This window comes from Polyodon spathula, chromosome 6, assembly GCF_017654505.1.
Source record: "Polyodon spathula isolate WHYD16114869_AA chromosome 6, ASM1765450v1, whole genome shotgun sequence".
Classification (NCBI taxonomy): Eukaryota; Metazoa; Chordata; class Actinopteri; order Acipenseriformes; family Polyodontidae; genus Polyodon; species Polyodon spathula.
Window position 1 is genome coordinate 14,087,898 of NC_054539.1, and position 144,179 is coordinate 14,232,076.

General features: G+C 37.5%; 8 protein-coding genes across 12 annotated transcripts in view; 3 read left to right on the forward strand and 5 right to left on the reverse strand.

Annotated features, from left to right (window-relative positions):
- Positions 1 to 11,691: 11,691 nt before the first annotated feature.
- On the forward strand, positions 11,692 to 16,261 carry LOC121316871 (cystatin-F-like). Its single transcript, XM_041252150.1, has 4 exons — positions 11,692 to 11,794; positions 13,435 to 13,610; positions 14,679 to 14,795; positions 15,687 to 16,261. The coding sequence occupies exons 1-4, from the start codon at positions 11,734 to 11,736 to the stop codon at positions 15,762 to 15,764; spliced, it is 432 nt and encodes a 143-aa protein (XP_041108084.1). The 5' UTR covers positions 11,692 to 11,733; the 3' UTR covers positions 15,765 to 16,261.
- A 74-nt stretch (positions 16,262 to 16,335) lies between these two features.
- LOC121316870 (adipocyte plasma membrane-associated protein-like) lies at positions 16,336 to 32,492 on the reverse strand. 2 transcript variants are annotated; one of them, XM_041252148.1, is made up of 9 exons: positions 32,287 to 32,492; positions 30,344 to 30,460; positions 27,717 to 27,832; positions 27,263 to 27,355; positions 26,504 to 26,620; positions 22,763 to 22,937; positions 19,723 to 19,857; positions 19,367 to 19,559; positions 16,337 to 16,795 (listed from the first exon to the last, which is right to left on the reverse strand). In XM_041252148.1, the coding sequence occupies exons 1-9, from the start codon at positions 32,373 to 32,375 to the stop codon at positions 16,586 to 16,588; spliced, it is 1,245 nt and encodes a 414-aa protein (XP_041108082.1). In that variant the 5' UTR covers positions 32,376 to 32,492; the 3' UTR covers positions 16,337 to 16,585. The 2 variants fall into 2 exon arrangements, with proteins under 2 accessions (XP_041108083.1, XP_041108082.1); XM_041252149.1 differs by lacking the exons at positions 30,344 to 30,460; positions 32,287 to 32,492 and adding an exon at positions 29,196 to 29,284 and having other exon boundaries at positions 16,336 to 16,795.
- A 3,322-nt stretch (positions 32,493 to 35,814) lies between these two features.
- Positions 35,815 to 59,751, reverse strand: LOC121316872 (acetyl-coenzyme A synthetase 2-like, mitochondrial). The gene is made up of 14 exons (XM_041252151.1): positions 59,349 to 59,751; positions 57,505 to 57,601; positions 54,244 to 54,443; positions 52,959 to 53,134; positions 52,171 to 52,323; positions 50,061 to 50,208; positions 49,009 to 49,146; positions 48,722 to 48,814; positions 45,859 to 45,971; positions 39,923 to 40,049; positions 39,097 to 39,224; positions 38,469 to 38,532; positions 37,511 to 37,632; positions 35,815 to 36,669 (listed from the first exon to the last, which is right to left on the reverse strand). The coding sequence occupies exons 1-14, from the start codon at positions 59,704 to 59,706 to the stop codon at positions 36,487 to 36,489; spliced, it is 2,100 nt and encodes a 699-aa protein (XP_041108085.1). The 5' UTR covers positions 59,707 to 59,751; the 3' UTR covers positions 35,815 to 36,486.
- Positions 59,752 to 68,195: 8,444 nt separating this feature from the next.
- Positions 68,196 to 71,172, reverse strand: LOC121316507 (visual system homeobox 1-like). Its single transcript, XM_041251540.1, has 5 exons — positions 70,785 to 71,172; positions 69,898 to 69,979; positions 69,285 to 69,408; positions 68,757 to 68,937; positions 68,196 to 68,496 (listed from the first exon to the last, which is right to left on the reverse strand). Exons 1-5 carry the CDS (start codon positions 71,170 to 71,172, stop codon positions 68,249 to 68,251), a joined length of 1,023 nt encoding a protein of 340 aa, XP_041107474.1. The 3' UTR covers positions 68,196 to 68,248.
- Positions 71,173 to 97,020: 25,848 nt separating this feature from the next.
- Positions 97,021 to 107,530, forward strand: LOC121316873 (ectonucleoside triphosphate diphosphohydrolase 6-like). 3 transcript variants are annotated; one of them, XM_041252155.1, is made up of 15 exons: positions 97,021 to 97,070; positions 97,201 to 97,265; positions 98,660 to 98,798; positions 99,417 to 99,493; positions 99,971 to 100,114; positions 100,276 to 100,351; positions 101,612 to 101,647; positions 101,922 to 102,010; positions 102,746 to 102,825; positions 103,964 to 104,028; positions 105,050 to 105,151; positions 105,626 to 105,766; positions 106,108 to 106,164; positions 106,292 to 106,404; positions 106,478 to 107,530. In XM_041252155.1, the coding sequence occupies exons 2-15, from the start codon at positions 97,224 to 97,226 to the stop codon at positions 106,601 to 106,603; spliced, it is 1,287 nt and encodes a 428-aa protein (XP_041108089.1). In that variant the 5' UTR covers positions 97,021 to 97,070; positions 97,201 to 97,223; the 3' UTR covers positions 106,604 to 107,530. The 3 variants fall into 3 exon arrangements, with proteins under 3 accessions (XP_041108089.1, XP_041108087.1, XP_041108088.1); XM_041252154.1 differs by having other exon boundaries at positions 97,052 to 97,070; positions 98,461 to 98,798; XM_041252153.1 differs by having other exon boundaries at positions 97,042 to 97,070; positions 97,201 to 98,798.
- Positions 107,531 to 107,575: 45 nt separating this feature from the next.
- On the reverse strand, positions 107,576 to 111,370 carry LOC121316874 (barrier-to-autointegration factor-like). The gene is made up of 3 exons (XM_041252156.1): positions 111,331 to 111,370; positions 110,630 to 110,771; positions 107,576 to 110,206 (listed from the first exon to the last, which is right to left on the reverse strand). Exons 2-3 carry the CDS (start codon positions 110,753 to 110,755, stop codon positions 110,063 to 110,065), a joined length of 270 nt encoding a protein of 89 aa, XP_041108090.1. The 5' UTR covers positions 110,756 to 110,771; positions 111,331 to 111,370; the 3' UTR covers positions 107,576 to 110,062.
- Positions 111,371 to 112,707: 1,337 nt separating this feature from the next.
- Positions 112,708 to 140,810, forward strand: LOC121316875 (glycogen phosphorylase, brain form). Its single transcript, XM_041252157.1, has 20 exons — positions 112,708 to 113,118; positions 116,284 to 116,385; positions 119,417 to 119,495; positions 121,797 to 121,900; positions 122,525 to 122,656; positions 123,381 to 123,492; positions 125,073 to 125,155; positions 129,502 to 129,645; positions 130,903 to 130,995; positions 131,669 to 131,815; positions 132,344 to 132,507; positions 132,607 to 132,721; positions 134,152 to 134,253; positions 135,034 to 135,181; positions 135,536 to 135,594; positions 136,330 to 136,471; positions 137,655 to 137,862; positions 138,113 to 138,247; positions 138,578 to 138,644; positions 139,548 to 140,810. The coding sequence occupies exons 1-20, from the start codon at positions 112,876 to 112,878 to the stop codon at positions 139,698 to 139,700; spliced, it is 2,532 nt and encodes an 843-aa protein (XP_041108091.1). The 5' UTR covers positions 112,708 to 112,875; the 3' UTR covers positions 139,701 to 140,810.
- Positions 140,811 to 143,160: 2,350 nt separating this feature from the next.
- Positions 143,161 to 144,179, reverse strand: part of LOC121316876 (lysophosphatidylserine lipase ABHD12-like) — a 37,978-nt gene continuing 36,959 nt past the window's right edge. For both annotated transcript variants that reach the window (XM_041252158.1, XM_041252159.1), the window contains exon 13: positions 143,161 to 143,951. In XM_041252158.1, the coding sequence (XP_041108092.1) occupies positions 143,918 to 143,951 (34 nt within the window). In that variant the 3' untranslated portion in view covers positions 143,161 to 143,917. The remainder of the gene's footprint in view (positions 143,952 to 144,179) is intronic.

A 144,179-nucleotide genomic window follows, 5' to 3' on the forward strand; every position in this document is an offset into this window, starting at 1 on the left:
AAAAGAGGCCTAAGAGTTCACCTCTTTGATTACATCTACGAATTTACAGTGGATTGCTGCCAGAATAGGTAATGTGTTACTGCTTTAATTTACTGTGTATAACTGTAAGCATCATGCTGACATGTGGAAATTATATAGTGATCTTACTGAATCCATTGACTTTAATGAATAAGCAAAACAGCTGTGTTCCTGAGATGAATCTTCTTTTAAAAAAAAAATAAAAATTAAAAACCTGAGAAGAATAAACCATCTATTAAAATCAGTGCTACATTTGAATGTCAAGAAAGAAACAACCTGGCATAATGTTTAAAAACAAATAATCTTAAATATCAATAACACAAAGTATAAATGATGGCTATTGTATTTTATAACAGTCTCAGTTGTTCATTTTAAGCAATTTTGGTGGCAATATAAACAGAACTGTAATCAGAATACTGCCATTGTCTTTGAGATTTGTATAAACAAAGCTCCAGTGTATTTCACGTTACAATCAGGCACCAGTATGAAAGGCAGCTGAACACTTGGCACAAAAAAGAGGCATCTTATGAAAAAATAAAACACTTTTGAACGAACAGGTCCCCCGAATAATCAGGTATTGCATGTTCAAGGATCATTCGGTTTATGAATATTAGAAGGGTGTGATTCAAGTTCAGTGCAGTCAACGCAGGCTTGTTTTATACACAATTTAATAAAAAGATCATTTTATAGAAAAAAATAATTCAACAATATGTACTCTCCATCCAGACAGTTGTGGCAATTCTACATTTTTTGGGATATTTGTTATCTTTAAATGTATGCATGTGTAGGCACATGTTTGTTTATTTTTTTGATCCATAGCACATTTCTTAAATTAGATAAAAGGTCTAAGTTGTTGGTATTTACTTTGTTGTACTGTACTTGCAGTGAATGATCTCTCTTTGTTTACAAATGGAGCTAGTAGACAGCTATGGCCAAAAGTTTTGCACCACCTATAATTTTAAGATTGCGACATAATTAAAATTATATATATACAGCTCTGGAAAAAATTAAGATACCACTGCAAAATTATCAGTTTCTCTGGTTTTACTATTTATAGGTATGTGTTTTGGTAAAATGAACACTTTTGTTTTATTCTATAAACTACTGACTACATTTCTCCCAAACTCCAAATAAAAATATTGTCATTTAGAGCATTTATTTGCAGAAAATGACAACTGGTCAAAATAACAAAAAAGATGCAGTGTTGTCAGACCTCAAATAATGCAAAGAAAATAAGTTCATATTCATTTTTAAACAACACAATACTAATGTTTTAACTTAGGAAGAGTTCAGAAATCAATATTTGGTGGGATAACCCTGATTTTCAAGGACAGCTTTCATGCGTCTTGGCATGCTCTCCACCAGTCTTTCACATTGATGTTGGGTGACTTTATGCCACTCCTGGCGCAAATATTCAAGCAGCTCGGCTTTGTTTGATGGCTAGTGACCATCCATCTTCCTCTTGATCACATTCCAGAGGTTTTCAATGGGGTTCAGGTCTGGAGATTGGGCTGACCATGACAGGGTCTTGATCTGGTGGTCCTCCATCCACACCTTGATTGACCTGGCTGTGTGGCATGGAGCATTGTCCTGCTGGAAAAACCAATCCTCAGAGTTGGGGAACATTGTCAGAGCAGAAGGAAGCAAGTTTTCTTCCAGGACAACCTTGTACTTGGCTTGATTCATGCGTCCTTCACAAAGACAAACCTGCCCAATTCCAGCCTTGCTGAAGCACCCCCAGATGAGTCCAATTTTCAGCTTTGCCCAACACCTGGTCATCTAATGGTTAGACGGAGACCTGGAGAGGCCTACAAGTCACAGTGTCTCGCACCCACTGTGAAATGTGGTGGAGGATCGGTGATGATCTGGGGATGCTTCAGCAAGGCTGGAATCGGCCAGCTTTGACATGAATCAAGCCATTTATTTAAATTAAAAATACATATATGGAATAGTAATAATTTTTTTATATGCTTTGGCATAACATATCCTGCTCCAATGCACGGCAGCAGTGCCATATGGAGATGCTAATACAACAGCTTTTGTTTAAGTAATATGCATTATACAAATCAAAAGATCGAATTTTGCATGTGAGTGACATTTCTTGTGTGATTTTTAGTATTCACACATTGCTAAACAGTTTCTGTGAACAGAAAAAGAAAGAAAAAACATAGTGTGTGAATGCTTCGAATTCCTGGCTAGCGAACGAACCTTCCTACCTTTGAACACAGCCCTACATTTCAATCATCACTTGTGTTTTAAATATATAAATATTTCAAAAGCTTGATTATTACCGTTGAAATGAGACATATATAAAGAGAGATTGACAATTTGCCTAATTTCTAAATAGCCTTTTGAAATAACTTCCACTGTGCCTGTCAATAAGACAACTGTCCTCTTGCTAGAAAGCCAGGAATAAAGATTTGAATTGATATTATACTGGGATACTGTGACCTGCTTTATGATGATTAAAGGTATAGATTAAACTGACATTACTGTGGGGCTGTTCTGATATTATAGTAGAAGCTGTAGATAGGATTGAATAAAAAAAATGGTTCATTTTAAATGGTTCATCTGTTGCTGAAAACTCACTTGAAAAATTCTTATCAAACTGCAAACCAACGTTGCTTCATAGCTAACATAACATACTTAGTCTTAATACTAATGATAACCCACTTATATTATTATATAGCGTTTAAGCATCCATCAAGCACTGAGTGCGCTGTAACATCAGCTGTGCCTTGTCATTCATTGGTGTATATCTAGTACATTTACTTTTTGTCTGTATTTCCCTGAACAAAACTCATAGCTCCCTCTGTCTAAATCAACCTGAAGAGTCATGAAAATTATATATACAGTGCCTATAGTAAATATTCACATGCATGTTTTCACAGTTTGTTGTGTTACAACCTGAAATATTGATGCACTTAAATGGGATTTTTTTTCCTTTGATTTACACAAACTACTCAGAATTTTTATTGTGAAACAAAAGTTAATGAAAAATAAAAAAAACTGAAATGTCTTGGTTAGATAAGTATTCACCCCCCTGAGTCAATACTTGGTAGAACCACCTTTGGCAGCAATTACAGCTGTGAGTCTTTTGGGGTAAGTCTCTACCAGGTTTGCACATCTGGATCATGCAACATTCTCCCATTCTTCTTGGCAAAATTGTTCAAGCTCTGTCAAGTTGGATGGGGATTGTTGGTGGACAGCAATCTTCAAGTCTTGCCACAGATTCTCAGTCGAATTCAAGTCCAAGCTTTGACTGGGCCACTCTAGGACATTCACTTTTGTTTTTAAGCCACTCCAGTGTCGCTTTGGCTGTGTGCTTGGGGTCATTGTCCTGCTGAAAGCTGAATCTCCATCCCAGTCTTAGGTCTTTTCCAGACTGAAGCAGGTTTTCCTCAAGGATTTGCCTGTATTTAGCGGCATCTGCTTTGCCATCTACCCTGACAATCTTCCTAGCCTCTGCCGATGAAAGCATCCCCATAGCGTGATGCTGCCACCACCATGCTTCACAGTAAAGATGGTGATACCTGGGTGCTGTGTTGCTTTTACGCCAGACAGAACGCTTTGCATTTAAGCCAAATAGTTCCATTTTGTTTCATCGGACCACAGGATCTTTTGCCACAGAGTCTCCCACAAGCCTTTTTGCAAATTCCAAGCAGGTCTTTACATGGGCTTTTTTCAGAAATGGTTTCCTTCTTGCCACTCTTCCATACAGGCCAGATTTGTGGAGTACCTCAGCTATTGTTGACACATGGACAGTTTCTCTCATCTCAGCCATGGAACGCTGTAGGTCTTTTAGAGTTGTCATTGGCCTCTTGGTGGCTTCTCTGACCGATGCCCTTCTTACCCGGTTGCTTAGTTTGGGAGGATGGCCTGCTCTAAGCACCACTTCTTAATGATCGCCTTGACTGTGCTCCAAGGGATATTCAACGCCTTTGAAATCTTTCTATAACCCTCCCCTGATCTGTGCCTTTCCATAACTTTATCCTGGAGTTGTTTTAAAAGCTCCTTGGTCTTCATGGTAGTATCTTTGCTTTGAATGCACTACCCAACTGTGGGACCTTACAGAGACAGGTGTATTTAATCTGAAATCATGTGAACCACTTTTATTGCACACAGATGGACTCCATTCAATTTATTGTGTGAATTCTGAAGACAATTGGTTGTACCTGAGCTTATTTAGGAGTGTCATAGCAAAGGCGGTGATTACTTATGTAATGAAGACATTTCAGGTTTTTATTTTTAATTGATTTGTTTTGAAATTGTTGAGTAGGTTGTGTAAAACAAAGGAAAAAAAATCCCATTTAAATGCGTCAAGATTTCAGATTGTAACACAACAATCTGTAAAAACTTCCAAGGTGGGGTGAATACTTCCTATACGCAATGTAATTGCAGAAGATTATTATGCAGCTGAAACAGACAGCTTGAATACTAATGAGAATTACTGTATGGGGCGTAGTTGGTACTGCGTTTCTCTGTCTAAAGAAAATATTGAAATAATATAATAAGTATATTGTGGCAGAGCAAAGCTCCGCCCTTTTTAAATTGGCAGGGATGGGGTTAATTTCTCCTACCTGCCTGGGTTTATTATGTTCAGGTGGCTGGGGTTGATTAGTTGATTAGGTTAATTAACGATCAATCAGCGCCCAGCCACCTGACATAAAAGAAGACCTCTGCTTCTCATTTAGGAGGAAGGAGCTGAGGAAGCAGGTTGGTGTTTGTTGGTTTTGGTTTGGTAAATTTGAATCCAGTGAAGGCATTGCCCAGCCTGGAAACCTTGTTTTTGTAAGTTTGTTTTTGTATTGGTTTTTCTTTGTGTTTAAATCCATTTATTTTGCCATTGTGCACTTTTATTTTGTGTTATTTATAATAAAATTAGTATTTTTTTTGAACTGCAGACTGTTTCTGGGCCTCTATCCACTCGCCAGCCTGCCACATATATATTATAATATTTCAAAATATTGAAAACCAAAGTAATTTGACTAAAAAATATATTATATAATTATATATATATGTAAGGTATAATATAAAATAGAAAGAATATGAATTTTAAAAAAAAATCACAATAATTCTATACTGCTGAAGAAGGCTTCACTGTGCCAGACCATTGGTTTATTAAATTCCTCATGTTTTCAGTTCTGCACACGTGCTTGAAGTAGATCACGTGCTTGAAGTAGTAAAGCAAGTTGTTACCCACCTTAATAGTATTTGTTTAAAATAAATTAAAATAAATTAATCTGCATCCCTCACTCTTACCTATTATGCATTCCAAGACAAGCTGTAGAGAAAGGGCAGTAGAAGAAGAAAGCGATCAGGGGTAGTTTTGGCTCCTTGACTGGATTCCAAGACTTGCAAGGCTATATATAACACTGAATTGGTCTGTCATCCCATAGCATCTATTTGCAGAAGCTGTTGACCAGAAAGAGTGAAAAACATCTTTGGATGTTGGAATCAAACATCTGTGTCCACAAGATTGAAACATGACTGTGTCACGAAAACATGATGGAACTTAACCCTGGCGGGCTACAGTGAACCATGATATGTGTCACCGGCACATTCCATAGAAAAAAAACATATCCTTGCACCACCTAACGTGCTGGGGGGTTCAATTAGCTGACAACGATATGTAACATTCCATTCCCGACCATCCCAAATACTGGGGATAAGAGGACTATTCTAACAACATAATGCTATTAATCTGGCACTTTTACCATGAACCAATTTAATTATATTGTCTCAGTTTTTTATATTTTTATCTTAACTTGATATAGTTTTACTGTACTGTACCAACAGTATATCATGTTACATCTCTTTTGGGCCATCAGTACTATACATGTGTACTGTATATATAGCCCCTTTCACACTGGCATGCTGTACCCGGGTTGGAACCTACCCGGATCAGGACCCGGTGTCATGTGGGTCGGCTATGCGATTTCACACTGCTTTTGACAAGCAGGGTTGACCTGGGTGACGGACGCAATTAAACAATGCGCATATCAATGCCCCGGAAGCAGCTTGTTACTGACACTTCCATCCAAGCAAATGTTTCTTCATCCCTGCTGCAATCTGGCTCATGCTGTGTCTCAAGCAACAAAAATATGGCTAAACAGAATAAACAAAAACGTTCCCTGTGGAAGTGAAACCTTCATGCAGGCGTGGCTGTTTGTTCTTTTTCACTATGAAAGGTGCTATATAAAGATTATTATTAATAGCTGTGTGTCGATCCATTTTAGTGAATGGTGTTCTTCTAAACCTAAAAACTAGAATTGGAACAAACCCCCCTAAATTGATTACAGTGGCCCAGTAATGCTTGTCTCTTGCAAGGACCACCAGGCTTCTCTCTAGATAAGTGTCTTCACACTTCTCTGAACAGAGATGAACTAAAATAAATCAAGATAGCGAACTACATACATGAAAAAAGTAACAGATATTTTGAGACGTTTAAATGAATGTCAATGTTAAAATCTTTGTCCCACTTTATGTCAAACCAACTTCTTTTTGTTATGTAAATGGCAGCTAGATCTTTGAAATAAAAACATAATACAGTTTATTATTTATACTGGGCTGCAAAGTAATATTTGTATTAAAGTTGATATTTTTAGGCTTCAGCGGATGTGCAAAGCAAATACCAGTGCGTTTTCTAATCCGACTTTAATTAATTTTGCATATAAAGCTGGGTCCCGTAAATTTCTCCATGGGAAAATATTTGATGTGGAAATGAAATATTATTATTCAGAATTTGTGTTTAATCCCACAGGTTTATTAAAACAACTTTAAAAAAGGAAATAAAATGTCAACAGCCCTAAAGGAAAAGCCATGAAATTAAATCTTAAGTAATAAAGGTATTTAATAAATTTATAGTATGATGACTGTATTGCACAATATTTTATAATCCCTATTAGAAGACGATACAGTATCATCAGCCAATCAGCTTCCAGCTCTAGCGGCCTTCTAATAGACAATAGATGCCCGCTGGGACTTTGTTTAATCAAATTTAAAACCAATTTGACTTTGACTCGGGCCCCATCACCTAAGCGGTTCATAATGCCTGGTGTCAGGTCTTATTGTTTACTTATGTTTACATTCTATAGCATTTATCTGAAACAGCCTGAGGCTATACCTGAGTAGCTGTTTACATTCTTCAATTAAAAAGACCCATCCTTTGCATAGTATATATACCTATCTCATGAATAAAGGATGCCAGCAATTTGCGTGGAAGTTTATTATGAAAAATATATATTTTAGCCCTTAACATCTGAATAATAGCATGACAATCGTGGAAAGGTGCAGCATGTTTTTCAATTCTGTGTTAATAAATGCAATGAATCGTTATACTTATAGAAAGTTCTAGACTGGTTTTAAAGAAGCCAATAACAGGTCCTGTTCAAATACTGGAGCTTGTAACAACAGTGCATCCTTTTCTGCTTTGTGCACAGTCACTACTGTATAAGAACTACCAGTAAAAAAAGAAGCTCATCCAATATTATCATTTTTTAAATTTTCATTAGAAAAGCCAAACTAAGCCCACATTAAAATGTATATTTACTTGTTACCTTCAATTTAATTAACAACACTGTAATTACATATCATCTACCAATGAATTAGGATTTGTATAACGTTAACATGAATTAATTAAAATAGATTCACAGTGAACAGCTTTATTATGCATTGACACAGGGCTGCTAATAAGTCAGATACCTCATGAATTAAAGCCCACTTCAAATACATTTGAGTGAAATAGTGTAGTAAGAAAGGATATGTTTCCTTGTGTACAATGACTTTTTTATTAACGAAATTTAAAATATAGCATTCACTTTAAAAAAAATCAAGTCAACATAAAATGGAGCACTGGCCATTCATACAGAGAGGAGTGAGTGTTGTTCATGCAGCAGCACAGAGTCATGCTTTGAATCTTCCTTGAGGAGTTTGCATATCGACTGACTAACTTGACAATTTATCCTTCCTGACTGTGCTAAGGATTTTGAGCAATCAATACAGGACAACAGAACTCAGCATAACAGGTAAGCCATGAAAGAGGGATCTCTTAATTATGAAGCCTGCTTGTAAGCACCTTCCAAGCATATCCATGTTGCGACACAAAAATAAACACGTTTCATCACCTGTTACAGTAGGTGTGCACTGGAAGCTCAGTGTGGAAATGGAATACATTATTGCTACTTTCTTCTGGCTGCCCTAACCCTACCCAGATCATACTTTCTTGACATCAGTAAGTCAGGTTTCAGTGTACTGTGCCTATGTGACCAAACAACAAACAACAATGAGAGACCAATTCACATAAAGTAGTGCATACAGTTCCTTTCAATGGGACTGGATTAAATCATAGTCACAACACCAACCAATTAGTAGACGTTATGTTGACATGTTAAATATAATCTGTTTTTTTATGCACAGCAAGCTGTTAGTGGAGCGCAATATCAGCAGCAGGGTTGTATTGCTCAATATACGGTAAGAAAAAGCCTTCATAGTTGAACTCAGCCCTTCAAATATAGAAAGACAAAAAATAGTTGAATAACCCCTAGTATAAACGTGACATTGAGTGTTTATATACTGTAAGTAGTGTTCTTTTCTGATGTAGATTCGGCAGCAAAATCCAAATTGCCTAGCAGACAGGGAATTATTTAGCACTGCAGCCTATGTAAGCTTAAGAGCAATGCAAATTACTCAACACCTACAAACAATGAGCTGCAATCATGATAATGAGGGTCGCAGTGAGCCCCGCCTGTGCATCGGGGTATTTAGTGGCCGCACTTACAGACCAGAGGTGAGGTGAGTTAGGAGTACAGAGAGCATTAGGCGCTGTATGAGATTTGTGGAGCATGAAAATCAAACCAAACAAAAATATGTCAGAGGAAACGTTTTCTGAGGAGGAGCTGAGAGTGCTTATGGCTGAGGTCACTCAGTATGAAATTAAGTTATTTGGAAAAACCTCAGCCAACATAAGTTACAGTATCTACCAAACCTCTATAGTAGAGAAAGTCAATGCTGTCAGTGCTAGTAGGAGGACAGTCAACTAGGTGATGAAAAGGTGAAATTCAGCTATTAGGTCTAGGATGACCTGCGGAGTGAGACAATAACACCTTACCATCGCATCTTCCTGCATCTCAAACAAATGACCCTGGGTTTGAATATGCAGGGTCTTCTCCATCTTGCCCTTCTCCTCCAAATGTTTTCCTGCCTGTCCTCAACAAGAGCCAGGCGTGGCCGCATCAGGAATTATACCACAGCAGCCATCCTGAGGCCAATGACAGGTCTCTGAAGGTGTATGGTTTTATACAGCTCTTAATTACTCGCTTCTACAGTGGTTTGTACCTTGCAAGATGAGAGTTTTTGGAAGGTCAACTAGAATTATAATGTTTACGTCCACTTAGTATTTCAGATTCCCGCTCAATTCCATGCTCTTTTCTTCATTTGAATACATTTCAATATGATTTCAATTGATTAGTAATGGCAAAGAGCTAATTTGATAGTGGGTGCAGAACAGCAGGTGAAAACCATTCTTTACATACGCCACATTTTTTATGGCCGCTGAAGTCCCACTTTACAGCCGATACACACGGTTTGCACGTGCAAAACGACCATATTGGCCACAAAACGTGAGTGTTTTGCAGCCAGAAATCACTTTGCACATATCCTTATCTCAGCCCCTATCTTGAAACATGTGCCACCTGCTGGAAACAAACAGAATTACAGTAATTTTACACAATTGTTTGTCAATGTTGTCAAATACCGTACTCCTTCGAATTTAAGATGCAGCACAAATTTACCACCCTCAATTTGAGGAAAAAAAAAACATCAATAAATATGCATTTACAAAGATACAACCTCAATTACTCTGTTGTATCGTACAAAACTGACACGAAACAGTGTTGTTGTAGATTAACCACGGAGCTGGTTTACTGTTCTGTATAATAATCAAGATGGCATCCGTGTCGTAGACATAACACCATTCACTTTCGGCAGCACACATCCTGGCAACAAAAAGCACGATACAACACTTCACAGCATCAGGCAACCTGTAACCCAACAACCACAACAGCATTGACCACTGCTTGGCATGTCCAAAAATACAGGGTCTGATCAGCATTACCGATCTGTCCAAGCTGGTATTGTTTGTTAGAAATGTTGAAATTTTAAATGTTTCTCTAGAAGCTTGGTTTGTTTTTTCTCAGCAGTCAGTCAAGTTGCTGTGTGTGTACTTGTTTTATCCACAGAATGTGTAGCCACATAAAACCTCACATTCACATTAAGTCAGAAATTTTTGTTAAATTATAAGAAACTCAATTTGACTTAAATGCCTTGTTAAAGACATTAAAAAAATGCTTTAGCACTGTTTTATGACTACACCCAATCATTTCTGAGAGATTAACAAAAAGTCCCAATTATTGCTTATTGTGACAGAGGTATTGTAATGGGAATGACTGTCCACTGGTGCTTGGGACACACATGTCATCTCCTAAGCCTTATGAACATGACTTTAATTAAAGTGTATTGGGAAAGCTCCATGTGTAGTAAGTGTGGTGTACCCGAACAGGAAGAGAACCACTTTAATAGGGAACCAAGCAGGAAACCAATGGTTTATAATGGATTTGAGTAATTTATGTAAAGTAAGCATGTGTCAAAATGTAAATGTACATTTTAAAACCATACAGACTGATTTGTAACATCAAACTAATCTAAAGAAACCCAAAGTACAACAATTCCATTTCGTGCAGCTTTTTAAGATATTGCTATTGCTAATGCAGAAAAGAAAGAAAAATGATTAAAGGCATGTGTGGGAGCTGGGAACAAAGTACAACAAATAGTGTGGTAAACATGCATTGTAGATGATATCAAAACTGAAAAACTGCGGTTTGACTAGATGAAATACAGGACGTTGTTTTAACCAACCATGAATCAGCATTTCTTTTCAGCTATTTATTGGCATGTAAGAAGCAAGAGGCCATTTCTTTGTGCAGTACCTAGAATCTTTCCGCTGGATCGTTATTCAAAACTGGTCAACTGAAGACCTATATTGTTTAAACTGGAATAATACTTTTTTGGGTTCATTAATGCATTTAGTTTGCTTCAATAACATTTTTTTTTTAAACGAATACTCTTCAATGCAAAACTAAAATAACTAAATAGAACTCTCTCAGTGTTACTTAAACTAGGCCAATGTATCAATTAAAGTGTGATTTCAATCATTGGACAACGATCTTACCAAATTACTCTTCAGCTGCTGAACCACAGAATAAGAAAAAACCCTAATTATACCTGTTAAATTGTTTAAAATACAATGGTAAACTTTGAACTCTGATCCACCAAATTACATTGGGCTGCTGCTTAACAGTATAATTGAAAAATGACCAATTAAACAAGGGCAGTCAGTTTCAGGGAACCAATAGCTCGTGAAAGCCAATTTGATTAATTAACAATCTCTAACACACCCCACATGCAGGGGAGTTTACACATTCTTATGAAATTAAGACTGTATTACTAAGAGGTGGTGAAATATAGTTCACAAAGCTACACTATATTAACAGTGTAACCTTGCTGTTACGTATTTCATGTGGGCTTTGGTAGCCAATCAGATATTAAGATCTGCATCTGCATTTAGCAAGTGTGTATGTGTTAGTGTGTGTGGTAAAAACAGTTCCATTGCAGGAAACTGAGTGTTCGACCAGAGTTCAACAGTGCTCACCAACAAGAATGGAGACTGGTACAAGGGTTCTTCTTTTAATTGCATTTGGTTGTGTTGCTTCTTCCAATGGTAAGATAACACCATTTTGAATTGAATACTGTACAATAAAGTTTTAGTTGATTAGTAAACTCATTGCAGATTTGCAATGGCAAATCACATGGCACTTGTTGGAAGTCATTTTGAAACTGCATTTTACCTTAAAGGGTGTTCAGTGTTTTTTTATTATTTTTTTTTAAACTCATGAACAGCACAGAAGCCATGGAAATAGTCTGCTCTGATGTAAAAATTCATCAAAGGGCAGGCTGTAAAAGAAGAAAACTATCTTAGCTGGCAGGACGCATACGTTTATATTTTAGTTTTGCAGTGGTGCACAAACTGTGGTTTTCCTGCTTTGGTTTTTTATTTGTTAGAAGCTTCCGACTAGTTCTTGCTATCAATTACTGCGAGAAACAAAAAATAAATGTAATGCCTTACACTTGCATAACATTACTGGCCAATGCTACTGTAATACTGGACTATTTTAACAGAATCATAACTACCACTGTATTTGAATATGAGTTATTCATGAAACCTTTCTTGGTCGTTTAAATAATGGTTTTGGAGTTTGTTCTTGTGTTTCAGATGTCTTGACTTTTTCAATACATCTGAAACAAGTATATTATTAATAAAGACATTATGAACATACCAATGGCAACACTATATTTGAAAGGATTGTATTTGCACTGTGTCACTGCAGACCAGAATAAGAAATTTAACAACAGTACATCACAGTAACACAGTATGCAGGGTATATACATAAATGGATTGGCCTGAGTGTTACCAGTTCAAGTGAATCAAATTGTGATGTTTGTGGTTGTTGATAAATAAGGGGGGGGGGGGATTCTGGAGGTTGGTGTTGTGTGTATTTAAAGTATTTCATGGATGTAAAGGGTCTGAACAACCTGCCATGATGTGATTTAAATCTATGGATATGGTTTGTAATGGAATGTACACATTGTAGCAGCAAAGTCTGGCCTAATTCAGGATCCCAACATATATAGACTTCATAACCAATTGTACATTAGTGCAATAGTCACCATTAGCTCCTCATAGACCAAAGAGACTGAGATTGGGAATATGTGGGAAGGGGGTAACCGAGTGGCTCATCTATTTAAAGCACTGCCACGGGGAGAGCATGGTGAGTGCAGCTTGGACTGCATTAGTTCACACCCAGGCTGTGCAAAGAGGTTTAACACTACTGGCCAGACACTGACCATATTCAGTGTGGATAAGAAGCAGGGCTGATCTCTGTCTTCTGGGATAAATACAAAAATTGGTTTTAAAAAAATGAAAAATTTTGTATCAAGTTTCTTAACAATTCAATAAGCTATTTGGATATACTGTAGAAAACAGTACATTTTGGACAATGTTTACAGTATCTTGAATAAAATTGTACTTGTAAAGTTTAATTTAACTGAGTTGACCCATTGCTTTAATTAACCCATCCAAACTGTAAACCCATAAATAAGCAGGGAACCCTGACTCAAGAATTGATGCTAATGAATGCCCAAAACATCTTGTATTGTTCTGTGAACATGTCTAAGGATAAAAGTGTGACGCACATCTGTATGTACGAACAGACATATACAGCCACTCTATAGGTGTGCATCCCTTGTGTGTTATTAAGGAAAAGTACTTCCTTGACAATTTCATTTCCTGCTCTTTTGTAGTACTTCTCCAAATGCACAAGCTTGATATTGTTGATAACTCTGGAGCTGCTAAGCCTGTCAGTAAAAATGATTCAGGAGTTCAGGCAGCAGTGAAGACGGCCACCTATGAATTTAACAACAGATCAAATGACATATTCCTTTTTAAAGCATCTGCTATTGATGATGCAAAGGTTCAGGTAAGAATCGATTCACACAAGCAAGTATTAATATTATTAACAAGTTAATCTTTTGGTTATTATGACTGTTTCTCTTCTGATTGCTCTACTTTTTTAAAGATCTGGTCAGACATATTAATAGTTTAATGAACATTCATATATTCGGTTCAGATTTGGAAAAGATCTTTATGGTACACCATGCATAATCTTCCTCCTTGTGCCTGTGGTAACACTTTAAAGAGCAACTCGGTATGGCTATAAAATATCAGAGTTATCTTCATCAATGTATTGTTGTTATAGTATCACATCCTATTATTGATGTATTTCTTACACCCACTGTAGGCAGTGTGGTAGGGGGAAAGGTTAATGGTTACACTCTGTTGTACTTCATGTGACATTATTCAGAGAGGTGCTTCATGTGGTGTCTGAAATAGAAATATACAAAGTGAATCTAAATAACAAGAAAAATATTAGAGTTATCTTAACTAATATTTAACACCCATTCCAAGTTACTCTTCAATCATTAAACAGACTGAGTGATTCAGAGTAACTCAATGGCACATTGAATCACAAGCAGTATTGGCGGTGCTCTGCACACTAACAGGTCAATTATATTTAATAGGCAATCTTTTTAGTCACTGGTCTTTTGTATTTCAAGGAGCTTTAGTCACAAACCGCACAAGTTACTTAAATCACTCTCTTGAAAGTAAAACTAAAACCTGTCCTGCTTTCCACTGCAATTAGATCTTGTTTCCATTCTGAGGGGCTTGCACATAAAAAGTATCAACTGTACAAGTTTTGTATTTTATTATCTGTATCTCTCTGCAAATATCGCAAAGATTTTTTGAAACTCATTATAGAATTTTAAGTTGATAAAGACAACAATTGGTCTTTCCCTGGGGCAATTGCAAATAAATATATCAATAAAAAGTTTCTAAACATGTAGCAAGCTGCTAAAACCCACCAGTTCTCTGAATGTTAGAATTGTAGTAGCATCAACAAACTATTCCATTTTGGAAGGATGTTAACATAATTACCTTGGTGATTTATTAAACTGTATAAAATCTAAAATGTCTGTATTTTTTGTAGGTTGTTAAAGGAATAAAGTACATCCTCGAAGTGAAGATCGCACGTACTGTGTGTCGCAAAAAAGGGCACCCTGACCTGGAAAACTGTAACTTTCAACCAGATGGGAAACTAAAGCAGGTAGTTCAGTGATCTCGGCAGCAAAGAGGATGAATGGAGTTACTGATTGTGCCAAGGAACCCGGGCTTCAGTTCTGACCTCTAGGCCACACTGTTTTGCCATTTGTTATTAACTGTGCTAATACTGTAAGCTTAAAATACAGAGAGGGTATCTTTGCTGAACAGGAATGGTGAAGCTGGGTCATTCAAGCTCAAGTGAGGGTTGTTGCTGGCCCCCTTGTGGCAATGGCTTATATTAATTGATTGTTGTGTTTTTTTTTTTTTTGTTTTTTTTTTTTTTGTTTGTTTTTTTTTTTTTTGATGAAAGCCCTTAGACAATTTTTTTAATTGTACTAACATTGTTTGTAATGGACATTCTCCCTTAGTCTAATGACATAAACATAGACAATTTTCCAAATCTTTAACAAATTCAAGGGGGGGGGGGGGGGGGGGGTAGTTACCAGTCCACAACCCTGGTGGTCCTTTTATACTAGCCTCATTACATAAGTCTTGGTACGCTAGCTCAGAGACTGTCCCAAAGGTAAAGTGCTGTATGCTGTGGGCTTTATAAAACATATTTAAAAAAAAAAACATCAATGTAGAAACAGTAATAACTGCTGGTTTAAGGAAATTAAACATGTATTTTGCAAATTGAGACTGATTAAAGTACTTGCACATGTTCCACCTTAGTTATAAAATGGTGCTAAACCCTATTTTCTTATTCGCTATCTTAGATTAACTCACATGTTCATAAAATCAAGCAGGATTTGTAGATGGGAAGGTTGTTTCCAATATGAATGGGAGAAACTGGTCAACTTCTGTATAAACTTTCAAGTATTTGTGATTTGTACAAGAGATTAACTATGCAAAACAACTGCAATGCAATAACCTGGCTTTGTAATTGTGTATTTAGATATTCAAATGCCATTTTGAGGTCTGGGCCATTCCTTGGTTGTACTGGATGAAAACCACTGTTCTCCTCTGTCAGTAGATGGATGCTCTGTGGATATGCCAGCCTTCTTGAAGATCATTTGGGAACTGTTTTTCGTACAAGCAGTACTGTAACACAGTAAACCATACTTTCAGTAGTTTGTAATTTTCATTATTGCACATTTCGGGTGCAATCATCATAATCCCTGAATTGTGTAAAGAAGCCCCAAAGTATAGTTATGTGTTATCTTTTTTTTTAATTTGAGGATGACGTCTGACAGGGACTGTCGTGAATTTAAAATGACCATAGCTGAAACTAAACAACAATTGCACTGAATAAGAGAGATGCATGCAAGTATAGATGTACATTTTTTTTTTTTTTAAATCTATAGACATGCACCCACAAAAGACAGATCCAGAAATCCATATATCTGAAAATGGAAAAATTCAAAGCAGCCATGGTTTATTGTTGTGGAAAGCATATAACCCCAGTAAGTGTTCCTTATCAAACCCAGGAGAAAATCACAAACTCAGAACCCAAAACCTTTTTCTGTTTGTATTTTATTGGATCATACATACAAACATATGTATTACTTTCTGATGTCAATGACTTTTGTATTGTAGTTGCTAAAGTACAGTGCATACATATTGCCATTTTCTGTGACTATGACTTTTCATTAAAAAAAAAAAAACTTCCACTCTTCTAAAGATACATTTAATTCAATTAGAATTTGTCTTGGCATGGGGTTTAACTAATTTTAACCAAGTATAGCTTGAGCTCATTAAAATGACTCTTTAAAAGTTTTTAATAATTTCAAAAAAATCTAATAAACAACTGCACAGCAACACTGTATAAAAAACAGTCCTGTCCCCAGGCTGGAATTACACTTCGCTCAGATTGAGTCTGCAGAGAAAAGGCGATCTGAAGGACCCCAGGTAGAGGTACCCATCCAGTTCATGGGCTTCACTGACATATGTCGCCACAGTGCCGTGTGGGTCATGGAAGCTTCTCTTACATACACCATTGTCATATAGCTCCATCACAAGACTGTACTTTGGTAAAAACTGCATCAGTGCTTCTTGACTAAGAAGCTAGAAATAATTATAAACAGAAACATAAGATATGCAATAGATTTATAAACATCCCATGTGTTAGCATAAATGTCACAGTTAAATTATCACATTGTGGAATTACTTAAATTATCACATTGTGGAAACTACAATTTCAAATAAATACAGTAAGCATGTGGGAGTTTAAGATTTAAATTTCAACTGACATTAACTGATAAACTTAAATCAATTTTACTGTAATGAAAAACTAAGAAGAATATGGGATATAGACATGACCATAAAAATTGTCTCTATCATGAACATACATAATGCTTATGCAAACATATAAATGACCAAACCCCTATAGAAAATGTCCTAGTTGTTAATTTCTGGTTTAGAAGCTTCACTGGGTGCAGTTTTCTTACTTTAAAAATATGAACTGCGAGAATCAAGCCCATTGTGTATTAATCAGAAAACACAGGCAATCTGTTTTGTTTCAGTTAAGTGTGTGTGTGTATATATAATTTATTGTAAAAGGGGAAAACTGTTTCTATGAAATGAACCTATTTCCAATGTTGATTTACTGCATGTACTGTAGCTTGCTAGTCAGATTTAGATGTTTTACTGCTATTTGGCACCATCTAGTGGGCAACTGAAATATTTCTTTTTTAAGTTAACACAAGTCGCAATTCATATTCAGTCTTGGCCCTGTCCACACTAGAGGTCTGCTTGGGCCTGAATTTTAAGCCCGATCCGAAACCAACCCGATCCCGAGCAAGCATATCTTTTTTTGGACCCGCTCAAACCTGACTTAATTCAGAGATCACAAATTTTTAAAACTGCGATGCGTGAGATTATCTAAACACATCATAGTTAATATAAACTGCCCACACTCTAAACAATGACTGCCAGCAAACGGGACTGTCGGTAAATGAAACACATACAACCAATAAATAAATAAACAAACTACTAAGGTTTTAACATTGTGTAATACACAACCACTGCACTGTTCATCCTTTCACCGCCTTTCCGTTTACCAAACCAAGAAAGCGACATATCTCACTCACACACTAGTCTATCTGTCGCATTGGACAAATGAAGAGAAACTTAATAAGTACACACCAATGTGGTTAATTAAAAAGTCCATGTACGACTATAACTTGTCTAGAGGCAATAGGTATTGTATTATTTTAATTTAAAAATTACATTGTCCTTTTCTCATCACTCTCTCCTGAGGAGATCAGTAGGCGGCACTGCATGCCTTAAAACGCATTTGATTGGCTATTGCTAGGTAGCACATTGCCCCTCTTAACCAATAGGATTTTAGTGCCATACAAATTGATATTTAGAGCCGGTGATTGACACCTCAGCAGCAGTGTACTTTCTCGGTGTGCTGAAGCTAGATGAGTGCTGTGCGCTTGCAGCTAAGGCACGTTCTTGTGTAAAATCTGATGACAATTGGTAACACACATAATCCGACCATGTTTGTATTAAAACTACACCCGACCCGAATCCGACACTTAGTTGGGTCCCGTCAGGGTTCGGGTCAGGTTGCAGGGCTCTAGTCCACACTACACAGCCGATTATACTACATCTCGAGAACCGTACTCGAAACTGTTTTAATTAATACAGCTCAGTGTCCACACTGAAGTACCGTTTCATGTTTAGTCGAGCTTAATGCATTTAATAGTTCAGTTACGGTTCCCAGCAGTGCACTGAACAGTGGAAATTAATATGACAGTATCCCACCGTGCACTGTACCTTATTTTAAAATAAAGTGTTATGCTTCACATTAAGAGGTGCATATTGCAAAAAATAAATAAAACTAGTATTTTGGAAATAGTAAATGAGAAAACACAAGTAGGACTTGAAGTTTTTTTTTTCTGTTGTTTTTTGTTTTTTTTTAATCAGGTGACAACCTTTAAACAAAGTGAGTTGAGTCTGTGTTCATAATTGAACTCAAAAACAATCTTTATTTTTAACTTCACATCTTGCCTGCGTCTAATTCTGGTCCCCTTAATTTTATTTCAAACAGAGCTGACAAATTACGTTAACTGTTCATCCCGATCCTACTGTTAACTCGCATTTCATTTTTGCAGTCGCCTAATTTAACGCTGTGCTTTTATTATTTTCCCCACTAGTTTAACAGAGATGTCCTGACAGTTTTTTTTTTTTTTAAAGCATAAATATTAACACCCATTGCAGAGGGTACACTGACAGCAAGTTCTTCAGGCGACAGTATTTTGCCAAACATACAACAAAGCATTTTGGAATATTAGAGGATACACAAAATATGCAGTTCGGTACTACAGCATCTACACTTGTAATAACCCGCAATACATGATGCGATCTAATTTGAACAGGACTCGAGACTACCCCCTGAGGTGGTCTCTAGACCATTTCTAAAGTACGGTATTAAACGCTGCATAGTGCGGACGCAAACCATATTTAGCACTAATTTACCAGTCGGTTTAAAGGCATAGTGTGGACAGGGCCACAGATTGCACATCATCTGGGAAACTTTTTTTTTTTTTTTTTTTTTAGATAAAACACATCTCCACAATGTTCCTGCCGCTAGTATTATGCATCCCTTTTAGGTATTTTGTTTCTTACCTTGAAAATAATCTTTTTAATCCAAGGCTTTTGAGATAGGAAATCAAGCATGGAAAATCCAGGATTAGGACGCACAGCTGACATTGCAACCCAGTAACCTCCTGAGCTGCTTGAGCGAATATTGTCAGGAAAACCAGGAAGATTTTCCACAAACAAATCGAGACCTCCTTTATTCAGCCCCGAGACGTAACACCTAACAATAAATTAAATTCAATAAATTAAATTGTAATATGTGGTTTTACTACAGCATCAGCAACACTGATATTGCAAAATGCATACCCATTACAGCCTGTAAGAGCTAACTAAAAAACCTGAAATTCAACCCCAGCTAAAAACACAATTATACAGTACCGTACCTCCGTATTCTTGCCATGGTCATTTCTGCTACCAGCACAAAATCCTCATTAGGGGAAAGCTGGACTCCATTGGGAAATCTCAAATCGTCCATAAGAACAGTGACTTCTTTCGTGAAGGTATCATACTCTAAGAGGCTTAGAAGGAAAAAAATAATAATTCTATATTAGGTTTATTAACTGTTAAAACTTTTGATGGAGCAAATAAATGATTTTTAGAATTCCAGCTGTGCTTCTGCTTATATTACACATTTTTTAATATACATTTTAGTGGCAGGTTATTTTACCCCTGATTTTTTTTTTCCCCAAATTTAGAATGGCAAATTAAGTTTCCTCACCACAGCAATGCCTCACAAAGTTCTGGAGAATTGAAGATGAACATACACTCCGCTGACTGTATGAGTCACCCTGATCACCACTTTGGGGGGTTGATGGGATATATATCTCGAGATTACACAATGACACAGAATAAAATCAGAATAAACAGTCAGAAAAAGTGTGACTACGTTTAACCCTTTGCGGTCCATTTATTTAGTCAGGTGCAATTTATTCTCACACGCACGGTTTATTTTACACGTGCTGTTTAAAAGTAATTTTATTCATAGTAAAACAGGTTTAAAAAGCACTGCATATCAACAGGACTCAGTACTGCATCTCCAGCCCTGCCCCACTCCTTATTCACTGTATTTATCGCATATCTCTTCATAGTAGTGCATATTGACAAATCCTGATCACTCGTTTTATCATCCAACTCCTCAATAATGCTATCCAAGTTTTTATTTTATTACTATAACACCTCAAAAAGCTTGGCAAATGTCAGTCATATTCTTTGAGCGCTGGATGAGGAAGCAGCCATCCTGTTTGTTTTTGTCTGTGTTATGTCTTCGGTGAAGGGACTATGTGTATTGCTGTTTTTTCCAGAGAAAAAACAACTAGGGACCTGTGCTTGACATCTTTTTGATGATTTTGGACAGAGTCCGACATAGGACCGGAAAGGAAAAATTGCAATGTCGGACCCGGTCTGGCATAGGACTACAAAGGGTTAAACTAGGGATGGGCACAGAGTCATACTTTTTATTGCTAATACAGTAATCCGTTGCATATCCGACTGCGATGGGACCAGAGTAAGAACGGTGTGGAAGGGTGGTGGGTAACTCACTGACACAGGAGACAGACAGGTGGATTTGGCAACACCGCACAGGTGCCCAGTTTTATTTTCGGGGTGCTGTTTTTCAGTTTATCCCGCAGATGGCGCTGTGGGTCCGTGGTCTGATTTACCAACGATGGTAAACAGAACTACAGGCATACCAAGCGATGGTACACAATACCGGCGCCTTGCAGGTGCTCAAAGAAATAACAATGAAAACAGAAGGCAAAAATAACAACGGACAAAATAACACAATAACAAAACTACAAATAAAAGGTGCTGCACTCTGCAGCAATATCCCGGTCGCCGCTGCCCGTGCGACCCGGCTCTCTGTCCTACGCTGCTGGCTACCTAGTCTGCTCTGTTATATTTTTAAGGGGTCTGCCCAAGGGTTCCCCGCTCTCACTGTCTCACTGTGACACTTTCGTGTCTTTTTCTCTCCCGGCTGGTTCTCGGTCCGCGACCGGCGTTTCCGCACTCTCAGCGAGTCTATAAGGGCAGACCTGAGGAAACAGCAGAGCGTTATTTTATAGGACCAACAATCACCCAAGACTCGCCTCTCAGCCATTCAGAGAGGGGGAAAGTCCACACACCCACTTTCCCACCTCCCCGTGTCACTGCCATGACTCACAGGCGGTTGCTGGGTGACTGCCGCCCTCTTCCTGCAGCCCGTGAACACGCCAGCAGAGTCAGCACAGATCTCTCCCTGCTACAGGCAAATATGTAAAAGCTGGCTAAATGAAAAATGTTTTAAATACCATTATACACAGTTGTAACAATTACTATATTCACACAATTATTGTTTTGAGATTCAGCTTTTATTAGGGAGCTCCCCTAAATCCCTTGATTAGAAAGATACAGGGTATTAATGCTTGTGACAGGGTAGCCGTCTGCTGTGTGGGTGCGTGCGTTCGCTGCTGAGTGACAGGCAGGAGATCGAGATGACGGTTGAAGTTTATAACACCCTGCAGACGAACACGATTTATTTACACATCAACACACGGAACAGCTCACGTGACCAGCAATGGTAGCGCACTGAGTACACACTACATAGAACACAATGTACGAAAACTTTGGTAGGATCTACAATCTTTGAACTAATCTTATCTGTTCGATAATAAAGTAACGTTGCTGAAGAGCTTGAACATGGCTGATAAACGGTTAGGGCAGATATGCAATGGACTTTTGTACTGCTAAAAGTGCAAACGCAGTATAATCAAGTTTATTTTATATTAAGATACAATAGACCCTAGACATACCAATCACTGTCCTGTAGGCAAACACCACACACTAAAGTATTATTTAACCATTTTATTCCATTGATTACCATTTAGGTACCAAATGCTATTTGCATGCTGCATACACCTTTGGCCATTTGTTTTGCACTATTTTGAGATATGCGTACGCATCAGCGATTCATTATTACGTTATTATTAATGCATTTTTATAATGTGAACTTTTGGTACTATAAATTAGATGCACTTTTAAACATCAAAACACATCTTAAAATAATGCAAAATTCAGCATGACACAGTACTTAATATTTTTAGAGGCATCATGAGTCAGCATTTACATGCAGAGCAGCTGAAGATTAAATTACTTCCGGATTGGCTACAAAGTCTGTGTGCAGTGAAGTATAGAAATATTTTTTTGTTTTGAGGTGTCTGATAATGGAATAGTAAAACAACAGAACGAGTCCTTGTTTTTCTCTGTGGATATTGTGAAGCAAAGCACCACTAGGTTAAAGTAAGTTATTGCTTTTCATATGAAAAAATATCTGTTAACGTCTATATATGTTGGATATTGCAATGGTGTGAATATATTTTCCAGTGTTTTCGAATATTTCTTGGCCGTAGTTTTGTTTAGCAAGTGTCAAATTGAATACCAGAACATTACCGTCCATCATTAATACCCTCCATGATAAGGTAAGCGTAATCCCTCCTCTGCCATTTACTGCTGGAGTCTGTGAAGTAGATCTTTCTACCGTCCCGTGTGACGTCAAGATCATTCACAAAGGACAGGCTCTTGCCATTGACAGGAATCCGAGTAGGCACCAGCACTTCCACTTTACCTGAAAAAAAGAAGATGGAGTAACAGCAAGCATGATTACTACAGCTTTAACAAAAATATAACAAATACAACTAGAGTCTGGCTTTACTGTACATGTTTCGTTACACAACCCAGTCTGAATGGTTACTTCGAGTTCATCTACTCATTTTGCACAATGTGTAATATAGGGTGTTCATGCAAGTCATTCATGAATACAGATAAAAGATTATTCAGTGGTGAAAAGAAAAAAATAACGGCAACTAATGCATTTCTAAACGTACCTAATGGTGTGTAATAATGGGAAATCTGAAAACACAAGCCAGCTGTGAATTACTTCTCAGGAATTACATTTCCATGTAGTTTTGATTTAGGAAGACAAATCTGGCAGTGACAATGCAAATTACTGCAGTCATAGTGATTTAGGGGAGGAGATATTTAAATGTCCCTGTCTGCATACTAGTTAGGGAAAGAACGACTTTTAATATCGTGAGGAGAGCTTGCATGCATTGCCACGAAGATCAAAACATTCAACAAGATACATGAATTCACGCATTGCTGCGCACATTACTGAATTACGTGCGCATTAGCTACGTGTTTGTCTGGCTACCTTTCCAAGACACACACACACACACACACGCACACGCACACACACACACACAATTATTTAAAAATATAATTTCTAGAAGTTTTACTACTTAGAATTTATATTTGTGTGTGTGTTTGTGGAACATCTAAAAGTTACATTTCATTAACACTTTTACAATACATATTTTTATTTTGAATATAACATACAATTTTATATATATATAGTAATACGGCAGGGAAGGGGTTAAGTTTTCCCTGCCCAAAAACCATGTGAGAATGCATGTTTGGTGTATTTGTTTGAATTGTTTAATTATTAGTTATTCCCTGTTAGAGCCAGGTGCAGGGTATTTAAAAAGAGCAGCCAGTCTGTTCAGGCCTGCTGTGTAAACTGCCAGTCCAGGTAAGTGTGTGTGCCCGGACATAGAAAAACTAAATACGGTCTCGTGTGAGCGTTTTATGACAGATAAACGGCTTAGCTGTCCTGCGTGTTAGTCAGGGACTTGTTAGTGTGAAGTCAGCGCTCCAAAATGGAGTTAGGTTTATTGTGTATTGTGTTTTTGTGTTTATTAAAAATAGCGCGTCAGCGCTACAAAATTCCATTTCCATGTCCTGAGTCCTGTCTTAAGGGGGCAACAAACCGGTGGTGTCATATGTGTCATACATATGGTGTCAGGAAGTGTGGGTGCCCCTAAAGACCCAGAAATGGAGGACTTGATCGCCTGGATCAATAAGAATACTGCTGCTCAGCTAGAGCAAAATGAGAAGTGGAGATTGGAGCTATGGCTACCGGAGCGGGAGCCGACCGAGCTGGAGCTCCAGAAATGGGAGCAGGCACGAGAAGCCCCGCTGTCTCCAGCGCCTGAGGGAGAAGCCCCGCTGTCTCCAGCGCCTGAGGGAGAAGCCCCGCTGTCTCCAGCGCCTGAGGGAGAAGCCCCGCTGTCTCCAGCGCCTGAGGGAGAAGCCCCGCTGTCTCCAGCGCCTGAGGGAGAAGCCCCGCTGTCTCCAGCGCCTGGGGGAGAAGCCCCGCTGTCTCCAGCGCCTGGGGGAGAAGCCCCGCTGTCTCCAGCGCCTGAGGGAGAAGCCCCGCTGTCTCCAGCGCCTGAGGGAGAAGCCCCGCTGTCTCCATTGCCTGAGGGAGAAGCAGCAAGCAAGGGGGAGGAGGTGAGGAGCCCATCTCCACCACAGCACCGACCATCACCCCAGCGACCCAGTTCGGTGTTGCGAGGTACAGTCCTTTGCCCCTTGCTCCTGGACACCCTGCCGGTCTGCCTGGACCTCCCTGCCCTACACCTGGAGCCCAGGAGTCTGCATCACCAGCCACAGTTCCTCCACTGGTCCCCGACTCTGCTCTCCCCAAGCACCAAGACGTCGCTGACCTGCTTTCAGACGTCGCTTGATGCTCCCCTTGGTCACTGCTTCGCTCCCCCTGGGTGACTGGAGTTTGCTGCGCCGGTCCCTAGTGGCGGACCGCTGTTGCAGCCGCCTGTGTCCCGGTTATCCCAGTGGGGTCCCGTGTCGCTGGTTCGCGGTCCCTCCCGGGAAGTGTGGGAGGGACCAGGCCACCCTCAAGCCAATAGAAAAACTAAGTACAGTCTTGTGTGAGTGTTTTATGACAGGTACATGGCTTAGCCGTCCTGCGTGTTAGTCAGGGACAGTTAGTGTGAAGTCAGCGCTCCAAAACGTTAGGTTTTGTTTCTGTTTTGTTGTGTATTGTGTTATATTAAAAATAGCACGTCAGCGCTACAAAATTCCATTTCCATGTCCTGGGTCCTGTCTTAAGGGGGCAACGAAGCGGTGTGAGTTGCAGTCGGTTTTACTATATATATATATATATATATATATATATATATATATATATATATATATATATATATACACACACACACACACACACACACACACACACACACACACACACACACACACACACATACAAGCCTGTTATCTCTTCTGGACCAGGCATCCATCAATTCCTTGGTTTTGTACAAGGTAGGAGAGATTTCATCTTGAAACTAGCCACAGCGCTTTAGCAGAAACATTTCAATCACAAAACGGCAAAGCTGCAGGCTGCAGCAGCTCAACCTAGATTCTGTGCTGCGAGTGACACACACACAAGATAAATCGTGTACTTTCGTTTTCGATTAAAAACTACTTTTTGGTTTTACAGTTTTGTACGTGCATATACGTGTTTACACACTAGTTTATTTTGAAATGTTTATTTTATTACAGTTCATTTAAGTTGTGCTTTATATGTGGTAAATTAGAAAATAAATCCCTTTGTGTTTAATTGTTCATTTAAATGTAGTGATTTGGCTGTGCAGATGTTTGATATGATGTGCGTGAATAAAACTTGATGGTGCTTAAAGTGTACCGCCGGATGTAGGTATGAGTATAACCGCAGCGGTTCTAGTGTTGGAGTTGTCCATAAATGTACAGTGTGTGCTGGGGTGTCTATGTTTTGTACGACCTTTCTGCTGGAGATTACGTGACATTAAGTCAGAAAAATGGGATCTTGACTGCTGAAACCTCGTGAGCCACAAGCAAGATCCCTGCTCCGGTTTACATGGGTTTTTACAGATAATTTATCGTGAGAAAGCCATTGGCCCTGCCCTTAAAGTCACTCTGACCAAAGGACGTTCTTTTGCTGTTTTGCATGACAATGTCACAGATTCGTGTGACAACGTCACAGAGTCAAGACTGTAAAGTCCATTATCACGTGCATGTAAACCCAGCCTATGTAAGTCTAAGTGGTTAAGTTATGAATCTCATTTTGGTTTAATAAGGTTTTGTAAAATTATACTGCTGTGGAATATATTTAATGTCTAATATGTTTATAACATATAATGATCTATTGGTTGATTATAATGGATCCCTTAACTAAAGTGTTACCATTGTCATTCAGACCATTTACAGCACAGTCTAACATTTTGTCCACGGATCACTTCAACAACGTATTCCCATAGTGAGATGTGTTAAAGAAACCAACCTATAAACCACACAAACCTGTGAACGGATTCACTTCAAATATTCCAAGATAGGCATCAGCAACAAACAAGGTTCTATTTTGACTGGCTCGAATGCCAAGGGGTCGCCCGCAGGTCAGCTCATCCTTTTGAGTCCCTAAGGAGAATGAAGAAAACAAATGAGACTTCCTGCATTACAATCAGTGCTGGCAGACATTTTTTTGTAACCACCAAATTTAAGTAAACAGCCAAAAAGTAGCCAAATTGTTTATTTTTAAACCAGCCAAAAACTTAGCACTTAAATATATATTACATATAATGCAGTCTATAAAAATACATTTCAAATAGTAATTCTAATCCATTTGTACTGATACAGTTCTTAAATTGGTGATGAATAAAAAAAAAAAACATAATATTAAACAAGAATCCCAAATTTGGCTGGATTACAGTGATTTGAGGAGAGTTCTGCCAGCTCGCAGCCCTAACTGGGACTTACAAGAATCTCAATTCAAACCAGTTTTGTTGCCAGTGGAGACAGATTGAACTGATTCCAGATCACTTTTAACTGAGTTCCAGAAAATACCACTTCACTGTTTGGTTCTAGTTTAGAAATACTAAATAGTATTTAGTAAGACATTGAAAAATACTTCTAGTTTATTGTTATAATATAACTGTCTATATTGTTATAATGCACCTGTATTGTGTGTATTAAAATGCATCTACTTAGAAAGAGCAGGTAGTGCTATCAAACAAATTACAGCAGATTAATACTGTACAACATTGTTTACTGCTTTCTTACCACAGGGAGGTCTTCCTAATGTTGCCAGGGTATGCATTTTACCATCTTCTATTTTTATAATTTTCCCATCTGCTGTTCCGGTATACAATACACCTACATATAAAGCCCAAAAACAACGGGTTGTTAAGATTTTGCAAATGCTCTATATTGACAATGGCTCAAAAACAGATGGCACTGGGAAGGCAGTCAGTTTGTTAATCAAGTGGGAGCTGCTTAACCCGTAAATGTGCAACAATTTTTTGTATTGCCCCCCTCCACTCCCCAAATCAATGAACCCCACTACATCTATTGCACTTCTCCTGGCTCTCACTAGATGGCTTTTCACAGTGAAGCTGATTTTGATGTTGCAGCACTCAAAAGCAAGACAGAGTATAAATAGCAAATGTATCATGAAATACCATATCAACCACTATAAGGTACTATCATTTACAAAACACCCTTTAAAACATTTTACCTCCAATATTTGCCATAGACTCTGGCCCAATAAGTTGGCCTTCAAATAACCTTTCTGCCTGTCTCAGTTTAAAGTTTGGCTCCAAAGCCTCAGACATAAGAGGAGGTTCCGGAAAGCTGAAATTATCAACGACAACAAAAAGAAAGATCAGGAAACCGACAAAATATCAGAGCATTACGCAACATGACACCTGCAACACCCGTCACAGACTTTTGCAACCAGTTGAGAAATAAGAGATTTCAGGAATAGGCTTTGTTTAGTCAAAACAAATATCACTGTACATACAGTGTTGACCAGGAGGGTCACACAGAATTTCACAAATTACAAAGTTGTGGAATAACACCTTTACTTTGACCAAAAATGTGTTACATGTAAGAACATAATACTAACCCACTTGGCAACAAGCACAAAACACTGTCACAGTACAGTGCTCCATAACCTCTGCCCAAATTCAGCTTGAAATAGGTTTAGAGGTAGCAATCACTTTGTTCATACCTTAAAATGTGGATATAATGAATTGATATGCAGTATATACAGTATATTTGACACATGTTGATACTATGCAGTAGGTTGCTGGTTTGAATTAATTCCAATAAAAAGAGCCCTGGCAAGCGGGAGGTATCACAAAACCACTCTAAAAGTTAGCATTGAATTGGCTGTTCTGCAGTCTCTCGTTAATCCAAAAGTTAGGCTGGATTTAGAGACTGGACTACCCATCCTCCCTCACCAATCCGTAGTTTTGATTCAAGTCACTTACTTAGTTGCACAGTGCCAAGCTATTCCATTCATAAATGTTAAAACAGAAAACCCCAAATCCCAAGTCAATTATCTTGACATCATTTGATGACACTGTTGTTATGCTTATTTAAAGCATTGGTTACATCTTTAGTTTCAGGGTTTTCAAAATAAGATGGCAACCGGCTCAATCCACCGTCTAAAATGATGTTTGCGGCAGCTACTTTTATTAAAAAATAGTACGATTATTTCAGGTATTATCATTAAGTACATTTTTTGTCCTATTAAAAATCGCACTGTAAGACATAATACATAAAAGCTATACACAGTACGTAATAGCTATTATCATTATTATATCGTAAAATATGTACCCATAGGTGCTTGTCATTTTGGGAGTCCGTGTAAAGGCTGTACGCCTTTAAGAAAAAATCCATGATGGGTCATCAGCTGATGATACAAATGCTTGCAAGTGTAGAGAGGTGCTGGATATTAAATTATACTAAGTTGCGATGATGACCAAATGTGTGTGAGTACTGTTGTGTAAAAATGTAGCTTAAAATGAACAGTTGCACTCAAGAAATTTAGAACAGCAGCAAAAAACAAAAATACACTTCAGGTTTGTGTGATGGACACACGCCATAAACAAAATGCTGTGAAAATAAAGAAAGTCATTGTAATGAAGGGCTGTAATGCAGCAAAAAGGTCAATAAGTAAACAACAAAGGAAGTGAAAAGGTTACCGTACCAAGCTGAAAAAGGTGTTCTTTGTGAACTCCAATCAAGTTATCTTTCACCAGTCACATCGTAGAGTGCCTAAATAAAGTTTTGAGTCAACTTTAACAACATATTCGTCTTAGCAGCTACAACTATCGCAGATATAATAGATTTACATTGTTTACCGTCAGGAGTTTAAGGATGATTCAACTGCACAGCAGGTTCCCTAGTTAGATAATAAACTGTATCACTTCAGCCAAAGAAGCAGGCACGGTAATTTAAGACATTACCCTCATGAAAAACAGCATGTAGCTGAGTTTTGGACTAAAATAGGGTCAGCTGTTGCAGGGAAAACAAAGTATATTTCTCAAACTGACCAGTTTGAGGTGAAAGCAGAACACATAGAAATAACTGAGACTGTAATTTGGAAGTGTACTGCTGAGAAAAAAAAAAAACTAAATATTTAGGGAATAAAAAATGAAATGCAATGCATGTTCACTAAAGTTAGCTCTCAGATTGTGATAATGACAATATCTAAAATGTATTGCTGTGGTGTATTTAATACTGTCAATAGTAAAAACTTGGATATATATATATATATATAGTATAATATAAATAGTATAAACGGTGACATCTAATCATAAGAGCTGTCAGATCGGGACTTCACTAACACTGTGCACGGAAGCTGCAGCGTGCTATTTCCCATACATAAGGTGCGGTTACCAATTCCAGACACATTTTTAGTCAGTCCTGTATTGCAGGAGCCTCGATGTTCAATGTTTATTTGTCTTATTATTGATCTTGCCTTGCTGTGTGCAGTGCTGAAATAATGCTCCTTCATTGCACTAATGGAGTGCTTTGTCAGACACTACAAGCAGCACTACTAGTCTACCACATGCTTAAACCATCCAAAAATGTGCACCGCTTTTATGCCCCCTCGGCGCTACGCGTCTCAATGAGACGAGTGCCCCCTACTACCTGGGAAGTGCCACATGCTTTAAAACTAACTGAATACCCTGTAGTTCATATTATTTTTAACAGTAAATCATCATTTCAATACCAACAATGACCATGAAGCTCAACCAGAATATACCCATATTGTATACAGGTCAAAATAAGTCAAAATAAGTCAAAGACTTCAACAGATCATATCTTCAGAACCTTGTACACAATACTCACCTTAAATACTGAGGCTCTATTGGAGACTCCAGCAGAATTATTGCACCAATCAATGGAATAAGCAAAGAGACCGCCAGCGTCACTAGCGTCACACGAAAAACCTTTCCGCTGTACGAACTGAAAAACATTAGAACACATGCTTTAATTAATTATTCATACATAACCCTGAATACTCAATCATACCAAGAAAATAAGAAAGGCCAGGCCAGTTTTCTCTCAAGCTGTAGCTTTTTGCATTACGTGCCCCTGTAAAAGTTGACTGGAGTGAACAGCTGTAAAAGCACAGCAGACTGTAGTACAGCATAGTGAACACAGAGTAAAGCAGACAAGCATGGTGAATCACTGGGAACTAGGCCTACAGTAAAGCAATAAAATGATTTGTCATGATAAAGAACAGCTAAAGCCTAAATAAGGAAAGCGATGTACGCTTTAAAAACAGCATTGAATTTTAACATAGAAAATGTATAAAGGGTGTCATTTCTACCTCTTGCCAATTTGCTGCAGTAAAATATTTCATTGGCCATTACAAATACATAATTGACTAGGGCTGCCAACTTTTCTAGTACACTGAAAAATGGACATGCATTGCCCGTCAACACTCGGTGCCAACGTTGCTGAAAGGCGACCACTGGCTCTATGCCAGTGGAGCAAATTACAGACTGCTCTGCCTTTAATTATCAATTGCTGTTGCTAGGTACATAATTTAATACATGCTGCCATTCAATTATTTTCAGCAAGTCACTGTAAAGGTGCCTGCGTTGTGCAGCACGGCCGCTGGTTTTGTTATAGTCTGTCAACTTTATATTCTTGGAAAAATAAAAATAAAAAAGAATCAAGGTCAGTTGATAACAAAGTGTGTGTGTGTGTGTGTGTGTGTGTGTGTGTGTGTGTGTGTGTGTGTCCTCTTGAGTCTGTTAAGGAATGTCACCAGTTCTATGCCTGTTAACTTGTTAGATAAAAAATTTTATATATATATTATATATATATATATATATATATCATATTATATATATATATATATATTATATATATATATATATATATGGGTTACTGTGTTAAAGGTTTATGGTGCCACTGTCACCAAGATATCATTATGGTACAGTAATCTCCTTATATTACAGTAAAACAGTAAAACCTAATCCAAATCCTGACTGACTTGTCAAACCTGCCCGATAAATAATTGAGACGGGTGGTTCTCAGTTGCAGCATCTTATATGTATCAAAACGATAACAAATTATAGTACCTATAGTAATAATTATAGAGTTTAAAAACAGGCAAATGCTAGACATGAAAAGGAAGATATCAAATGTTTGTTTTTAGTCATTAAAAACAGAATGCATATTCACAACTGACCTTGAAAGCGCTGGGCATGTATCTAAGCTGCAGTACACTCTGCTCCACTATCAATAAAAATGTAAATGTCTTGAATTTAAAAATACAGAGAACAATACCGTCGATGTATTTGTCTTCTTGTGTATTTGGTACAAACCAAAAAGCGTATAATTACAGTACAATTAATTTGCCTGTAATTCAGTAAAAGATATATAGGGATGTGTTGTGTACAATGGCTTACTAAGAAGATATACAGTCTTACAACAGAAAACGGTAATGTTACCGTTATGGTTTGAGAAAACCTGCAAACGAGAATATACTAGAAGTCTACTTCGTCATTTTGAAATAACGCTAGCGTACATTAAGTACAATTATATGCTAAATTTGTGTTTTTGTTGCAGGGGCTAATTGTGAATACTGAAAATAAGTATAATTAAAATTAGCGTTCAACCTGTACTAATGGCAATTCTTTTCATTCAGTTGTTTTCCCAGTATATGTAGAATATCAATTTAAAGCACAGATATGTATGTTTAAGAACACAAATGATTTACTATTAAAGAAAGTGCAGAGAATAAATGAACTGCGTTGCACAGCTGAAACCACGGTTACCTGCTCTTGTCTTCTGGTGCCTGTGGCTCGTCGGTTATTATCTGAGGTCTGATCAACCTTCGATACCGCAATCCATCTGTCTCATTCATCTTGAAATATTATTAAATCTGTACTGTTATTTTCACAGAGAAAACATCTGCACCACTGCCCTGTTCACAAAGCAACCGCACTGTGCAGAACTGCATTGATGTGACAGGAACACAACAAGCAGGGGACGCAGGACGATGAAATCATTGAAAAGTCACACTCAGTAACACCACCCACGCCATTTAACCCATTCCACACAAACCTGCTTAATATAATTTGGAAGTTTCCATTGCTTTTCGTTAATTATTATTTTTTCATATTCTTTTAAAACCAGTCCTAACACTTATTTCAACGGGATAACTGTAGCTCCTCTTTCAAAATATGCGTTCTACCCGCCTGGCATTGAATGCAATCGCACTCTTTTTGCTTTTCCAAGGATAACTTTGAAAAAAAAATAAAACGCACAATAACTTAAAATAGTTAATAATAATCGCCATGTTGCACCTTTCCACAGCAGAAACCGTGCTCTGTCGTCAAGACTGCCTTCTTTTTCCGATTGCTGTTTCAAATTATTATAGGAAAAATCTTTTCTAACAAAAGTTTTGCTTTTTAGGAGGCAGTGTGGTCCAGTGGTTAAAGTCCAGGGTTTGTAACCAGAAGGTCACTCATTCAAATCCTACTGCTGCCATTGACTGATTCGCTGCGTGACCCTGAGCAAGTCACTTAACCTCCTTGTGCTCCATCCTGTAGATGAGATGTTAAGTCAGTGGCCTATTGTAAGTGACTCTGCATATAATGCACACTTCACATCCTACCTCTGTAAAGCGCTTTGTGATAGTGGTCCACTATGAAAGGCACTATATAAATATATTATTATTATTATTTTGTGGATGAAGAAAAATAGATTTCTACAATTATTTATTTCAGCATTGTTTTTTGCAAAACTCAAAAAATGCTAATTCAGAAGTATTCATACTGTTTGGTGCTATGATAGAGAGAGTACTGGGAATGCAAGCTGGTGATCAGTGCTGACAGCTGCTGAGATTACATTGCAAAACCCCTGGCACGGCTTTGCCCTTTATTACACACAGAATCACATTTTTAAACACATGTCCACTTGACCAACACCGATTGAAAATTGCTCAAACAACTAGATCAGGATTGCTAAACCCGTGGCAATGCAATATTAATGGAAAACAGAAAGAAATATAAAAATGTGAAATGCATGCTGTTCATTGCTTCAACCTTTTTCAGAAATACTACATTACTACTGGTTAGTATGAAAAGAGTAATAAAACACCAAAATGCAATTAATAAAAACATATACAACATAAATACAAAATTGCTGAACCGTATGGATCAAGCATTTTACCTTAAACTAATTTATGACACAGGTACATTTAATTAAAACTTAATTTCTGGTTACATTTAAAATCATTGTAAAGTACATACTGCATTCAGAATAAATGGCTTCTGCAAAAGAATTGTACATTTCACACAATCCCCTAGGGGGCTCTACATTACTGAACTATCAATACCTATATACTAGCCTATTATTCTCAGCATCTAGCTAACATTTTCTGTTTCAGTTTGTGGCCTTACGTTTGATAGTACATTTCCGTGGGTCTTTTATGTCACAGTTTACTGTCTACAGATTGATTTAATGAACCACAATCCCCTGTCATTTTTCATGAACTGCGACTCAGTTCATGATATGTCACAAGCTAGAGGTTGCAGCCAAAGTCTCGAAAATTACACATTAAAACACTTCAGAAAGTATTGACCATGTGCAGACAGACACACCGACCTCCCCCCTTTAGGTGTGTTTTGTGTTTGTCATTGTTTGTTTAAATCTTTTATTTCTTGCTCTGTGAGCAGTGTTTTGTTTTTGTCCAAATATTTTATTTACTTTTGTTGTTTATAGCGCGTCTTTTCAATGCAGTACTTGCTTTTTTTCAGTTCCGGCTTTTGGCCTGATGTCACTGCTCCGCCCAAATATATAATTAAGTATATACTTCTTAATTTGTCAATTAGAACACTTATGGTTCCAGTTACTGTACTTTGCTGCAACAGTTGATCCAATAATGAAATGCCTGCAAAACACCCATATTGAGGCCAAACTCTGCGTTTCACGTGCAAAAATTGTTTACTTGCCATAACGTGGGACTTTAGCAGCCACAAAAAATGTGGCGTATGTAAAGAATGGTTTTCACCTGGTGTGCTGCCCCCGCTATCAAATTAGTACTTTGCCATCATTAATCCATTTAAGTGATATTGAAATGTATTCAAATGAAAAAAAGAGCATGGAATTGGACAGGGATCTGGAATACTAAGCAGGCGCAAAAATTATAATGAGATGTAAGGATTTTGGCTTGCACTTGGGCAATTGCTGACCCTCCAAAAACTTTACACCCCCTCTTACAAGGTGCAAACCATTGTAGAGCCAGTAATTAAAATCTGTATAAAACCACACACCTTCAAAGACTTGTCACTGGCCTCAGGGTGGCTGCTGTGGTACATTTCCTGATGCGGCCACACTTGGCTCTTGTTGAGGACAGGCAGGAAAACATTTGGAGGAGAAGGGCAAGATGGAGAAGACCCTGCATATTCAAACCCAGGGTCATTTGTTTGAGATGCAGGAGGATGCGGTGGTAAGGTGTTATCGTCTCACTCCGCAGGTCATCCTAGACCTAATAGCTGAATTTCACCTTTTCATCACCTAGTTGACTGTCCTCCTGGTAACACTGACAGTATTGACTTTCTCCACTATAGAGGACCATAGGTCCTCTTTGGTAGCATAATTGATGTTGGCTGAGGCTTTTCCAGATAACTCAATTTCATGCTGAGTGACCTCAGCCATAAGGACTCTCAGCTCCTCCTCAGAAAACTTTTCTATTTTTTTTCCATGCACCAAGAGGACTTTGCTGACCTTCATCTGACATATTTTTTTGTTTGGTTTGATTTTCATGGTCCACAAATCTCATACAGCAGCTACTGCTCTCTGTAGGCCCTATTCATCCTAACTCACCTCACCTCTAGGCTGTAAGTGCAGCTGCTAAATACCCTGACGCTCATTGCGACCCTCGTTATCATGATTGCAGCTCATTGTGTGTGCGTGTTGAATAATTTGTATTGCTCTTAAGTTTACATAGACCAAATTGCAAAATAATTGCCTGGCCGCAATGCAATTTGAATTTTGCAGCCGCAATTGTTGCACTTCACCTATCCTTACATCAGCCCCATTATGTACTAATATTCTCTATAGCTGTCTGTGAAACTGTAATACCACTTGCATTGTGGGGGTGGGTAGGACTGTATAAGCAATATACAGGAACATCCAAGTGTTTAAATAAACCACACATGAAACAAACAAGAATACTTTGATTTGAAATGTAACCCATTTATTTTCAATTATAATATATATATATATATATATATATATATATATATATATATATATATATATATATATATATATTTTTTTTAAAATGTATATATTTTTTTACTTAATTATGACAAAGAATAATCACTGCCAACAAAGCCAATATCCTTTACCTAGCACAGCTTCCAAATTCTTGGTGGAAACCAGAAAGCACAAGCATCATTAAAAAATGACATGAATAACAACACATGTAAGCCTTGACATTTTTTAAGTGTTTGTAAGGATATCATAATTATCTGTTCTATAAAGCAAGCTACTGTGTTGTCTAAATATAAACATGAGATATTGCAGATGTTGCAACACAGACTTCTATGTTAGTGTGCCAAGGACAAAATTAATTAGTTACTGTCCATAGAATAACATGCACAATTGTGACCAAGGTGGGTTCATTTGTACCTGCACTGTCCTTTGGCGTCGTTTTCTTTCAAGTACTGACTGGCTAGTATGTGATAAATGCCCTCTTTGGAAACTTAAAAAATGAATGTAATAAATGATGGATTGTGTGAAATAATACACCTGGCCTTGTTTAAATGTATTTGCCCAAAAAGGTGGTCAGTTTAAATAAGTTGCTACATTTGGTCAGCGCTGCTGGCCAATACTTGGAAAAGCAAGTACAGGACAGTACTGGTTTCAGAACCACGTGTCCACCAAAAATATGCCATTACTCAAATCAGGCTCCAACTTTACTGTTATCAGTATGAAAAGGGTTTTAATACAGAGCTAATGTTTTGTTACGAAGACACTTTAGATGACTGGGCGTTGTACTTGTTATATGCCTCCACTATCTCTGTGATTACACTGGGATCATCCAAGGTTGTTATGTCTCCCAGCTCACTGGTTTGGTTGGTTGCGATCTTCCTTAGTACCCTTCTCATGATTTTTCCAGATCGTGTTTTAGGAAGTCGTTTCACTATCTGGAATGAGGAAAAAGCTAAACATTAAAAACAAAATGATGTGTACTAGTTGATTTAAGGGTGTAATGCTAATGGGAATCACTGCAGTAACAGGCTTGATAAAGTAATGACATGTTTATGCTTTGGTCTACATCACGAATTTCACTGTTAGTACACCCACCTCCACGACCGTAATCAGATATGACCTACACCAGCCATATGTTCATGGAAAAATGTAAATGCAACTTATAAAAAACGAATGAACAGGAGGGAAGATTCTCGCATCTAACTCCAGATTCTAATACTCTCATTACATTGTCCTAAATAGTTTCTTCGCAAAGCTTAATTTATAAGTATATTTAAAACTGAAGTGTGGCATTTGTGTACGTATCCTCAGCAGAGGGCAGGGGGAGGATAAGGGGGATAATAAAATGTATAGATTGAACAAATAGTACTTGACACAATTACAAAAAAAAGTAATTCCTTTTTTATTATCCTGACTGAGAAAAAAAAATAAGCCTCAATCATCCATTTAGTGATAAAGCAGCTCCCTAGCCTTTGTTTTAACATTAAGGAGATTATTGATGTAATAATTACTTCTTAGAAACACACAAGCTGAATTAAGGCAATTCCTAGAATTGCCAGCTTTGGGAGAAGCATTCAGTTTCAATTGGAGGATGTTTGTGTTTTAATGAATTACTGTACCCTCAATGTGCCTGTTGAAACAGGTGAAATGCTGCTTGACTAGCTAGTGCAAAGTGTTTTTTTTCTCTCACGAGCTGGCCATCAATTTATGGAAAATAATGTTGCTTTGGTTCAAATATATTTCTGTCAATATATTTCTGACTTCATATGTACTTACCAAAATGTGATCAGGCACAGCGTATTTGGCTATTTTGGAAGCCACAATGACCTTAAGTTCATTAACAACTGCCGACTCAGTAAGGGAAATGTTATCTTTCAATACCACAAAAGCAAATGCAGCTGGAACAGACAAAATGAGGAAAAACGTTACTATAGTTCGCTGGGCATGGCATATTTCACATTTTCACAACACAGGACAGTACACTACACAGAACAGGGCAGCTACTGATAACATACAGTAGGGATACTTTCTTCAGTCAGTAAACCAGCACCATTTTCAGTTTAAGGGATAGAAATAACATGCAGTAGCTGTAGCAGTGATGACATGTTTATCCCCTGTCCAACCTAAAGGGGGTGCTATACTTTACCACTATTTACAGAACATGTTTTTTTTTTTCTATTATGATAATTCCCTCTGTGTTAGAAACCCCCTTCTCTTGCTTTTTATTAGTTAATAATTAAAAAATATTCTTTACTGCAGAAAGATCTAACTGTTCTTAATTACTGGAACTGGCCCCACGACCAGGCAAATGTGTAAATGAACTCTGAGCTGCTATAAAAAGGGTTCAGAGTTCAAGGAGACTGCCTGAATAACAGTAAACCAGCACATTAAGTATTCTATAGGATACTATACCAAGACATGTATATTTTCCGTAGAATTTTGTTATCACATAATGATAGAAACTAATCAGAGGCAAATACATGACCCATGTAGGCAAACAGAGGCTTACTTATTAGGAAGCCACTCAGGAGGTCAACAGGATGATGCAACTGAGAAAGGGGATTTTGTAAAAAGAATAACTATGTTATCATAAGCGTTGCATAGGTCCCTGTGTGAGTAATTTGAAGTTTAAAGACGTCAAGAATTATATTTGCGTAGCAAATTTGTTAGTTATGTGAGGAACAATAAATGTGTGTGCACCATGTTGCAAGTGTGTACACTTTTTTTGACGTACCTTCCCCTTTAATATCATGATGAAAGCCAATCACTGCTGTTTCTGGAACATCAGGATGCTCATCCTAAAAATGAAAATAAAACCTTTTTATATGCATAGTGTTGTTTTAACATATCTTTATGAATTATACATTTAGCAGACACTTTAATCTAAAACAACTAGGAGGTGAACTATGAATCAACAACTGCTGCTGCAGAGTCACTTAGAATAGGACCTCAGTTTCTACATCTCATCCAAAGGAGAAAACACAAGGAGGTTAAGTGACTTGCTCAGGGTCACACACAGTGAGTAGGTGGCTGAGCCAGGATTTGAACTGGGAACCTCCTGATATAAAGACATTTTATTTAACCACTGGACCACCAAGACTATGTTATTTTATTAGGGATACAAATATAACAAAGAATTAGAGTGGAAGAACCAACAAGGAAAGTAGGGCTCTCCACAAAACATTTGAAAGTCTAAAAGTTTCAGAAATACCTTATGTATACAGCAGCAGTATGAAAAAACAACCATTAACTTATAGTTAAAGTTTAGGAAACAGGATCCCTAGTCAATATAAAGGAAACAGCTCAATAGTAAAAATTTACTACTAACTGTTCTCATTTGGCATTAACTGCAAATGTCTTACCATGGCATCCTCAATCTCTGCTGTACCCAGTCGATGCCCACTGATATTGATGACATCATCCATACGGCCTGTAATCTGGTAATACCCTTCCTTAGATCTGTGGGCACCATCACCAGTAAAGTAGTGCCCTTTAGCATGAACAGAAGTGGATGAAGAATCAATTCTGTACATTTGACGATCAATCTAAAATTAATCATGGGTTGGTGTGTGGGTATAGGGCTGTGACGGGTTAACCTGGCCCTGGGCGTATTTCGGGTTATTTTGTGTAGTGTGGGTTATGTAGCACGGGTGATTTAAAATGTATGTTGGTATGTGGGCACGGGAAGTCACAAGTAGTTCATGTGCAGACTGTGACTGATTAGCAGTACTAGTTTTGGGGTTTGTGTTCACTCTATTGTTTGTCTGTTTCTTTTGGCCATCGTGCCGTTTATTTTGGTGTTTCAGTGTTTTGTTTTGTACAAACTGTTTGTTTATTATTAAATCTGCGCAACAGTGCATTTATTGACTCACAGTACTGTGTGTTTCTTCCGAGTCTGACATCACTGCCAAGCCATCCTTACCACAAGGGCCCTTGTAAATGTTAGTGAATATTATATTCAAAAAACACATTAAGGAATCCGGGTAGCTCTTCTGGCATGACTGCTGTGTCTGCAAACTGAAAGCAGATATACCTTCGGCATAATCAGAATGTATGTTTATGTACACAGTCAGATAGTAATTATACTAATGGGGATAGATAAAACAGATATTTGTTATTCAATTGTGATTAGAAAGTAAGAAAAACTGAGGGCGAGGCCTTGTCTGTTGTGCTTTCAGATTCGCTTACCTGGATATGCTTTAAAGTATGCGTCCATGAATCTCTGTTGATCTCCATGAATAGTTCTTGCCATGCCAGGCCACGGTTGACCAATGCACAGAGCTCCAGAGACATTATTTCCTTCCACTCGGTTGCCCTGCCAGTAAACAATGACATACTGTACATTGGCCAAGATGGAAGGGCTATTTCCTGGCCACTGAACCAGGCAATAGAGACCAGCCTTTTGTTTTGCTGAAAGTGTAATAGGACCGATGCGGTAGCTACAAGGGTGGAGATGGGGGAGGCAGTGGGTTGCGTCCAGTACTCTAAAAGGTACTTTATTATTGTATTTTGTGCGCTCTTTAAAAACTAAACGCCAAAAATAAAAGACCCTAACAATACTATACAATGGTATTTTTTTACCCAATAAGATCCTACAAAACAAACAAATTAAAATCTGAAAAAACAAGACAAAAGCAGGCAAAAGAACTGAAAACAAAACCCTAAATCTAATCTGTTGCAAACCCGGCTTGTTTTAATTGATTTGTTAACCTTGTCAAGATGTTCTAATCAGTCTGATCTCCGGGGTCAAGTCACTGTCCCTCACAGCACAACAAATGTAAAGGCAAGAATGCCTGCCTAAAGCACCACAGCCACAGCAAGATAACTGCACAGTATCTCAGTCATTCAGCAGATTAAATACCTGATTGCATTGCACAGAGGGTGTTAAATACAGTGAGCAAATTGGAAAAGTTTTCATTGGGTTTATCTGGAAACTAATAAAGTGACTGAAGTAAAGAGGAAACATGGCCGTAAGCATATGTTATTCCTGGGGGAGCTTTTTTATTCAGTTTTAAGGAGGTAATGAATTAAATGAATTCTTTGGATGCTATTTTAGTGACTATTCCAGAGTGCAGAGGTAGTATTCTTGTGCTTCAGGCCTGAAAACTTTAAGCAAATACAGTGGTCTCCGCATATAGGAACACCTCCTAAGAGAACACATCGCCTAAGAGAACACCCTTGTGTTGAAACAGATTTTTCCCATTGTAAATGCTCCACCTAAAGGAACAGGAACTTCACTTAAAAGAACACCTTTTTGGCACCGCTAGTGATTAGTTCACAACTGATACAGTACTGTTTTGTAACCTGATAACTCATCATCATCATCATCATACTTAAATTCAAAGGGTTTATTCAAATTTTTTTTGGTGTTTTCCGTTCTGGTGAGTTGCTTCACCATTCTGTTAAATAATGTTGTGCATGTCTTGAAAATTAAAACATAAGAACATAGAAAGTTTACAAACGAGAGGAGGCTATTCGGCCCATCATGCTCGTTTGGTTGTTAGTAGCTTATTGATCCCTGAATCTCATGAAGCAGCTTCTTGAAGGATCCCAGGGTGTCAGCCTCAACCACATTATTGGGGAGTTGGTTCCAGACCCTCACGATTCTCTGTGTAAAAAAAAAGTGTCTCCTATTCTGTTCTGAATGCCCCTATATCTAATCTCCATTTGTGACCCCTGGCCCTTGTTTCTTTTTTCAGGTTGTAAAAGTCCCCTGGGTTGACACTGTCAATACCTTTTTAGAATTGAGCCATTTTATTGCTCCTGTACAGGTATTCATAATTAATCTAGAGCTCCTGCTGCTTGCTTAATGTGTGTAGGTGTGCTGTGTTCATTTAGTTTGACAGTTAGTTTATTAACGTTAGTTTGTCTGTTACTTTATTATTATAGTTTATTAACATACACTTGCCTATTACTTTTCTCTTACTTATTCTATTGATTTCATATGTTGATGCATGTGTGCCATGACAAGTGATACATATTAATTAATTTATTGATTCATATTATGTCTGGTGGTCAACTCCATCTTAAAGAACACTTCAGCTAAGAGAACACTTTGCTTGCTTCCCGAGGGGTGTTCTCTTAGCCGGAGAGTACTGTAATGCTTCCTCGATGTGTTTTCCATTTGTACTACTTGACTTTTAATGATGCAAAGTGGACAATAAAGATATCACAAACTGGTCAGGTCACCACTCACCGCTCAGCTTGGAGCAGTTACTGACGTCAGCTATTGTTCAACCCCTCTCTGCTCTCTGGTTGTTTCTCCTTTGCCTTCAAACAGTCCTGCATCACCCCCATCTTAAAAAAACCTCCCTTGATCACTCATCCCACCCAGAACTACCATCCTGGCTCCCTTCTCCCATTCCTTTCTAAAACCCTTGAGTGAAGGGTACATCGCCAGCTCTCTGCATTCTTGTCAACACATTCTCTGCTCAACCCCCTCCAATCTGGTTTTCACCCAGCAAACTCCACTGAAACAGCTCTTCTCTCTGTCACTAATTCTCTACTCTGCCCATGCCGCCTCACTCTCCTCTGTCCTAATTACCTTTGATACAGTTGAACACTGTATTCTCCTGTCCTCCCTCGCTGACATGGGACTCTCCGGCACTGCTCTTGCCTAGTTCTCCTCCTACCTCGCTACCTCACTCTCTGCATCTTGCTCTCTTTCAACAGGTGTCCCCCAAGGCTCAGTCCCTCCTGTTTTTTCTCTACACCAGCTCCTTGGGTCCCCTCATCTCCTCCCATGTCTTCTCGTATCATTTGTATGCTGGTGATGCCCAGATCTTCCTCTCCTTTCCCCCCATCTGACTCCTACATTTCCTCCTGTATCCCTATCTCCCTTTCGGCCATGATGAACTTCACCTGGATGAACTTCATCTCAAACTCAACCTCTCCAAATCAGACCTCTTTTCATTCCCTTCCCTCTTCCTCCCCCACTGCTGATCTCTCTATCTCTGTTCCTCTTGAATCCACCACCCTCTCTCTCTCTCCTCACCCACCAAGAAGCTCAGTTTCACTCTCGACCCCTCCCTCTCCTACTCTCAGCACATCTCTACTCTGGCATGCTCCTGTCGCTTCTTCCTCAGCAACATATGCAGAATTCGCCCATTCCTTACCGACTACTGCACACAGCTCCTAGTACAGGCCCTGGTATTGTCCCACCTTGACAAATGTAACTCCCTCCTCGCCAGCCTCATTGCCTCTGCTATCCACTCCTGCTCATCCAAAACTCTGCTGCTCGTCTTATGTTTTCTCATCCTAGTTTCTCCCACGCTACACCGCTGCTCCGCTCCGCACTGGCTCCCTATCGCTGCTCGCATCCAATTCAAAACTCTTGTACTTGCCTATCGCTGTCTTGACCTTTCTGCTCCCTCCTATCTCCAGACTATTATTTCTCCCTACACCCCCTCTTGCCCCCCCCGCTTCCAGAGCCCGCTCCTTCTCCTCCTCTCCTGTCAGTGGTGGAACGATCTACTCACCGCACCTCCTCAAGACACATCTGTTCTGACAGCATCTGTAAACCTCACAACTCTCGACTATACTGGACTATATGACACCCAATTGTAACAGTTCTTGCATCAGCTTGTACTTGAACTGAACAGCTCCATACTTTGCTGTATGCTACCACTGCTCATAATTATAACTACCTCCCATATATTTTACTTGATTTTACTCTTACAGATTTCCTCGTTCACGTTTTTGTAATTGCTCTTATTTGAGCTTGTTTTCACCCATTTTTGTACTCATTACCTGCTCTTACTGGACTTGTATAAGCAAATATTTTTTTTTCTATAAGTTAACTGATCTCAGTCAAACTCATCCTTATATGTAATTGTTTAATATATTCTTTATCTTACTCTTATTCAAATTTGATATTATTTGCCATTGATTTTATTGTACTTTATAACTGCTCTTATCTGTAATGTGATATTCTGTAATGTGATACTCTGCACTGTAATCAGTGTTGGGGTCGTTAATGATAAAAAGTAATGTATTAGTCGTTATTCGTTTCTTGAGAAAAAAAGTAATAATATTAGTATTACATATTAGTTCATTTAAAAAATAGCGCGCTATATTACTCGTTATATTACCCACTACATTCCTTCCTTTTGCCCTGAGAAACAATTGTGACTAATCTCCATAGTCTGGTAATACGTTTTTTAAAGGTATGACAAACAAATAAACTTGTAAGGCCGTGGGTTACCTTAGTTCTCGGGTCAGTAACGTGGACAACTGCAAATGAATCAGGCTGGGCGATATTATCTTGCTTCCACTCAAGTTTTATTAATCAGCGACTTCATTACAAAGGCTCAGCAATAATAGAAAACAAAGTAATCTGCCAGTAGTATGTTCTAAACTGTGTTACAATGAAAACAGTAAATAAAAATAAAATGGAAGCACAGTAGGGATCGTTGCGCACTCCACAACATCTCCTGCACAAACAAACACTCCTCACAGCATTCTCATTAGCCATGTAAACACTGTAAAATCACACTAAAAATTGCAATTTGCTAGCTTCGCAAAACTAACACCACTTAATCATTTACTTTCAATACATATGAACGAAGTCATTAACTCGTCCATATCAGGAAACAAAACAAAAAAAAAAAAAAAAAAAAAAAAGCAGCAGAAATCTTGGCAAAAGGTTATGGTCAATGTTGTCTGTATTAAACTACACGAACTTTGAACAAAAAAAGTTTTTGAACCCGTCCTCATTTTTACTGTGAATGCAATTTGACTTCTTCAAATCATAGGTTCAATGTTTAGTTTAAAAAGCCAAGTAATCTTTGTTGTATCGCATCAATTGCAGTACACTGCAAGGCACGGGGTTATTCTCTCGATACCGGTAGGCTATGTTCTTTTAATTACCAAACAGTCCAAGTGGTGCCACTGCGTAAACATTACATGCTGTGTGTACTTGTACAGTGATTCTGATATGGCGCACATAAGTAAATAAGTCTTTTTGAATTTACTGCTGCTTGCTTCTATTTTAAACATCACATAATTTAATAATAATGTAATAATGTAGCGAGAAAACACTCGTTTATTTTTTACGAAAACTGTAATATTATTATTCAAATTAAAACTCTATCGCGTTATATTAACTCGTTATTACAGTAGAGCGTTACGTTACTGACACGTTACCCCAAACTGACTGTAAAATTTTATAAATTGATATTTTGTACTGTGATATTTTGTAACAACTGTAAGTCGCCCTGGATAAGCCATCTGTTAAGAAATAAATAATAATAATGTTATTAATTCAATATTTAAAGAGAGACATCGACTTCTTAGCGCAAAGGTGCTCTTAAACTGTGGTGTTTGGTGTACAAAACAGCAAGAAATGTACAAATACATTTTTTAAAAATTGTATTTGCCCCTGGTATTCATACAATTCATCAAAAATTAAGAAAAAACCCTACATTAGCACCTGCTTTTATGGCATTTACAAGGTATGTGTTGCTGTATAGAACACCTAGTTTGCTCATAGCTAACCATGCAAAACAAATGCTATTTCGCACTGTGATTACATAGCAGCCATCTTGTGTGGCATTTTGATATATTAAACAAATATTGCTCACATTTTCTAGTAATGCCAGAGAAGGAAAAGAGTGGCAGACATAAGCATACAAAGGATGAGGTCAAACAGGATCAGTCACTTACAGGACCTTTTAATGAATGTAAACACTGCTCAAACCCCACAGTGCTGTATAGCATTGGCACAGGAGACCATATGGGTAGTACTCAGCCCATAAGCCACTTTTAGAGAGATTAAACCCAGTTGATTATCTCTCAACACGCCTTCCCTCGTTGCTCTATGACAAGCAACTGCCACTGCATTGTAGTTTTTATTCTCTTATTAAATACATGGCTGGATTTTCTGGGTTATTAACTAACTCCTACTTAACTGTTAGGCTTGAGGTAACGTCTAGGTAGGTTTCTTGTACATTTTGGACACTCTGTTTTATTACTTCCCCAAGTTATACTGCTGCTGTGCTCCTGCTCTTTTGTCTCGTTATACTGTATCTTGGTATCAGTCATTAACCCTCCTTTCTTCAGAACATTTCAATGCTATGCCATTGCTATGCTGGTGCTTGAGTAGCATCTTGAATAAAAGCAGTTACCTTTTCATCCATCAAAACAGGCTGGATACCGAAGAAGGGCCTCATTGCCATGGCAGGGACGATCTCTGCTCCTTGCTCGGATGGTCTCGGGCTGATGCAGATTCCTCCAGTCTCTGATGATAAGGAGACAGATACAGCAGAGCTTTAATTCTATACAATTCACGTAGATTTAAACATATACAACCATCAGATTTGATCTGCGTCTGACTGCACCAAAAACCAAACCAGCTAGGTAATGTGGGGAGCTGCTTACTTATTTAATGTAATGCCCACTTTAAAAAAAAAGGAGGGACAATCCCTTTGAGGTTTCTGATAAGTCTTTGTTTTATAAGAACAACCGGCTTTCGGGTCTTACAAGCAATCAGATTACTACAGATCTGCAGGGAAACTAAAACCACATTCATAAATTGTTTTACGGTATTAGACAGATTTTTGACGATGCCCTTAATAGAGCTGTTGGTGTGAAGCCCTTAATGTGTCTTACACTAACATATGGCATCAAATGTAATGGAATGGAGTCATGCATTTTAAGAGACCAGCATTTACTACCTTATCAGAAACCTTGTGACCTGATCTTAACTCCTCCAAAATTCTCAGTGCAGTGCAGATGTTGTTTACAATAATCATAATTTGTGTTAAGCTACTGATATCAGCTGAGTATCAGACAGAATTAGTGTAGACCAGTATAAAATATATACCCACAAATAAAGATTTAAACTATTAAAAAAAAAACTATTAAGCTATTGCTATACCTGTAAAACATAGGGTACAATTGTGACATGGTATTTTTTATATTCATTTTAAATTCAATTAAGTAAAATAGCCTTTAAAATGTTAATATACAGCCTTTTCTTGACTTGTTAAATGTATTAATAAATTAAAGAGACTCATGCGGTCAACAGAAAATATACCATAATTTAAATATCAATAAGGCCTTGACTAAATCAAAATGACGATGCCTTCACAGTCATCATAAAGTATAGCTACTGTGGCTCTGTAAACATTGATTTAATTTAGCCAGTTTAAAATGGTTGAATTATTTTAGATCTTTTTCAAACACAGAGTCTGATTAATATTCAGAAGCAATCCCACCTGAACTGCGACTACATGCTCTTGGTTCAAACTTCCCAACAAACAGACAACTGTCAATCGAGCACTGTGCCAAAAACACTGCAACCTTTCTAGCCAATGGAAGCACACACTGATATTTTAACCAATGAAAATCCAGCCTCACTCAAAACTGCTTCAGCCAATAATATTGCAGTTTATTAGCAGGGCGTTTCAAAAAATATTCTGTTTAACAAGATATACTCGACTCCGCTGATTTTCAATGGAGACTTCCGTCTCACTGCGCGCAAAGCATTGTGGGATATAGAGAGTTATGGGAAAACAAATTCTATGGAGAGACAATGGAGGGGTAAGAAATGTTGTTGGTTTTCGCCATGTTCAGAAAATGCATAAAACTTATGAAGTAGATTTCACATTTGCCCAAGGCCTTTTGAAAAAAACAGCAACATTAGCAAATTATGACAATACCTAATTATTATGTATTAAGTTTGTCTGTTTCTTGGGAAGTTTGCAGGGAAGTTCGTCTGGTTGACTGGAAATTTAGAGGTCCATACAGCCTTTCATATTAATTAATTGACAGATTAATTAATGAATTATTAGATGAATTAACAAATATGTTTATGAATTCTGTATGAATTGACAAATTTATGGACGAATTGCTGGACAAATTGACTAATTATTGATCTGGATAGTTCTGGCACAAATGGCGCTCCATACTGCACTCTGGTTGATTATTGTGGCAGGATGGCTGTAGTGGTGAAGTCACAGACCAAGCAGCAGTTTGGAGACACAGGAAAATGCAGGGCTTAAACTGCCGTAGCAGTGTATTTATTACATGAACAAAAGTAAAACAAACAAAGCACTTTTCAAAATACAAAACAAAATGGCACGAGGGCCAAACAAAAGTGTTTCAAAATACAACACAGGAACAAATAAATCAAATGAAACGAGTACTACTCTGGTAGTCAAGGGTAGATAGCAATTGTTTTTATTTAAATTTTTATTTAATTTAAAGTGCTGTACATAGCTTTGTTCTACTCCAGAAAGAGAACATGTATTTACTATTTTAACTTGTTGCTGTCTCAGATTTAAAATGTTTTGTATGCTATAAAAAGAACCACAAAAACAATATACTTTAAACAAAGGGGCATATTTCAAAAGTGTTTTATCGACTGTAATTTCCCCCTATTGTAGGTTACAAAATGAGACATAAATACGTCCTTTAGTGACCTGAGAATAATATTTAAATTACAGACTACAGTAAACATTTGTTTTAACTAGCGCAGCATGGAGATCTCTTAAAACTTTACAATGCATTAGTAAGACCTCATCAAGAATATTGTGTTCAGTTCTGGTCACCTTGCTACAAAAAGGATATTGCTGCTCTAGAAAGAGTGCAAAGAAAAGCGACCAGAATTATTCCAGGTTTAAAAAGCATATGCAGACAGGCTAAAAGAATTTAATCTATTCAGTCGAACAAAGAAGTCTACGTGGCGATCTGATTCAAGCATTCAAAATCCTAAAAGGTATTGACAATGTCGACCCAAGGGATTTTTTTTTGACCTGAAAAAAGAAACAAGGACCATGGGTCACAAATGGAGATTAGATAAAGGGAAATTCAGAACAGAAAATAGGAGGCACTTTTTTTACACAGAGAATTGTGTGGGTCTGGAACCAACTCCCCAGTAATGTTGTTGAAGCTGACACCCTGGGATCCTTCAAGAAGCTGCTTGATGAGATTCTGGAATCAGATTCTGTGGATGGAACTTGGTGATTGGTGAAAATTACTCCTTACCCGTTTGCCACCATGTATCCACCAGTGTGCACCGGCCATCTCCAACTACACTGTAGTACCACTCCCAAGCTTCGTTATTGATTGGTTCACCAACTGCAAGGGAAGAATAGACAAAAAGAAAAGCTCTACATGATTAAATTAAACCGGTACTACTTTTAACTTTCACAATTCTGGCATTGCACAAAATTGCAAAGGGCGTTACGTAGGGTCTGATTTTGGGAGGGACTGCCATTTTTGGATCCACACTAACATTGACAAGTCAGTTGATCCATTTGGACTTCACTTACCAGACCCCAGTGTTTTCAGGGAGGACCGGTCATACTTCTTCACCCAGCTCTCCCCATACTTCAGCAGGAGCCGGATAGCAGTGGGGGCACCATAAAACTGATTAATCCTCAAGCGCTGCACCATCTCCCAGTATCGACCTTGAGCATCCCCACACACCCAACAAAAAAAGCCATCACAAAACAGGAATTGAATTTGGAGTCAGGAGTCAAATTAAAGCCGTCTGCCACTACAATTAATGCACCTTTCTGTTTTACATGAAAGTGTTTCCCATCTTCTTTGAATAAAATGCAATGCAAACTGGTGACAGTTAATATGTAGTTATAAAATATTAATTAATTAACAGGTGTTATTAATTTAATTAGTAATCGTAACTAATCATACTCAATCTGCTCAGTGTATGTATATGCATGGGAATTTATTTACAATCCCTTCTACTGCTAGTATGAAGATAGCAAAAAAAAGGGTAGAACATATATATATATATATATATATATATATATATATATATATATTATATATATATAATATATATTATATATTGTGGATGTTTGAGTCTAATCAGATAGATCATTTTTTTTAAATTTAATTTCTAAGTGATAAATTGTGTCACAGTTATGTCAGCCAGTTTAACTGCACTGCCGATATCTGGAAACTACACGTGCCCCATCAAGGGTTTTCGTTTACTTAATTAGCAAATGTTAATCCTATAGGGTTTAAAACCCCACTATAAAAATTCACCCGCGGGGGCATTTAATCTTAGCAGGTAATGGACCTTCACCCTATGGTTGCTGTATTGTACAGCTGTCGATAGATGTGGTTTTCCCTACTACATGAGTATTTTTGTCTTGGCCAAGTACTAAGTTGAGAGGTAATTTAACATTATTATTATTATTTATTATTATTATTATTATTATTATTATTATTATTATTATTATTAGTAGTAGTAGTAGTAGTAGTAGTAGTATTAAGATGCTTCCACTTTAGGCAAGCTTGCAGTGCACAGCAACAAAATCCTTAGCAGCGGCACAGAAATCCAACTTAAATATCTTACCAGGGTCTGGATAAACAGGAGTGCTCTCGAAGAGGACAGTGGTGGCACCATTGCAAAGAGGGCCGTACACCACGTAACTGTGGCCTGTGACCCACCCGATGTCTGCCACACAGCCAAAGACATCACCTGGCTGGTAGTCAAAGACATACTAAAAGGGGGAAAAAAAAGATAATAAGGGTTTTTTTTTTTTTTTAATACAGCTGCTATGATTTTTTTTTTCCATTAGAACATTTTCTAAATGTTACCTTTGTTAATTCCATGTTGAAAAAAAATTAATCCATATAAACTTTGATCACAAATTCTGAGGTAAGTAAAGAATAAAGTGTAGACAAGCACTGTATTGATCAGTCCAAGACAGTGTGCAGGGACCCTATGCAGACAGACTGCCAACAAAAGTAAGAGGCCACCCCCTTATAAAAGTAGCCACACAGTTAGACAGTGATTTCCAAACATATATACATAAATGGTATATCAGTGCCAGCCCCAAGCAGGCTGGCTCTAAACAAACCCAGTGCCAATCTTTGACATGCACAGGGTTTCATGTTATAACCCAGACAGATATGCAGAAATGAGTATTTATTGAAAATAAATGTAGACAGTACTCCCTCCTTGTTTTGTTTTTCTAAATAGTTTCTTAATGGACCACAAGTCTGTCGTCAGATCAGAGGGTTGAGGACATAAGTAGCTTTTGTGGTCATGCTTTCATGAATTCTATTTTAATTGTATGTTTTGCTTTAACCAAGATTATTTATGCATATTAACAGTGAGTTACCTAAAACAGAATCAGATGTACAGTATATCAATGTGTTATACATACAAAATACATTTGTTGCCCAATTCACTACCCCTTCTTATTTACACAACTTCAAACTTGGCCTTATAAATTCTTATTTTCTTTCAAGTAAATGTATCGTTTTCAAATGTTTTGTGTAAATATGTAATGTATATATATATATATATATATATATATATATATATATATATATATATATATATATATGGTGGTGGGTGTGTTTACCTTTTCAATGATTTTGGTCATTTCTATGAATGTGTGTTTGGGTTATCTAAAAAAAATATTATTCATGGTCTTCAGAAAAAGTCTATTAACAGTGTAGTAAGTATATTTATCTGAACTTAAGTAACTAATAAGTGACTTACACTTTAAGTAAGAGGGTTAGCAATTTTTTTTAATTTCTTATAGGAAAACGGAGCACCTGGGTACTAAAACCCAGGAAGCCTGTCATAGACTATTAATGTCAAGGTTAACTTTTTTTTTTTTTTTTTTTAACAATATGCTAGAAAGGGCTGAATTCTCCCCAGTGCAACCTTCTGACAATATGGGAATTAGTGCTTTCATTACATTCCAAGAATTGTGGATAATTCCCAGCTAAGCCATCTGAGCTGTCAGAGATTCTGGTGGACCGCCAATCTCTCTTCAGCCACAGGGGTGACCATTAGCCTCAGCGTCGCTTGACACCAATCAGGATGTTACCCATTACATTTAACAATCCCTTGTCACTTAGCCCAGGGGTCAGCAATATATGGCTCTGGAGATTGCAGTGAAACTAACAGAACAATTATTTTATGGCCATTTAAAATCATTAACATGTTTGTAACCCAGCTGCAAAGCTACTCACCCCATTGCTCTATTAGGTCCAAATACAGGCTTTCATTGTTACATTTAATGCTAATGCCATGTTTAGATTGGTCGATCCTCTTGTCAGCAACTCTTTTTTTCTATAAATGTGAACACTGAAGTAAATTAAAATGTATTATTTGATGGGATTCTTTATGTCATCTACATTTTCATATTTCTTACCTTTTAAAAATTGTATTATATATGTTGTCTATCACTGTCTATTGCTGTTTCCTCTTTACCATGCTTACTTACTATTCCAGCATAGTAAATACCTTATATCAACCACTTTTAAATGCTGGACTTCTGAACTGATATGGTTTGAAAAATGACTACCAGGGGTGTGCAGCTGTTATGTCTGTCCGCTCTGAAACTCTGATTTTGTATAGAGATTTTCCATGTAATAACTCACAGTTGCCACAGTTGCACAGTGGGCAGCAATAACATAGTGGTCACTCCTAGAATCTGACCTACCTGGTGTGTGAGTGCAGCATACAGCAGGTACCCTGCCTGGGTGTGGACGATTCCTTTGGGTTTCCCAGTGCTTCCCGAAGTGTACAACATGAAGAGCATGTCCTCGCTTCCCAGGACCTCAGGGTCACACACGAGCGACTCCTTCGCCATTTCCTGAGGGAGATTTTAAAAAATAACAACAACGCTTGTATTCAGGAAAACCCTACTTGCTTGTAACGTATTCAGTTCTTGTCCCTCTTGCATCGCTTTTATACAGAGCGTGTTTTGACATGTCAACGGCATATCTTCAGGACATAACAGCCCCCTGACCTCAGAGTAATTATCCACTACCAGGTACTTCCCCAGATAAGGCAGACCATGTCAACACTCTGTGTAACTAAAATGAGCAGCAGGGTGGAATCTAACCAGCAAAACTGTCTTAAAAGGACGTGGCTGGGAAGGGAGCGTAACGTTTTGGTGAATTGGTCAGATTTCTATATGCATATGCAGTGAATGTTTTTGTGCAAGACCAAACATATTTCCCTTATGAATGGAAAAAGCTTTAGTAGAACATTTCAACAAGGCCTCCATTGAATCAACTCTTTTCAGTGCCTCTGAGGCCATGAATTGGATATTGGTCAGAATTAGTAAGGGGACTATGACCACAATGTGGGTAAAAATAGGTTGGGAGGCTTTGACAAAATTGGCCTTTTGACACAAATTTGTTTTTTATGAATTATAAATCGAAACTGAACTTGAAATGCCTCGCTGAAATTTCTGAGGGATAAATATGTTTTCACTGTACTTACCTCCTCAAGCTGGATATCGATTTCACTCATGGGCACTTTGTTTTCTGTTCTGTTGGCCACAAACACATGTTTCACTGTGGGGCAAGTCTTCACAGCTTCGTCAACGGTCTTCTTCAGTTCTGTCACCCTCCCGCCTCTCAATCCTTGGTTACTAGTGATAACAGCCCTGCACTGGGCTGCAAAAATATGTTTAGAATTTTTTCTAAGGGCAATGCTAACTTACTCCTGCATTATTTATATTTTTCCTGGGTCTCTAAACTATTCCACAATACATGCGTATCAATATTTACTGTAGGATACTAGTGGGTGAGTAAAGAAACAATTGTAAATATATGTGCTAAAAGATACATGGTTGTCCAGAATAGCAAACAATTACAACCAAAAAGCATTATATACCAGTATATAGGTTTTGCAGTTATCACTGGGGATTTCACTACATTTTATCGGCAGAAAATTCAGTGATGAAGGTGACAGAGGGTTGTTTGCTTAAGACTCGCACCATTTATTTTGGTTAGCAGCCTCAACATTTAATCTCGTGACTTGTAGTGTGTACAGAATAATAAGTACAAAATGCCCTTCCTCTAAAGTCATTTCAAGTCAACAATTACCTCATGTGATCTGCAGTAAAGAAGGAAGGTCAGATCATGTTACCACTGTTACTCTTATGAAAGCCTACAGTGGTATACCATGGTAAAAGCACAGCCATAAAGCATTGTAAAAGGATAGTACAAACATGGTACAGTGCGCACACACAAGGTAAATACCTGAGAAGGAAGGTAAAACTCATGAAATGCATAGTAAAACGCTGTGTAGTAGTAAAGGAAGTCTTCTAGTTTAAAGACAGGGCTACAGAACCTATTGTACATTTCCCCACAATTAAAACATATTCTAACCTTTATTATTCAAGTTTTTTTTTTTATTTCCTTTCCATTTTTCTCAACTCTGTTAGCCCTACCTATATGACCTTTCCATTATATATATATATATATATTATATATATGATTTATATATATAACTCTCTTATATATCATGTTACTATCATACTATGTTACCATTTGAGCACATGTTAAGCACCATTTTATACAATGATAGTAAAAAATATGGTAAAAACACAAGCACACATGATAAATCACAACAACAAAAAAAAAAAAACATGGATATCCTCCATAAAGCACATGTAATGAATAATAAAGAACTTGGGGACAGCAAAGTTAACTGTAAAAAGTGTTTCTCTGCTCCACTCAACCTTTCTCTATTCACCAATACAATGACCCCAGATACCCACCATCCTGAATTCTCCCAGCAAGAGCTTCAGCACTGAAACCAGCGAAGACCACTGTGTGCACCGCACCGATCCTGGCACAGGCCAGCATGGCAGCCACAGCCAGGGGGGAGACGGGCATGTAGATGGCAACCCGTTCCCCTTTCTGCACGCCATGTCTTCTCAAAGTGTTAGCAAGCTGGCACGTCGTTTCTAAAAGCTCCCTGTGTCAAATCATGCAATGAGTAAGGGCTGAGGGTACAAAAGGCTTACAATAAGTTAAAAACCCTGCCATTTAACATTTAGTAATACAAAAAACAGTAGTAAAACAATGTGTACTTAACTCCCTTGAAATGGCATACCTTAAATCTGGGCTTGAAACTGTTTAACCATCCCCTCTATGCATGTACGAGATTAAATTCTCTGCTCTGGCTCTGATAAAAACTAGAAGTTAGAGAACGTATTCAGAATGCTGCCCGCTTTGAAGTGCTGGTGGACATGTGTTTAACTGAAACGTACATATTTTGTTTGTTCAGGACTTTATTTTTGTGGTTTATTTTGTGTTAATAACTTATTTTCTACCGGTACTTGTTTTCACTTCCATAAAAAAGTACACAAGAACTGAATCGTGAATTCATTTAAGAGTAACCCTTAACACATGAATCAAAATTAATGTATTTTTTCACTCTCCTCAGTAAACATTATTTTTTATGAAGAAGTAGAAATAAATAATAAAAAAGTATAACAAAAGTAATAAAAAATAAAAAAGTATTTCTTTATTACAATGAAGAAACTACATTTCACTGAAATGCACACATGATAAATCTGAAATACATACCGGAAAATTCATTAAAGCAGTTATTTTTCTTTATTGACCGTTAATACTAAAATACATTTTTGAGAAGGAACATGGTATTTCAAATGTCCACCCACACATTGCAGCATTTTGGGTTGTTTTTGGGACTGAAATGAGACTGCAACCGTGAGTAGATGACGGCTCAAGCTGTTTATTTTTTACATTAATTCAATAATCACAAAATAAAATCATAAAGAGAGGGAAAGGCAACTGGGAGTCAAAAATGAAAATAAATTGTTGTAGTACTTTTTCTTTTACCCCACCTTTCCCGATCTTTTCCCCACACCCCATTTTATGACCTTGTTTCCTCTGCCCACCAGTCATCCAATTGTATTGAAAATATTCCTGATTATTTAAACTGTAGGCTATAGATAATGTTCAAACGGTTGGACTATGCAAATATAACAGCTAAATACCAATTTGGGCACTTACAATCTGGCCTATCTAAATTTCCTCCTGTAGTTCAACTGGCTAAGCAAATCCTCACTTCTCCCATTTTAACTGTTTTGTCAGTGTGCTGGCACAGAATAGCTGTAATTAACATTGTTAACCCATCTCAATTTTTTAATTACATCATGAATATTTGACGATGATGAAACAAGCTGAAACATGTTTTTAGCTATAATTCCCTGAACAAAACTGATCACTTTACACTCATTGTAAGGAAGATGTAGTCACTACACTACATACTGCTTGTTTCATAAAATAAATACAGTCTGCCTGATGAAGCACATAACAAATGTAGAATTAGCAAGAAACAATAGGGGGATTCATTAGGTGTTTGAATTAAAAAGGGTGCAATATAAATCTGGTGATATGGAGCAATGAATCTGCTAGCAGGGGTCTCCTATCCTGGTTTGGAGGGCCGCTGTCCATCCTGGTTTTTGTTCCAACTGTACCCTAAATTACTTAATTGGACCAATGAATTTCTTACTAGAAGCTTAATTGGTCCAATTAAGTAATTTAGGGTACAGTTGGAACAAAAACCAGGAGGGACACCAGTCCTCCAGGACCAGGATTGGAGACCCCTGATCTAGACAGTTATTAAATGGCACAGGTTGATACATTTAAGGTGTGAATTCAATCAACATCAGGAATGCCTACGGATTGTTAGAAGCATCAACTACAACAGAGTATCAATCTAGGCATTAAGTGGGTCACACAGATTGATGCAATTAACTTGTGTTATTCTATCATTCTTGCAGTTATCCCTTTTATGGCCAGTGTAAATGTTTCCACATGAGAAGGACTATATAGTAAATGGTTGAGGGGCACATGTTTACACATTACTTGTACTTTGCACAAGAATGTCTGTAATCTCTCACTAGATGTAATGATTACTACTGTACAATGTATTTCATTTTTTTCCCATTATAGTTGCATAGTCCAAATTTTTAAACAGTACTATCACCTACAGTATAAACTATCAGGAATACATATGGAAAATGTTGATTAATGCAATACAATATGATGTATTTGAAGTTGTTGGAGGGCACTGGTCTCTTAAACCCAGAAAGTGTGATAAACCCCTACTCATGGCTATATATGATGGACATTACATTTTTGGAATGCCATGTTCCTTCTCAAAAATGTGTTTTAATATTAGCCTTTAATAAAAGAAAATGACTGCTTTATTGTGTGAGTGCAGGGGTTGCATGGTGGTGTGTGCGTGCTGGGGTTGCATGATGGCGTGTGCGTGCAAGGTTGCATGGTGGTGTGTTCTTGCAGGGGTTGCGTGTTGTGTGTGCGTGCTGGGGTTGCATGGTGGTGTATGCGTGCTGGGGTTGCATGGTGGTGTGTGCGTGCAGGGGTTGCATGGTGGTGTGTGCGTGCAGGGGTTGCATGTGGTGTGTGCTTGCTGGGGTTGCATGGTGGTGTGTGCGTGCAGGGGTTGCATGGTGGTGTGTGCGTGCAGGGGTTGCATGTGGTGTGTGCGTGCTGGGGTTGCATTGTGGTGTGTGCGTGCAGGGGTTGCATGGTGGTGTGTGCGTGCTGGGGTTGCATGGTGGTGTGTTCTTGTAGGGGTTGCATGTTGTGTGTGGCTGTGCATGGAGGGGAATTGGAGTGCAGGTTTGGCGCGAAAGATGGGGGGCGGGGGAAACAAGGTCATATAATGGGGTGCAGGGAAAGGACTGGGAAGTGTACAGTAAAAAAAACAATTACTACAAACTTTAATTTTCATTGTCGACTCCCAGTTCCCTTTTCCTCACTTTATGATTTTATTTTGTGATTATTGAATTATTGTAAAAAAAGAAACGGCTTGAGAGCCTTCATCTACTCACGGTTGCAGTCTCAAGTATGTCTCAAAAAGAACCTGTAACGCTACTGCTGACCCTAATCCTAAAAAGAAGGATGACCATAACTTTCCACTGCTTGAGCTTAACAGCACACAGGATATGAATGTCACACAGAGGAGAAACATGGCATACCTGTATGTTATCTTGACCTCAGTGCCAGGCTCGTCTTTCTCCCAGATCAATGCAACTCTGTCAGGTGTCTTATGGACATGCTGGTCTAAGCAGTTCACTGTCAACAGAAAAGATTCAGTTATTATAGTGCTCTGCTTGTAACTAGATAACTATCAAGGAACTACTATAATCTAAATCATTGAATTGCATTAGAAGATGTAGACCATACATACAAAACAATTTTATGCAGACATATGCTTATTAACTAATTGCAGCAGACAATGTAATATGTTTTGTGTGGCAGTAATTCTCAAAGATATAAAACAAGAAAGAAACTACTTAAGACAACCACTCAATTAAATGCCTGGGTTTGTTTGTGTTGTATCACCGTTTTTGACAGCAGTTCAATTGCATTTATGTGATAACCTCCTACTAAAGAAATCCAGCCCACTTATGGCAATTCACTGTTAGTATCGCATCGTTTTAGGACACTCGAGACCTCCTGAGTGACATTAATTTACAATTTACTATAATGGGCACTGACTCCATTACATCCCACAACAATGTTTAAAGAGAATCGCGTCACTGGGTATTCAAATTACAGTAAATAACATACTGTAAAAAAAAATTATGTTAATTTACAGTAACTTTTATGCACTTTTACGGAAGATAAAATCCTGGGGTTTTTTTTGTTTTTTTTTTACAGAAATATCAGGTAAATTTACATCACATTACAGTATTTTAACGGAATAAAATCAATTTATATTCATAGTACTTTCTCTGTAAAAAATAGAGTTGTATTCATTACAAAAACAACAATCGTGCAGAGAAAATAAATCTGTCAACCATTTACAGCTTGTGTTATCCAATACAAGCACCGTTTCATTAAATTATTTAACAAAATGCCTACAGCAGGGCTCACCCTACCAATTCTAACCACTCCCTCGCTGACTGTGACGCACGGGGGTAAAGAGAACAACACATTCAACACACCCACAACACCAAGAAGAGATCAGTAAATACAAGAAACACAACAACAAAACACCAGTTCCAACTATTTACAGGTAAATTACGTTGATTTCCCATATCTCCATAAGCCCCCTACGCAATATGCAAAGCGACGTCAGAAAGGTGTTTTTGAATTCATTACAAGAACTGCTTTGTAAAAAAAAAAAAAAAATCTAATTGTTAGAATTTGAATTCCAGTATTTTTCTGTTAACAAATACAGTATTTTCTCCTGTAAAACTATGGATTTTTTTTTTTTTTTTACAGTACAGACAGTCAATAGATCTCGACCTTGCGTGTTTAATTCTCAGGTATAAGTACAGGTATTTTGTATTGATTTAGATCCCAATCAATTGGTAAGTAAAACATAATTCATAAAATAAGTGATAAACATAGTCATGGGAAAATGATCAGAGATATGGTAGTTATATAAGACCTCTGTAAGTGCACATTTTAAACCCCAGACAGAGGAAGTAGAGTTAGATTATATTGGTATTAGAATGTACTGCTGATTTTTAAGTAACACACAACTTTACTTCGTTAAATATCTACTAAGCTGTACATACTGATTGTACAAACTAACATATGGACCAATTCGTGAACAACGTTTACCAAAGAACTATGATTATAATTATTAAAGCAATATTATGTCGTTTACCAAAGTAAGCTTGCACGGTGTTGTTTTCGTATATTTATAATTATGCTGTGCATTTGTCGTGATTTACCATAGTATATTTACCATCTAGTTTTACAGTTTATTACACGTTGCTAAGCGATGCCAACGGTAAAGTTCTTAAAGGGTGATGTTCAGTAATATCCGTAATGTACGTCTGTTCTTAGCGAATTTAGGCTTACTTACCCGACACATTTAGCTGCCCTCCACAAAACCAGTTTATCTTCCCTTGTCTGATGTCACAGTCTATTACCTGATCGAATGGTTTGCTCCATAACAACTTTTCCTTTGCAAGAGCGCCCCAGAATGTGCCTGGGTCTTGTATTGAAAGTTCATAAAGTTCTTTGTAGGATCTCAGACCATAGGGAGAACTGACTTCAGACATTAAAGAGTTTACATTTTTTCCAGATACACTGCTGTAAGTATTTCTTGTGTATGGAAAGCTTTTATGCAAAGCTATAATCCCTCTTCTGCATTTTGTTCGGAAAATATAGTGCTTGCAAAGCAGCTGCAACGCACTGCTGCCTACATTTGACGCTGCCATATTTTAGTCTGTACGTGTTCCTCAAAAACCTGTTCAGGTAGCACAAGTAATGGGTGTGGCAGATGCCTGTCATATGTGCCAGTGACAAGCAAGAGTCAGATAGCCTATCAATGTACTGTAGCTGGATTCGTGAAAAAAAAATAAAAAAAATAAAAAATTACCATAGAACGTGTAACCCTGTGTTGCCCCTAGTGTCCAATAAATATTGCGAAAATTGGCATTTTATATATATATATATATATAAACATTCTCTGCGGTCTGGATTCAATCAACTGATCATCTGCACTAAAGATAAACACGCTACAATTTCGCTAACGGGGAGCCCTAGTCAGTTTTGTAGTCATGTTTGCTTTATACACACACATGTGCCTATTCGGCCAGTAAGGGTCATTCATTACATGCTTCCCCCTGTTAGAGAAAGCACGTCCTCGAAGTGAGCAGAATTAATCATAGTAACTGAGGCTACACGTCAGAAGCGAGTTACCGCTAATCGGGAGTCATCTGTAAAGCTTATTTTATTTATTTATTTATTTTTACTTCCGCAGTTCGGCTTTGGACCGCCCACCTAAACAAAGGCAGACAAGCTAAAGTTTCGATGAAGGGGAATGCTCCGTGGCGGGTTTAGTCAGGTCTTTTTATGCAAACATACAATGCGACTATTCAGACAGTAGGGGTCATTCATACAATACCCAGGGCAATAAAGGGTTAATCAGTTCAGGTTTTCAAACAGTTTTGTTTATTTTACTTTCAGTGAGAATGTGCTGATTGAAACAGCCGTTAAATGTTATTGTAAAGCTACAAATTCAACAAAAGAACATGCGCATTTTACACATCTATTTATATTCAACGAAAAAATCCTGAGTTTAAAATTATGTGGGCTATTATTGGTCTGACTGCATACACACAAAGCATGTGTGTTCAAAGTAAATACATCTCATTCATTAACTGATACTAGAAATACATTTTAAATAAATAATATGACAATAAAGTTTATTTTTTCTATATGAAGTCTAGACTCCTCTGAGCTGTAATTAGTACAATCCATGCACAACAAGCCTAGCGGCCATTTTTTACTGGCTTAATGGCTGCATTGAATAACAACCGGTCTGTGGCAGTAGCCTGCCACAAGAGCATTCAGGGTTCTGGATATACTGTACTGTAATGCTATACAGTATGAACAGCATATGATTAATTTATCACTGTGGCGATAGGGTTTAACTGAGTTCTTGTAAACATAAGCAGAATGTTCCTAGAGGACTGGATGGACACAATCACATACACAGGTTGTTGTTTAAAACTATGGACTTAGGTCATTTAAATCGAGGACAGTCACAAAATAATATTTTGAAGACATAAAGAAAATAGTAAAGATAGAGAGAAAAAATAGAATGAAACAAGCAAGAAACTGCCCATCTCAATAGGATATAATATGTCTGATTTTCCTCTTTGGGCGTATTTTCCATATTATCCCATTATTGATGTATGCAGCTGGAGGAAATGTGGAGTTGTTCCATATCATGTTGGCATCGTTAATTGGCACTGAAAAACTTGCGAATTCTGAGATTATCTTCTGATTTGATCATTCTGCCAGTGGAGGTTTTTGCTTGCTGCAGCCTAATATTATAGAGTTTTGCCCTCAGCTTGGAATAGCTCCACTCTTTTGGAGCCAGAAATTTCTGCTGCTCTTGCAATGGTAGCCGTGAGGACGTGGCCACATCTATATTGTTATCTGAAAAAAAAGGCTTTATCTATACAGCCAGCTGTATACCGCTTTGCTGACAGTGAAGACCATGCTGGAGTTGTTGTCCTTCAAGTCACCATCCTTACTTGAAGTATAGCAAGAGCAATTTAAGACTCCTAACTGTAACAGTCTTGCAAGCTGGTTGATTCTAGGCTTCAAACTGAAGGATTTTTCACAAATGAGATGAGAAACCAAATTTAAAATAGTTAACGGCTTTCTGGATTCCTTTATGTGTTGTGACACTGGGTTATTCCAGCTCGGGTGGGCTGTATAGTAGTGCTACACTATAGAATCCATCCCACTTGAGGAATGTTTGCTCAAGGTATTCTAGTATTCTCAGTGAAGCATCCCAAACCTAGAATTTCACTGATTGAAAACGCAAGTCACAGAGAAAATGAGTTTGTGTTGCCTTGTTTACTTTGTACTGTGGAAGGCTGTTTCAAATTACAACAGCAACAACATTGCATTACATTACATGACTTTACCATTGACTCAGACACTTGCATTTATTAGGTGCAAAAGATCAGTAGAAATGTCAGCGGGAGTAAAACATTCCTGTAAAACATTCTTGTAAAATGTCATTATAAGCAGTTCAAATTTAAACCTTTCAACTTTGCTAAATTACACTGAAGAAAAAAAAATGCTAAGGCATGTTCTGAATCGTATAAGGAGAATTGCCATGTTGACAGTCTTGAACCTTGGCACACTTGGTTTAAGTCGCTAGTTCCAAAGAAACTTTTTGGAGATGCATATGAAGGGTAACTCAATTATATAGGAATGACCAAAGAAAGTATGTGGACAGCCTGGATGGTGTTATTATAAATAAAAGTATTCATTCGGCTATTAAATTAAGTATCTACTCTATTATCTGATCACACGTGTCACAGTGAAGTTAACTATTGGTGCATTCAACACAGTTGAGCAGCCAATCACCCTGGTATATTATTTGTATTCATTTAGTTGATTATTATTATTATTATTATTATTATTTACATTTGTTTTGCTGAATTGTGGGGTATTTTGTTGCTCTTAAAAGCTGGGTTAGGGGATGATTTGGTCCAATCTCATGCCATTCCACAGGTGTCTTACAACCAATTTCACCACTGAGCTACCTTGTAGATAACGTAAACGGAGAATGGAAATAAACACAATCATTGACATATCAACAGAAATGTTTAATACATTATGTATGTTGTATTATATATTGTAATCAACACTTATGCACCACCTAGTGGATGAATAAAATATTTGTAAAAATGGTGCTGTGTGTATTGTAAACTGCCTCTAACACAGCACGGACGAGGAACAATGACAGTGGTGCTGCCATAAAGATATACAACTGTACAGTATTTGATATAGTTATGAGTGGATGTCAATTTTAAATGAGTGAACAGAGGATGCAAATACTGCTGCACAGTGGGTTCATTGGAGAATGCCAAATCATGTATATCAATACTTTCTTTTTCCAGCAGTGCTCCAGAGAGCTTTCAGGAATCCAATGGACTGCATACCGTTGTTCGTTAACAAAATGATTTCTGCTTTAGATTTGTTTAATATCTTAATATTTTTTTTCAGGAGGGTTCCACACTGAAACTTGAATACTGTAATTCCCACTACTGATGTTTTGCTGCAGTTATTAATTTGCATGCTTGAGATAGTCCAAAATTATGCTCCTGTTCTATCTTCCAAGTCCCATTTATTTTGCCATTGATAGCTGTGTTTTATGTGAAGCCACTGTCCCTGCCAAAGCACTGTTCATTCACTTATGTGTTACAGATAATAGGAGCCCACCTGAGCCTTACACTCATGTTACATGCTGCAAAAACTAGATAGGACCAAGTGGGACCCTATGAAATGAACTGGTAACATAAACTGATTATTCAAAAGTATGGCAGGATACATGGTCTTCTTGAGAGAAAGAGAGAGAGAGAGAGAGAGAGAGAGAGAGAGAGATTTTTCACAACTCATTAAGCTATTGAAGTAATTCCATTACTGTTAGAAAATGAGACTGTACCACATATTTCCATCCAAAAGACACTATCATTAAGACAACGTGATTCAAAGATTGATTGCGTCAGACCATGGTCTTCTATTACTCATATTCAGGTGACTTTTTTCATTGTATTTATTTCAGGTTGACTGCAAAGCCACAAAAAAAAAAAAGACTGTTGTAAATTTTAGATTTTCCACCCACCACATTTAGCCCTATATGTATTAGTAGTAGTAGTCCTATTTTAAGGCCCATTTTAATGGGACTACACCAGCTGTCCAAAGACAGCTGGAAAGAAATTCAAATTAGCACCCTTAGGGGTGCCAAAAAGGATGGGCCTTACTAATTAAACGAAAACCGGTCAAAAAGACTGCAAATTAAATATTCAAAACAAAAGGGGAGGTGGTACAGAGCACGCCCCCTAGAGTCCACTGGTCGACAAACGATGCCATGTCGCCAACAGACTCCGCGTGGGCGTGCTCTAAATGAATCCGGGAGCGGACGAGGGCCCTGAACATGGCCCCGCAGTCAAAGAAACCTCCCCCGCTCATCTTACGCTTCCTGGTCTTGTAAATTGCCAGTTTAGCAAGAGCCAGGAGCAGATTGACGAGGAGGTCTCTCTTTTTGCTGGAGCCACGAACAGGGTGCCCGAAGATGAGGAGGGTGGGGGAGAAATGCCGCCAGAACTGCAGCAGAAGGTTCCTGAGTAGCAGGAAGAACGGCTGCAGCCTGGCGCAAAGAAAATAAATGTGGGCTACCGACTCGGACTGACCGCAGAAAGGGCATGCGGCGTCCGAGTCGGTAAAGTGACGCAGGATCTCTCCTGACGCGAGCGCTCCGTGCAGGACCCTCCAGCCCAGATCCCCAGCTCCCCTGGAGACCAACGGGGAGTACCTCCCACTGGGGACCGAAGTAGTAGTAGTAGTAGTAGTAGTAGTAGTATTTATTTATTATTTATTACAGTTGCATACAAAAAATACATATCAAGAATTATAATAGGATATGTAGAAGTTGAATACCTGATTTTATCCACGTTTTTTTCTATTACTTTTCGGTGATAAACACTGCCATCTTCAGTCTAATAATTGTATTACACACTGAAATAACATTTAGAACTTTGCCACTTTTTTCACGACATGCAGCAGTATTTTGAAGCAAGGCTGGGGTTTCTTCTCCTTGGCAAGAGGGCTAATCAACATCTACACCATTACAATGCATTTTGTTTTTTATTACGAACAGGTCTCAGCACAAAGAACTGTCATGTGAAGTTATCATTGTCTTGTAAGTAGCTTAAACAGTAGCACGGAGCTAATGTTTAATGTGTTGAAATATCATATATAAGTGTTCTATATATAACCACATGGTTTCTATGGCCTTTCACTCTTGGTGTGTTTAGCTTCTATGTAGACCCCTTCTGATATATTTAACACCATAAGGTTTATTCTATGGGTTCAATATAAAAACAAACTTTTCTAAATAGAACAGATTCTGCAATTGTATCGTTCCCATCCAATTCAGAAGAGTGGTTTCACTACATCAGTGAGTTTTACACAATATAGGGGCTGATGTAATGATACGTCCAAAGTGATTTGCACTGTAAAACACCCACACTGCTGCCAAAAAAGTTAGCTGGCTTAAAGTGGGACTTTAGCAGTCACAAAAAATGTGGCGTATGTAAAGAATGGTTTTCACTGCCATTCTGCACAGCTATCAAATTAGCACTTTGCCATTATTAATCAATTGAAATCATATTGAAATGCATTCAAATAAAGAAAAGACCATTGAACTGGGCGGGGATCTGCAATACTCAGCAGGCGCCAACATTATAATGAGATGTAAGGATTTTGCCTTGCACTTGGGATTGCTGACCACTCCAAACCATTGTAGAAATGAGTAATTAAGAGCTGTATAAAACCAAAAACCTTCAGAGACCTGTCATTGGCCTCAGGATGGCTGCTGTGACAAAATTCCTGATGTGGCGACACTTGGCACTTGTTGAGGACAGGCAGGAAAACCTTCAGAGAAAGGCAAGATGGAGCCGACCCAGCATATTCAAACCCAGGGTCACTTTGTTTAGGATGGATTGTCCCTCCGCTTGCCTCTCCGCTGCTGCAGGTCCTGCCACCTTTCACATGGTTGACTTTCCTCTTGGTAACACCGACAGCATTGACTTTCTCCACTTTAGACGACCATATGGCCTATTTGGTAGCATAACTGATGTAGGCCTTACTCGTCCTAACTCACCTTACCTCTGGGCTGTAAGTGCAGCCGCTAAATACCCCGGCGCTCATTGCGACCCTCGTTATCATGATTGCAGATCATTGTTTGTGTGTGTTGAGTAATTTGCATTGCTCTTAAATAGGCCACAGTGCAAAATAATTGCCTGGCCGCAATGCAATTTAAATTTTGCAGCCGCAGTTGTTTGCACTGCACCTATCCTTACATCAGCCCCGTAATGTCATTTAGAGAAGTGTTAAGAGTAGCTTCAAGTGAAGTGTATCTTAAGTTTAATTCTACATTCATCAGAAAGCAGTCATGAAAAATCTCTTCTAACCAAATACATTTTTCTTTGCAAAATATCAAAACACAAGTTGTACTTATGTAATTTATGTAATTTGATACATTGCATTTAGACTTGCTGTTAACAAAATTTGAGTAAATTACACCAGGTAACAATTTTTTTATTTTTTTTTGGTTCCTGGGTAGTAAGTGTTATTTCCTAATTGCTTATGCCTCAAAAGTATAGAAAATGGCTATTATTCCCCACAAACTTTGCTTTTGTGACCAGGACAGTGATATTTTGAAATTTACCTATTTTCCAGAACATTCCAGATAGATTCAGTGCTGAGTAAACTTGGAGTAACTTCTAGAACTTTCTAGAACTTTCCAGTAATATAGATAGTAGTATAAATACAGGGGCCTTAAGCCCACCAGTTCAGTTTAGTTCCAGCTGCCTAAGTGGATACATATCTACATTTTTCTGAGATGGCATCAAGAGGCTGCAATGGTGGCATTCCTGATGGGTCTCCAAGGCGGTTTTACCAAGTTTCCCAGCTATCTTTGCCTTTGGGACAGCAGGGACACCAAGGCGCACTACCACAAGCGGGACTGGCCACAGCGGACCGAGTTCTCTGTGGGGAGGAACAACGTCAAGTGGGAGCCACTGGTGGATCCCCGGAAGGTGCTGATGCCACCACTGCACATCAAATTGGGCCTTATGAAACAATTTGTCAGAGCTCTAGATAAGGAGTCGGCAGCCTTCAAGTACCTTCAAGGCTTCTTCCCTAAGCTGTCTGAGGCAAAGGTCAAAGCCGGTGTCTTTGTCAGACCACAGATAAAGAAGATCCTGGAGTGCAATGAATTCCCCAAGAAGCTCACTAGTAAGGGGAAAACGGCTTGGAACGGCTTTGTCGCAGTGGTTCGGGGCTTCCTGGGCAATCACAAGGCAGAAAACTATGTGGAGCTGGTTGAGACTCTGGTGAAGAACTACGGCACAATGGGCTGTAGGATGTCCTCAAAGACGATATCCTTGATGCTCATCTTGATAAATTCAAGGAGAACATGGGAGCGTACTCGGAGGAGCAAGGCGAGCGCTTCCACCAGGATATACTGGACTTTGAACACCACTACCAAGGACAGTATAACGAGAACATGATGGGAGACTACATTTGGGCTGATTCGTGAAAGTGATTTACAGTATAATCGTAAATCCCGATAAACTACTCACTTCTAAATCTTTTGTAGTCATTTTTGTATTACTTTAGTACAAATACAAGTTAATTTGGATTCAACGAACGAAAAGACTGTTTTCTCATTGGAAGTAGGTACATTTCAAAATATCACTGTCCTGGTCACAAAAGCAAAGTTTGTGGGGAATAATAGCCATTTTCTATACTTTTGAGGCATAAGCAATTAGGAAATAACACTTACTAACCAGGAACAAAAATTGTGTTACATAGTGTTACCATAAAGTATCCTGTACTCAAATTAGGACAATGGTACTACAAAAAGAAATATATGTTTAAATGTTTAAAAGTGTTTAAATGTTTAACTGCATGGGGGCTGTGAGTTGCACATTCTTAATAAAGTGCCAGACAAAATACATTTACACTTTTTTTTTCTTTTAAATATTTGTAATGCATAGTGATGCAAATGTTTTTTTTTTTTCACAAACAAAATTACCCAGTAAAACTTTCAAAATCCATATAGCTAAAGTGCTTGAGATACAAATACCAACAGACCAACATGCATGGTCTATATAGTTTAAAGTTTTTATATAAAAAAAAGATCCACTATTGTGCATAAAAACATTGAAAAGTATACAAAACCATTGCATAATAATAATAATAATACATCTATAGAAGAATTATTTCGTTTTCAGTGTTTATGTTTCATTCATTCAAGCCTAGTAGAAATATATTGCTACGGGTGTTTCTTATAAACGCATGTAAAGAAATCTAAAGCTTTGTAAGAACTACATTATATACAACACGTGAAAAACTTTCAAGAGAGGTACGGTTTGAATGTAACGTTGTATATGTACGTTGAAGTTATACATTTCTTGATATTCTGCATTAAAAATATGTGCAGTTTCTCCCAAATACTGCTTAAATACAAATGGATCCAAAAACCCTGTCGCTGACACTTTAAATTAATATACATAAAATTATAATGTATTTATAATTATTTTTTAGAATATAACTGTAAGCCCCTGGTGTATGATTCGGCTGCTTATTGCTGTGCTGTATTCACTTCATAATATTACTCACAGTCTCAGTGTCCGTTAAAACTGCATTATCTACTACATGCGTTTAGCTTTCGCTGCGTGATTTGTTTTGTGACTTCATGTTAGACGGTTTCAAAGTGATTTTTATGTCCTGTTTTGCAGGGCTGGAAAGGTCAATTGCCATATCCTCTAAATTGTCCATTGTATTTACATTATTTTCCCACTGGATGTCGCTGTCTTTTAATTTCGTTTCTTCTAAACCAGATTCTGAATGACTTCCTTCTGACACGTTGCTGAGCTTCTTTGCTGGATCTAAAGACTTTTTGTGCATACCTAACAAAACAAAAGTAAGAAAGTTTTAGGTCGCAAATATATTTGTATTGGCTACCGATAAACTTTAAATTAGGCAAGCAATTTGTTGTTGTTGGGGTTGTTGTTGTTGATGACGTTGATGTTTTGTAGATTTGCATACATTTTTAGGCAATACTAATTATCACTAAAATCTAAATGATTTAACATAAGAATTCGAATAATCATTGCACTCATGATGCAGTCGGCAACATTTTAAAACAAAAATGGAAGTATTCTCTCACCTAGCAGCCAGGGGGCGCAAGATCCCGTCATTCCAGTTTTAGCTGAGTTGATTATTGATTCTGGAAGCGGTATGGAATGCCTCACCATTGCTCCATATAACCCGTATTCAGCCATCACGCTGCTTCTACCCCAGCATTTCTCGCGTTTCCTCCACTTTGCTCTCCGGTTCTGAAACCACACCTAGAAAATAAGTCACCATAACATTAGACATATTTTACAACTGTTCCGCATGGCTGACACAATTAATACATTGTTTTACAATATTTTGCAAATTACAAGCTAAGTTAAAGTTTGTTTTTTTTTTCAAACTTGCAGAAATTAGGCGTGTGTTTTTAATACTAGTGCGTTTTGTGTCATCTAATTAATCTTAGGCCTACATTATTATTTTTCTTAATGACACAAACACAGAAATCAATAATAATTAATCAAAAAGAATAAACATGTTTGAACAATCACATCCTGTATTCGTCTGAATGTTTGCCAAACTCAACCGCACGTTTAAGTTAAATTACACGTGATGTTATTACCTGTATTCTGTCTTCAGGCAATTCCGTTTTCATGACTAACATTTCTCTTGCATAGACATCGGGGTAGTGAGCTTCGTGGAACGCCTTCTCTAACTCTTCCAGTTGATGAGCAGTAAATACTGTCCTGAAAATCAGAGGGGACGAGTTGAGAGAAAAGAATATGCTACCAGAAATGCATTGAACCAATATTCACATTCACACTGCAAATCAAGTGTTTAAAAAAAACAAACATAGCTCTTAAACAACACATTATAAACTCTTTACACTGCCCATTTTTAAACATTCAGTTTTACAGCACATTAATTGTTCACTTGTGTACTCATTCATTAGTATTTTCAACAAAAACTTCTGTTCCTTGACATTTTATAACAAATGCTTAATGTTTGTGTGTTGCTAATTAAATATGTACAGGTAACTGCACACGAGAGGTCTTGCTATCCCAAATGATATAAAAACTAAAACCTAAGCAAAATGTCAGGTCAACAAGTGTCATGTATAATATTTGTGTTTAATTAAGTATTCCATAATGACTGTTTTTAACTGACTGCTAAATTATCCCATTAAAACATGTAAAAAAAAAAAAACAGAAATATTTTAAAAGAAACTGAAATACCTGTGTCGCCTCTTTTTCCTTTTATTTCGGGAGTTTGCTGAGTTTTTTAAGTCGTTCAGGTCTCCAGAAAAACTATCATCGTCTAAAGGATTAAAAAAAATACATTTTTATGTTTCCATTTAATATTAGATAGTACTGGTCTTTAAAATGACTTAATCTGTGCTTTATAACAGAAGAAAGAAGCATTAAAAAGATGACTTCAATGTTGTCAACGTGGCACTTGCACGTTGTTAATTCATAAGTGCACGGTAGGCTAGAGCATTTATATGAAAGTTTCCACATATAACTGTATGTATTACAATATTAAAATAAAATGTATCATTATTATAAATGCATAACTATCTGTATATTAAACCTGTACTCTGGATAAAATAAATGTCTCTCGATTCTTTACAAAACTAGGCTACTGTTGCGCCACGTGTAGCTTTTATTGTAGCATTTCCCCATATTAGTATTTTAATATTAGAAATTGTTCTCATAAAATAAGATTATATCTGCACATAATTAGCCAGGTTATTATTGGGGTAATGATAATAAAGGAACGCGTTTTGTTTCAGCACCATTCAAAACGAATAGCACTCAATGGACAGCTCCCAGGATAAATGTGGCAAAGTGCACGTTTCACGTGAAAGTTGTCAACTTTCATTTCATGTTATTGTTGGGCAATATAAAACGAAAACGTTTCACTATACATTTCTGAAATAAAGCAATCTTCTCTGTCTTTTATTTTGAAACATAGCAATGTAGGCATATATTATTGTTTAGGCTTCTTTGGTTAAGAAGAAAAAAAACTTTAAATTATGTTACGTATTTAAATGTCTGCTGTAAAACACAACTAAAAACAATGCAAAAAAAAAAAGATCAAGAGCATAAAAAATAAAAAGTACCGGAGTAGTTTTTCTTGTGTTGCTCCACATTCTGCATAAACTGTGCTTCTGTCCTAGTGTGAAGAACAGGGACGTGACTCGGAAGGAAGCAGGGTGCTGCTGAGGTTTGCTGGGCTGCCAGACTGCACAGGAATCCCAGACCGAGGGGCAAGGACCCCCCTGCAAATGCAAGGACCCCCATCCGGGGGCGGTGACCCTCTACATTGTAACCTTCTTCAGGACCAGCGGAGGGTTTCAGCTCCGTCTCCAAACCAAGCAGATCTGTAATGCCGAAGCCCTTGGATCTAAAACCAGATGCGTTCAGTCTGACTGATTTCTCGTTTCCAGCACTGGGGGCTAATGCTTTTCCCTTTGGTTTTCCATCAGAGGCATCCTCTCTTCCAGTCATGGCTCTCAAATATCTCTTAACTTTCCTTTTCTTGACCTGAAGATCACAACGATGGCGATAAAGCAGGTATTGGGAGAACAATTTATCGTGTTCCCAATCCCCAAGTGTAACTACTCCCGTGTCCAATCAGCTCAAAGGGGCGTTTCTTTTTGTCCAGTCCAAAAGGATTAATTGCCTTCAATTTCTACTCTAAATCCGTTGATTTTTTTTCTCTCTATTGTACCCCGACATCTGTTTGAGACATATTGCCATAAAAGCACCGACACAAAGTTTGGAATTGCTATTGTATGGGACACCTATAGACAAAGTATATGAATTCCATTTTATATACTAACCAGGCCTCCTATACACAATTACACAAAATAATTGAGGTTTGATAGTACATTTATAGTACCTCTAGAAATGTACTGTTATGGTTTACATGCATTTACTATTAAAATTATTTTTGTTCCTTTAAGCTTACATATTTAATTTATAACCTGTAAAAATACAAGTTCACTTGGTGTATGAGTGAGAATATAGGTAACTCTACAAACTAAATATGTACCTTTTATTATAGGTATATGTAAATGTAAAGTATGTTAAGTAAATTACAAATGCAGCCTGATACTACGTTGTTGTATCTGTGTCTTTTTTTTTTTTTTTTTAGCTAGCTAAGATGTAAAAAAAATAATATATATATATATATATATATATATATATATATATATATATATATATATATATATATATATATATACGATTATTAGCTCCAGGAGGTCGAAAATTCTTCTGTTTAAAGACAAGACAGAGTACAAATAAGAATGATTGCATGTTCAATCAAAGGGTTTTGGATGAACTTGGTTTGGTTTCTACTTGAACCAAATCCTTGAACGTTTAGGAAAGGGCAATGTTTAGCATTGAGGTCATCGTAACTCTTGAAGACGAACGCAAGCTCCCGACGAGACTCGATGAGCAATCGTTACAAACACCTCCTTAAATGCGAAATATATTTATATATATATATATATATATATATATATATATATATATATATATATATATATATATATATATATATATAATATGTCAGTACATAATGTCGCAATACAGTACATATAATTGGAGAGCATATTGTTTTAATCGTGGTGGATCGAACTTTGTGCAACCGACATGTATTTAAATGAAATTAATTAATTAATAATAATTGATAATTATTTAATAAATGACTGTGTAAAACTCGTTTTCTGGTGACATACGTTATGACATGCAGATGCAAATTATCCAACGGAAGGCCGGTAAATCACTGGTGTAGCAGAATATTTCCGATATTTACGTATTTGGCATTGTGGAATAAAGTTTTTATTATTGATGTTTTTGTTTTTTTTAATTATGCGATGTGTCTACAGAACATCATGCTGTGGTTAAAATACTGCAAACCAGTGTTTCTTAAACTGTAGTCAAACTTATCCATGGCATCCCCAGAAAATACGTGAACCTTCTCTTTCGTAAAGGAACATATACGTCAGTGATCTTTCGTTGTTGTGGTGAGAGAGAGAAAGTCCCTGTAAAACTCACAGACAGTATATTAAACCGTTCATTTCACTGCAGTAGAGTTTATTTTACTTGTTTACGACTTGCCTTTTCTTTTCGTTTTTAGTTGGGGATTCGTATTCAAAACTTTATTAACATCTTCTGTTGAACAAATACATTGTTTTTCTTATCAGTCACCCAGTCCTCACTCTACTTATAGGTCAATGTAGCTGTTTTGTAATTGTGTTCCTATCTTTGTGTATAGGGGTGCTGTTAAAAACATTTAGGCTACACATATGTACATTCCTTTTTTTAACTTGCAAAGATTGGATCAAGTTTATGCTAGACCAACAATTGCACCTAGACAGCAATTACCAGCCTCCTCTGTTTATGCAAACAATTTACAAACAGCTCAAACCGACTCCTTCGATGCAGATCTCTCTTTGATTTGGACTCTTTCTGCTAAACATGTAGATTAACATGGGTCTTCCGATAAAGATAATTACAAGGAGAGCGCGCATGAACTTCACATTATTAAAGAAGGACCACAATCTCTCTTTGCAAGGATTTTTTTTTTTCATTTAGGATCATTGTAATTTGAATTGCAGGGGTATTTATGGTTTGCTGTTAATGTTCCCAGCTTATGTTAGGTCATGAAGGAGTGGAGTTTAGAGCCATGTATAATTATGTGGTCTCTCTATAGAGGAAAAAAAAAGGCGCTGCATAACATACATGATGTATCATTTTCAATAACCTAATTAATATCGTGAAATACATAATGAATTATTTAATAAGCAAAGGCTTCATATGAGATATTTGAGGAATTCAGATTTGTTTCTCTCTAAAAATAGTAGTTGGAAATATGCTTGATAAAACTCTAACTCTAAAACTTAGTTATAACTTAAATATAGTCTTAAAATGTACCCCACCCCCCACCCCCCCTCAATAGTTAAGGTGGTCTGGGGGGGGAAATGCAGTTTCAATTCCACGAATCAGACAAACTTGGCGTGAAAAAAAAGAAGCAAACGTACTTTTATTGTCTTCTTAGCATGAAAATAACAGAAGAAAAAAAGCATGTATTTTATAATGTATTAATTCAAAGAAAGATATTTACGTATTTAGAAGCATACGTATACAAGCCCTTTTTGTTGTTGGTATTTATTATTATTATTATTATTATTATTATTATTATTATTATTATTATTATTATTATAGACCTGTTTATTTTATTATTATTATTTGGATGCAAACGGGCTGTTTAAGAGCAACTTGAAAGATGATGCTTCAGTTTTTGAGAAGACCTGAAGTATGAGACGTCAAATCTTTAAAACAATATTTTTACACATCAAAATGTGCCAGAAGACTATACACAAAGTTGGTATAGAAACCAGATCTATTGCATTACAACCTTAAGTGTTCAGAGGCTTTTGCTCCACCATATAAAATCAATTCTCCTAAACAACTGCAGTAGGTTTGTTCTGAGGAATAGTTCCTGAAAGTAGGAAATGCCAATCCCTCCCCTATATGTCCATTGACAATATATGTTAGTTTTCCGAGGTCTTTGCCCCACCATATGAATCAAGCCTCCAAAACAATTCCACCTCATGTTGGTAAGTAGGTGTCCCTCTGAATGGGACAGAAGGATTCTGAGCTGCAAATCTTCCTCCCGACCTGGAAGGGCGCTAAGTGAGGGTAGGGGTACAGGCAGGCATGAACGTGTTTAAGTTCAACACTAACCTTAAATAAAATGTTGTTCCTGTTATTAAACAGTAGTATAATCAGAATCAGTGGTATTTAAAAATAACGGAAGCCAGTTTTGGCTTTAGTGAACTAGGCTCCTTTTTTTTCATTAAAAACGTGTTTATTGAAATTAATGTTCTGCTTTCATATTGAAGCTTATTGTGTACTACTCATTCAATCAAACAAGCAGAGTAGGAATTTGCTGGTATCGTTCAAGACCTTTTTCAAATCAAGTAAGCCAATTTGTGTGTTAATAAAATGACAATAGAGTCGCAGTCCGTCTTTTGTAGCCGGTGTCATCTTTGGCCCTGTCCACACTATGCCTCTGAACCAGCTTAAAAGTGCTAAATAGAGTTTGCGTCCAAACTACGGAGCGTTTAATACCGTAGGCGAAATCTCCTCAGGGTAGTCTCGAGTCCGGTTCTAAATTACATCTCATCAGGTAGTTCGGTTTATCAGAAGTGTGAACGCTAGTGCTGCAACGATTATTCAAATTGTTCGATTAACCACAAATTAATGAATATGCTTATCAGACAGAGGGTGCTTAAGCATTTTTCACACAACCGCGCTGCGGGTGATTCTTCAACAAACAGTGAGCAAGCATACGTGAACCCCTCCCTCAATACATACACACACTGACAGTTTCTTTTAAGCAAGAGAGTAATTGTGGAGAAGCCGATTACGTAAGTGTCAAGATATTCCCAGAGCTAAAAGATCTAGTGAACGCAGAGATAGTATAATTAGTGTTTGTTTATTTGTTTAAGGCAAACGTTTCCCAAAAATCATAACTAGGGCTAGATCCTATAGCTTTTTCTTTTTGTTTTTTTTTTATATCCCCACTTTGTTTTACACTAGGATCAAAATCTCTTTTCCTTCAGAAAATGCATAAGAAAATCGCTTGCCGTGTGTGCCACCTGCTTTCAGTTTGTAAACAAAAAGTCAGTCTGCTGGTGTCATGGCAAATTACGCCCCGCTAAAAAAATATACCAACAAACGTTATTAATACTTGTCAAAACAATAAAACAACCAGCACTACCGGTGAGTCTGTATGAGACAAAATGAGTAGATATGTATTCAAATTAGGTTTGGTAAATACGTAAACAGACAGACAGGCAGAATTTATGTTTTATTTTTTTACTGTAAAGGTTATGTATTTAAATCACACGCAGATCAATGTAATGTAAAGAATCCATAGATGATAAATAACAAAAACAATAAAAGTATCAATATTACGATTAAATACCAATTAAACAAAAAAAAACTGACAAAGTTGTTTGCAGTGCGCAGGTGTAGATGGAGAGCTCAAGACAACGACAAACAACAAAGTATTGGTGAAATTGTGGTTTGTTTACCCTGTGTGTATTGTACAGTTAAAACAACACGAGGTTCAGTACCGAAATAACAGATACATTATTTAAACACACACAAAACACAAACACGAGTCCAGAGTGAGTACTGCAGTGCGAGTAAAAGTGAAGTCCCGGTTGGGCGCTGGCCTCAGCTCACAGATGTGTTAGCCGTCTATAAAGGACAAACAGTACAATTAATACGGCAAACAAAACAAACACTCACGGTACACATAAGGTAATTCAGCTGTTCCGCCATAAAAATAACAAAAGGAGCAGTTCACATGGTCACATCCCCTTTTATATCGTCAGCCAAATACTGTGGACTAGCAAAAATGCAACTTTGTATTGCCACGTGACTGACTTGAAGAGACCAAATATTTATTTTCTTCAACAAATAATTATTTAAACGAGCTATTAAGATTTGAAAACAAAACAGGTTATTTGTTTAAAGTAAATCCCGCAATATAATACTGTAGAAAAGTTAAGCCGTTTTTGTTTTGTTTTACAAGCAATTGTTTTTTTCATATCATTCCATTGTTAGAAAAAAAAAAATCAAAAAGCAATGATTAACATATATAGCTGCTTTTTTTGTCTTATGAAGTGGTCAACTTAAAAATAAATAGTTTCTGCTTGTAAAGTTATAAAGTTAATTTGTGGAATTTTTAATGGTCTCAATGCACTATTTAGCTGCCATCATTTTTTTTTTTTTTCAGAAAGATACTATAGTATTCTTTATTTAATACTTTATTTTACTTTAGAAATTGTAGAGTATTTTTTTGTTGCTGAAATAGCAAAGCAAGTGCAATCATCTTGAGACATATATTGTACTGGGTACATAAGAATCTGTTAAAAGGATTCAACTCACTAGCTTTTGAGTGATGTGTTGGTATTTATCTGATTAATCGATTAATCGAAACAGCCATTGACAGATTAATTGATTACACTAATAATCATTTCATGTAGCACTAGTGGGCGTTGTAATAACATAGTACATCTTTTCAGGTTCATTTAGAATTATCCTATTTAAAGGGGAAAAAAGGCCAGAGACACAATTTATTATTGAAACACTTCTCAAGTTATTTATAATACATATATATATATATATATATATATATATATATATATATATGTGGTGAAATAACTAAAACAAAAACCACCAGGCCTCAAATCCACAGATGGGCCTACACTGGTTTAGCCAATAACTTCAGATTACAGGGTCTCACAATCAGTACAACACCAACCCCAAACAAAGTGCATAATCCAAGTCTAAAAGCATTTATACAAAACACTTCTAGAACCATCAAAATACCAATCATTTAATATGTAATAAATAGATAGCCAGTGCAAAGGCAAAAGCCCATTTTAAAAAGAAGAATACAATCATTTTAAAATAATGCATCTAATATTAAAAATTATTAATAATTATCTGCTGCTTCAGATAAGTTCTTCACTATGCATCTCAACTCTTGACCACTGAATCCAATATCTCTGAGAAACCAGGTTGTGGAGTGTGCCACCAATCCATGACAACCCACCTCCACTGGGTAAACCCGGACTCCCCACCTCTCTGTTCTGCTTCCGCAGCTAGTTGAGCATACCAGAGTTTCTTCCTCTCATATGCCTCATCCACAGCTTCCTCCCATGACACTGTTAACTCTACCAGATGAACAAGGCATGCTGATATAGACATTATCAGGTCAAAGGTTAGTGGTGGCAATCTCAGGTGAACAAATAAGCCATTGTCAAACATCTGCCAGTATTTTACTGTCTCTAGCAGTTTCCAGTTATCCTAGATGTTCTTTGGTTTTAATACTTTCTTGGTGCTTGCTCTCCTGGACAGAGGAATGTTGTTCTTTGTGTGTCATGTATTGCTGGCATTGGTGACAACGTGTTGGTCATGCTGCGCTTGTCTTCCAATGCCAAGTCCAAACATCACAGCACCTGGTTATGATTCCAAGTAAACTGTCTTTGGCTAAGACCCACCTTATATCCTATCAAAATATGTCTTAATGTAGCTGGCGATTAACACAAAGGACACCACGGATCCTCTCCTACCCATAGATTAAGGTTCTGTGGTGATGGGAGAACATTGTATGTTGACCTGATGAGGAAATTGATGCTTTTCTGTTCCATTGTCATAGATCTTGACAGCCAACCTTGCTTTGTTCTACACTCTCCTATTTCATTCATTCTCCATGCTTGGCCTAGGAAACTGCTTTTACACACCTTGTCCTCCACTCCTGTTTTTGCACCTCATTGACTACCAGATCCCTCCATTGAACTGGGGCTGCTTTGTGCCACATAGGAGAACTGAGACCAAGGCCTCCTTTTCCATGCTGTACTTGCCCCATGATATCATTGATATGAAGGGCAGCCTTTGCATCTTCCACAGCTTCCTTTGCTGCCCACTTTCTCCCTGTTGTCAACACAGGTGTTGCCTCCCTTACACATCCGTCGTGTGACTCTACCAATGTCATTTCCAATTGGACTTTGGCGCACTTAAACTCTTCGGTTAGAGCTGAGACTGGCAGCTGCAGTATCCCTTTGCTGAAGTTTCTTCCTTTCGTACGCCTCATCCACAGCATCCTCCCATGGCACTGTTAACTCTACCAGTTGAACAATAATACACACAAAATATTCATAGACAGTTTGTGTATAGAGACTACTAATAACCAGTGATTAAATTTTTCTGTAAACATACTGTACATGTATACACACACATATACTCTATGTTGTACCTACATGTATGTACATACAGAGAAACAGAATAAATCTCAGTGATGCAACAGATATATATATATATATATATATATATATATATATATATATATATATATATATATATATATATATATACACTCACACACTGTGAGATGATAATATATTTTAAAATTGGGATTGGTATATTTCATCAAGAGTTTTTGTAGCAACAGCGCTACAGTAATAGGTATTGGTCGCCCTGGACGCAACCCTTTGATGGGGAACAATAGGCTTATCCACGTGACATCCCAGACAATCAAACAATACATACAATGTCATTTACTGTAGACAGTAATTAAAAAGCATGTGTATAAAAACTGTCAAAGCTGATTAACCCAAGTCACAATAATGCTTCTCAGACTGTACATAAAAACATGTTTCCTGATAAACATTACAGCCCAGATTTATTCCCCCTTTATACCAAGATATGTATGAGACTTGTTGGGTTATTTCCATTTTTTTCATGAAACTTTAAGAAAAAAAAAAAGAGTGTGTGGAGTTGTTAGTTATTAAAGTATATTACATACACAGCCTTTTATACAATAAAAGTGATTGATTTTACAGTTGAAGTGAACAGTAATAACATGGTTTCAATATGTGTTGATCACATATATAGCTAAAAAACTTTCATAGAGAAGTCAGCAAGAAGTTATGAATTTCATTAAAATGAAAGGTAACCAAATTCAAAGTGTTCCCAAATAAACATGCCCTTACATTAAAGATGCCATCATTGGGGATGCATTGGGGATATTGTAATAGGTAAGGCACAAGAGCTATCATTAACAGAAACGGAACTGGGAACCTCTGGGAATGTATAGTTGTGCATGTGCCATCGTCATTCTTGTTAGGCAACAGTGTTTGGTCCTAAGGTCATGAGGGCAACCTTCTCTTCACCCCTGTACTGTGGTGTCAGAATGAAAACTAATATGAGTCAAAACTGGGGTATTCTTGTTTTCAGTGCTCAGTGGCTCATTAGAGCTGATTTATATGGCTGTAATGAGTGTATCAGTGAGAGGATGTCCGGAAAGTCTTGAACACAAGGCCCTGTTTGCTTGGATATATCCTGCAGTGAGCGACTACAAACCTGCTGAAAGATTGTCTGCTTCAATTAGCTCCACAATGCCACTGTTATTTTTTCTGCAACATGCTTGTCTGGTTGACTTAGTTTATTAGATTGTGATCGCTTGTCCAAATTGTGCTAATTTAAAAACCCCAAAAAAATCATCAAGTCAATTAGGGAAACTCTCATTAAGGAGTACAAAGTATCACAGGGAAAGTTGTGCGAGCCAGACTGTCAACCGCCGTGAGGAAATGTTTAAAGCCACAGACTAATTATCCAATCACAATATGTCCTTTGTATGGGAAGTGGAGCTGTTTACTCAGTTGCTCACATGAAAGGACTATTGTGAAGAGTGTTTACAGTAATCCAGACATTTACTCACGTCATGCATTTGTATTTTAGAAACAGTGTTTCTGTGTCTATACTAGTTTTATACCTACAATACATTACTAATTATAGTAAAATGTCATCAAATTTAAAATTGCAATCCTTTATATGAATAATTATTGCTCTGTAACACTACTGTAGCTAAAACCTACAGCTCATTAAAAAAGAGTTTGAGAGTTTTATACGTGTGACTCAAAGTTTGGCACAAGGGTCTGCTACATGTAGCATGCTACTCGCAGAATACATTCACAAAGCTGAATATCAAAATTTTATTTCTTTCATAAAATAAACTTTGACAGAAGGTTCTTTAAATGATTCATGAGTTAAATCTTGCAAACAGAACCCAGCTTTTGAATTCTGCATTTCCATTAGAATGCTTGACGTTCAGTACCACGCTACTGCAGCACTTCTGGCTTTGTGTGTATATAGTCCCTAAAAGGCTATTCCATTCTAGAAAAACTCACAAATGTCTTAGCATACATGTTTATTCAAGAATCCCTGAATGCCAACAGTGAGGACTCTCATTTAAATGTATTAGGGAAGTGCTGATAACAAAGGGACACGATGGACCTGTATGACCTGTTGATGATCAGCAGCAGTCACAGCAGCAGATGCCTTCTTTTACACAACCACATGATTATCATGCAGCCTCTTGCTCCTGCTGTTGACTTCCAGCAGGTCAATACTGTATGTAAAGATGTTTAAAGAGTAATCCTTTTGAGTGGTTCTTATTGGTTACTGTTTTTGGCAGGGAGGCACAGCAGGAGTAGGCAGTACTCTGCCCCTAGTGAATGGGGGAAATATTGGAATTAATGCTAAGCGCCGAGATGTCTCTGGAAACAAATATTTCTTCATGTGATTACGGGACCTGAAACATGTTGCAATGTAGTCTCCTCATCACTGAGGGCTGCTACAGATGTCTTGGGTTAGCACTGCATGATTAAATGTCACCTCCGAAGCCACTCCCCATCTCTGTGACATTGGCAACGCTCCTCGGCACAATCTGTCTTCAATCTGTTCTTTTTGCTGAAAGCCTCCACTGTCACTTGTTGCATGAAACGCTCAGTCGAGGAGCCAAGCTGTACCCAATTTCCCAAGGCCAGCCCTCATGCTGCCAGGGCAGCATATCTACAGAACGATTAGAACTATTTTTTCTCTTGAACCCATTATACGTCAGTGTACACAAAGCTAATATTTGCTGTTAATCTATTTATTTTCTCCTCCAATGTGCAGGTTATTATGACCCTCCCAACTGAAAGTGCAGTAGGCAAGCTGACTAAACACCATCAGAGCATCATTTTATGTACCTGTGCTTGCATAGCCCAACTGTGGTGGCAGGATTAGAGCAAATGGGGCTAACAACAGATTGGAAAGCGGGAAAAAGGAAGAATAAGAAGAAAATCAGTTTAAAAAATGTTAACATTAATTTTAATTTTGCCAAATGATCCCCCCCACCCCCCTTCTATTCAGAACTGTACTGTAAAGTCAAGAATGTGATTATCTGTGATTATGTGTTATTAGGGTATAACTGTAGTGTTATCTCATTAATAAAATCACTTATAACCGTTAATTGAAGAGGGATCCGAACAGAAAGGCTAACAATTAGTGTAACAGCAATGCAGCCTCTAAGCTCAAAAAAACATCAAATACATTATACAACAGTAGTAACATTTTCATTAACATTGCATTGTCTGTTTTCTATTATGGAATATATAGATCATATGAATAACACCAATATATTTATTTATCAACCCAAACAAAGCATGCGAGTCGTACACGCGTACGATATATATATATATATATATATATATATATATATATATATATATATATATATATATATATATATATATATATATAACAGTACTTGTCATTTAATAGGCTTTGAAACTCACCACTCACAATACAATGCAGTTGAACTTCAATAAATGGGTAATTGCCTATCAATGAAATACTTATTTTATGCCACTCTAAATGAAGCTATTCTGGAACTAAATCAAGCAGACTGATGTTGCAGCTTCCTATAAACTATGCAATAATAATAAAATAACAAGTATACAAAGGCTCTTCCCTATCAACTATTCTGCAGGTTAGATACATGCATTTGATATATGATAGCATTAAAATAAATACAATTCCTATTTTTACTGTTAATAAGGCTAAGCTAAACCTAAATCGTTGTTTTAAGCGTGATTTATGTCATCCTTAGCAGACAACTAAAGTTACATTTGTTACACAACCATTGCATCCGATTGCTTTTACCACCACTTAGTTTCCCTGTTTATCTCATTGTAGACTTAAGTCCAGGTTATCTTTATCTCTGATGGAAAAGCGTTAGGAATCAGGATAACTGTTGCTTTGAATGAGTTAATCTAGTGGCATGTTAACAAGTATTGTATTAGATTCATTTAAAAGCAGTGTAAACAGTCATTTGGTTTAGCGGCGAGTGCTCTGCCTCAATAAATCAGCTACATTTATTTGCGTAATACATTAAGTGATTTGTTTTTTTCATTACAGATTTTTTGTTAGCTTATTTATATCAAGTGGAAAAAAAAAACACTAAACTGAACAATCTATCACCGATTGGTGTTCCAATCCCATAGCTAAATCCAGACTAATACAACACTCCACAATTATCAACACATTCCTTGGAACCTAATGCAGAGCTGACATCATTGTTATTTATCCATGCAGCGAACAAATTCAAACACTGTGTTTACTGTGTTTTTAATCAGCTTTGACTTCACTTCTGCCCTGATCTGATTGAAACAGACTAACCAACAAAGTCTTTTTAGTTATTATGTTGATATTAAAAGGTCACATAACTATGACTGGCTTTATAAAACATAATCTAAGATGGCAAGATTGATTGATTGTTTGTGCATGCATATATATATATATATATATATATATATATATATATATATATATATATATATATGGTATATGCATGCAGTAGGAATCCAATGTTTCTGTAATAACTACAACAAAACTAAAGTTTTTTCTGACGTTATTTGATGTTTATTGATTGTTCTGTGCCATAGTTTGACCTTTAAAAAATTACTTTGCGAGTCAATAGGATTCATGACTCCAGAGCATCCCTTGCCCTGTCAATCAATTCAACTGGTAAGACATATTATCCTAGTAAATGTATTGCTCATAGTGGTATTATGAATTGTTTTTCATTGCTCTCAGTACAGTATATCATGAGTTTACTCATTGAAGTAAATCTCAGCTTTCACCAACAGAAACAGTAAATAATACAATTGCTAAATCAATGTAACAAATAAATAATCACTTTAAAAAAACTATGCATTAGATTTTTCTATGCTTGTATGTAGGTTAGTGATGCACTGTCTTGGTACAGGTATATCTATACCTAAATTAAATAGCTAAATTAGTTGAATTATGGGCTGGATTTTCCAGTTGCCTTATTGTTAAAAACACCCCTTTATTTATGCTATATATGTTTAAGGGGCATGCAGCATTCAAATAAATTTAATTTAACAGTAAAAAGGAAAATATGTAATTGCATTTTTTTTTTTAACTTTAAATAATCTTTGTTTTAGCATTACAGTACAGGGCTCTAATTTCCTTAATCAAGCTCTACATTTGCTTAGCAAAGTGGTCTGCTATAGTTTTGAACATTGAAACTCACTCAGTCATTCTGACGTTAGATTTGAATCAATGCAAGATAGTGCTTGAACAGTGTATTGTATGTGTCTGAGTGATTGCTACTCCTTGGTGACTGTTTCCCTTGCAGTGCCTACTTTAAACTGACTTTCCCATTTAGAAATTTGACAATAACTGTCCTGAAGTGGATTAAAGGCAGTTATAGTCAGGCCTGTACTGGATAAAGTGTTCAATCTAATCCACTAGCATGCCCTGCTGCAAAGATAAACCACATTAATGAAGGCTCCCTCTACAATTTTACTCTGTAAATTGTGTTAAGTTTCAGGTGTTGTTCATTTTGATTTCTGGCCACTTAAATAATCCCTGTCAAAGATTGTGAGTGATTGATCTAATAAAGGAAATCATGTGATCTGGGGAGAAAAGGTATATAGGTCATGTTATTTTAGAAGTATTATTAGGAAATAATTTGCAGGACTTAAAGGGATAAACTATGTATAAGTATATTACAATAATAATAAATAAAAGACCCAACTTTCATCAGCTAAGACGGAACAGTTCTGTAGATTAATAAAAAAAAATACATGTACATCTGGAACCAGGGTGATGTACGGTACTGTACTTGGTTGATAAATAAATCTACCATTGTGTTTTACAATTTTACATCTGACCATCTGTACAGTATATCTGTCCATCTGTCAGTTACACTCTACATGGTGCGCATGCCTTAACCACTTTTCATATACTCCTATAGAAATTTCAGATTGCATTTGGCTGTAATCAGATATATTTATATCAATATTTTTAACCTGATACAATAGACTATTTTAAATAAATGTGTATTTTTCTGTATATTGAGGTATCAAGAGATAAAGCAGAACAGCATTTCACTTTTCTTTTTTTTATATAAATGTGTATTGTCATTATTATTATTAGGTCTACAGCATTATATTAACTGTAACTTTGACTAGCGTATGTGTATACTAGATAGATCTTTTCTAATTTATTTTGCCTATATTTATCACTTTATTCTTGAGCTCTCTATACCAGAGCTGCCGATAGGCCCCTTCCTGGGATGACGCCCTCAGTCCCGCCTACCGAGGGGTTAAAGCCGTCATTCCATGGAAGCTATTTCTCATTTTGCCTCCCAAAACGGTAAAGTAAGACCCTCGGTGTTGGTATCTGGGTGTATTTTGAAAAAAGAGTTTAATGCAGTTCCCTTGCCTTCAGACTGAAAGCTGGCTTGCCACTTTCACAGAATCAGTGATTCCTGATTCAGCCTTTTTCTTTCTATCTTTCCTCAGCAACCTGCTCGGGCTCGTGTTGCAGGTTGCTGCTTTCCTATCTGTGGTACATGAGTTGACTGCCTGTGCAAAATTGATTTAAAGGAGATAGTGTTGTTTTTTTTTTCCACTCGTGTGGGTGCACATCCTCCACTGGGGCTAGGCTTTGCCATACCCCCTCTGTCAAGCGACTAAGCAAGCTGCCGTGTGGCAGTTTAAATATATATATATATATATATGGTCGGCCTGTGTCCCCCCTGGCATACGTTACGTGCTGACCAGGTGTGTGACTACACACGGTTAGTGTAGGCACCATTGCTTCAGCTGCCCACTGATGCTGCAGCATCTCGGTGCACTCAGTGCATGCAGAGCTCGGTGCACACGGTGCTTAGAGCCCTCATGCATATGGTACCCAGGTGGTGCTCGGTGCACTTGTTGCTCCTGGCGCTTGGTGCACATAGCGCCTTGGTGCGTACTGTACCCTGGTGCACTCATGGTGCTCGTGCACACAGTGCTCGGTACACTCATTGAGCACGTGTTTCGGATGCAGACAGTGGCTCCCAGACTGCAGTCCTTCCCACCGTTCCCTGATTTTATAGAAGAGGTGCACTCCTCTTGGGATCCACCAGCGTCAGCGCCGAGTGTGTTGAAGCAAGCCATTCAGTTGCAGGGGATCAGAGTACTAAAATATCTTGATGATTGGCTGATTTGTTCTCAGTCATGAGAGGGAGCAGTGGCCCACACGGTGGTTGTGATGTAGCATCTGGCGAGGCTAGGCCTCACCATCAACGATGCAAAGAGTCGGTTTATACCAGTGCAGTGCACGACGTGCAGTGCAGAACGCTCCTTTATCCATTCCTGCCAGTACCGTTGCTCCCGGCCTTCTTGGAGAAGGTCCGATTAGAGAAAGTGACAGTTCTCCTAGTGGCCCCTTGGTGGCCCAAGAGAATCTGGTTCTCGACCCTATGCCAGCTCATACAAGGCCAGCCCTGGGTGAGCACTAGGGCAGACTCCACTAGGTCGCTGTACGCCTATAAGTGGAAGTATTTTCAGAATTGGTGACTGACTAGAAGTCATAACCCAGTTTCTTATCCCATGCCAGATATCTTGCAGGTTTGGCAAGAACTGCTTGATGCTGGTAGGTCACCTTCCACATTGAAGGTGTATTTAGAGGCTATCTCTGCATGCCATGCCCCTGTAGATTCGGTATCTCCGGGTGTGCATTTTTTGTCTACCCGGTTTCTTAAAGGCGCTCGGTGGTTACGCCCTCCCAGGAGGGCCGTTCTCCCTGAATGGAGCCTTGATGGAGGCTCTCATGAAGGCCCCATTTGAGCCCATACACTCCGTAGAGTTGAAGCATCTGTCTATGAAGACAGCCTTCCTCTTGACTATCACCTCTGCAAAATGAGTCAGTGAGCTACAAGCGCTGTCTGTGCATAGCTCCTGTATGCAGATTTGGGACAATGGCAGTAGGGTGTCACTGCTTACAAACCCTGCTTTCCTCCCCAATGTGATCACAGTCTTCCACATGAATCAGTCTGTGAAACTGGAGTCTTTCCATCCACCTCCGTTTGCTTAGATGTTATGTGGATAGAACAAGGGCTCTGTGTCATTCTGACCAGCTCTTTGTTTGTCACGGGTTATGGACCCTAGGACAGCCCCTCTCAAAACAACGACTGTCCCACTGGATTGTCCCACTGGACACCCCCATCTGGGAGAGTAGCTGTGCACTCTAATAGAGGGTTGGTTACATCTTGGGCCCTCTTCAGAGGGGCCTCACTGTCTGTTATATGTACGGCGGCTGGCTGAGCTACGCCACATACATTCTCCAGGTTCTACCGCATGAATGTGGTAGATCCTTCTTTGTCTTCAATAGGCACGAGGGTCCTTCAGGTTGTACGCTTGTACCACTAACCTAAGGGTAAGCAGTTCTGATGTGTCCCTCATAAGCTGCCGTTCCTTCTCCCTTGCTGATATACATTTCCCATGCGTAATGTTTTGGTGGTCATCTTCGAATTGAAAGGGAATGTTAGGTTACTTACCATAACCCTGGTTCCCTGAAGGAGAGGACGACCACCAACCAGTGAGGTCACGTCGGTCGCCGTCACGGCTTTGATACAAAAAGAGAATGGTTTCTGTGGAATGATAGCTTTAACCCCTTGGTAGGTCGGACCAAGGGCATCATCCCAGGAAGGGGCCTATCGGCAGGCATATCCTGTATGTAATGTTTTGGTGGTCGTCTTCTCTTTCAGGGAACCAGGGCTACTGTAAGTAACCTAACATTATGAACACCTTGAGAATGGAGGCTGTTCATAAATCTGAAATGTCTGAATCTCTGAATATCAGTTTTCAATGTTTTTAGAAAGGGGACTGAGCTACGGTACACTAAATCATTGACCCATAAGGTTAACAGTGTGGCATCCACAGATTGGAGGAGCGGGTGCGTTCGTTAACCAAGGGGTCACGGTTGACAGTATAAAAAGAGGATGTAGTGAGGTGACCTGTTCCTTTCTTAGAACAAACCTAAAAGGAGACTGGTGAAAACGTGAGTGTTTTGTTTGTTTGCTCTAAAAACTGTTTGTTTATTGTGATTAGATGACTAACACGATCTGTCGCTCTAGCTTTTCAGAGTTGGTTGACATTTTAATACAGACATGTGTTTGTAAGTCTTTTTTTATAATATTATAGTAATGTTACTGTAACATAAAAAAAAATGAATGGATGAATAAATGACTTACGCAAAATGCCGTAATGACAGTTACTATTACTATTAGCAGAAAGCAGAGTGGAACAGTGGAACACTCATCCTTGCAACACATCTTCACTCAGTTAAGATTATAGAGTTTCATTTCCCAGCACATCAGTGTGGTGTAAGTGACATCAAACTAGTTACTGCCAACCTTGTGGATGTTACAGATCGTACTGCAAAAAAACAAGGTTATTAACCTTAAATTGCCAAATGTGTTATTTTACTGTAACATAGTTCATAAATTGGCTACGTGGAGTTCTTGGTGTGTATTACAATTTAAAAAAAAAAAAAAAAAAAAATATTAGAGACAATATTATTTTGTTAAAAAAAACGACAGTCCTATTAAAACTCCAGTCTTTTTTTTTAATTATCAAAAAAGAAAAATAGCATGTCATATGAAAACAACTTTTGTAAATATCACGTTACCCGCTAAATCACCCTAAATTAAATGCCCTTGCCAAATTACCCCCCGGAGACTTCCTAACACCAGCAATGTCTCATTCTGATGGAGCAAACAACTTCAAGGGGGTACCTTTTTTCGTTATAAATCAAATTACCTTTCAACAAAAGTCAGCCAGTTTTTTGTGAACTAAAAACTAAAATATTTTTGAGCTACAATAAAATGGGTATTATGTTCCTTTTTAAAACTGCAACGCCGTTAGACCTACATTTAAGCCTATCAACTTATTTGGGTTTGGGTTTGAAAGTGCTCCTTAATGCCTTATTGTTTATGAATGTAATTTGTACCTAAATCTCCTGGCCGCTTAGAATCCTCTCAGTGTGCTTGTATTGCCATTACCACTGTTAATTTTTTAAAATTGCTTGTGGAGGGAAAGATTACCAAAGGCATTAAACATGCTGTCTGATAAAAACCTATTAAGACCTTAGATAAAATGACAGATATTGGGAAATGTATTAAGCTACAAGCAAATATCTAATATTGTCCAGGTATAGAAGAATCATAAGATGATTTTTCTATACTGTGGCAGTGATCATATCTCAGTCTAGCAAAGAAAACATCTATTGCCATGGCCTATCTTTTTTTTTTTTCCAGAAACCTAGAGCTATAGTTTAGAAAACGGTGACCCCAAAATAACCCACAAACATTTGCTTTCTCAATGTAACCAATGTGACTTGAACTCCTTTTTTAGAGAAATGTGAAAATTTGATGACTTTTGATTCAAGTAAATTCCTTCCTCAGTTGCATCGTTTTTGGATTGCTTTTTTTTTTTCTTTTTTTTTTGATTGACATCACTAAGTCATGCGAGATGTAATCTGCAAACTGCCACTTAACAAATTAATTGCTCCAGACAATATGCACTGCAGGTTACCAATACATGAGGCGGCAACCTTTTCTGTGGTGGCTGTTAATGGGCATCTGTAATGGCTGGTAGTGCACAATAGGCCTGCTCATCTGTGCTACTATTTGGTAAGAAGCTGTACCACCCACTGAAAAAGGCCACAGTTTGGGCCACCTGCTCCCAGCTGCGTGGTCTTGTCATTCGTAATAGATAGACAAAAACAGTTTGGTCTGCTTGGTCTTTGTAGCCTAGTTAGAGACACATACTAATAGCATACGTTCCTTTCAGGCATTTGTTGCATTTGACAACATGTTGCTCTCCTGTTGAATATCAATTTGAATTGAATATCCTAAACCTCACCAGTTCCCTATGTTTGAATTCCCTAGACACCTCGATCTGGGTCACTGATTCGCTAATATATATTTTTTGAATGCATGTGTGAGTGTGTGTTGCGTGTGTGTGAGGCAGACCAAGAAAACAGATTGGCCTATATTTCAAGCCTAATGATTGTTAATTGAGGTAATGAATAGGAAGCTTGAGGGGCTGAATGCCGTAGCCTGGTAAAATGTAGCAAAACTATTGATTACTGGAAGGAGAGGTGAAGTGCTTCTGACACGAGTCAGCAAGAGCCAGACCAGCTGGTGCCATATTGTCAAAAGGGACAATTTAAATGTAATTGGCTCCTGTGTCCTTCTTTAACAAATAAAGTAATAAAAAAGGAAAGGTTACACTTTGGAATCACTAAATGGCCTTGCGGGAGAAAGCCGTCCCTTTAGTATTTGACCACTTTGCAAACTGTTTGGTAAACATAGATCTTACGCTCACTGTTGTTTATTTGTATGGCCTGTTTTCTAATTTAATAAGTATTGTTTTACCTTTTTAAATTATATTATATGTTGTATACATTTTGATTTACTCATACGCAGGTGCAGTGTATATAAATATATTTGTAAAATAGAATTAGTGTATACAGTGATGTAAGAAAATGTCAATATTATTTCTGCCAACAAGTAAGGGAACAAAAGCAGAATGGATGGAGTATTTTTTTGAAGTATAAAACCAAGGCTGACAGTTATTTATATTATTGAAGCATCAGGCTACTTGTTAACAACTAAACTTGCAGTAGGAGTTCAGTGATCTAATAGATTTTAGAGAGAGAGAGAGAGAGAGAGAGAGAGAGAGAGAGAGAGAGAGAAACCCTAGTTGTGCCTGTGGTGGGAGTTTAGGGTTTTATCAGTGGAAATGGAAACTGGAAATCTTTAGAACTGGTGGCATTTCTATCATCACTAAATAATATAACAAATAATGTACTTGTTCACCCAACAGAACATATTAAAGCCATAACTAAATAGGGAGTTTGGCGATGCGCTTGGTTTTTATCATGTCACCAGAAACTTTATTTAGTTATAACTGAAACTTTACTGGGATTCCCATTGTTTGTACCCCACCAGGAATTACAACCTTTATGTTTAGTTTTAGTGTTTTTGTTCGTTAATACTTGGTGACACTGTGTCCTAATTTTTTTTGGGAAGTCAGCCATCTTGGAGGCGGTGCACATCTGCCCGTACGTGGAATGACCTCATTGCGATCAGCTGCGGTCCAGGCAGTGATTGGATAAGCCCTGGCGTTGGGATGATCGCGGGCGGTAGTTCTGGTAGTACAAAGGGGACACAGATAGGTGAATACGTCCCCTTTCGCTTGAATGACTAACAAGCCAGAGAGCTGTGTTTTGTTCGTTTCTGTTTTACTCGCAGAGGATTAGCAGCACAAGAGCTGCAGCCACCACTTGAGTACCAACCTCACAGCATGGGAAACAGCACAGCACAGCACAGCACGGGGCACAGCATAGCACAGCACAGCACAGCACAGCACGGGGCACAGCACAGCAGAACACGGCACGAGCAAGTATAGTACTGCACTGCATTGGGAGAGGGAAAGCACATTGCCATGCACAAGACTGCTGTGAAGCGGATTATTATTGTTTATTATTTGAGGATTGAAAACCTGCCGTATACCTCCAATACCCTTGATGGTAGAGGGGGAGATTCTTATTTGGATTTTGTACAATAAATGCAAATTATTATTGGGACATTTGAATAGTGTTTGGACTTTGGTTATTCACACACATCACTCACATCCTGACAGAAGATATATTTTAAGTCAGTATTCAAAATTGCAGAATATAGTGCTCGATAAGGCCCTAATGTCACAGTTCACTAACAAATGAAAATGCACAAAAACAACTATAGATCACAGATTTAAAAAAAAAATACATCAGAGTATCTAAAAACATTAAATGTATTTATCTAAATGCTAGAAGTATCAGAAACACAATTCTAGAACTTGAAGCTACTGCACTAACAGGTAACTATGATGTGATAGGTGTTACAGAAACGTGGTTGTCTGAGAGTGATGGGGACGAATATAATATTTGTGGGTATACACTGTATAGGAAAGACAGGCAGGACAGAAGAGGAGGAGGGGTAGCGCTATACATAAGAAACAGTCTTGAAGCCCAGGTGTTAAACCTGGACAAAGAAAATAAAACTGAATCAATATGGGTCAGAATAATGGACAAAAATTCAAAGGGCATAATAATAGGAGCATGCTCTAGACCGCCAGATTCAGACGGTGAGCACAATAATCTGTTATACAATGACATTAGAAATGTGTGTAGCAAAGGAGAAGCCATACTAATGGGGGATTTCAACTTCCCCCAAATAAAATGGGAAAACCTGGTGGGTAGCGCGAAGGATGAAATAGAAATGGTGGAAATGACAAATGACTGCTTCCTAACACAATTTGTGAAGGCACCGACTAGAGGGGAGGCATGCCTTGATTTAGGCTTTTCAAATAACGAAGATAGAATAACTAAAACAGAGGTCAGAGAACCACTGGCAAACTCAGACCACAACATGGTCTCATTTGAAGTGTTTTTTAAAACCCCAAAAGTAATGACTAAAGCTAAGGTTTACAATTTTAGAAAAGTAAACTATGAAGGTATGAAACAGAGACTAACATAAGTAGATTGGAGTAAAATAGAGAAAACACCCACAGAAGAAGGATGGTTGTTCTTCGAAAATGTAGTACTAGAGGCACAAAACAATTACATCCCTAAAGTAGACAAATCTAAATGTAAAACTAAATTGCCAAAATGGTTTAATAGATCAATTAAAAAAAATATTCAGCGAAAAAAGGCACTTTACAGAGCATTAAAAAAGGACCAAAAAGAAAGTACGCAGAAAGAGTACACAGAACTGCAAACACAAGTCAAAAAGGAAGTTAGAAAGGCCAAGAGAGAAATAGAAATGAACATTGCTAAGGGAGCTAAAACCAATTCCAAAATGTTTTTCCAATATTACAACAGCAAGCGACCATTCAAAGAGGAGATAAAATGTTTAAGAGATACAAATGGCAAATCGTAGATGAAGAAAAAAAATAGCAAATATATTAAATGATTACTTTTCACAAGTTTTTACAAAGGAAGATACTGACAACATGCCCCACATGCCATCCAGTTCCTATCCAGTTTTAAATAACTTTAGCATAACTGAGGCAGAAGTGTTAAAGGGACTAGGAGCTCTTAAAATAAACAAATCCCCTGGGCTGGATGAGATCCTCCCAGTAGTACTCAAAGAAATGAAAGAAGTAATTTACAAACCGCTAACCAAGATCATGCAGCAGTCTCTTGACACAGGGGTGGTATCAACAGACTGAAAAATTGCAAACGTAATACCGATCCACAAAAAGGGAAACAAAACTGAACCAGGTAACTACAGACCAGTAAGCCTGACTTCTATTATATGCAAACTTATGGAAACTATAATAAGATCCAAAATGGAAAATTACTTATATGGTAACAGGGTCCTGGGAGACAGTCAACATGGTTTTAGGAAAGGGAGACAAAGTCCCGCACAAAAGATTAATTCTCAAACTGAACGCAGTTGGGATTCAAGGAAACACATGTACATGGATTAGGGAGTGGTTAACATGTAGAAAACAGAAAGTACTGATTAGAGGAAAAACCTCAGAATGGAGTGTGGTAACCAGCGGTGTACCACAGGGATCAGTATTAGGTCCTCTGCTATTCCTAATCTACATTAATGATTTAGATTCTGGTATAGTAAGCAAACTTGTTAAATTTGCAGATGACACAAAAGTAGGAGGAGTGGCAAACACTGTTGCAGCAGCAAAGGTCATTCAAAATGATCTAGACAAGATTCAGAACTGGGCAGACACATGGCAAATGACATTTAATAGAGAAAAGTGTAAGGTACTGCACGCAGGAAATAAAAATGTACATTATAAATATCATATGGGAGATATTGAAATTGGAGAAGGAATCTATGAAAAAGACCTAGGAGTTTTTGTTGACTCAGAAATGTCTTCATCTAGACAATGTGGGGAAACTATAAAAAAGGCTAACAAGATGCTCAGATACATTGTGAAAAGTGTTGAATTTAAATCAAGGGAAGTAATGTTAAAACTGTACAATGCACTAGTAAGACCTCATCTTGAATATTGTGTGCAGTTCTGGTCACCTCGCTATAAAAAAGATATTGCTGCTCTAGAAAGAGTGCAAAGAAGAGCGACCAGAATTATTCCGGGCTTAAAAGGCATGTCATATGCAGACAGGCTAAAAGCATTGAATCTGTTCAGTCTTGAACAAAGAAGACTACGTGGCGACCTAATTCAAGCATTCAAAATTCTAAAAGGTATTGACAGTGTCGCCCCAAGGGACTTTTTCAGCCTGAAAAAAGAAACAAGGACCAGGGGTCACAAATGGAGATTAGACAAAGGGGCATTCAGAACAGAAAATAGGAGGCACTTTTTTACACAGAGAATTGTGAGGGTCTGGAATCAACTCCCCAGTAATGTTGTTGAAGCTGACACCCTGTGATCCTTCAAGAAGCTGCTTGATGAGATTCTGGGATCAATAAGCTACTAACAACCAAACGAGCAAGATGGGCCGAATGGCCTCCTCTCGTTTGTAAACTTTCTTATGTTCTTATGTTCTTATTACTGTAGCTTGTCTCTTTGCATCTTCATCAGGTGAAACTGGAGGAAGCGCTGTGTAACTGCACAATAAAAACAGACTGATTTGGCATTACAGAGAGAGAAAAAAAACACTGGCTGTGACGGATATTCAAATAAATTGTAACATTGAAAAGATGGGCTTTATATCAGAGGCTGAAATCATGTTAATTTGTTACATATATATAAAAAAGTAACATCTTTATATAGCACCTTTCATAGCAGACTGCCGTTTTACCGAGGTAGGCTGTGAACTGGGCATTATATGTAGAGTCACTTACAATAAAACACTGATTTAACATCTCATCCATAGGATGGAACACAAGTGATTTGCTCAGGGTCACACAGAGAGTCAGTTAGTAGCAGAGGTAGGATTTGAAACACTGATCTCCTGGTAAGGAGCCCTGGACTTTAACCACTGAACCACACTGCCTCCTTGGGAAGTCTAATGGGGACTGGTTTTATTCTTAATACAAGGTGGTAAAACGCGATGTGTATGGGTAATGGATATTCAAGTGCTGACTATGTTATAAATAATGAATAGAGTTTTTACTTCATCTACCATGTATTTATTTCTTTGTTTGGTTTAATTATTAGGGAACATCACAGATACTGTATGTTTGCAGGCTGCAGAAAGGAAAGTATTGGATCTGTATCGAGTGAGATGCTCCTAACCCTTCTGGGCAGGCTTGAGTCCTGCTTGCAAGGAAGGGGGCAGTTGTATCCCTATCCATCTTTGAAAAATAGAAAAGATTTCAGTTACCTGTGACACAGATCCATCCAAGCAACTTTAAAGAGGTTAAACCTAACAAAAAGAAGAAAAGGGTATCTTTCCATTTACTGTAAAATGTGTACTAAAATATGTTGATGTTTTGAAAACATTGTGATAGTTAAATCCTTCAGGCAGCGAGCGGTATGTCTTTCTACTACAGAAAACGACAAACATTATTACAAGGCTTGCCTTAAAACAAAAGGCACACAAGGATACGCTGTGTAAGAAGAGTCCATCTGGAAATATAACCATACAGTATTGTTCAAGCAAGCCCCTGAAGTCACAGACCTTAAATTAAAAAGCCAACTAAATATAATCAGTACCTACAGTAATGTGCTTATGAAACTACCACTGATATGTTGGAAACTGGGGGTCAAAATACAGCTTTTGCCTTGAAAGTGTAGCTTGAAAATGTAAGTTTTATTGTTTTGTTTTTTTTTTTGGGGGGGGGGGGGGGGGGGGGGGTTGTTTTTTAGGGGGGGGGGGGGGGTGGGGGGGGGGGGGGGGGGGGGGGGGGGGGGGGGGGGGGGGGGGGGGGGGGGGGGGGGGGGGGTGGGTTATAAAGTTTACAATATTTCGTTGTGATTTTTATTACAATTGAGAAGCTGCTCTTCAGTTTAAATGACCTGCCAACATCAGTCAAAGTGCCTTTATAGAAGTAAGCGCCACCGCCATCCTGTGATCAGTTACTGTTTTCCTTTCCTTTTGTATTGCTGGCAATGAGTAGCTGTGCACCAGATGATGCCAGGCGCTTTCTAATAAAAAAATAAGACATCTAGCCTACGTAACATATGCATACGGTAGGGAAATAGAGCAGCTCAGGAACTCACAGTCAAATCATGTTAACAGACTTTAAAAAAATAAAAAAAGGTTTTGAGTTGCCTAATTGCATCACAACAACTCAGAATAATAGGAAATACATTATCATGTTAGGTCCAGTTATCACGGAATGAACCAGAGAATTGTAAGGATTTTAAATAATACTACATACAGTATGGAAGAGAGTGTGAGATTTCATCTCAGTCAAGGCAAGCTTTGTGTAACGTCCCTAATGTGGCTTGTTTTCTGTGACAGTACTGCCCCCTACCATCAAAAAATGAAACTACTTCTTTTAGAGACAAGCTACAAAAACATGGTTGTTTTGTGGAATGTGTGAAAATAACATTCAACTGAAATACCAAATTCAAAAACCCTTTTTTGGGCCAGTTGTTTCTTTTTTTGTTATTATAAATCTGTAAATGGTGCATGGTGAGGACTAGTTATATTTTATAAATTCAGGTGGTTTCTTTTGTTTTAGTGCTGGTGTGGTGTTATTATGTGGTACGCGTTGAAACGTGGTACACCGTGTAGTGCGCTTGTCCGAGCTGCACGAATGATTTTCGCTCAGAAAATAAGAAAACGAACATCTGAAACGGGTGCGATGCACTGAGTTTGGCCCCTAAAGTTTTTTCTTTTAATATCATATTTTTTTGTCAGAAGTCATCAAATGTATGTTACTTTAACTGATGAGCAACACATTGGGTTATCTAAAATTGTAAACATATATGAATTTGTGGGTGAACTACAGTTTGTCTTGTTCAGTTGTGCTGTAGTCAATCACTACATTGACAGCGTACCACTTTCTGGCCCTAAGCCAGTATGTGAGCCTATTAAAATATACCTTCATGGTCATATACAGCTGTTGATTTAATAATAAAAAAAAAGTTGTTTGTTTTTCCATTGGGTGAATAGCAAGAGAATGCTCTTTTTTTGTAAAATGTGATTATATTCCGTGATTTTCACTGTATTATTGGCTTCCAATACATCGTTGACTATCAATTGCTGCATTTTATTGTAGTACATCATTAAGATGAAAGTATTGGGATGAGGATTGCATTGCTAATATATTTTGAAGGCAGTAACTAGTAATGTACAGTAATATCCATTATCAAAAGGCAGCCACCTATGTGTATACCACTGTATTGTACAGCAGAGGAAAAAAAAAATACGGCATTTTTTTTATATATTAAATCTTTGCTTATAGGTTTTACAGAAGATATCCCAAATGGTGGTGTTAGGAGACATTTAAAATAAATACATAAATAAATGCTGTTTCACATTAAAAGTTTACAGTACTGTATGGCAATAGAAAAGCAAAGTAGCATGTTTTAAATATGAACAATTCTTTACAGCGTGTTTTGTTTGCATTGGTCACTATTTTAACATTGCAGCGTGTGTATTGAAGATTGTTCTTATTTTACCAACGTCATACACAGTGGTGACGCAATCACTCGGAGACAACACGCACTTTCATTTTAAACACATCAGGCGATACTTTGAAGGTAAATAGAAGTCTCTGTACCTGATAACCCTAAAGTGTATTTTTAAAAGCGAGTACCAAAATGTTACAGTTAATCATTTATACTCATATTGTGCCTGACAGTTCTTTTTTCTTAATCCCTGTCAATATAGTGCGGTGCTGGGATCCAAAACGCATGGTTTTAACTTTTAGCATCGCAGTACGTTTCATGAGTTTGGTATGTATATATTTTAGGAGTGATAATTGAATGGTTATTATTACATTTTAGTCTTCAAATTTGTATTAAATACACACATGCACGTTTCAAATTCAGTTACAGTATGTTGATGGTAGTCCCTGTTATGTGAATATCAGTAAATTAAACCAGTGATAGATTTTGTTGCCCGACCGTCTCAGGTTTTGCCTTGGTAAAGTCTTTTTTGTGTGTTTTCTATCAGTGTGTAGTTTTTAAAACGCATTAATTGAGGTTTTGGTAGTTTCAAATGTGTCACTGTAACAACAAAGGAAGTCTTGGTTCCACACGCAGGTTCATAACCCCTCAGCTCCAAACTGGTGCCACTGGAAGAACACCCTGTCTCTTTTTACTCTAGATCTAACCCCAGACAATGCAAAATTGAAGAAGAACGGCAGTTCGGTTAGGACTATGTGGTACTAGCCTCACCAAAGTGTCCATAAGCAGTGATCGAATGCATGACAAATGCAACTTTAAAAATCCGCGGATACCAAAATGTTATCCCTCTTCAGTTCTGGGGAGCTAAACAGATGCAATTTCCAGCCTGACGTCCACTTTGTCGGCTCATAACTCAGTAACCATTTACCCTGTGGCACTGACGTTGTATATAGTCTTAGTTGTTAGGCAATGGAGAAACTACAGGTGATAATTACAGTGGTTCTGGAGGTCTCGCAAGCAAACTACAAATACACATTTGTATTGGCACCACTGCACTCTTTTTTCTGCATTTGGCCCTATCACCAATATGTTGACACATTACTGAACTAGAAGAGCAGCTATGGGTGTGCAGCGATTATCAAGAAGAGATCTTTAATACATTGAAACGTGGCTCTTTGCTGCTCGTTTCAATTTTAAAAATAACGAGAGCTACTGTAAAATTTAGCGATTCTCACTAAAACGCTTCCATGCGTTATCAAAATAATCTGAGACGGTAAGGTGGTGAAACACATTTGGTGCGGATTGCATAATATCCCAGTAGATAGATAAGATTTTATTTTGTTTTGAAGAGGTTATAAATGAGATAAAACATACAAATTATATGTTTGGCATCGTACGTTCAGTAGAAATCATTAGGGTCAGCCGTGGAAGGAAGTGTATTGGAAAAAATGAGATCACATATTATAAATAGCTCAACTGTGACTAAAATGTGTGTGTATGTATGTATGTATTTATTTTTTAGGTGAAGCCATAACTAGAATGGCCTCTGGTTAAATTCAGGAGATAAAAAAAAAAAAACATGCACTTCACATTCAGGAGACATGAGGATACCAAAATTAGCCAGTGCTTTTCTACTTGTGCTATGTCTCATTGTTTATTTGACATATGTCAAGAAGCACACTGACATTTTGACGACTCCTGACTCTAAAGACCTAATTCAGTCTAGAAATGGAAAGGATGAGCTGTGCCATTCAGAGGCCGGAGACCTTAATAAAAGTAATTCCCTGTATGGGATCATGTTTGATGCTGGAAGCACAGGAACAAGGATACATGTCTTCAAGTTCAACAAAACACCAAATGGTATGTCTAAAACTAATTATATATATATATATATATATATATATATATATATATATATATATATATATATATATATATTTATTTATTTTTTTTTTTTTTTTTTTTTTTTTTTTTTTTAAAGGAACAGTGTAGGTCAAAGTATAAACAGATATGACCAAAGCATTGTTCACATACATATTTCCATTTTTAAAACTGGATATCTGTCAGAGCATACCACACAACAATTTTGATATATGTAACTGAAATAGTTGTATTTGTTGTGGTATTTTATAGAGAATGGGAATCTGAATTATTGGTTGCGCTATTTATAGTAGATATACCTCATTTTCATATGGCGGGCGCAAAGCGAATAAATAAAGTTAATACTGAAATGGTAAGAGATATGATTATTTTTTAACTAGCTTTCACACATATTCTCTTCTTTAAAAAAGAAATCCTGGTACTGAAGTAAAACACATGTAGAGCAAATTGTTTTCCCAGCATACAACCCTATTAAAAATTAAAGGGAAATTTAAATATGCATTATTTCATTAATTACTTTAACAACTTTGTAAAATATTCCAAATACATTTTATTTTTTGTCTATTAGCATTCATTGTTTGATTTTTTCCTCCACAGAAGCTCCTAAATTGGCACATGAAACATTTAAAGCTATAAAACCAGGACTGTCACCTTATGCTGACGATCCTGAAAAGGTAATACTGTACCACAGTGTACATGTTAAATGTTAGTAAATTGTCCTGTATTTACAAACTTCTAATATGCTCTCCTGAGGATAGACATACCCAGTTATATAGTGCACATCACACTTTCAAGTTTTATATGTAGCATCCATGCACATTTTATATTTTGTGGGGCCATCTGCTGTGTGGATTGGGTCTCAGAAACTGAGAATATTGATACTGTAGATGTTTGTCTTCACACACGTGCCACACTTATAGTTTAGATTTGATTTGATTGTATTTTAGAGTCACACAGCTCCCGACACCTAATCTGTAACTCTTTTTGTCATCACATACATTAACCACAAATTAAGGAAACACCTCTACAGAATTTGGTTGTTTTGACCCACACACAAAATAATACTCAATTCTTAAACTCTGGTGTCCATTTTGTCAATGTTATCCTATTTGTAGGATATCAGTTTCTTTTTTCTTAATCCCCGCCCCTAGTGCACTGCTGGGATCCAAGAGCTTCTGAATGTTGCTAAAGAGAATGTTCCTTGTGACCTTTGGAAAAGCACTCCCCTGGTGCTGAAGGCGACAGCTGGGCTGCGTCTGTTACCTGGAGAAAAGGCTAAGCATCTGCTGGATAAGGTAGGTTTAACACATCTTGTTTGCATGACTGTTTTATATCTTAGTACTAAAAAAAGAAAAACAAACTAACATTTGTCCTGTATTATAAATCACCATATAAGTTTGATTAATCATATAATAGAATTAAACTGGATTATTACTTTGTTTTAACTTTCTCAAAGGTGAAAGATATATTCCAGGCATCACCCTTTCTCTCCAGAGAAGACTGTGTCAGTATAATGGATGGCTCAGATGAAGGTAAGATTTCAGGGTTTTACTGTATTTAACATTAGCAATTATCTGGGATATATCAGCTGGTCAAAGACTGCAAGTTACATAAACAGGATTTACAAGCATCTACTGTAGGACATGGACAGTTGTATCTTTTTTCCCCTAACAACTTGGTTTTACCTTTCTACGTAATAGACTTATCTGCTCATTAAGAGCCATATAAAATGTTTACTTTCAAATCCCTGATTCGCTTAACTTAAATGCAGTCTTTTTTTTTTTTTTTAAATACTGGTTTATATTTTATCCCCATTTACCAGAGAATGATAGGGGTCACATGTGGGTCTGTACGATTTGAACATTATAAATTAATTTTAAAAGATTTAGAAAAGCTGTAAACCATTACAGAACTCACGCCCATAACATTCTAAGGGTCACTTGGTAATACAAGGTCTTAGCCTATTTTGTTCATTTTACTGCTTTGCCAAGTCAAGTTTTTTCTTTTGTTTTATTTTTTTGTAAAAATAACACACACATAAGAACATGTGGCATTTAAGACCGATAGTGCCATGGGTGCATAAAAGGTGAGTAGTTTTTCAAGATTTACGATTATACTGTATTTACAATATAATCGTAAATCTCGAAAAACTACTCACTTCTAAATCTTTTGTTGTCATTTTTGTATTACTTTAGTATAAATACATGTTAATTTGGAATCATATGTTGTTTTTTTCCGACTTTATGTGAACGAAAAGACACACATTTGCCCATTTTCCCATTGGAAATAGTGATATTTTGAAATATCACTGTCCTGGTCACAAAAGCAAAGTCTGTGGGGAATAATAGCCATTTTTTATACTTTTGAGGCATAAGCAATTAGGAAATAACACTTACTACCCACAAACAAAAATTGTGTTACACAGTGTCATCAGGTTTTTGATGGTGTACAACAGATTTGTTCTCCTTTATGTGTTGACAGTTGCATTTCTATTACAAAGAGAAGGAGAAGTGATACCTTCTGTTGGACTAACTAAATAATAATTATTCACAAGCTTTCAAGACCTCAAAGGTCTCTTCTTCAGGTGAAAGTAGGAAAGAGAGACTGATGTTAAATTAATGGCATCAATCTGTCTTTCCTACTTTCACCTGAAGAAGAGACCTTTGAGGTCTTGAAAGCTTGTGAATAATTATTATTTAGTTAGTCCAATAAAAGGTATCACTTCTTCTTCTCTTTGTCTATCATCTCTGGACAAATACGGCTACCATTTCGTCTATCTATTTCCATTACAGGAATTTCAGCATGGATCACAGTCAACTTTTTAATAGGTGAGATTAAATGTTGTCATTGTACCTGAAATGTTTCCTGTTGTGCAATACAAACACAAATAAAGGTGAAAACAGAATTATACAGTATGCATGATTTTCACTGGCAACCAGTTAAAACCCAATAAAAATACTGTAGCAGTCAGTTCATTAATTGTGTGTCGTATTATATAATGGGAAGGATACCAAAACAAGTTTTTTTTTCTTTAGTTATTTTACAATATAAATCAGGTTTTACAGAAACTTTTAATGAGTATCCCCTGTCCTTGTTCTTCAGGCAGCCTGCATGGTGTGGAGCAAAACACTGTAGGAATGCTGGATTTGGGAGGGGGCTCAACACAGATTACTTTCTCTCCACAAGATGAGGTAAAACTCATTTTCTTAAGGCAAAAATTAAAGCTTCAATCATTGCCTTAATCTTCAAAATGAAAGTGCATTTTATTTGGATAAAGATGCCAGAAGTTTTCATGGTGTATTTTTGTCCAATGCCAATTCTCAAAGATTTATAATTAGTTAGGTTTCATTCTTCAGTAGATGTATGACCTAGGGTATATGAATACAAATATCAGAACAGTAGTTATGTTGAAGATGATATTTCAGTAATACATATAGCAAGGAGACAGCAATTGTAAGTTTTGAGTTTGTTGTAAACACTAAAGGGGGTTCAGTAACACTTTAATAAAGAAAGATGTAAACAGTTGGGGTATAAATGAGCATAGCTAGAGTCTGATTTTCAGTCAGTGGAAGAGGAGAAGACTGCTATGCTTTGTATCTCAATTGTTAGATATGCAATTTGACCTTTTCTGTAATGCTTACTATTAATCTAAGTTCAGTAAAGTATTAGTATTGAACTTACTCTTGTTATAGTGAGCGAATACTTTAGGTCAGTCCACCACATAACCCTCACTTAGGTGAGTCACTTAATAGTGATCTTCACAAAAATGCCAGAGAAACACAGCTAGCATTTTTCTTTCTATTCTCTATTGTTTTTGCAAAAGGCAGTGGGAAGGCTTAACCTTTATAGGGGATAGTTAGTGTGAAAATTCCTTGATTTATAGATTTAACAGCACTGATTTGTTCTTCTGCATTGTGTTCTCACAGAAAACAATCCAGACCTCACCAATAGACTACATCACATCATTTCAAATGTTCAGTAGCACCTTCTCACTCTATTCACACAGGTAAGTCTAAGTGACATTTAAAACAGGAGAAACACACCACATTTTACTAGGGTGCTAAAAATCATCTCTCTGTGTGTAAATACTTTCTGAAATTCCTTTACGGTGTGCAGGTCAAGTGACTATATGAGTAACACATGTGAATGAGCACCTCAGCCATGGGTGAGCAGACAGGTGTCAGTGATGAATGAGTTCTCATCACTGGGACATGTCTATTTGGTTCAAGTGTTGCCAAAATTAGTTGAACAGTCATCCCAAAAGTGTAGAAACCTAATTTCTGACATGAACAGGAAAGGTTATATTCCGTGGTTTTCTGGCCTCAAAACGTGGTCTGGCGATCCAGCGTAAAGGTTGGCGGACAAATCACCCAATACACTTTAGAAGTGATTGGCATGTGCAATTCTGCACCCCCTCAGGATGTTGTTTGCCCTGTCAAGTGAGATGTGTCTGATTGAGCCCCTTTTAGGGTTTTGGTTTCCATATGATGGAATGACATCATCCCTCTTACTTCTCTGTAAGGCAAGCAGTTTTACAAATTTGGACAAAATGAAAAGGGTCAATTAAAAATATATATATATATATATATATATATATATATACACACACACACACCGTGACACGCGCGCGTATGTATGTAAATTTGGGTTGAGTACATATTTACATGTAACGTGTACTGTCATAAAGTCAGTTTTATTTCAGGAAAATCACCTCCTTAAATAAGGTATCATTCATAAAGACATTTCTAAAAATGAATATACATATTTATATATATATATATAGCTATATACTATATAAAAAATCGATCAGATTATATTGGGTCGTGTCAATAGTTCTCGATCACCCAGCACAGTTATCAGATCAACCCCATTGAGTTTTTATGGGACATCGCAGCTAGAAGTCATCCTTACATTTGTTAAATCAGAGAAGCATGACTTGGGTCATCACATGTATACAGGCAAAGTACAACTGGAACAGATCCATTCAAAACTAAATGCATGCAACTGAACACATGATTCTAAGAAATTATATTTTACAGAAGCATCATCATCATCATCATCATAATAATAATAATAATTCCAGTATAATCGCATGCCTTTCATCAATAGAAGTTACTTTTACCACAAGATTTATTTTCTTGCAGCTACCTGGGACTTGGTTTAATGTCAGCAAGACTTGCAATTTTTGGGGGGCTAGAGGGGATGCCCTGTAAGTATTCTTTTCTTTCTATTTACAATTCTCTCCGTTTGGGGTGGCAATTGATTTCCATTTGGAAATATGGTAGTTTGGAGGGAGTGGATGTTTAAAGGGGTCAAATATGTTCTCATGTACACTGCATTCTGGAATAATATGGTGGAAGAGTGTACCCTTGTTAACCAGGGAGTACTCTATGTATCCTATATATTCAGATCAACCCATTGTAAGTGGGTCATATTCACAGCATTTTGCCAAAGAAAAACGCTGATGTAAAACATACCTTCAAATAAGCAACCTGGTTATTTCTTGTGGCAAGTTCTGTAGCATAAGTTTATTTTATTTATTTTTTTTACAGAAACATAATGCAAACTAAGCTGGATAGTCTGTGTTTTAAAAGAGGTCTCCAGTATCTTGGTATAAAAAAATGTAAGGTTTACAAAAATGTTTCCGAGAGAGAGAGAGAGAGAGAGAGAGAGAGAGAGAGAGAGAGAGAGAGAGAGAGAGAGAGAGAGAGAGAGAGAGAGAGAGAGAGAGAGAGAGAGAGAGAGAGAGAGAGAGAGAGAGAGAGAGAGAGAGAGAGAGAGAGAGAGAGAGAGAGAGAGAGAGAGAGAGGGGGATATGTGGACCACTGTAATTGTAGTTGTTGCCTGTAGATGTCAGTACAAAAATGTTTAACCAGAACTGAAATCTCAGCTGTACTGATTATTGTTTTGCAAATGAAGGCAGACCTTTTGTAGTGTTTCTAATATTTTTTTTTTGATTGCTTCACCAGTCAAAGCCCACAGTTCCCCTCATTTGCACTTACTCAAATTGTTGGGGACACTAGAGAAAAAAAATAAATAAATTAACAGCAAAAAAAAAAAAAAAAAATGTTTCTGTAACATTGACATATCACAAAATATGTCAATGTCAGCTGTTCAAATTGCAGTCTTGTATTCAGTAGTTCTGCTGCTTTAACACCGTACTCTATGCCACAACAGGGAATGATTTTTTTGGTTCACAGAGACTATTTTGATACTTAATGTTTTAACAGTGGAGCAAGGAAAAACACTGGTGAGCCCATGCTTAGCACCAGACTATGAAGAACAGTGGGAGCACGCTGAAGTAGTTTATACAATCAAAGGGCAGAAGGCAGGTAGGGTGGATGTTTTTGTATGTTTTATTCTTTTGATACATACAATGGTGTCCAGACACATTGTCGTCGTCCTACTATTCATTTCAGTGTTATTCTCTTGTGTAGCAAGAAATCATAACTTGGGGTGGAAACATCAAGGTAAATGGGGTTAGCCTTAAATAACCGGTAGTTTCAAAATGTCGTATTTACATGGAAGGATTTGTTCATTAATATTGCAATCTGAATTTTTCGTTATTTGACTATTACATATACTTGCCCTACTCAGTCTGGTTGCAGCTTGGTACATGTCTGTTTAAGCAGCTCCCTCTTTTTTTTACATTTTTTTTAAGAATTGTAGATTTTTTTTTTTTTTTTTATGGAATGCATTGTGCTGTATCCTATAATATAATGGTGTATCTGTAATTGATGGTGCTCTACCTACAGTAAAAGTGTTAACCAAACATATCTAATTATTTTATATGTGTTTTTATTCAGGAGAGCCCATCTATGAGTCCTGCTATAGTAAAGTGGAGAAAATGCTCTACAGAAAAGTTAAAAAGGCAGAAGAGGTGAAAGACATGGATTTTTACGCATTTTCATATTACTACGACAGGGCTGTGGATATTGGTATAATTGGTAGGTGTTTTGATTTTCTCTTTTAAAAACATGAACACTACAGAATTATGTTTATAATAATCTATTATTTGTATTGTACCATTTAATATATTACAAGGGATTACTGTTAGACTAAAATAAGGTTTTAGAATGTGTGTATAAATGCTAGAGAATAATGCATTGCAGATTTCCATTTTAGGGTACCGCCAAGTCATTGTCGAACGATATAATAAACTATATACTGTCATTAATGGATTAATATTTTAATACCAAAAAAAAAAAAAAGAATAAGTCAGTGTGTCTTGTGTGCAATTGTAGTTTGAGAATAAATCAGCTTTAAATGTTCTGTATGCCTTCTCCAGATGAAAAGACAGGTGGTAATGTAAAAGTTGAAGATTTCGAAGCAGCAGCCAGAAAAGGTATGAAGCCAGTTGTACTTCATCTGTTTAGTTGTGAATGTTTGATATAGAGTGGTGCACTTACAGTACTTTTGTGATGCAAACATTTTTTAAATGTCCTGATTTTTACTTTTGTTATTCTTGATAGTGTGCAAAAGTATGGAAATTGATCAAGGGGAGAACCCATTCCTTTGTCTTGATCTAACATATATAACGGCCTTGCTACAAGAACTGGGTTTTCCAAAGGACAAAGTCTTTAAGGTAATACAACATTACAAGTTGTTCATGCAAAACATTATTTACTGTATTTACAGTATGTACGTGTTTGTTACAGCTTGCAAGGAAGATCAACAACGTAGAAACCAGTTGGGCACTGGGAGCCACTTTTCATTACATTGAATCCCTTCACAAACACAGACAAAGGACTTGTTTTCACAACAATAAAGAGGCCTCTTGTTAACAGACATTTTTACATTCAAGAAACAATTGTGAAAAGATGCAGGATGAAACTGCAGTCATTTTGTTAATATTTTGGTTCCTTTTGTTTTTGTAGCAGTTTATAGTATACTACTTTTCACATCTACGTTATAGTACAGCAAATTGCTTTATTATTATGGATGTACTTCCTTATACCATGGTACTAAATGTAATCGACCTCTCTTTGTTTAAGAAGAGTGTTAGTTTTATGTTTTTGATAGTGTGTTGTCTCTAGTTGTATAACAATAATTATTTTAGCTCTGAGTTGGGACAAGGTTATCACCAGGTTTCAGCCATAGTTATTTCTACCAATTATATGAAGGATATTCTGCCTAAACATATATAATGTATTCAATTTAAACGTGTATAATTCTATACTTAAGTATAATAAATACAAGACCTTGATCCATTTGTTCTAATGGCTAAAAGCAAGTGCAGATGTGTTGCAAAAGCAAATGTAGAGAAGAAATATAATATGTTCCATACATTATGGAATTGCAATACTTGTATCTTGTATTAGCAGGCTCAAGGATATGGGATAATTTTATTGTGTTGATAAATTATAGATAATCATAATTATTGTCCGTGACCCAATGAAGCGACTCTAAACTGTCTGCGTCAGGCATAAAACATGATCTATGTGAGCGCTGCGTACATTGTGAAGTACTGATTTTAAACAATATGCTTAACTTTATGCCATGGTTTCATTTTGATAATTTGTACACTGGCAAATTATGACTGGTTTTCTAACATAAAAACATTGTTTGTAAAATAAAAAAACCGCTAGCTCACTGTAAATTTACTGTAGAAAAGTGGAACTTGACTACAGTCAGTACTCGGATATCCGTTATCCAGATACGTCAGTCATGTTTTACCGACTTAATAAGATCAATCCCCATTATTTTATATTATATATATATATATATATATATATATATATATATATATATATATATATATATAAAAACAAATAAATGCACTTACCCATGACATGCGATTTCTGACTCAGTCACCAGTTTTCTGATACAAAGCCCATTTCTTAAGTGTACTTGTTTATCCGTCACAGCCCTGTCAGTCTGTCTTTACTGTGCACTTAAAAGCGCTTCCTCCAGTTCTGTGCATGGGTAACGTTTTAATTTAATTTTGCTGTTGCTAATGGGGAATTTTACATACTGCTACAATACGTACCGGATTGAAAAGTATGTACTGTGGTACAGTCCATGGTCATCTCTTGCAGCAAGTGATATTTTCAGAATCATATCATTCTGAATTAAAATACTTCTGTTAAATATAGTACCGTACCAACAAAACCAACTACAGTACACCAAAATGGAAGCCTACATAATTTAAAACACCGTCCTTTCAACTATGTATTTTTGACATAGAATGTTTGTGTTCCCTGAAAAAACGCTAAGGGTTGGAACAGGGCAGAATGAAATAATCCAATATGCATCACACTTGTTTAACAGTCACCAAGGTTAACATTTTATAGTCCGATGATTTACAGCCAATAATCGATAGCTGAAAATGTCGATCATCCAACCCTAGTTACTACTTTGTGTGATGTCTGTGCCTTTTCTTTAGAGTTGCTACCTTACTGTAACTTTTATGATTGTGTAAGGCTATGTTTAAGAGTGAGATTCAGTAACGGGAAAAAAAGTCTGCTTAGTCATGTGAGGATGATTTATTTTAAGTCTGTTTCACTAAGTAAAAAGAAGTGATCTGGTTTATTTCACACATTGTCATCATTTTTAGTCACAAGGCAGAGTTTACTTGCAAGGACAAATGAATATTAAAACAAACATTACTGTAATGAAGCATTTATTTTTGTGAAATGTAACCAATATTTGCATACCAAATAAAGTATTGTCACAATGTTTGATCTGCAATTTGTTTGCCACCCATTTCAAACTATACATAAAATACAAGTCATTTTTCCAGCACTTTCAACTACAAGCAATGGTTTAAGTTAGTCCACAAATATCTGGGATGGAAATTGTGCCTACAAGCGATAACCAAGAATTAAATTTGTGCTGTGCGTCTTTAATGGAACAACAGTAGGTGGAGTTTGTTTACAGAAATGAATTTGTCTAATGCCACTTAAAATAAAAAAAGTCAATGCACTTTAACTCTTTCAGTGAAGTCTTTTTTTTACTTGCTTCCATGTGTTAGATAATGTTAAACATACTAAAGATTAAGTTTAAGCGCATGGTCAGTGTACCCATCAATAAAGTCTAAACAATGTCAATGTCAAAGTGGCAGCTTGCATCTTGCATATAGGTTGACACTTCACATGCAGATAGTTACATATTGCCCCCAAACTGCTAGAATGCAGTAATTAATACTCTCCCTCCTCCCACGCTATTTCCAGACACCTATTACGTGCAGTACATTTTAAAACTAATAGCAAAAACATTTGATGACCTTATGTAAGTTATAATATGACAATACCAGTTACCATTGTCCTTTAGAGCAGGGTTTCCCAATCCTGGTCCTGGGGACCCCCTGTGGCTGCTAGTTTTCATTCCAATTGAGCTCTCAATTACTTAACTAGACCCTTAATTGAAGGGATCATTTGCTAAAACTTTTAATTTTTTAGCTCTTAAAACAGTTGGAGCGGTCTAGTTATGCAACTGCTAAGAGCTGAAAACAATTAACTGCTTAATTCAGAAAATAATTCAATTAAGAGTCTCGTTAAGTAATTGAGCGCTCAATTGGAATGAAAACCAGACAAAGTGGAGCTTCTGGACCGGTTTGAGAGCCACTGCTCTAGAGCAGGGGTCTCCACCCCTGGGCCTGGAGAGCTACTCTGGCTGCTGGTTTTTGTTTCCACCACTTTTAATTGAACCAATTATTGGCTTAATTAGTCAATATTAACAGGTGTCCAACTTCCAGACCTTTAATCACTTGATGTAAAGATACCTATAAAACCTGCTGGGTAGAGGCTCTCCAGGACTAGGGTTGGAGACCCCTGCTCTATATTAACACTATTGATCTGTCCTTGCCTATGGTATGTATTTTACTGTGGCAGAACGGTACAGACAGTATCAAATACCACTACTGTCTTCACATTGGAACCCCCACTTAAGCAACTAATATTTTACCTTGTGAATGAATTCAAAAGTAGCTAGTACCATATGTTTTTTTTTTAAGCTTAAAGTGTGTTGTTTCACAGTGGAAGCTATTGGTATAAACTGGTTTAATGTTGTAGCTGGCTCAAGTTATTTAAAAGCTTACATTTGCACATTGAAAGTTTAAGAAGCCATCATTAAAATTAAGTCATGTTTTAAATCACAAGAAACAAATCAAGCTTTGAAACATTCAAGTACTCTTCAGACCATACAATGGACAGCGATGTAATGGAATCTATCAAGGTTTTCAAAGAGTTCCAGTTAACCCAGCCAGCAGTAAGTGTACTCTGTAGAGAGGGATGCAGTACATTTCACAGGAAGGAATCACACCACTCTTTTAAACATGTGTAACATGAGGAGGCTTGTTTGGAATTGGCTCCACAAGTATCTTTCAACCATTCTATAAACAGTTCATCTTTTCTCAGAACAAGAAACTGACCCAAGACAACATATGCCTATAAGAAAAGGGGAACAGGTTTCAGTTTGACAAACATTACAATACACTGTTAATACAGCATGCATATATTCATCATCTTAAAAGATGCTTCTTCTAGATGTGCAACTTAATTACAGTCTTGAATTAAAATCAAATTGATGGCCTCCATAGCCATTATAAAATATAGCAATTGTGATGCAATTAACTGATTTAATACAGGTCATAAGTAGAAGATGACCTAGGAACCCTAGGCTGTTAAAGCAGTTGTCCATTTCAAACTAAGCTATTAAATTAAACCCATTTGGGCAAAGCTTTAGGCTTTGCACAGTTAGCAAAACATTTGTAACACCCACCTAGCAACCACTTCCAAAACTTCCACACACACACACGTTCATTAATGAGCCATACTTATTGTGACCTGCTACCAAACAATTTGTCTCACTTTATCAAATCCTTGCTCTTCTAGTTTCTTCCCAAGGACCTCTCCAATTCCAGAGAGTGCGGTCACATGTTTGTCCCCCATGGGTTCGGCTACGAAGTCTCTATGCTTCTGAGAGGTAGTGGACATGTCTGCAGGTCCCGATCTAGACATGAAGGAAATGAACTGCACATCATGTCAACTGCTTCTTGCCGTATATTTCCAACATGCCACTTAGGATTTCAGTTATAATTAGTTCATTATGTTGCATACTGGAAGCTTTAGCCAGATTTTCCATTCATGTCACGTGGCAACTGGATTTAGTTTTGTGGGGGTTTTTTTTGTTTTTTGTTTTAAACTAAATAAACAAAAAACACATACTTCGTGTGTTTTGGACAAGTCCACCGCTGTCATACCAAATACATTTAGGACACAGTTTACCGTTTGCCCCAACCCCTTTTTTCTTTAAAACGTGAGTAATTCTGATAATTAGGCTGATATGGTGATGCGAAAGTACATTTTACGAAGACACAGATAACTGAATGCTAAAACGCTGTCAATTTAACGAATACCCACTACAATATCGGCGACATTTTCTGCAAACAAACTTTGAATTTCCAGCTTCAATCGGCGTGTAGCTAACAATAACTACACATGTTTTGTGATGAACTTAAATAAATTAATTCCAATCATGAATAATGACTTAAAAACCAAAGTAACCTTACCTTCTTAAGTTGATAACCGTTTACCGCCAGAGCAAACCCCGCTCACTTTCTTCCTTTATCTAAAATGATCACGTGATCAGGGAATCACGTGAGTGGGGAGCCATTCAGAGAGTTCCATTTTTACAACGGGCAGTTTAAAATTCGATCCCATTTAAAGAAATAATGTTTTAAGAAACAATGTTTCTGTGTTTGTTTGGAAAAAAAAACAACAACTTAACAATACAATACAGCCATTGTTTTATATCAGTATTATGAATGACAACATATCTCTCTTTACTATAAGTAGACATTCTGTCTGGGTCTATTTGTGACAGAGAAATAAAATATAAGATAAGTTAAACACAAAACTCTAAGCAAACAGGAGCCAAATAACCTAAAATTAATTTTCTAAATATTTCTTCAATCTTGCTTCTCAATAGACAACTGGTGTTAAAGCAGACGAGTTGAACTGAAGTTGAAATGTCTACTACATATTCTGACAGTTCGATTTTACTGTTGTTTCTATTAATTGGCTATATTTTAAAGAGCAACTTGATATGGGTGTCAGTTTTCTTTACAGTGTTTACTTCATGTGGTTAAGAGTCACTTGTCATTTTACGTTCCAGTCATCCCATCTTGGTGTCTTTTTTTAAAACTCACAAGTTTAAAGCAAGTCCCAATTCCACAGTACATCTGCTACACCAGCGTGTAACACTAATCTGATCCACTGCAGCACTGTGAATGTAAGAAATACAGCATTAGGAATGTTGCCAGGTGTATTCTGAAAGTAGACCAGTTTCTGAGAAGCTCTACTGAGGCCTCATTAAGGATTTAAACTATTCAGTTTTAAATGACCCTAGGATGTAACAGTGATATGCAAAGTAAATGATACATAGCCGTACCAAGTTGCTCTTTCAGTTAATTTAGTTGTAGAATGGTTTGGATATATCTGAGCCCTTCCAGAATGGATCAGAATCATTGGTTAAAGTGTTGGCCACTGCATCTGTCTGCAATACTGACAGATACAGTATAGGGTCTATGCTAATCTACTACACTGCCCCATGCTTTTTGTTACTGGTGGCTAACATAAGTGACTAATAAGAGTTGGAAATATGGAACAAATAGTTTTCATACTGCATAACAAGCAAAAAAAAAAAATAGGTGTATCTGTTTAAATTAATTATATTTACATTTTTGGAGTGTAGTTTGTGGCTGACAGCTTCTGATCAAGATAGACCAGACAGGTAATACATGTTATCTGCTGAGCTCTTAAAGAGTGGCCGATATTGTCACAGAACGACTTATGGAAAAGGAATGAAGCAGAAGATCACATACTGCGTTTGAAAAAAAATATACTGTCGCTTTAAATATTCTGCAGCATTGGCAAGCCTACGTCAAGGGTGTTTTGCAGTTCCCCATCGGGTTCCCCCTGGTCAGTAAGCAGAAAATACTGAAGGGGGAGTGATTTGGTTGTGTTTGCCATAGTAACATCGCAAAGATCTGGTGCATTTCTTTAAAATTTTTCTTAAAAGGGGGGGAAAGCAACTATATCTGCCTTTTTTAACAATGGCTACTCCGCTGACAGACAGCGAGAGAAGAAAGCAGATCAGTGTGAGGGGCATCGCAGGGTTAGGAGATGTCGCCGAGATCAAGAAGAGCTTCAACAGGCACCTCCATTTCACTCTTGTGAAAGACAGGAATGTCGCAACACCCAGGGATTACTACTTCGCTCTGGCGCATACCGTCAGGGACCACCTTGTTGGGCGATGGATTCGGACCCAACAGTATTATTATGAAAAGGATCCAAAGGTAAAGTGTCAAAGCCCGGTATATCAGGAAGTGGTGTCACTGGTATCAGTGGTATCAGGAAGTTTTACACTACCCGGTTTGCAAAACCAAACGTGTTATTCCTTTGAAACTGCAAGTAACAACAAAACAGACTAGCTTCTGTAGTTATGAAATTGGTTTAATAAAAGCATAGTGTAATGCAAACTATTTATTTATTTATTTATTTATTTATTTGACAAACGCTGATAAATTAGAGGTTACAAAATATACTGTCATTTGCAACAGTGACGGGTTGGTGCACATTGTGTTTGAATATTACTGCTGCTACAGTTTTGATGTTTACTGTAATCATGAACGGCAGTTGTTGACACCGTACAAACAATGTTTTGAATACAATTTGAACTTTTTAATATCAATATGAGTGGTTACTTTCCTAATCAAAAGAGAAAAATGGAAAAAGCTGCATATTTAGAGCTGTGTACTTGCAGTACACCCACACACCAGCAAGCTGAAGCAAGGGAACCAGTACAAATTAAAAACACATTATTTTCTTTTCTTTCAATGACTAGTTTATTAGAGCTTTGTGAATTTGGCCGCTACATAAACTGTTTGGATGAAATATTAAAGTGACTTCCAATTTAAAATGTCTTCCGTATTTTATCCCTTTGGTGTTTTGGAAATATTGGCTTTACCTATAGCTTCGAAATAACTGAAAGACAAAAAAAAAAGATATGTCTTGTCACAACAGTGACACTTGAAATCTGTGTCTCCATTGATATTGTTATTGAACACTGACATCTTATTGGCTGGTCAATTTAGAAGCATTTGCCAGAATTTGCAAAAGATGTATTTTTATGTTATTCCATGGTTACCCAATCTTTCACCTGGTTCTTTCAGGGCTTTTGCAGACCTTGATAAAATGTAAGAACAAATAATTACATTATAGCCGTGACACCTAGAAAACCAATAACATGTTTCATTTGTTTGCAGCCACTGTATGCCTAGACCTTGGCTACAGGCCAGTGGAGAGCCAGCAAATGACTGTATTTTCTGCTTCACAGTGGTTCCTGCTTACTGGACTGCAGCCTTTCCCTGCTCTGTTTGCTAATAACATTACTTATTAGGTACCACCCAGAATTGTTTTGCTTTATTGCAGAATCATGGGGCAGAGAACAAATGCCTGGATTTGCCACTTTCCATTATTAAGCTTTGTTAAAAATGCCCTTTCAAATGTAATGCAAGACTAAAACCAAAAAGTATGAAACATGTCTTATTACAGAAAATGGGACTGTTTTGTCATTTACTAAAGGAAATATCCCAGGCCTTATTACAGTACAGTGGTAAATCGGGGAAAATATTCCCAATGCTAGCTCAAAGTACTCCTCTGATTGGCTTTTAAAACAATCAGTGCAGATATGTTGAGTGAAGGACAGCTTTTAATGTTTTGAAATCAACACATGAATGAATGAATGAATGAATTTAATGTATGCTGCTAAATACTTCTTAAAGGCAATTATCAAGGGGGTAAATGGTCTTATCCAACAAACAAGCCAATTGAAATTATAAAGATAATACCGGTAACCATTGCAGATCAGGCTTTGCATTGGAAAGCTGGACTAATCTTTAAGATTTGCTATCAATTAATTTTGGTTGGTGCTGAATCCAGAAGATGCTATGACATAATCAGGGCATATGCTAATGAACACCTGAGTCTATGGTAACCTCATTAGATTAAATAGCAAAACAGGGATTGAATATCAAATCTGTGTAACGCAGTATACCTCAGTTACTGCCATTGCAAGGGTTATGCTGTTGTTGGTAATTGGTGTCCAGATCAAGCTGATTTGACTACACTGCTTTACAGTATGTGTCCATGGATAAAATAAGCTTGGTTGTGTGTTTATTTATTTATTTTAGAACCTAAATCAAACCTACCCAGGTGGCGCTTGGCCAACTGTGCGCTGTCTCCTAGGAATGCCCAGTCATGGTCAGCAGTGACATAGCATGGTTTTGAACCTGCCATCTCCAGGCTATAGAGCACATCCTGCACTCCATGTGGAGTTCCTTTACTGGATGCGCCACTCGGGAGCACCCTTGGTTATGTATTTTAAACTGTATCATTACCAATAATGGTTACAACTTCCAGGGTTATAATGTGGTATGCCCAGGCTTCCTGACTGGACAAAACGTCCTTAGCACTACCAACATTATCACAGATATCCTTTTTATTTTAATGTAGTTTGGTTCTTGGAAGTTAATACCAGGAAGTAACAGTTGAATCTGTTCATCGGTACTGTTGAACTTGAAAGACAAGAAACACTAGAAAATCATGAAAGAGGAGGAGTGGTGGCTCACTCTAAAATCACGTACAATTTTAAACCCTTAGTTAGCACATCTGTAATCCTGATGCAGGGTAAATTGCATAGCAGTTTAATGCAGTTAGGAGTTGTCCTTTGGGTGCTTGGTCTAGCTGGTTTGGTTCCTGTCACTAGTGCATCACAAGCTATTGGTTTTAGTGCTTGGTTGTAGTTTTGTAATAGGTATTTAGGTTTATTAAAGCTATGTTGACTGTATCAAGCCATGGGGTTAGCAAACCACTGCAATATTTCAGCCCCTTTTTTGTTGTATACCAAAGCCGCTAGGTTTTGTCTATTGAAGCTGAGGTGTGACTAAATAAACTCTCATAGTAAAGCCTGAAATAGGTTACCCTGCTATGCCTTGGAAGACGTATAGTATCTGTTATCATCTTGTGAGTTCATGCCATATAACCGGACATGGGAATCAAAATAATTATTACCCAAAGCTCACTTCATACAGTGTGTGTATGTGTGTGTATACATATACATATGTTATTATTATTACTACCCCAAACAGAGGAATAAGCAAGACCCAGTAAGCTGGTTTCATGTTCCACACTGTGTATGTCATATGCTCCTTACGGGTGAATTGCTGTACCTTGCCGGTTATGAGGCATGTGAGACAGAGTGCCTCAGTATTTTAGATTTGCAATTTGGTATTGTTTTTAGGCTTTGGAATACAAATTATAATGTTATGAAAGCACTACAAACCCTTTTATGTTTGTGTTTTTATGTCTGTTATTACTGCCATCAATGTCTGTTAACAGTATCTTTATTTCACTAACCAATAACTACATCTGCCAAAAGGAAAATTTTATTTCTTTTGCAGAGGATTCACTACCTGTCTCTGGAGTTCTACATGGGGCGAACCCTGCAGAACACAATGATAAACCTGGGACTGCAAAACGCCTGTGACGAGGCCATCTATCAGGTAGATATTGCGTTTCAGGAAGAGTTTTCACCAATACATTGGGTGTGCCTGCTTTTCTAGTTTGAAATTGTTTACGCGACATCTCCATGGCTTCTTAAATAGGATCTAAAAAGAGTTGTTGTTTTTTTTTGTTGTCTTTCACAGATTAAAATCTCACTAGATTAGTGTATAATACATTCATTCAATAATGCACTTTATAAAGTAGATTCTCGCTGAATCCTGGTATTCCGTATTGACCTATAATCTGCAATATACTTTCATAATGAGATGCTTGCTGACAAGTCACCAATATCATCAATGTGTGGGCAGTTAATGAATGTACTGTATGTATGGAAAATACATACGGTTTCTCATGCATAAAGTAATATTGTGGAGGCCTCCTTGAGAAACGGTTAGCTTCCCATTTAACACACATGCCTGTAGCTTTGGATAGCGTATGTTATTTATAAGCTTCATAAGAGGAAGATGTTTGGGGGAATCATTGGGTCAGCAGCCCTGGTGTTAGATAAGACAACCTTCGTAAACACTGCATAGTTGACATGGTATTGCACAGTGTCCTCATGCATTTGTCTGGTTGTTGATACACAGCATACATAACGGATCTCTTAGCGTCTGATGAGTTACTAATACTGACATCACATATTTACCTCTTGATTACAGTGCTTTCTCTTTAGTTGAATGATAAGACATTCGTCTTTAAACTGTATGGTTTGTGATTCGCGTCCAGATAGGCCTTTCCATACAATTCACTGGGCTGAGATGCCAAATTCATTACAGTAGATAGCATTCATCCATTTACAGTATGCATGCTATAAAATATTCTGCTGTGATATAGGGGACCAGGAATATAACCACCACACAATTCCAATCTTAAGGGGGTATTATGTTAAGGGTTAGCATTTGAGAGTTAAACAAATAGTTCCCTTTTACCAAGTGGTTGTGAATACAAAACAGTGCTGGTGTTGCCTTACATTCTGTTTTAATACTATTTTAGAAGTCCTATAATGCACACCCATTATACCAGACTTCTAAGGTACCAGTAATGTAATTTGAATTGTTTATTTTGACTAACATGACCTTTTGCAAATATCCATAGAACTTGCATTCATTCTAGGACAGAATAATTTGTTCTGCAAATCAAATACAAAACTCTGTATCTCCCTGTCTCAAGTACGTTTTGGTCAGAGAGAAGATAGCAGGAGTCATTTCACATCTGTGCTGTCCCACATGCTATTGACAGTGTGTCTGTGTGATTGATTTCCAAGTGTTAAAGGTTTTGGTTAAATGCTGCCTCTGTCACTGGCTTAGAGGTCTGCTTTACCACCTATATAAGACTGGTAATGAACAGACATTGGAAATGAATGTTTGTCCTCAGAAATAATCCTTTTTTTTCAAAATGTATATATACAGTGCTCCCTCACTATACCACGGATCTTGGGGGACACATAATATGAGCGTTATAACCGAAGAATGTTATAAACAGGGGAGGGGGTAGGGGGCTGCGGGACACATAACACACACACCTGACTAAACTACAAAATAAAATAACTCCCTCTCTATAATACACCTATAGTGAAGCAAAAATGTAACTTTCTGTGAATTAACCATACATTAAGCACCATGTATGGGTCATTTTAAGTAGTAGTTTTGAAACTGTAAATAGCCTGATTAAACAGCGGTCGGAAGTTCAGTTCAAAGCGACAGACAAGCAAACCAAGTGCCAGAAGGAGAGCGGGTCAGGAGAGGGGAAGAGGGAATGGGCTCGCCCCAGGTTCGGCTGCCAGAGTGGGGCTGAAGCAAAGCTGAAGCATCTCGTCTCCTGGAGATAGCCGCAGCTCCTCTCGCAGCAAAAAAGTAAATACATTAGGAAAGATAACCACGTAATAGGCCTAATATTTATTTAGTTATAAAACGAATGCTAAATAAGATGTCTGTTATAAAGTGCCAGCGCAGCTTTTCCTTAGTTCAGATACTGTATCAAAAGGGAGAGACAGAAACGGAAGTTAGACTGAAAAGTTGTTTATAGTTTGAACAACACCGGTACTGTATTTACTGTAGAAATATTCCATGAATCCCTACTATGTGGAATTGAGAGACAGTGTGTAGGAGCATTATATCTGAGGCTGGTTATAACTGAGAACCTTATAGAGAGGGAGTGCTGTATATTTGTTGTGTGACAGCCTAAAGTGCAACCCCATCGTAGCTGGCTGAATGAATTCCCTAGAGGCAGAGCTATATCAGTATTTCAACAACACTGGTAAGAAATCAAAATCAATAAAACCCAGCCCCCCCTCCGAGGCAAGCAGTGTTTCAACAGTTATGAAACTGTAGGGCCTGTTGACATAAGTGTTGCCAATAACAACCACGAGCTTTTGAAATTCTAACCGTTGCAACAAAATTCCACAGCAGGCCCAGCACTTGATTTTGACCAACCACAGCCAGACATTTTGTAGTTTCAGTGAACTTTAGCCCCAAACCGTACTGCTCTTTTTCCTTAAGAATGACTTGCCTGATAAGGAAATCAAATTTTATGGATTGGAGTCCTTGCAGTGTATCAGAAGTATAGTATAACAAATAAACAAAGCAACATATAAAAGCTAATGAGTCAGTGAGTGTTGTTTGGTTTAGGAGGTGCTGTTGTCCCCTAGGCCCTAGGTCTTGGATTTAGTCAGTCACATATTACTGAGTAAGAAGATTATGTACATTAAATAAAACAATGTAAATGCAGTGTTTAATTGAAGTCAATGAAAATCCTTAGCAAATCATTGAATATCATTTTATAACCATAAAACACATAGTTACCAAGTTAGATTACATTTCTCAAAATACCTATGAATGGCACAGTGAGTATAGTAAGCTGGAATTGGAACTGAAGGTAAAGTTCAGGCAAATTTCCAGATGAGAGTTATTGTCCTTGACATGCTTCTGTGACAAAGCTCAGATGAAAGGGTTGAAACTTGTCTCTTACAGTGAAGGTCTCCTCACCCTCTCATGCACTGAACTGCTGTCTCTCTCTCTTTCTCACTTACAGCTGGGTCTGGATCTGGAGGAGCTGGAGGACATTGAAGAAGATGCGGGGCTCGGGAATGGAGGACTCGGCCGGCTTGCAGGTAAAGTGCATTGGCTTAGTTTGGACAGCCAGCCAGATATTTCAAATGTTATAGATTTGCATACAGTAACAATGCTCCCTTGTATGTCAATATTCTTTCACTATGTACTTAACCATTATTTTGTTTTGCTTTACTGGGCTTGCTTATCTTGTGTAAGAAAATGAAAGAAGATATTGAAGAGATGTCACCCAAAGATCTTACGTTTCATAAGAATTGGCAGGCCGTTTGTGCACTTGTTTTTGCTGTGTGTACAGCATTTACTGTAGTAAAATAAAATACAACAATTATATTTTTATAGTGTGTTCTTAACTGTGTTCTGTCAGTTTTCCATTTTATTATCCTGTATTTGGAACCTGGATTTAACGGATTCAACCTGACGCCCCAGGGTCGTAGAGTTGACGTGAAGGCCAAGGTGGGGGAGGGGAGTTGACTCAAGACAGGGGTGGAATAACAAGCAACATTACTGGAATATTTTTAACATTAGCTAGATAGATTATGTTTAGAATTAGGTATGTTTAAAATTCAAAAGCGTAATCAATCGGACTCAGAGTCTTTGTTGATGGATCCGAAATGAAACATGCTTACAATTTATTCAATCAATGCACAGAGCAACTACTGTACTGCACAGCCTATTCTACTCACTTGAAGCGCGAGATTTGAAATCTCAGGCATTATTTGTGCATGGTTATTTTTTATTTATTTATTTATTTATTTTTGAGCATGGTTATTAGAAATTGTGAAAAACTTACTTTCAGCTAAAAGTGGGGGTGGGGCGATAGATCAAAAATGGACGTTGACTCGGCAGAAGCCGATAGAAAATAAAAATGTTCTATTACTTTTTCTCCTCAAACTCCCTGTGGTCTGCTGCCTCCCGGATCCTGGTTTTGTGAGTGCTAGTTTGGCTTCAGTGTCAGCAGGGCCTTGTGATGGACTGTTGGCCTCGCAGATGGCCGTGACAGCTCCCCGGCAATTTCCTGTTTGACTTCCCTTCTCATGCACTGGACAAGGAGCTTAACCCTGTGTGTGCAGACAAGACTGGGGGTCTCTACCTACATTATTTAGTATCTCATAAACCGTAGACACGGGTCCTCCACATACTACAGAAGTTCTGAATAGCAGCATTTCATTTACAGCCCTTCAAAATTAACAATGTTTTATTTTAACTTTCTAACTTTCCATATCAGGCTGAATGGGGTATAAAGAATGGAGCCCATACATACTGTCCTAGATTTCTGCTAATATACAGATGTTTGTTTTCTAGACAACTAGACAAAGATTATTTTGTTTTCAGGGAAATGATTGCTAACCCAACGGCTTGATCCAGTCTTTTGATTGCATCTTTATATTGTATTAATAAGCTTGTTATCAGCGGTGAAGGCTGCTATGAGGCTGCTGTGGAACCCTGACTCATTACACGTGATGTGTGAGCAGTCTGAGAACTTCGAGTCTGTCTTACTTGGTTGGTTTTATAAAGGAGACAAAGTTGATCTCAAAAACTCAGTTCTTGGAAGAGACCCAGTCTAAATGCAGTATACTGTGGTAAAAAGTGAGTACATGGTTAACCATTATACAACTAAAATGTACAGTCTGAACTTGTTTGTTTGCAACTTTACTGTGGGATACAGAGCAATATATCTTATTTTCTGGCATTTAGCCAAGGTCAACATGACTGAAGTACACATCAAATCCTGAAACGAGAGCATTGAAAGTCATTTTGTTTTAGAACACGTTAAAGTTTTTAAACTTCTGGTTTAAACAGGTTGAGTCTATCCCAGTATATTTGGTTTCACCAGATGTTACATTAAAAGAAGATGTACAGTCTAGCCCAGAAGACAATTTTACTTTGTCCCTTTGGTGGCCGGAATATTATGTCATCAACTGTCATATTTTATGATCATTTGTTTAATATGCAGTATGTAAATATGCAAAAAATGTCTTTGTGTCCATGTGGTAACGTAAGTCTGTGAAGGCCACTAGGGGTCTTCTAATTTGATTTCCATTCTCACATTTTTTTAGCCAGTCAGCGTACATTTTAAAGGGAAAACTTTTTCTTGCCATCGCCTTTACATTTCCTTTTTTTTCTGGCATCTCCAGTTATGAAAGAAGACCTCTTCAGTCACCACTTGTCTTTATGAAAAATACAAAGAGCTTTTCTTCCTGAGAGGAGTGACATTGAAATGCAGCAGGTTGAGTTCAATAAATAAGGAAAATGTCACAGCTTCTGTGCTCAATGAAAACAGCAATATTGTACTCCTTGTGGATTCCTAATCAATCATCCAGTGTTTTCATTTCCTTTTTTAGCCTGTTTCTTGGACTCCATGGCATCCTTAGGACTGGCTGCCTATGGATATGGAATCCGATATGAGTTTGGTATTTTCAACCAAAAGATCTCCAACGGCTGGCAAGTAAGCTAATTTAGAATAGGAAATAAACACAAGCTATCTGGCAGCAATTCCAATTTGGGACTGCAGTTCAGACAGTGTTATTGTGTTTCTTCGTTTTTAATGTCATATGTTAAACAACACAGATCCTCTCAATAACAGAACTCATTTTCTCAGTGTAAAGCAGCAAGCATTTAGGTGTTAGGTCCTCTGTTTTTTTGTGTTTGTGTTATTTGTACAGGCTAGACTTTTTATTGATGCCACTGTAGTCACATAATTACCAAAATAAGAATAGATAGAATATCCTATCAATATTATACCATGTCCTGTTCCTCCAAATGCACCACAGGTGGTAAAACTTTTGTTTTGACATGTGCTTCCCACAATAAAAATGAACCAAATGTCTCCATTTTAGTTTTTACACCAGACTATTCAATGCGCACATTACTCAGATATGACTTTTACTTGATAAAGTAACCAGGGAGTTGCTGCGTGTTCACATGCTGTGGACGGCTTTGAACTTCCACTGAGGCTACAGATCCATTCTGTGTGAAACCTACATACTGTACAAATGTGAGGATCTGTATGGCTATAGTACAGTGACCCCGCCATGTTAGTCATGTTACAGAACCACCATAATGATTGCAGGTAGAGGAAGCAGATGACTGGCTGCGCTATGGGAACCCCTGGGAAAAGGCCCGTCCTGAGTACATGCTCCCTGTGCATTTTTATGGAAGAGTTGAGCACACCGCTAAAGGAGCCAAGTGGCTTGACACACAGGTAAGTATCTGACCTACTGCTAGTCCCTCTTTAATAAAAGCTGTTCATTTGGTGCAATTTGACCAATATTGTTGCTCAAACAGTTAAGAATTTTATTTTTATTGCTTTAGGAAAATACTGTTTCAACAGAATTCTGAAAAGGGGGATGGAATTTCAGTGAAACCTGAAAATTTGATCAAACTGAATCTTGTTCACCTCCTACATCCAACACTAGTCATACTGTGGTGTGTGTTCCTTGGAGGGGGCAAGGGCTCTGGAGCTAGGGGTGCTGGGGTGGCTTTGCATGGCTTCCATCATACACAGGGGTTATAGTTTTGTTCAATGGCTTTCAGCACCCCCACTTTAAAAATTGTTCCAGTGCCACCTGGGGATCCTATACCATTCAACTTCTGTTATGTGTGTTTATCTGCAAAAGCAAGACTATCTGTACTGTGCATTTTCAAACCATTGCCAAGCTAGTTTTGTGCAGGTGACCTATTTCTTACCCTGAAAAACTTGTAATATGTGCACTCTTACTCGCTGCCTTAGATGCCAGTGTCTTTGTGTCCACCATAGATCTCATTACAAAAAAATGACAGATTTATAGTTAGTGCCTAAGAGAAAGATCCATTCCTGTTTTTTTTTTTTTAATCAGTGTTGCATTTGGCTGTAGCATTGCTTTTGAGTCTTTGTCATTTAAGTAAGGAATGTCTGTGAGGCTAGCCCCTTTTTGCCTGTGTTGTAGATAGTGCTTGCCATGCCGTATGACACCCCAGTACCAGGATACAAGAACAACACTGTCAACACCATGAGACTCTGGTCTGCCAAAGCACCCAATGATTTCAACCTCCAGGAGTGTAAGTTATTTTTATCATCTGTATCTATACCGGTTAGTTTCAGTTCCAGACCTCAGCATGGTCCTACATCTGTAGAATTGGACTCCCCAATCTGTAGTTTTCAGAAACTGTAAGTTTATATTTATTCCTAACATGAGTGGGATTATTGCACACATTTTCTGAGTATCTCAGAGAATAACTAGTTATTCGTAAAGTAAGCCTAACTTTTTTTAACAGAACTTTTTTTCTCGCAAGGCAAAACAGTTCTAATGTGAACAGCTATGATTCTCATACAGCAGACTGGCACAAGTCAGACATCACACCTCTAATTAAACAGACGTAGAACACAGGCATTTAACATAGCTGAAAACAAGCTGCTACACCTGTAGTTGCAGAGGAATCCATTTGTTTAAAAAATAGAGTAATTTAAACCAAGTCATAAAAAACATTTGACTATCGCACAGTTTAATGCCCAAATCATTACGTTCTCCACTAACGTTAAGACTGGTTTGGTAGTTTGATCGCAGTGGTAATGTTGTAAATGGTCCCTCCGATTTACGTGTCATTTGTAGTGAAAACGCATGCTGTCACACTACCCAGTAATGGTGGATAGTTCCCATGAAACCAATAAAAGTAGCTGACTGTTTACAAAGTAAGTGTTAACTTCCCCTTTTAACTTTTAGAGAGGTACAATGGTAGTCATAGTGTATATTGCTGATGGAGGCATAGTTCATTCTCACAGCAAAAGGTTGTCTGCAGTTTCTTTAAATATTAATAGCCAATAAAGCAGCAAAATACACTTGATGGATGACATGTTTATTGTTACCATTTCATTCCTGTGGAAAATTGGCTCCACTTGAACTTAGCACTAGTGATAACCCCTGGTTGACCCAGCAAGATGTCCTTATGTATGTTGACAGGCCTGTAGATAAGCCAAGGCCTTTGTATTTTCGGCTCCACTGTCTCCATGGCAGTTGGAGTCATTATTTCCAGAGTAGCAACTGACTATGGAACATACAGTAAGTACAATTAAAAACTCTGAAAGCTAAAAGTGATTATTTTGTTTTATAGTTTGGTTCCTGAAATACTTTGGTCTGTTTTTCAGTTTAGAGCTTATGCCATATAAAAGCAAATACCCAGGCCATTATGCCAATGTCGGCTTCATTGTTGCTTTGCCAAGGCTTAGGCAGAACGTTTTTCTGGGAAGGAATCTGACTGGAATATCAAGTAGATTTGGGCTGATACCATGTGATGGAGATGGTGTGAATTGTTTTGCAAGTTGCCTGTATCAGCTATAAAAATAAAAAACATAGAATCAACAGACCTCTCTCTTGCCTGGTATAATTGGCAATTGATTGGAATTGTATTTTCTTTGGCTTCAAAAGCCCTCCTTGTTGGTCCACCAGACAATCCTGAAAAAAAAGCAGTTAAACTTTTTTACTAGTGTTAAATATTTCCTCTGAATAGGACACTATGTCCAGCACGGGCAATATTTGTTTAATTATGTTATTAGCTGAACTACTCATTAAAGGATGTTGGAGCTAATTATCCTCTTAAGTCTACACTAATCCACTCTCTGGACTTCTCCTTTTGACTTGCAGTCAACGTAGGTGACTACATCCAGGCTGTGCTGGACAGGAACCTGGCTGAGAACATCTCCAGAGTGCTCTATCCCAATGACAATGTAAGTATAAACCTGCAGGCTAATGCCGAAGCCAACAGCTGAAATGCCACTTCTGTTGCTGTGCTGCTAACCACCAGTTGGAATAAGTGGTTTGGTCAGTAGTTGGCAAAAGTACAGTGCACACTGTGTGCGGTGTTAAATGATGGATTTAGTTCTGGGAAAGGCTGACAATCTGTACAGGGAATTGGGACACTCTTGTTTGGTTTGTGCTGCTTGTTTAAACTTGTTTATGGGCTTTGTGACTTCATTGTGTTCAGTTATACCACTAACGGTCATACAAAATGAATGTCTTCTTCAAGCTGTTCAAATATTTGTATTTATTTATATTGTTACTTAAACCCTTCTCAGCCACAGCCTTTCCCCTACCACGTCTGCAGCTGCTTAAAAAGTTGCATGAAAGTTGATTATGGTTTCATGAGTAACTCCTTCAGTTCTGCTCTATACTCATAATAGTCTATACTTTCTATACTTTAAACCATATCAAAATGCTTAAAAGCCTTTCTGCACTTTTCTTTCCTTTCTAGATATAGTAAACCGGTTTCTTTTGGAGAATAAAACAAGTTCCAACTTGTATTTAAACTCCCACAGATTGTATGCACAAAACCATATTAAAGAAAGAGTGGTAATCGATTATAGTGATTCTTTTAATATGCAGTACTTTTGTTTTCTGGTCATGTCTACTCGTACTTACTAAAGTACAATCTAATCAAACACCAAGGTGTATAATCCCATTAAATAAGCCTTGTAAAAAGCAGTTGGAGAGGAATACTCTTGTAAAGGCTTTTCCTGGGAGTCTATACCCTAGTGATCTTCTGGCAGGTACAGTAAGATAACTGCAGTATTGTAGTTCAGCTTTTTCAGCTAGAAGTCTTTCTCAATGTCTTTGTAATTGAACAGATTACATTTTTTTTTTGTACATTAATGGAGTGCTAACCAATGTCTTAAATAATCTGAATCACCTAATTGACATAACGAAAAGCTAGTGTAGCACTAAACAAATCTGTAAAAAAAACTGAATGAGCTTGAAAGAAGTATCATTGCTTGTTTAAAGCACCAGAAGTATCATTACTTGTCTGCTTCAAATACACATTCCCTTTTCTCTTTGAATTAAATAAGCAGTAATAAAAGGTCTATTTAACAAAAATGTATTGAAAACACTCTCCCACTATGGACATTATAGATAAGCAAATACACTTCTAACTGTTGCTTCTGATGCTGCGCAGAAATGCTGTTGGGGGAGAGCCACTCTTTGAGTACTCAATAAATCACTTAGTGTAGTGCAAAACAACCAACCCTAATCATAACCCTAAGCTATTTGTAGGTTTATTCATCTAAATCAGCTCTCCACGCCTGCCAGTGTGTGCATAGCACTTACAGTGCTGGACACAACTTGCTTAAAGTCTATTTTTGTCTGGAGTTTGTATGAGCTCTCCTGGGTTTAGACTTCCTTTCAATTGGTTCACTTATTTCACAATCTGCTGCCTCCAAGTCAGTGGCGGCGGCAGGATTTAATTCCTGACTCGGCCCCAAATTTTAACGGACGGGCCATTTATAACTTAATGACGTAAACGTAATGACGTAATTACCAATATGTGTACTGAGGACACACTATACTAGTTAGTGGTCCTCAAAGTAATTTTGGCACGGTTATACATTTATCTTACTTGGCTGTTTGCAGACACGCTGACTATCGCACTCCTTTCTCAAGACATACACAGAGTGTGTGTGTGTGTGTGTGTGTGTGTGTGTGTGTGTGTGTGTGTGTGTGTATATATATATATATATATATATATATATATATATAAGAGTTTTAGTGGGAGTTATTCTTGGTTCACTCTGATGAAGCCAACTCTCAAGCAGTAATTGTGCGTACTGCGCTTATTCGTTAAATAATTTATATAAAATATGCAGTGTAGATATTTTTAAATAGCATATTTACACAGATAACCATGAATAAACTAAAATAAAAGAGGATAGAGAGCGTCTCGCTTTGTTTCAATTTGACAACTTTGTCAACACTACTGTTTTAAAGATCGCTCATCTCCAGTACAATTATTCGGAAAAGGTGGATTTGTAACTAAATATACTACGGTGTTTCCATTGTCTGGTGAAATAAAAATTATATAGCGATAGAAAATAAAATTCTACATACTGAAAAGTATTATTTTTCTCAATAACAGTCGGTGAAATTCACTGCTTACCCGGCATATTAACAACCAGCCTCTGCTCACGAATGATTGGACAGCTGTCATATCTTTCACTTTCCCATTGGCTACTCACTCAACTTCAATTTTCATGCAGAATACCATGAACGGCCTCTGCTTGCTTATGATTGGACAGCTGCGTAAAACTTGCCATATATGACTCTCCTATTGGTTAAACTTACTGTCAGTACCTCTAACTGAAACAGACACAGTTTATGTCCCACCCAGCTAACTTATGATTGGGCTACCGCACAGACAATGCAGATATTCAATTGGTTGATCGTAACGCAGAAGCCCTTCAGAAAAAAAAAGTCGAGTACGTACAAGCACAGTATAAGCGAGCAGCGCTGTCAACAGACTGCTGTGGCGCTTTTGTTTGAAAACATGTTTAAAGCTTTCTGTATTTTCCCACGCTATGACTCGCCAGAAATGCCATAATTTAACCACAGCTGCCGCGGGCTCGATGGCCTGGCTTCGCGGACACGAATTTGCCTGCGGGCACCACTTTGAGGATCACTGCTCTATACTGTCAGAAATAGCACCACATTCTCCAAAAACGCACACTCTACCAAAACATTTTGACAGTCGGACATCCGATTTACCACCAACAGGCATAGCAGCACAAATTCCACAACGTTTGCGAGTTACAAGTCACTACCACACATTAAGAAAATGCTAGTTTCTGACAAAAGCTCTCAGATGTGTATTCGACTTCCCAAAGTGTGCTTAAATTTAAAAAGCTCTCATACAGTGACTAAAAGTGAATGTCAATACTTCCCTTTGAGCTTTAGCAAAGTGTCAGTTATATAGGAACAAAAAAAAAAAAAACAGGAATAGAGGCATGATTTGAGCATAACATACAGTACATCTCAGCTGCATGAGTCAACTGAATTCAAATGGATTAAGTTAAATTTAGATACTTACATTACTGGAGCATCGTCGGTTCGTTTTCTTTTTACAGAATTTATCGGGACATAGCTAATGCGTAAGACACAAATATAGCCCCGGTTTAGTGCAAAGTTGGCCAAACGTACTGTATTATTATATTTCTTAGCAGGCGCCCTTATCCAGGGCAACTTATAATTGTTACAAGATATCACATTATTTTGTACATACAATTATCCATTTATACAGTATAAATAACTAAACACCAGCTGCACAAGCTGGTTGCTTGCGTGCCTTGCAATGAAAGAAAAGTTTCTGTATGTTTGCTGCAGACGCGCTTAATTTCGATACTATGCTATTGAAGACGCAAGATCTCATATCTCAGCCATCCAATCACCAATCTTTTTTTCATAACCATGACAACGGTACTGAGGTGGGTGGGACGGATGTATTTTTTGAACCACGAGGATGAGCTAAACTCGCCACAGCGGATTACATTCTGGTACGGTTTGGTATGAAATGTTTTTAACTGTCAATCGCTCCGTAACTGGGTGGGATCATGAGCAAAATGGGTGGGCCCAGGCGTGGCGCCACCCCTGCTCCAAGATAACACTTGGGATAGATGTATTATATATTTGCCCTTTTTTGTGAAAGGAATATAAAACTGTTAAGGTTTTAACTATGCAGCATTTAGCAATTAAGCATTTTTCGGCATGACCATTACCTTGCCACTGAAATGATGTCTGGTATCAGATAAGCCTTCACGTTTTTCCATACTGATGCCTCCCCTCTTGTTATACAGGGCTTTATGGAACAACTGTCTTAAAAACATGCCTAAATTCCAAAACCTGCAAAACCTTTTTTTTTTTCTTTTTCTTTTTTTTTTTTTTTTTTTAAAGTATCTGCAAGCTCTGGCGTTACCTGGCTTTGACAAACTTTGAGTTTACTTGCAATCTCAAATCATAATGTCTTGTTTTGTGTTAACTGGTTATATCGCTCAGCAATTATTCTGCACTTGCTGTGTCATTGGTCCAAACATCCAGAAAGGTTTTTTTTTTTTTTTTTTTTTTTGACCTTAGTGAAACTGTGAGGCAGCTTTACAAAATCGCTTTTGTCTTGAGCCGTCAGATGGGAAGAGATTTGTTTACATGTATCTTTGAGAAGTATACAGAGACACAATGGCGTTTGTTCATGTACCTGTCTCTCAGTAAAGCTGTTTTCAAGGAGCAGTAGGAGGTAACTTGACCTTTTGTTCAGTTTTTTGAAGGGAAGGAGCTGCGTCTGAAACAGGAGTATTTTGTGGTTGCTGCCACTCTCCAGGACATTATCCGACGATTCAAGTCCTCCAAGTTTGGCTGCCGGGACCCTGTCAGGACTTCATTTGAAACATTCCCTGAAAAGGTGGGCATCTTTAATCAGCGCTCTGGAAAACTAGTCTTGTGAAACATGTTCTAGGAAATGTTGTGAACAAAAGCAGTTAATTTCATACCTGATGCATTCCAATGCACATACTATGTTCCTAAATAATTGTATTTTCTGGCTAATGGCATCCATTCGGAAAATGGGCTATGCAATTATTATTGTGAATATACAGTATTAATTTAGCTGTTTTATAATGTGGCCCATTCAACCCCCACCTCTCCCAAACGCAATAATTCACTGAGCAACAAACACAGACATCTCTGTCTAAAATCCACCCCCTGATGCTCCCCCCCACCTCCACACACACACACACACACACACACACACACACACACACACACACACACACACCGAGGTAGTACCCCTTTCTTCAAACAGTTCGATTTCTAAAAGAAAGCAACACACTGAAATACATTTTCAATCGATTGCAGAGAAAAAACCAGCTCACTTTTTAGTAGAGATTCTTGTGAGAGGCATTGGACCTCAGTGATTGATGACCGTTTAGTAATGAGATGTTTGGTAACCAAAGAAAACAAGGTCACCAGTACAGAACAGCAAAGCCAAATGCGTTTAGCCACATTCCACCTCCATATGAAAATAAATTCCAAAAAATAACCCTGCACTCTGCCAAAGAGAAAGAGTTTATATTGAACTGGACTGTAACAATCATTTGGAAATGTTCCTGCTGGTCTGTTGTGGAATATTATTGATTTACCATATATAATAGTATTCATTTACCATGTGTCAGTGAGCCTTGGGACCAAGTATATATTCCGCAGCCACCCCCCACCCCCCTCCATTATCTAAAACAATCCCAATATTGTCAAACAATGTACTGTAAGTGCAAACACAGATTACAATATTACATACAAATAAAAAGAGGCGTAGATTTTTCTCAGAATCTGCCGTTACTGGCTTTGAACTTCATTTGAGCTTCAACGGCCTTCCTCATTGCATTCAAATCCTGTGACAATGTGACTTTTCAACTCTGAATGGAGCGAGGAAATCTGTGCAGTCCTGGCCCCTAGGATTCTCTGGACAAACAAACTCAAAGCTTGTCAAAGCCAAATTTAGAGAAAAACGACAATAGCTTAATAGAGGAACAGCATAACCTACCAATCAGAATGATGCCAAACACCATGAAATCGTAAGGGCAAAGTAAAACACAATTAAAATGACAGAGGGTGTATCTGTTTTAAATTCAAGATGCAATATTTTATTATGTTTTCTTTCCAGGTGGCTATTCAGCTAAATGACACCCATCCAGCCCTGGCTATTCCTGAACTCATGAGAATTTTGTTGGACGTGGAAAAGTTAACCTGGGAGAAGGTACTGTAAGAGATTCTCTGCAGCACTACCTCTGACATACATACCTGTTAGAGGAATATGTCTATGCTACCGTTAAAACCCAGCAGTAAATGTACAGGCGACTACAATGATCAATTCTAGTGTGGCCAATGATGACTGAACAGTTAATAACAATATGTAATTTAAAGTCATGAGGTAGTATGGGATCATGATGAATTAACTCTATTGTCTTGCCAAGCTAAGGTGACATTTTTAATATATAATGGAATTTGGCAGTCAGCTTGTATTAGCTGCATGGTGTCTTAAAGTGGGCTACAGGTTAAAAAAAAAAATTCTAAAATCGTGCTTTAAATTTGATTCGAACAGGTTAACAAATGAAGCCCATTACAGCAATGTACTGGTCATTGGCTTATACTGACATGTTGTGGCAATAGCATTATCAGTTATAATTATAAGAATTGCAGAGCATTCTAAACCAATTTTATTTAGTCAAGTGTGTATGTATGTATTTATGTTATTTACACAGTAGTTCTTGTCCTGTTTTTGTTCTGTTTTGTGTGTGTGTGTGTGTGTGTGTGTGTGTTTATTTTTTCGTAGACTTCACACCCTATATATTATCAATCAAAAATTAGGAAGACTGACACAAAATGGAACCAGATTGCTTATTGTGAAGTTGTTTTTTTCTCTTCCCAAGGCTTGGGACGTGACAGTCCAGACCTGCGCCTACACCAACCACACTGTGCTGCCCGAGGCCCTGGAGCGCTGGTCCGTCCACATGTTCGAGAAGCTGCTGCCCAGACACCTGGAGATCATCTACGAGATCAACCGCAGGCACCTGGATGTAAGGGGCACAGCAGCACCTGCTGAAAGGGCTCAGGAGGGACCAGTCGTACAAAAACAACAATGTGTCACAATGTCTGCAGAGACATATCTGCGTCAAAAGCATTTGTGACAGTTAAAATATAAACAACCTTGTTGAATTATAATTGACCATCATGGGCCTGATTTCTCAAGGTCTTTACTGCAAAGTGTAATTGTCGCTTGACAAACAACATTCATTTAAGGACTCAAACGTGTTTCTAAGTTTTGTTCCAAGTTATGTAACAATAATAATTCTATTAAACAATGGTTTCATTTGGGCCCTTATTCCCTTCGGCCCCCTGGGTCCACAAATGTGGACCTAAATTGAAGTGTTCAATATATAAAATTACGCTTGGGTACATGTATATATTGAAAAACAGATTAAAAATATTTAGCCTATATCAATATTTAGCCTATATCAATATTTAGCCTATATGAACTGTTGGGGAAATGTTTTTGAGCTGTTCGATAGTTTATCCTCAAACACTTCCACCTGTCTGCTCTGCAGAGGGTCTCTGCTATGTACCCCGGAGATGGGGACCTGCTGAGGAGGATGTCCCTGATCGAGGAGGGAGACCCCAAGAGGATCAACATGGCCCACCTGTGTGTGGTGGGCTCCCATGCTGTCAATGGGGTGGCCAGGATTCACTCAGAGATTGTCAAAAACACTGTGTGAGTCTGCGGGAGGGAGGGAGTCCCTCTCCATTATCGTTAGACCCCTGCTATACATGTTCTTGAGACATGTTTAACCTTTATCTTTTCTCTTGTCAGTTTTAAAGATTTCTATGACATTGAGCCAGAGAAGTTCCAGAACAAGACCAATGGAATCACTCCAAGGCGCTGGCTGCTGCTATGTAACCCTGGACTCACCGATATCATTGCTGAGGTACAAACTCAATCCTTGATAACCATGCAGGGTATAAGTGACTTCAGACTCCTCTGTGAATCTCTTGAACAGTGCTGCTGTGGTAATGCAGTGTATAAGGTTAATTGAAGGATTTAAGGGTAAGCCTTGATGAACCAAGTTTTCTAATTGGTCAACAGACACTATGGGCTAGATTCTCAAAGCTGTTTACTCTAAATTGTCATTCACGTAATTGTTTTCTGAATGGGGGGGAAAAAACACCAAGCAAAAGTCTCAAACGAATAAGAAACACCTTTACCGTAATACTCCATTTAAGCCCTTGAATTAACAGTCTGAGTTGTTTATTTCTGGTTTGGTAACTTTTCCTTTCTAAAAAAAAAGATTGTGCTAATGACAAATTAGAGTAAATAGTTTTGAGAATGTAATATATAGACATGTATCACAAAGGCTGTAAGCTTTCCCCTCTTGCCACTATGACAAATGTTGGCGAAATGTGGGAGTCCGAAAGCTCTTGAAGGATTGGTGACAAGTGGCCCATGGGAATTACACTCTGGCTATTATGGGTGATACAGGTGCACTCCACTTATAAGGGATCCTGTTAGAACAGAGTTCCGGTTACCTTGTATTGAGGAGGCATGTCTCTGCCAAACAACATGGGTTTCAATGGGGAATTACTCTGGTTTAAATGGACTCGTTTGTAACATATATACCGCTTAATACATACAGCTTTCCTGTTTCACTGGCAGGTCTTTTGCATTGAATATGTACAGTTTAATACCTACAGTATTGTTTAATGTGTACAGTTTAATACCTACAGTATTGTTTAATATGTACAGTTTAATGCATACATTATTGTTTAATATGTACAGTTTTCCTGTTCCTCAAGTAGATATTGTGCGCAAATAAGGTACATCCAGGACAGTAAATGATGTCACGGTGGCATTTGTGACGTGAGGCAGGAAAACAGTTGCTGTTTACTTTTATTCTTCTATGTTTTTCTTGGCACAGCCGTTGTACAGTTTGAACATAACAGATACAATTTCAATTGCATTTAGCGAAAACATAAATTCTTAAAATGGTACTACTTATTACACTGCACGGCCCTCAGGGGCGTGTTTTGTACAAATAATAAACTCCCGTTCTTTGGCAATTAAGCGTCCTTGTATTATTTATATTTAATGTGCTTATGTTTGCAGTTACATACAGCATTTTGAATGGTCTTTGCTACGCACTTCGTTTATAAAGTACTGATTTCCATTGTCCCTGGAGTCCGTTACAATTGGATGTTTGACTCTCCTTTGAGAAACGGTTCAATACAGAATGCACAGCTCACCAGACATTTGCTTCATTGGAACAGAGACAGAAAAGACACAAGTATTGTTGGTAACTATTTCTAAAGTGAAATGAATTCCCAGTAAACCTTCAGTAATCACTGCTTGTTGACTCTGTAGAAAATTGGAGAAGAATTCCTCACTGACTTGTACCAGCTGAAGAAGCTTCTCAACTTCATTGATGATGACATCTTCATCCGGGACGTGGCCAAAGTGAAACAGGTAAGGCTCTGTGAACTTGACAAGAATCTTGTATGTAGGTTTTCATCATAAAAAAAAACAAAAAAACTTTAGAGGGCTTGTTTTAACAAAGGGTGTCGTTTTATTACTACATTTGCAGTTTGAGACATTTGTGTAATTATTGTGTTATTTTAGCAGATATTTGCAGATGTATTCAACTGGAGGTGCTCCCAAGTTCAGGGGATAGACAGGAACAGTGGTAATACCCTTATATCCAGGCTCCACAGTGCTGGTCTAACGCTCTCATTCCCAATACTTAGGAAAAGTGTAGATCTATTAAATAACTGAAAACGACTTCATATATATATATATATATATATATATATATATATATATATATATATATATATATATACAACAAAAATGTTATGAATGTGTACCGTGTTGGCAACTTGATTCATGCCATGATAATGAAACTAATGTTGAATCGAGTCACGGTAGTCTTTTGACAAATTAGCTGTGTCATTACTGTCTTGTTCCATGTTTTTTATTAGACAAGTGACGTAGGACTCCGTTGTCGTTAACAGGTATTCAATAAAATAAAACAGTTAGTTTATCTTTTTGAGAAAAAAAATGCTTAGAAACCTTATGGAGGTGGTAAATTAATTCAGGAGAATGAGGCCTATTTCCCAAGGCTTCCACGGCAAGGCTAGACTTTGGGTACGGCAAGGCTAGACTTGGGGTATGGCAAGGCTAGACTTGGGGTACAGCGCTCCAATCAGCACATAAACCATCATACAGTTCTTTTTTTTTTTTTTTTAGGAAAACAAATTGAAATTTTCGGTCTACTTGGAGGGAAAGTACAAAGTGAAAATAAATCCGGATTCTATTTTCGACATCCAAGTGAAGAGAATTCACGAATACAAGAGACAGCTGCTGAACTGTTTGCACATCATCACTTTCTACAACCGTAAGCACAGCCCACTTATGATCTATTAAAAAGCATGAAGCTGCCAATGTATTACTGTAAGGTGTTTTATGTATTTGTTTACAGGTGCTGTATAGTAACATTTATGAGAATTTGAAATCACTTTCCTTTACCCCTTTTGTAGTAGTTGTTTTATTGTAAAGGTTTCTTATTTTTCACTTCTTTGAAAGGACAACAGTATATAGCAGCCCTCTGTTCCATGTTTGTCCTCAGGGATTGGTCACCCAGTGATCTCTGTGCTGTGAAAACTGTACTGTTTCAAACAGGTGGTGTTATTACCTCCCCAGCCCAGCACATATAGACATGAAATGAAGATGTCATTTTTTTTTCATTCAGGTATCAAGAAAGATCCAAATAAGCAGTATGTGCCAAGAACTGTGATGATTGGAGGGAAGGTATGCTCTGACCATCGTTCTTGTTACTAGCGGTTCATTTGTAAACAAAAAGGTATCAGATCTTATCATTAAGGAAGATAGAATGGTTGTTTATAGACCTGATGTACTGTACTGACCTTGAATTACAGTAGCTCCCAGGTATGCTTCAATTTCTTATCTATTTGGGGGTCGGGTTTTATGCCTGTTTGAACAATATCAGTGGCAGGCCGACTAATCTGATGCTGTTGCTAAGAGCGTTTTGATGTTTGGTACAAAATTAGTGATTGTCTTACTCTTAGACGTCGCATCATAAAATATATTGTTACAGTACATGTTTGACATTCAATTATACATGTTATTTAAATACAGCTATGGCCAGAGGTTTTGCATTACGTATATGGAAAACTACAAATCGGTATGCAATTCAATATGTTATAAGGTAACATTATTCAGCAGGTTTCATTCAACTTTATGAAGCAAAATTTGTTAATTCTGTTGGGCTATGCAAAACATTTGTCCCTAGTTGTAGAGTTGCTTTTGCAATAACGATTTATTTTTGCATACGGCTCATCATTTGTACAATTCTCACCTGTCAGAAAAGGTGCCGGATCGAGGATCCTGTGCGATCCGGCACACGTTAACCCCTGCTTATTACTTATTTAGTACAGCAGGTCTTTCCAATAAAATCTGCTGGGTTACTGACGTGTATGGCTGGCCTGGCATGTAGGAAATAACGTCTTGCTTGTTTCCTTGAAGGCTGCCCCAGGCTACCACATGGCTAAAATGATCATCAAGCTGATTACCTCCATCGCTGATATTGTGAATAACGACCCTGTCGTGGGAGATCGACTCAAAGTGATCTACCTGGAGAACTACAGAGTATCGCTGGCGGAAAAAGGTGAGATGTTAAACAAAGAGATCAAATTATTCTCAAACGTATCATTTCTGTAACTTGAGTTATAAAGTCTGGCTCCTCTTCGGGTTCTCAAAGTGTGCTTCACCGAATGGTTTCATACAATAAAAATATAGATTTAGACATTTCTTTAATTTGTAAGTGAATGACACTTTAGATCCAAAGTCTCTTTTAAGGTTGAGAACATGTTTTCTTAAGAAAAAGACACAAAACACAAATCTCCAGTATACACAAGGAAACAGTGCAGGGCTTTAGTGTAAGCTAAACAGTGCCCCCTGGTGACTTCTCTGTCACAACAAAACCTAGAAACAGCTGCTGCTCATACATACAATTTCTGTTTTTATATTGGCATTATATACTGTATTATTTCTCTTTTCGGGAAATGATAACTGAACAGAAATGAGGAAATGAGAGGTGTTTCTCATATTGACAACTGCCTTGTCAGTCTGCACTGTACCACCTTGTAATCCTCATAACCATTAGGTCTTGTCAAAAGAAGTTACATATTTTTCTATCTTTTAATTATTTTATGCAGTTTGGTGTACTTGGCACACTGTCTCAGTAGAGAAATGAATAGACAGCTGTATAAAAATCGAATTCTCCTAATCGATTACTCCTACGAAAGATTTGTGTCCAATTTAACCAAACCAAAAAAAGTGGGAAATTATAAATTCAAGCAATAAATATATTTTTTTACAGCGTCTGTTTTTGATGAAACTCGACTGATATATTATTTAGCACAAATGAAGTATCATAATCTGTTACTCAATCTTGCATACAAATGTCTTGCTTCCATTTTTTACCTATACTGTAGAGAGTTGCGATGAAACTAAACTGGGTTCTTTAGCAGAGAATATCAGAATATGGGTATATGTTTAGGGACTTTCCTTCTGTTTGTTTATGTCACACCACTGTATTTTTAAATATTGCACAGCTATTATCAAATGGATTTACTTTTAACTTAAAAAAGACCAAATCTTGAGCAACTAACGTAATACATTTTTCTAATTGTTTTGTTGATTTATTTTTATTTTTTTTTAACGATTGGAAAAGCATTTAATAAATAAGCAGTTGAATGTGTGTACCCTCATGTGTAGGATTCCACGCGTGAAGCTCACTGCTCTCATGGTTTGTGTGTGTACCTCTGTGTCTGTGTTTGTTGTCCCAGTGGTGCCTGCTGCTGACCTGTCACAACAGATCTCCACGGCTGGTACCGAGGCCTCTGGCACCGGGAACATGAAGTTCATGCTCAACGGCGCCCTCACCATCGGCACCATGGACGGTGCCAACGTGGAAATGGCAGAGGAGGCCGGGGAAGAGAACCTTTTCATCTTCGGAATGAGAGTCGAGGATGTGGAGGCCATGGACAAGGCGGGGTGAGTGAAGGTTGAAAACACAGAGCTGAATTACAGGAGGCCTGGGCTTGAATCTGACTTTGAACGACATGTAATAATACTATTGCAAACTTAACAGCGAACTCCGTTGAAACACATTCCATTTTTTCCTGTGCTACTGATTGTCTGAGCTACTAAAGACATTCGTTCTTGTTCTTTTGAAAGCTCTACTGTATGGTGGATTTGGAATATTGTAACAATTGTTTGTGCACTGGCTTGGTGTCCCCTGCAGCTACAATGCCAGAGAGTACTATGAACGCATCCCTGAGCTCAAGCAGGTGATGGATCAAATCAGCAGTGGCTTCTTCTCCCCCAAGCAGCCTGACCTCTTCAAAGACATCATCAACATGCTCATGAACCACGACAGGTAAAACACAACAGCCACGAAGCATGTCGTCTTATAAAAAACGTGCACACTGAATATACAGAAACATTATTATTTATTTATGTATTTATTTATTTTGAAAGAGACCTTTATCCAATAACCTGTCAAATCCCGGTTCCACAGCTCATCTTTTTTGAACAACAAGAAGGGAAAAAACAATGCATATGTATTTGATGTAAATTTCAATTTTTTTTTTTTTGCGATCAGTTATGCATTTGAAATAAAAAAAATGATGGTATATGACACCAACAGCAGAACAGAAAACGAAGACAATACAGTATATTTACCCACGGCCTTTATATGCCTTCACAGGTTCAAAGTTTTTGCCGACTACGAAGCTTATATTAGCAGTCAAGAGAAGGTGAATGAGCTCTACAAGGTGGGTTTGCTGTCATTCTGTCTGAAAACAAAACAAAAATATTGGTGGAATAAGAAATAGTGATGTAATGATAATCTTGTTCAGCCCCGGCCTGGCTCTGCATCGGGGCTTCATGCCTGTCAGGGTTTGTTCTTCATTTGTATTGTCTTCATTCTGAAAGCACAGCCATCTGGCAAACACACAGCGCCAGGCAGTTCCATTCTTATTGGAAACATTAAGCACTGTTAGCAGGGGTTTTAAAACACGCTGATATTGAAAAAAAGGGCTAGGTTTGGTGGATATAGGTGTCAGTTACTCAATATAGAGATGTATGAAGTTAAATACTAGTATTCCTATTCATATGAAGTAAGCATCAGTTTAGGATGCATTCAGTACTTACTCATTTTGCTGGTTGGTGTGTACTTAGTGTTCATGATTAATTAATGTTTGTGTTAAAATATATATATATATATATATATATATTATATATATATATATATATATATATATATATATATATATATATATATTTTAAGAGGTTAAAGAAACAGGCTAGTAACCAGGCGGTCCCTGGTTCAAATCCCAGCTCAGCCACTGACTCATTGTGTGACCCTGTGCAAGTCACTTAACCTCCTTGTGCTCCATCCTTTGGGTGAGGCGTTATTATAAATGACTCTGCAGCTGATGCATAGTTCAGACACCCTAGTCTCGTATCTTGTAAAGCGCTTTGTGATGGTGTTCCACAATGAAAGGCGCTATATAAAAATAAAGATTATTATTATTATTATTATTATTATTATTATAGTTAGAGTTAACATAATGAAATCTTAGTATAAAGTGTTACAGCTGGCAATAACTAAAGCTTGTCACCCCCCCCCCCCCCCCCCCCCCCCCCCCCTTCACTTCATCATACATCTTTCACAGAATCCAAAGGAGTGGACCAAGAAAGTGATCAAGAACATCGCTGGCTCAGGCAAGTTCTCGAGCGACCGGACCATTGCGGAATACGCGCGGGAGATCTGGGGAGTGGAGCCTTCGGATGTGAAGATCCCTCCTCCCAACGAGCCCCGAGAGTGAGAGGCCCCGGAGACACATGGGAAGATCTCGGTGTACAGCAGTGCTCACTTCAAGGAAGCCATTCCGCTTTCAAGGGTTCCGGTGACATCACAGGGCCCCAGTGCTGCACTACTTATCTAATACCGTTCAGACTTAGCTTTATAACACATGCTACTGTAGGATATGGAGCTGTTATATGGATCTTATTTCAGTGAGGAATGGTAAACCCTGAAGCTGACGCCTGTGTCGCTTGAAACTGGTATATTTAGCTTTGCTGTTTTGTGTGTGTGTGTGTGTGCGTGTGCATGTGCATGTGCGTGTGCAGGGCATGTGATCTTTTGTTGTAGCTAAAGGTTTGCATACCATGACAGTCAAGAACTGTACAGTTTGTATGTTGACAGATTGCTCTGTGCATCATTGCTCTCACTAAATTCACTGGTAATACAATTGAACTAACAAACATTTTTCACAGATTTGTGTAACACAGATACAAGGCATGTTTCAGTACAGGCACTGATATAAAGATCTTACATAAGAGAGGTATTGCACTTTTATGACAGTCTGCATTAGGAAGTTTCTACCAGTGGAAAATCTTTTTAATTTCAATAATTTTATGTAAAAGCAGTTTTGGGCTCCTTTTAAATTTTTCTAGTAAAATAATTTTAGGAAGTTGCAAAGTTCATGTGGAGCAGTTTTATTTTGGATGGAATTAACACATCTCTGATGAGGTATAGTGAAATAAAAGTACAATATTGCTCAACATACATGCTGACTAGTAGACCGGGGTTCATTCAACTACAGGGTAACATTTTTTTTTTAAAATGTGTTTTTTACTCCAGTGTCATTTTCTGAAAAGAGAAACTAACGCATTAAACTCAAGGTCTGTTAAGTACTGTATTGTCGTTTCTTACAGGTGTTTTCAATCTATCTATATCATCACACTGTGATTGACAAAACCAACTGTGCTGGTCTTTCCCAAAAGTGCTACAAATGTCACTCCTTGTGAGGCAAAAATAAGGATTGCTGTGCATGCTTCCCCTAGCACCTTTCTGTGGTGTGTGTCTGGCATTATCGTTTAGTGTTTTTGAATGTACAGTGCATAAACAAATCAAGGAATGTATATAACTTGAATTTGTCTGTGTTTGTTTTATTCTTATATTACTATTTTTTTTTATAAGATTAAATCAAAACTATGCTTCTTGTTCCACACACAACTGATTTTTACTATATTTAAATCATTGCACTATTAATAAATCTCTGAATTTAATCCACTAGTTTAATGAGATTATATTTTTATATATACATTATTGATTTACTAAGATCAATAATTTAAATATTTCCCCCATTTATCTGGACTGGAAAATTCTTAAGAATGTATATAATTTAAAAATACAGCTTTCATTAACTCCCTGTCCCCAGTTAGGCTTCTCTGGTGCTAGAACTGCCACTTAGTATGAAAAATGAAACACAACCAAAAACATAATCTTCGGGTACTTATTGTTTTTATTTTAAAAACAAACAAACACAAAACAATTCTTAACCATTTAATCAAGTTTAGTTTAGCAGCTTACAAATAAAAGATGAAGAAAAAATAAACAAAATCAGCCAACCGTATCCCCAAAACAGAATAAAATCTGTCCTCAAAAATTGTATTTGTTAGCATTGTTGAAGAAGCTAATGGGAATAATATACAGTACATTGTCCAGTTTATTTAGACTTTGTTTTGACTTGTTAAATTCACAGAAGATAATACACCGGAAATATATTAAAAGAGTGATTAATGCACTTCATAAGAAAGGCTAAGATTATTATTATTATTATTATTATTATTATTATTATTATTGCACTTAGTAAAACATACATTATACCAGCAAGCATTACCTTATGAGTTCATAATCCACATGTGGGCTAAAGCAAAGATATTAATATTTATATTGTTCTGGTTTATGATTAACTTGACCCTTTTAGAAAAAGGATTCAGAATAAAGACATCCCTGTTTCTATTATAAAACCAGGACAAAAACTGCGAGTTAAACAGCACGGTGCCAGTAGGAGGCGATATACGTGAAGCCATCACGCACCCATACTGGCACGTTGACTGTCAGGCCTCTAAAGTTCCTGTGTTGGATGGTGCTCAACTATGCCAAAACACATCAAGAAAAGCGAAGGGGGTCGGCTACAGTTTTATGAAACTGTTACAAGTGCTTTCACAATTATTTTGACATTTCCCAACGTGGCTGACTGTCAGAAGCACAATCATTGTAGTTTCTGAGAGGTGAAGCATCTAACTTGCCCCCTATATCTGACTATAACACACGTATTGTAGGAAACTGCTGTGGATTACCGCAAATTATTATTCAGGTTTTTGGTGAGAAAGATGAAGTGGGGACTCTGGGGGTAATAAATGACAGATATTTCAAATGATGGCTTGATGCTTATTTAAACCCTCTGATGTGCTGAACACTGGTTACACCTTTACGGTCAATAAACCAAGCCATCTTTGTTGCAAATCCTTAGCTCAGCTTGAGCTTCATCTGGGTCGACACAACTGTTTCTTGTCACTCTTAAGTAGAATTAACATTCTTAAAATTACCATTCATAAAAAAATAAACAAAATTTAAAAATCGATTAAAATGTGTTGCTGTGTTAATGTTAATAAACACGCATAGTTCAAATCCTGAAAGATAACGGTTATAAATATGCAAGTGCCTGCCGTTTCCTATTTCTGTAGCTGCAGGTTTCCAGTGCACTCTTGACGTAACCTGAATTCCAGTGTTTACCCACATAACAGTATGATAAATCTAAGGCCCTGTCCACACTATGCCTTTAAACCGTATTAGTTGCTTTAAAACTGGCTTAAAAGTGCTAGACACGGTTAGCATCCACACTACGCAGCGTAGTACCGTACTCGAGAAAGGGACTAGAAACCACCCAAGGGTAGTCTCGAATCTGGTTCTAATTAGATCGCATCAGGTAGCGCGGGTTATTAGAAGTGTGGATGCTGTAATACTGATCTACATTTTTTCGTGTATCCTCCAATATCCTAAAGTGCTTTGTGATTTGTTTGGTGAGATCAGAATTAGGCTCAGGCAAGATATGACGGTAAAAACAAAGATTGTTTTGTAATTAACTTTTTTTTTTTTTTAAAGAATCAGCTCAATTTGTTTAAAGGGATGTCACCTGATTAAAAATAAAACCCGAAAACTTCCAAGCCCTGTGTGTGTGTGTGTGTGTGTGTGTGTGTGTGTGTGTGTGTGTGTGTGTGTGTGTGTGTGTGTGTGTGTGTGTGTGTGTGTGTGTACGCGCTTGCATTTACTTTTTCCAAAATACTTGTTCTATTTCTTTTTAGCAGTATGGACCTCTATTAATATGGAGCAAAACACATTACTTTAAAATAAAATACAGTGCATGGTGGGCTGCTATAGTATTATTTCCACTGTTCATTGCGCTGTTAGGAACTATTTTAATAGTGTGTGTACGCATTAAGCCTGAATAAACATGAAATGGTACTTCAGTGTGGACGCTTTGAGCTGGATTAATTAAAAAATAAAATTTTGAGTAAGGAGATAAAGTTTTGCAGGTATAACCCTTCAAACAGCAGGTAGGGCTTTTCTTTTTATTCCTTTTTATTCCTTTTCGGAAAGAGAGGACTACAGATTTCCAACTTATCCACAGAAGCTACCTTGTATTGAGTTAAATTTCACAATCTGAGAATGTTAGATGTTTGTAGAAAAATAATGAGGTATTAATAAATCAATGGCTAGCCATAACATTGCATAAAATAAAAATGCAAAACACTTTGAATTAAAGACCTGTTATAAACAAATAATACATCTAGAAATGTGAGCTCATTGTTTTTAGGATACTGGATTTTTCATTCACAGCGGATCATGCACATTAATTTCAAAGAAACTACAGTATTTTCACATTATTTAGATATGATGTGCAAATAATCCCACCAAGACCCTTCTTTCTTCTTCATCTGTTTCGTGAGATCCATGACCTTAGTTTGCAGAATAAAGCTTGTTAGTGCATTTGATCTTCTTTTTCATTTTTGTATTTATTTTTTTACCTTAAAAGTACATGCTGTCCTCCTATACTAAAAATCAAAAACAAAACAAAAACAGACCCAAACTATCTGTCTCGCTCTCTCTCTTTCTATTTTTTAGTTCTCTGTTTTAAAGGAATGATAGAAATCAACAGTGTCTTCTCATGCTGATAATAATCCAGACTCCACACTATGCACGTGACTCAGATGTGCTAAGGAAGTCCCTGGAGAAAATAAAAAAATAAAAACCAATAAATACAAATATTAACACAGTGCACTTTTTTTTATTTTTATTAAACATTTTATCGCTGCAACTGGAGTTCCAAAATTACTTAATAAGTAATGTGAGTTCTCAGGAACCACTCACTTCAGAGCAGTCAGTTATTAATGGTATTTCTTTGTAGCAATTACTAAAAGCACTTCTTGCAGATATGTTAATGCTGTATCCCTGC

Coding starts and splice junctions, on each gene's coding strand:
- LOC121316871 (XM_041252150.1), top strand. CDS start 11,734: ATGGAGACTGGTACAAGGGTTCTTCTTTTAATTGCATTTGGTTGTGTT. Junction 11,795..13,434: donor TTGTGTTGCTTCTTCCAATG/GTAAGATAACAC, acceptor GCTCTTTTGTAG/TACTTCTCCAAATGCACAAG. Junction 14,796..15,686: donor CAGATGGGAAACTAAAGCAG/GTAGTTCAGTGA, acceptor TTGTGTATTTAG/ATATTCAAATGCCATTTTGA.
- LOC121316870 (XM_041252148.1), bottom strand. CDS start 32,375: ATGAATGAGACAGATGGATTGCGGTATCGAAGGTTGATCAGACCTCAG. Junction 22,938..26,503: donor TGAAGTGAATCCGTTCACAG/GTTTGTGTGGTT, acceptor TCTTTTTTTCAG/GTAAAGTGGAAGTGCTGGTG. Junction 19,560..19,722: donor ACCATGGCAAGAATACGGAG/GTACGGTACTGT, acceptor ATTTATTGTTAG/GTGTTACGTCTCGGGGCTGA.
- LOC121316872 (XM_041252151.1), bottom strand. CDS start 59,706: ATGGCAGCGTCAAATGTAGGCAGCAGTGCGTTGCAGCTGCTTTGCAAG. Junction 49,147..50,060: donor TCCTGTTTATCCAGACCCTG/GTAAGATATTTA, acceptor GGGATGCTCAAG/GTCGATACTGGGAGATGGTG. Junction 38,533..39,096: donor CAGAGATTGAGGATGCCATG/GTAAGACATTTG, acceptor TTTCATTTTTAG/GATGAGCATCCTGATGTTCC.
- LOC121316507 (XM_041251540.1), bottom strand. CDS start 71,172: ATGACTGGAAGAGAGGATGCCTCTGATGGAAAACCAAAGGGAAAAGCA. Junction 69,409..69,897: donor AGGAAAAAGAGGCGACACAG/GTATTTCAGTTT, acceptor TCTGATTTTCAG/GACAGTATTTACTGCTCATC. Junction 68,497..68,756: donor TTGCGCCCCCTGGCTGCTAG/GTGAGAGAATAC, acceptor TTGTTTTGTTAG/GTATGCACAAAAAGTCTTTA.
- LOC121316873 (XM_041252153.1), top strand. CDS start 98,540: ATGAGGATACCAAAATTAGCCAGTGCTTTTCTACTTGTGCTATGTCTC. Junction 100,352..101,611: donor AATGGATGGCTCAGATGAAG/GTAAGATTTCAG, acceptor TTTCCATTACAG/GAATTTCAGCATGGATCACA. Junction 105,767..106,107: donor TGTGGATATTGGTATAATTG/GTAGGTGTTTTG, acceptor TGCCTTCTCCAG/ATGAAAAGACAGGTGGTAAT.
- LOC121316874 (XM_041252156.1), bottom strand. CDS start 110,755: ATGTCCACTACCTCTCAGAAGCATAGAGACTTCGTAGCCGAACCCATG. Junction 110,207..110,629: donor AAGAGCAAGGATTTGATAAA/GTGAGACAAATT, acceptor CTTTTCTTATAG/GCATATGTTGTCTTGGGTCA.
- LOC121316875 (XM_041252157.1), top strand. CDS start 112,876: ATGGCTACTCCGCTGACAGACAGCGAGAGAAGAAAGCAGATCAGTGTG. Junction 119,496..121,796: donor AGGACTCGGCCGGCTTGCAG/GTAAAGTGCATT, acceptor TTCCTTTTTTAG/CCTGTTTCTTGGACTCCATG. Junction 129,646..130,902: donor TTGAAACATTCCCTGAAAAG/GTGGGCATCTTT, acceptor TTTTCTTTCCAG/GTGGCTATTCAGCTAAATGA.